This window comes from Pristiophorus japonicus, chromosome 4 (genome assembly GCF_044704955.1).
Source record: "Pristiophorus japonicus isolate sPriJap1 chromosome 4, sPriJap1.hap1, whole genome shotgun sequence".
In the NCBI taxonomy this organism is placed as follows: Eukaryota; Metazoa; Chordata; class Chondrichthyes; family Pristiophoridae; genus Pristiophorus; species Pristiophorus japonicus.
The window spans coordinates 26,821,136-26,935,503 of record NC_091980.1 but is presented as its reverse complement, the minus strand read 5'-3'; the positions used below and the strand labels follow the sequence as shown (position 1 = coordinate 26,935,503).

Here is a 114,368-nt window from a genome sequence, read left to right as displayed (position 1 = left end):
CACGAAACCAGCAGGGAGAATGGGACACGAGACCAGCAGGGAGAATGGGACACGAGACCAGCAGGGAGATCGGGACACGAGACCAGCAGGGAGAATGGGACACGAGACCAGCAGGGAGAATGGGACACGAGACCAGCAGGGAGAATGGGACACGAGACCGGCAGGGAGAATGGGACACGAGACCAGCAGGGAGAATGGGACACGAGACCAGCAGGGAGATCGGGACACGAGACCAGCAGGGAGAATGGGACACGAGACCAGCAGGGAGATCGGGACCTGAGACCAGCAGGGAGAATGGGACACGAAACCAGCAGGGAGAACGGGGCACGAGACCAGCAGGGAGAATGGGACACGAAACCAGCAGGGAGAACGAGACCAGCAGGGATAATGAGACACGAGACCAGCAGGGAGATCGGGACCTGAGACCAGCAAGGAGGTTGGGAAACGAGACCAGCAAGGAGATCGGGATACGAGACCAGCAGGGAGATCGGGACCTGAGAACAGTAGGGAGATCGGGACCTGAGACCAGCAGGGAGGTCGGGAAATGAGACCAGCAGGGAGATCGGGATATGAGACCAGCAGGGAGATCAGACATGAGACCAGCAGGGAGATCGGGACATGAGGCCAGCAGGGAGATCGGGATACAAGACCAGCAGGGAGATCAGGACATGAGGCCAGCAGGGAGATCGGGACACGAGGCCAGAATACACGTTGTAACCAATGACCAAAGCGTGAGCGGCTGGAGAAAGAGCGGAAAATGTGCAGCGGAGCCTGCGCATGGAGAGCAGCGTGCTGGAGCTGGAGCCGGGGGGGCCTGTATTCTCTGGATAAATACACAAGCTGCTCCAAGATCAATGCGCTCACCTACAAGGTGATCTCTGAAAACCAGGGAGAGAGGACCCGAGAGAGGGAGGGAGTCAGTAGGAATATGTGTGTGTGAGTGTGCTAGGCCCATGCAGCAGAGCCTGGTCTCCAATTGTCTTGGATCCCCTTGCTATTGGACCAAGACCTTGCTCTGTCAAGTTTGTGTGGTAGCTGGTGTGCAACGGCCATCCCACATTAAAAGAATTAACACACAGGCATCTTCTAAAATGAAGTTTGGGACCTGGCCCGCACTGGTCTCATCAGTCACCTTCGAACTTATTTCAGTGTGGAAGCACATTATCCTTGACTTCGGGGGACTGCCTCAGAAGAAGAAGCTGTACTGGAACAGCTTGGCTAGAGGCACAGCTAATTCTGGAGCACAAGTCTTCAGCACAACTGCTGGAATGTGTCTGAATCCATCGCCTTTGCTGTATCCAGTGCGCTTACCTGTATCTTGCTATCACGTGTAGTGAATTTAATTGGCTGAAGATTGAATTCCATGATGGTAGTGATCTTAGGAGGAGAGTCGATATGGATCACTCACTCAGCAAATCTGGATGAAAATGGTTGAAAATGCTTCAGCCATGTCTTTTGCACATGCTGGGCTCCACCATCATTAAGGATGGGAATGTTCATGGAGCCTCCTCCTCCTGTTAATTGTTTAATTGTCCACAAGCATTCACGACTGGATGTGACAGGACTGCAGACCTTCCTGACCTTTGATCAGATCCGTTGATTGTGGGATCACTTAGCTCTGTCTATAGCATGTTGCTTCCCCTGCTTAGCATGCTTGTAGTCCTGGTTTCAGCTTCACCAGTCTGGCACTTCAATTTTAGATATGCTTGGTGCTGCTCCTGGCATGCTCTTCTACACTCCTCATTGAACCAGGGTTGGTCCCCTGGCTTTCTGGTAATGGTAGTGAGGGATATGTGTTTACGCTGTTTTTTAGACATAGGGTCCGAGGCAAATCTTCTAGATGTGTTTTCGATGTTGTTAAGGCTCAGGGACCAATAGGAATCTCCTGGATGTGTTTACAATGTTGTAACACATGGGGACCATGGTGGAATCTTCCGGCTGTGTTTACGATAATGTTAAGACAGAGGACTGGGGAAATTCTTCCTTCCACTACCCTCTCCCTCCTTTAAAAAAGGAGGGAGAGAGAAAACAGGGAATTATAGACTGGTCAGCTTGACATCGGTGGTGGAGAAAATGTTGGAATCAATTATTAAAGATGAAATAGCAGAGCATTTGGAAAGCAGTGATGGGATCGGTCCAAGTCAGCATGGATTTATGAAAGGGAAATCTTCGAGAATTTTTTGAGGATGTAACTAGTAGAATGGACAAGGGGGAGCCAGTGGATGTGGTGTATTTAGACTTTCAAAAGGCTTTTGACAAAGTCCCACACAAGAGATTAGTGTTCAAAATTAAAGCACATGGTATTGGGGGTAATGTATTGACGTGGATTGAGAACTGGTTGGCAGACAGGAAGCAGAGAGTAGGACTAAACGGGTCCTTCTCAGAATGGCAGGCAGTGAATAGTGGGGTACCGCAAGGTTCAAAGCTGGGACCCCAGCTATTTACAATATACATTAATGATTTAGACGAAGGAATTGAATGTAATATCTCCAAGTCTGCAGATGACACTAAGCTGGGTGGCAGTGTGAGCTGTGAGGAGGATGCTAAGAGGTTGCAGGGTGACTTGGACAGGTTAGGTGAGTGGGCAAATACATGGCAGATGCGGTATAATGTGAATAAATGTGAGATTATCCACTTTGGTGGTAAAAACAGGAGGGCTGATTATTGTCTGAATGGTGACAGATTGGTAAAGGGGGAGGTGCAACGAGACCCGGGTGTCATAGTACATCAGTCATTGAAGGTTGGCATACAGGTACAGCAGGCGGTGAAGAAGGCAAATAGCATGTTGGCCTTCATAGCGAGAGGATTCGAGTATAGGAGCAGGGAGGTCTTACTACAGTTGTACAGGGCTGATGGGGAATAGGCAAACCATGGCTTGCTGAGTGCGACAGGGGAAAACCACTATCAGCAGTCAAACTGTGTACATGCACCAGCAGGCCAATATGACAACACAGACTTGCAGACCAATAGTACCAGAGAGGGGTGTGTGCTACTAATGTAAACTGTATAAATGAAGCTGGCCAAGAACCACGTGTGTGACTTTTTGTAATGGCGATCTGAAGATGTAACAAATACATGCTGCAATAAAGTTCACCTGAATCTACCACCGGACCCCGAATTTCATTAAGAACGAAGAGGCCTAACAATTCTGGCGTCACGAACAGGATCGCGGAAGGAACACAAGACTAAAAATCCTGGGCATCGGACCTACGTCGCGACTCGGAGGTAAGGACACCTCTTCATGAAAGTCCTTGGTTGTTGGCTAAGATTTATCTTGCCCTCACGCGATTCTAAAAAGAACCTCCGGTCGGTAGTCGGCTTGAGACCCCATCCCGAGAGCTCTCACATCGGCGGTGTCCTGATGAGACACCGACCCGGCTAAAACAGTCCACGGCTCGAGACCCCTAAGAAATCAGTACAATGGCGGAGGAAAAGGACAAAGAGTTGTCTACCACCGTTAAAGGTGGGCTGGCCCCACCTAATGTCTCAGAGACAGAGAAATTCTACGGCAACTAAAAGAGTGCATAGAGCAACATTTTGAATTATCCAAAACCCTGTACCGAGATCGAACAAAAGTATGGCACCTCCAAGGGACAGTGGACCTTGGACGAAATAAAGAAGGTCTGGGGAAAAACGAATCGCCTGAAGGAGAAGGATCGTATCAAATGGTCTCTAGTCGTTATGGGTCAGATCTGACAGCGAAATGTGTAAAGCAACCGAAAGCAGAATGCACCGGGTTCCGGCCGGGATATCCAAGTCTGTGCCAGATAGGAGAGGACCAGCGGACGATGCAGAGGTGTGAAGCGGGCTTGGAAACAGATTCTGAGTCTTCGAGCGAATCCAGCGGGGAAAGCGACATTGTCTCTCGGGACGAGGCTTACCCCGCTGAAGAAAAAACGGGTTAAGATTAAGACTGAGGAAAAACATAGAAACATACAAAATAGGTGCAGGAGTAGGCCATTCGGCCCTTCGAGCCTGCACCGCCATTCAATGAGTTCACGGCTGAACATGCAACATCGGTACCCCATTCCTGCTTTCTCGCCATACCCTTTGATCCCCCCAGTATTAAGGACTATATCTAACTTCTTTTTGAATATATTTAGTGAATTGGCCTCAACAACTTTCTGTGGTAGAGAATTCCACAGGTTCACCACTCTCTTGGTGAAGATGTTTCTCCTCATCTCGGTCCTAAATGGCTTACCCCTTATCCTTAGACTGGACTTCCCCAACATTGGGAACATTCTTCCTGCATCTAACCTGTCTAAACCCGTCAGAATTTTAAACATTTCTATGCGATCCACTCTCATTCTTCTGAACTCCAGTGAATACAAGCCAAGTTGATCCAGTCTGTCTTGATATGTCAATCCCGCCATCCCGGGAATTAGTCTGGTGAACCTTTGCTGCACTCCCTCAATAGCAAGAATGTCCTTCCTCAAGTTTGGAGACCAAAACTGTACACAATACTCAAGGTGTGGCCTCACCAAGGCCTTGTACAACCGTAGTAACACCTCCCTGACCCTGTACTCAAATCCCCTCGCTATGAAGGGCAACATGCCATTTGCTTTCTTAACCGCCTGCTGTACCTGCATGCCAACCTTCAATGACTGATGGACCATGACACCCAGGTCTCGTTGCACCTCCCCTTTTCCTAATCTGTCACCATTCAGGTAATAGTCTGTCTCTCTGTTTTTACCACCAAAGTAGACAACTTCACATTTATCCACATTATACATCATCTGCCATGCATTTGCCCACTCACCTAACCTATCCAAGTCACTCTGCAGCCTCATAGCATCCTCCTCGCAGCTCACACTGCCACCCAACTTAGTGTCATCCGCAAATTTGGAGATACTACATTTAATCCTCTCCTCTAAATCATTAATGTACAGTGTAAACAGCTGGGGCCCCAGCACAGAACCTTGCGGTACCCCACTAGTCATTGCCTGCCATTTTGAAACGTACCCATTTACTCCTACTCTTTGCTTCCTGTCTGCCAACCAGTTCTCAATCCACGCCAGCACACTACCCCCAATCCCATGTGCTTTAACTTTGCACATTAATCTCTTGTGTGGGACCTTGTCGAAAGCCCTCTGAAAGTCCAAATACACCACATCAACTGGTTCTCCCTTGTCCACTCTACTGGAAACATCCTCAAAAAATTCCAGAAGATTTGTCAAGCATGATTTCCCTTTCACAAATCCATGCTGACTTGGACCTATTATGTCACCTCTTTCCAAATGCGCTGCTATGACATCCTTAGTAATTGATTCCATCATTTTGCCCACTACCGATGTCAGGCTGACAGATCTATAATTCCCTGTTTTCTCTCTCCCTCCTTTTTTAAACAGTGGTCTTACATTGGCTACCCTCCACTCCATAGGAACTGATCCAGAGTCTATGGAATGTTGGAAAATGACTGTCAATGCATCCGCTATTTCCAAGGCCACCTCCTTAAGTACTCTGGGATGCAGTCCATCAGGCCCTGGGGATTTATCGACCTTCAATCCCATCAATTTCCCCAACACAATTTCCTGGCTAATAAGGATTTCCCTCAGTTCCTCCTTCTTACTAGACCCTCTGACCTCTTTTATATCCGGAAGATTGTTTGTGTCCTCCTTAGTGAATACCGAACCAAGTACTTGTTCAATTGGTCTGCCATTTCTTTGTTCCCCGTTATGACCTCCCCTGATTCTGACTGCAGGGGACCTACATTTGTCTTTACTAACCTTTAACTCTTTACATATCTATAGAAGCTTTTGCAGTCCGTCTTAATGTTCACTGCAAGCTTCCTCTCGTACTCTATTTTCCCTGCCCTAATCAAACCCTTTGTCCTCCTCTGCTGAGTTCTAAATTTCTCCCAGTCCCCGGGTTCGCTGCTATTTCTGGTTAATTTGTATGCCATTTCCTTGGCTTTTAATACTATCCCTGATTTCCCTTGATAGCCACGGTTGAGCCACCTTTCCTTTTTTATTTTTACGCCAGACAGGGATATACAATTGTTGTAGTTCATCCATGTGGTCTCTAAATGTCTGCCATTGCCCATCCACTGTCAACCATTTAAGTATCATTCGCCAATCTATCCTAGCCAATTCACACCTCATAGCTTTAAAGTTACCCTTCTTTAAGTTCTGGACCATGGTCTCTGAATTAACTGTTTCATTCTCCATCCTAATATAGAATTCCACCATATTATGGTCACTCTTCCCCAAGGGGCCTCGCACAACGAGATTGCTAATTAATCCTCTCTTATTACACAACACCTAGTCTAAGATGGCCTCCCCCCTAGTTGGTTCTTCGACATATTGGTCTAGAAAACCATCCCTTATGCACTCCAGGAAATCCTCCTCCACCGTATTGCTTCCAGTTTGGTTAGCCCATGATAACTGATGCACCTTTATTGCATGCATCCCTAATTTCCTGTTTGAAGTCCTCCCTAACATCACTACTACTGTTTGGAGGTCTGTACACAACTCCCACTAACATTTTTTGCCCTTTGGTGTTCTGCAGCTCTACCCATATAGATTCCACATCTTCCAAGCTAACGTCCTTCCTAACTATTGCATTAATCTTCTCTTTAACCAGCAATGCTACCCCACCTCCTTTTCCTTTTATTCTATCCTTCCTGAATGTTGAATACCCTTGGATATTGAGTTCCCAGCCCTGATCATCCTGGAGCCACGTCTCTGTAATCCCAATCACCTCATATCTGTTAACATCTATTTGCACAGTTAATTCATCCACCTTATTACGGATACTCCTTGTATTAAGACACAAAGCCTTCAGGCTTGTTTTTTTAACAAACTTTGTCCTTTTAGAATTATGATGTAGCGTGGCCATTTTTGTTTCTTGCCTTTGTTTACTCGGCCTTCCACTATTGCTTTTTGCCTTTCTACCATCTGTTTCTGACTCCATATAACTTCGTCCTGCCTCGCTGCATAGGTTCCCATCCCCCTGCCATATTAGTTTAAACGCTCCCGAACTGCATTAGCAAATGTTAGCCCCAGGACATCAGTTCCAGTCCTGCCCAAGTGCGGACCGTCCCTTTTGTACAGGTCCCACTTCCCCCAGAACTGGTTCCAATGTCCCAGAAATTTGAATCCCTCCCTCTTGCACCACTGCTCAATCCACGTATTTATTCTAAATATCCTGCTCCCTCTATTCTGTTTAGCACGTGACACTGATAGCAATCCAGAGATTACTACCTTTGAGGTCCTACTTTTTAATTTAACTCCTAGCTCCCTAAATTCAGCTTGTAGGACCTTTTCCCGCTTCTTACCTATTTCGTTGGTACCTACATGTACCACGACAACTGGCTGTTCACCCTTCCTCTCCAGAATGCTCTGAAGCCGCTCCGAGACATCCTTGACCCTTGCACCCGGGAGGCAACATATCATCCTGAAGTCTCGGTTGCACCCTCAGAAATTCCTATCTATTCCCCTTCCAATAGAGTCCCCTATCACTATAGCTCTCCCATTCTTTTTCCTGCCCTTCTGTGCAGCAGAGCCACCCATGCTGCCATGAACCTGGCTGCTGGTGCCTTCCCCTGGTATGTCATCTCCCCCAACAGTATCCAAAATGGTATATCTGTTTTGGAGGGAGATGGCCGCAGGGGACTCCTGCACTACCTTCCTGCTCTTGCCTTGTCTCTTGGTCACCCATTCACTATCTGTCCTAACCCTTACCTGCGGTGTGACCAACTCACTAAATGTGCTATCCACAACATTCTCAGCATCGTGCATGCTCCAGAGTGAGTCCAGCCGCAGCTCCAGTGCCGTCATGCGGTCTGTCAGAAGCTGCAACTGGACACACTTCCCGCACACATAGTAGTCAGGGACTCTGGAGGTGTCCCTGATTTCCCACATAGCACAGGAGGAGCATGACACGGGTCCGAGCTCTCCTGCCATGACTTAACCTTTAAATTTACTTACTAAAATTTATTTAAACACCAAACAGCTACTTAGTAGTTCACTGCCAATTAAATCAATCTAAAAAGCAGTCTAAAAGAGAGTTATACTTACCAGTCGAACAGCCAACCATTTAGCAATTTCGCTGTGACGTCACCTCTCTATTTCGCACCCCTCTATCTTTGTCTGCAGCTGGTTGAGCTGGTCTCTGGGCCTCCGTCTCCTACTCTCGCACTCCTTATCGGCTGCTCTAGTGTCAGCACTGGTCGGAAAAACAAGACAAAACAGCACCTGCCACCCCCACTTGCCCTTAAAACGCACCCACTTAGCAAACTCACGAATCCCACTCTATGCTGCTGCACTCCGTGCTCGGCACGAGCTGCCTCTTTTTAAACTGTATCTAGGTCAGATGACTCACTACTAGTCAGTCATTTACAGAACGGATTTTAACTAGCTGCTAATTGCCTCTGTTGGAGAGTTACCGTATTTTTCTCTGCCTAAACCTGAAAGATTCCCAACTATTTAACTTTTCCCCTTCAAATTAAATTTCTTAGAAGCTAATGGCAATTGCCACTAACAATTTACTCCAGCCTCCAAGGGCATCAAAAAAGCAAGGTGGGCAGTTGCAACTTGACATGAGATTGTAGGGAAAGGCTGCCTGCCCGTGGGAATGTTAGCCCAGCAGGCCGAACTGCAAGCCTTGTCGGAAGCATGCCGAATAGCAGAAGGACAGACAGCCAATATCTATACGGATTCACAATATGCTTTCGGAGTCATTCATGACTTTGGTCAGCTATGGCAGAAAAGGGGATTCCTTACCGCCGACATACACCTATACGGAAAGGAACAGAGGTCAGAGATCTCCTGGAAGCCATGCAATTATCTCGGGAAGTATCCATTTTAAAGTGTAAAGCCCATACAAAGGAGAATATCATGGAGGCACAGGGGAATGCCCTAGCTGACCAAGCAGCCAAGAAGCCGCATCCCAAGGCGTTTCCCCAGGAGAACCGACACGAATATGTAAATTGGAAGTATGTGGTCTGACACAGGACCGACAGAAAATGCAAGGAGAATGTTCTCAGGAGGAAAAATGGAGGTGGATTGAGTCAGGAATGAAGCTATGTGAAGACGGCATGTGGAGGCAAAGAGATACCGATAAGCCGGTGGCGCCTCAGTTGCTGATGCTTTTTCTAGCTCTCCACAACAAATGACGGCACGGTTTCAGAGAAGCTGGTGGGATCGGGGGTTTAAGAAACACGCCCAGCTGGTAGCGGATCGTTGTGTGATCTGTCAGAAAAACAATCCCGGACCCACGACGGTAATGCCCCAACTAAGACCCCACCCCTGCCGGGCCATTCCAGGACCTGCAGGTCGATTATATATCTCTCCCTCCATGTCAAGGGTATACCGATGTTTGGGTGATCGTCGACCGATTCTCCAGACGGGTAGAGGCCGTCCTAACCAGAAGGGCCACGGCCACCCACACTGCCAAGGTCCTGTGAAAGGATTATAATCCCCGATGGGGGGTTTCCAAATAGTATTGACTCCGATCAAGGAACCCATTTTACAGGTGCTGTTTGCCAAGAAGTTTGTAGGTTACTGAACATTATGTGGAACTTACACTGTCCTTATCACCCACAGTCATCCGGGCAAGTAGAACGGATGAATCGAACTCTGAAACAACGACTTGCCAAATATCACCAGGAGGCAACTCCATGGCCCCAGGCACTACCAATAGTGCTGTGTAGCATCAGGGCAACCCCAAATAGAACTACAGGTCTGAGTCCATTTGAAGTAATAACAGGAAGACCCATGTCATTGCCAGGAACTATCGATTTGCGAAAAGCAGATTGTCATTTGATGAGTGACACTCTATTAGAATACTGCCGAAACCTAACAAATGCTATTAGTTCTGTTTCCCAACAGGTATCGGCAGCCTGGGGCGATCCACTGGAAGGAGGACATGACATTTTCCCAGGAGTCTGGGTCTATGTGAAGAAAATACATAAGGAACCTCTGGGTGCCAAGTGGGAAGGACCTTACCAAGTGTTACTGACTACCCAGTCGGCTGTTAAAGTCCAACGGAAGAAGGCTTGGATTCACGCATCGCATGCTAAACGAGCACCCAGTGACTGAAACTTTTAATCTAATAAGGACATTTACTCTTGACAAAATGCCTAAATTCGGTATGATACTGTCTGTATGTATGTTAGGCATCTGCCTACCCTCGACCATCCAACCCGATACACCTAAGTTAGTGAAAAGGGAATTACATGTGAACACCTACCTTTATGTACATGTCATATCGCTTTGCTAAGGAAGCCAATGTCTCCAGTGCTGGATGTGTGCGCATGTACCCATCCATTCAGAGGGAGGCATCTCCTTGAGACCTATCCCCTGTAATGTATCAGAAGTAAGGGACTGGTACCTCTCCGGACCGTTAGAGAGAATGCGCTTCCCAAACAATGTGGCCAATAAGGAAGAATTAAAGAAGAAAATGAGAGAAACCCGCAAAGCTTTAATTTGGCGGGTTATAAAAACCCCTTTTATGGGAGTTACCTGCCCAATTATAACTGGACCCTAAAGCCCCCGTTCTTGGTCCTCACCAATACTTCAGGGATAGGAAGACCACAAGAGCCGGTATGTCTTATTAGAAACCAAACCGGAGGGCTAGAAATGGGGTACAGTAATTGTTCCCAGTATTTCAATGCAACTCCCGGCACTAACACCAGCTTTCTGACATTCCGGAACCTTACGGGCGAAAAGAACTTCACCCAAGAGTGGTATCCTGAGGCGGTAGCTCGCTATACCACCTATAAAGGCAACCAAAGGGCTTACCCCTGGCCACCAGAATCTTGGATAGGATCTTGCTATTTGGGTTATGTTGTACCCTACATCCGTCATTCGACCTCCCTGCCAGTGGCATCTCATCAACAGCGGGTGAAACGGGCCATCATGGAGGCTGAGAGATTCTTGACCATCCTGGTCCTATAGTATGGAACCGCCAAACTGGCAAGGGAGTCTATCAATATGGCATCTGTCCTGGAAGAGGTAGCCAATGATACTGCTGAAGCCCTAACTAAAATAAGCGCTGAAATGATAGTCATCTGCACAACAGCCCTACAGAATAGAATGGCGCTTGACTTTATCCTAGCTGAAAAAGATGGTACCTGTGCCCTCATCGGAAACGAATGTTGTACCTACATCCCAGATAGCTCCAAGGATGTTACCAACTTGCCGGAACATATTAAAAAGGAGGTAGAAAAGCTTAAACAGCCCCCAACACCCACCTTGTGGAATTGGGCAACTGGGTGGTTGGGCTCGATAGGGAGCTCCGTGGTGCAAGGGCTGGTCTTATTCTTTGTTACTATTGTAGTGTTGTATTGTTTGTTTATGTTGATCAAATGCTGTTACAATCAAGTAACTGCGGCCGCAGCTCCACAGCCAAGACGCCTCAAGGATTCCTGTAGGCCCTCTTTGCACCGCAACAGCATGTATTGTTTGCTTATCAGATTTTATGATTCATTTAAGGAAGAATCAAAGGGGGGATTGATGAGGAATAGGCAAATCATGGCTTGCTGAGTGTGACAGGGGAAAACCACTGTCAGCAGTCAAATTGTGTACATGCACCAGCAGGCCAATCACAGTATGACAACACAGACTTGCAGACCAATAGTACGCGAGGCGGGTTAGATGCAGGAAGAATGTACCTGATGTTGGGGAAGTCCAGAACCAGGGGTCACAGTCTAAGGATAAGGGGTAAGCCATTTATGACCAAGATGAGGAGAAACTTCTTCACTCAGAGAGTTGTAGGCATGTGGAATTCTCGACCACAGAAAGTTGTTTGGGCCAGTTCATTAGATATATTCAAAAGAGAGTTAGATGTGGACCTTATGGCTAAAGGGATCAAGGGGTATGGAGAGAAAGCAGGAATGGGGTACTGACATCAGTGTGGGTAAAATGATGGAATCAATTATTAAGGATGTCATAGCAGCGCATTTGGAAAGAGGTGACATGATAGGTCCAAGTCAGCATGGATTTGTGAAAGGGAAATCATGCTTGACAAATATTCTGGAATTTTTTGAGGATGTTTCCAGTAGAGTGGACAAGGGAGAATCAGTTGATATGGTGTATTTGGACTTTCAGAAGGCTTTCGGCAAGGTCCCACACAAGAGATTAATGTGCAAAGTTAAAGCACATGAGATTGGGGGTAGTGTGCTGACGTGAATTGAGAACTGGTTGGCAGACAGGAAGCAAAGAGTAGGAGTAAATGGGTACTTTTCAGAATGGCAGGCAGTGACTAGTGGGGTACCGCAAGATTCTGTGCTGGGGCCCCAGCTGTTTACACTGTACATTAATGATTTAGATGAGGGGATTAAATGTAGTATCTCCAAGTTTGCGGATGACACTAAGTTGGGTGGCAGTGTGAGCTGCGAGGAGGATGCTATGTGGCTGCAGAGTGACTTGGATAGGTTAGGTGAGTGGGGAAATGCATGGCAGATGAAGTATAATGTGGATAAATGTGAGGTTATCCACTTTGGTTGTAAAAACAGAGAGACAGACTATTATCTGAATGGTGGCAGATTAGGAAAAGGGGAAGTGCAACGAGACCTGGGTGTCATGGTACATCAGTCATTGAAGGTTGACATGCAGGTACAGCAGGCGGTTAAGAAAACAAATGGCATCTTGGCCTTCATAGCGAGGGGATTTGAGTACAAGGACAGGGAGGTGTTATTACAGTTGTACAGGGCCTTGGTGAGGCCACACCTGGAGTATTGTGTACAGTTTTGGTCTCCTAACTTGAGGAAGGACATTCTTGCTATTGAGGGAGTGCAGCGAAGGTTCACCAGACTGATTCCCGGGATGGCGAGACTGACATATCAAGAAAGACTGGATCAACTGGGCAATCGGGAGCAGCGTCGAGGAGGTTCGTTGCTGAGGCCTATAAAAGGCACAGCAGGGAGTTCGGGGCCCAGCGTCGCGGCAGTCGGGAGCAGCGTCAGGAGTTCGTTGGAGAAGCATATAAAAGGCACAGCAGGGAGTCCGGGGCCCAGCGTCGGCGGCAGTCGGGAGCAGCATCGGGAGTTCGTTGGAGAGGCCTATAAAAGGCACAGCAGGGAGTCCGGGGCACAGCGTCGGCGGCAGTCGGGAGCAGTGTGAGGAGGTGCGTGGAGAGGCCTATAAAAGGCGTACTTGTGTATCTACTGGGAGAAGGCAAAAAAGAAGTAGAAAGAAACAGAAAGGTGACGTCACAGCCAAGGGGATAAGTGATTGGCTGGATTGGTGAGTAGTTTTTCTTTTTTCTCTTCAACCACAGTGAGTAAACTTTAGCGTTGTTGTTGCCAATTTAAGTGTATCTAAGGGTTAAGTCATGGCAGGAGAGCTCAGTCACGTGATATGCTCCTCCTGTACCATGTGGGAACTCAGGGACACTTCCGGTGTCCCTGACGACTATATGTGTGGGAAGTGTGTCCGCCTCCAGCTCCTGACGGTCCGCGTTGCGGAATTGGAGCTGAGGGTGGATTCACTCTGAAGCATTCACGATGCTGAGAATGACGTGAGTAGCACATGTAGCGAGCTGGTCTTACCACAGGTGAGGGGTCCACAGCCAGCTAGGGAATGGAAGACCAGCAGGAAGAGCAGTGCAAGGAAGGTAGTGCAGGGGTCCCCTGCGGTCATCCCCCTGCAAAACAGATACACAGTTTTGAGTACTGTTGAGGGGGCTGACTCATCAGGGGAGGGCTGCAGCAGCCAAGTTCATGGCACCGTGGCTGGCTCTGCTGCACAGGAGGGCAGGAAAAAGAGTGGGAGAGCGATAGTGACAGGGGATTCGATTGTAAGGGGAATAGATAGGCGTTTCTGCAGCCGCAACCGAGACTCCAGGATGGTATGTTGCCTCCCTGGTGCAAGGGTCAAGGATGTCTCGGAGCGGGTGCAGGACATTCTGAAAAGGGAGGGTGAACAACCAGTTGTCGTGGTGCACATTGTACCAATGATATCGGCAAAAAAAGGGATGAGGTCCTACAAGATGAATTGAAGGAGCTAGGAGCTAAATTAAAACGTAGGACCTCAAAAGTAGTAATCTCAAGATTGCTACCAGTGCCACGTGCTAGTCAAAGTAGGAATCGCAGGATAGCTCAGATGAATACGTGGCTTGAGCAGTGGTGCAGCAGGGAGGGATTCAAATTCCTGGGGCATTGGAACCGGTTCTGGGGGAGGTGGGACCAGTACAAACCGGACGGTCTGCACCTGGGCAGGACCGGAACCAATGTCCTAGGGGGAGTGTTTGCTAGTGCTGTTGGGGAGGAGTTAAACTAATATGGCAGGGGGATGGGAACCAATGCAGGGAAACAGAGGGAAATAAAAAGGAGACAAAAGCAAAAGACAGAAAGGAGATGAGTAAAAGTGGAGGGCAGAGAAACTCAAGGCAAAAAACAAAAAGGGCCACTGAATATAAAAGGGCTGCAGGAGGGGTCAAAACTAAAAATCATGGTTTAAAAACTAATATTAAAACACCCTACCTAAACACACGCAGCATTCGAAATAAAGTAAATGAGTTGACGGCACAAATCATTACAAATGGGTATGATTTGGTGGCCATTACAGAAACGTGGTTGCAGGGTGGCCAAGATTGGGAATTAAACATACATGGGTATCTGACGATTCGGAAAGATAGACAAGAAGGGAAAGGAGGTGGGGTAGCTCTGTTAATAAAGGATGATATCAGGGCAGTTGTGAGAGACGATATTGGCTCTAATGAACAAAATGTTGAATCATTGTGGGTGGAGATTAGAGATAGTAAGGGGAAAAAGTCACTGGTGGGTGTAGTTTATAGGCCCCCAAATAATAACTTCACGGTGGGGAGGGCAATAATCAAGGGAATAATGGAGGCATGTGAAAAAGGAACGGCAGTAATCATGGGGGATTTTAACCTACATATTGATTAGTCAAATCAAATCGCACGGGGTAGCCTGGAGGAGAAATTCATAGGATTGTTTCTTAGAACAGTATGTTACAGAACCTACAAGGGAGCAAGCTATCTTAGATCTGGTCCTGCGTAATGAGGCAGGAATAATAAACGATATCCTAGTAAAAGATCCTCTCGGAATGAGTGATCACAGTATGGTTCAATTTGTAATACAGATTGAGGATGAGGAAGTAGTGTCTCAAACAAGCGTACTATGCTTAAACAAAGGGGACTACAGTGGGATGAGGGCAGAGTTGGCTAAAGTAGACTGGAAACACAGACTAAACGGTGGCACAATTGAGGAACAGTGGAGGACTTTTAAGGAGCTCTTTCATAGTGCTCAACAAAAATATATTCCAGTGAAAAAGGGCGGTAAGAGAAGGGGTAACCAGCCGTGGATAACCAAGGAAATAAAGGAGAGTATCAAATTAAAAACCAATGCGTATAAGGTGGCCAAGGTTAGTGGGAAAATAGAAGATTGGGAAAATTTTAAACGACAGCAAAGAATGACTAAGAAAGCAATAAAGAAAAGAAAGATAGATTATGAAGGTAAACTTGCGCAAAACATAAAAACGGATAGTAAAAGCTTTTACAGATATATAAAACGGAAAAGAGTGACTAAAGTAAATGTTGGTCCCTTAGAAGATGAGAAGGGGGATTTAATAATGGGAAATGTGGAAATGGCTGAGACCTGAAACAATTATTTTGCTTCGGTCTTCACAGTGGTAGACACAAAAACCATGCCAAAAATTGCTGGTCACAGGAATGTGGGAAGGGAGGACCTTGAGTCCCATTAGCCTGTCCAGCACTACCCCCTAGTGATAGTGATTGTCTCAAGGTAGACAAATCCCCTGGTCCTGATGAAATGCATCCCAGGGTATTAAAAGAGATGGCGGAAGTTATAGCAGATGCATTCGTTATAATCTACCAAAAGTCTCTGGACTCTGGGGAGGTACCAGCGGATTGGAAAGCAGCTAATGTAACGCCTCTGTTTAAAAAAGGGGGCAGAAAAAAAGGCAGGTAACTATAGGCTGGTTAGTTTAACATCTATAGTGGGGAAAATGCTTGAAACTATCATTAAGGAAGAAATAGCGGGACATCTAGGTAGGAATAGTGCAATCAAGCAGACGCAGCATGGATTCATGAAGGGGAAATCATGTTTAACTAATTTACTGGAATTCTTTGAGGATATAACGAGCATGGTGGATAGAGGTGTACCGATGGGTGTGGTGTATTTAGATTTTCAAAAGGCATTCGATATGGTGCCACACAAAAGTTACTGCAGAAGGTAAGGGTACGCGGAGTCAGAGGAAATGTATTAGCATGGATAGAGAATTGGCTGGCGAACAGAAAGCAGAGAGTCGGGATAAATGGGTCCTTTTCGGGTTGGAAATCGGTGGTTAGTGGTGTGCCACAGGGATCGGTGCTGGGACCACAACTGTTTACAATATACATAGGTGACCTGGAAGAGGGGACCGAGTGCAGTGTAACAAAATTTGCAGATGACACAAAGATTAGTGGGAAAGCGGGTTGTGTAGAGGACACAGAAAGACTGCAAAGAGATTTAGATAGGTTAAGCGAATGGGCTAAGGTTTGGCAGATGGAATACAATGTCGGAAAGTGTGAGGTCATCCACCTTGGGAAAAAAAACAGTAAAAGGGAATATTATTTGAATGGGGAGAAATTACAACATGCTGCGGTGCAGAGGGACCGGGGGGTCCTTGTGCATGAAACTCAAAAAGTTAGTTTGCAGGTGCAGCAGGTAATCAGGAAGGCGAATGGAATGTTGGCCTTCATTGCGAGAGGGATGGACTACAAAAGCAGGGAGGTCCTTCTGCAACTGTATCGGGTATTGGTGAGGCCACACCTGGAGTACTGCGTGCAGTTTTGGTCACCTTACTAGCTTTGGAGGGGGTACAGAGACGATTCACAAGGCTGATTCCGGAGATGAGGGGGTTACCTTATGATGATAGATTGAGTAGACTGCGTCTTTACTCGTTGGAGTTCAGAAAGATAAGGGGGGATCTTATAGAAACATTTAAAATACTGAAAGGGATAGACAAGATAGAGGCAGAGAGGTTGTTTCCACTGGTCGGGGAGACTAGAACTAGGGGGCACAGCCTCAAAATACGGGGGAGCAAATTTAAAACCGTGTTGAGAAGGAATTTCTTCTCCCAGAGGGTTGTGAATCTGTGGAATTCTCTGCCCACGGAAGCAGTTGAGGCTAGCTCATTGAATGTATTCAAGTCACAGATAGATAGATTTTTAACCAATAAGGGAATTAAGGGTTACGGGGAGCGGGCGGGTAAGTGGAGCTGAGTTCACGGCCAGATCAGCCATGATCTTGTTGAATGGCGGAGCAGGCTCGAGAGGCTAGATGGCCTACTCCTGTTCCTAATTCTTATATTCTTATGTTCTTATGTATTCACTGGAGTTCAGAAGAATGAGAGGGGATCTCATGGAAACGTTTAAAATTCTGACGGGTTTCGACAGGTTAGATGCAGGAAGAATGTTCCCAATGTTGGGGAAGTCCAGAACCAGGGGTCACAGTCTAAGGATAATGGGTAAGCCATTTAGGATCGAGATGAGGAGAAACTTCTTCACCCAGAGATTGGCGAACCTATGGAATTCTCTACCACAGAAAGTTGTTGAGGCCAATTCCCTAAATATATTCAAAAAGGAGTTAGATGTAGTCCTTACTACTCGGGGGATCAAGGGGTATGGCGAGAAAGCAGGAATGGGGTACTGAAGTTGCATGTTCAGCCATGAACTCATTGAATGGCAGTGCACCTATTTTCTATATTTCTATGTTTCACTGCACACTCCCACATATATGACAACTATCAAAGGGCTGCCCAGTGTCGCTGGAACAGAAAACACGGCAGAGGTCGCAGGAGAGAATGGGAGAACAGCAGGGTAAATACTCTCCTTCTGCTGAACACAGTAGAAATTTCACGTCAAAGGCTGCCCAGCTTTTCGTAGAAATATTGCCACAGTGCCAGGATAGAAAGGGTTGAGAGTTTGCTTATAGCACATGGCAAAGTGATGTTTTCTCACGAGTTCCCCGCTCCTGGTTTTACTCCCAGTGACACATTGTCCCTTTCTAATTAAAACCACAGAGGGAGCAACACAGGAAAAGGCCATTCGGTCCAAACAGTGCGTGCTGGCAATTACTCACCAGGCGAGCAGTCGGACAGGCCCTGGGTAAGTAACGCAATGATTGTAATTCACTTTCAGGACCATCGTCTTCCTTTGATGGTGCTGTGATTTTATAAAGACAGATTCCAATGATTGATGCCACCTAAAGATTTCAACTCATTATTGAGATCTGGACTCGGGGATCTCGTTTGTCGTACAGGACTTCTTTCTACTTTATGATCTAGGGAAGCCAGAGACTTGAGCCCGCACTCATGGTCGATGCTCTCAGTGCCAGTACTGAGTGCTGTACTGTTGGAAGAGCAATATTGACAGAATGCTGCACTGTTGGAGGAGCAGTACTGATGGAGCACTGTTCCTAATCCGCTCCGTCATCAACATCAATATAGCCCCAAAGCGGCGACAGCAGCAGAAGCAGTGCCATAAAAAAAATCAACGCCGGGGCACTCAAAGACCCAGCTAAGAGAGCCCTTTACAGCCTGCACCTCACTGCTAATCTGGCAACATGTGATGACCCTGAGGTGCAGAATGCCCACAGCGCTTGGTCTGCGCTCCAGGCCACCATAACCAGTGCGTGCGAAGAGACGCTGAGTCACTCAATCAGGAAACACCAGGACTGGTTTGATGAGAATGACCAGGAGATCCAAGAACTAATAAATTGTAAATGCAGGGCATTTCTGAACCTAAAACAACGCAACTCGGGAGCAGCAAAGCAGCTTGACAGACGGATTAAGGCCGAGGTTCAGCAAAAAATCCGCGACCTAAAGAATAGATGGTGGGTGGAGAAAACTCAGGAGATTCAGCAGCTGGCCGACAGCCATGATGTGCGAGGATTCTTCACTGCAGTCAAGTCCATCTACGGCCCAAGCACCCAAGGCCCCACCCCACTGCTAGCCAATGGGAAGACACTCATCAAAGACACCAAGGCAGTCAGGACCCGCTATAAGGAGCACTCTGGAGATCTCCTTAATCGAGACTCTGCCTTCGACATGAGTGTCCTCGACTCCATCCCTTAGCATGCTACCCGCCACCATCTCAGCAAAACCCCAGATCTGCACGAGATAGAAAAGGCCATCCATCAGCTCAAGAACAACAAGGCTCCGGGAGCGGATGGAATCCTCGCTGAGGCACTAAAGTATGGCGGAGAGGCACAATTCGAACCAATGCATGACTTCATTTCTCTCATCTGGAAGGAGGAGAGCATGTCGGGAGATCTCAGAGATGCAGTAGTCGTGACCATCTTTAAAAAAGGGGACAAGTCCAACTTCGGTAACTACAGAGGAATCTCCCTGTTATCAGCCACTGGGAAGGTCATCGCTAGAATCCTCCTCAACCGTCTTCGCCTGTGGCTGAGGAGCTCCTCCCGGAGTCACAGTGCAAATTCCTACCACTACGGGGTACAGCGGACATGATCTTTACGGCGCGACAACTACAAGAGGAATGTAGGGAACAGCACAAACCCTTGTACATGACCTTCTTTGACCTTACAAAGGCCTTTGACACTGTTAATTGCGAGGGACTATGGAGCGTCCTCCTCCGTTTCGGCTGCCCCCAAAAGTTTGTTGCCATCCTCCACCTGCTCCACAACAACATGCAAGCCGTGATCCTGACCAACGGATCCATCACAGACCCAATCCACATCCAGACCAGGGTCAAGCAGGGCTGTGTCATCGCGCCAACCCTCTTCTCGATTGTCCTCGCTGCAATGCTCCACCTCACACTCAACAAACTCCCCGCTGGAGTGGAAGTAAACTACAGAACCAGTGGGAACCTGTTCAACTTTCATTGCCTTCAGGCCGGATCCAAGACCGTCCCATCCTCTGTTGTCGAGCTACAGTAAGCGGACACGCTTGCGTCTGCGCACATTCAGAGGCTGAACTCCAAGTCATAGTCAATATCTTCACCGAGCGTACAATAGCATGGGCCTTACACTAAACATCCGTAAGACAAAGGTCCTCCACCAACCTTACCCCGCCACACAGCACTGCCCCCCTGTCATCAAGATCCACTGCGCAGCACTGGACAACGTGGAACACTTTCCATACCTCGGGAGCCTATTATCAGCAAGGGCAGACATCGGCGACGAGGTTCAACATCGCCTCCAGAGCGCCAGCATAGTCTTCGGCCGCCTGAGGAAGAGAGTGTTCGAAAATCAGGCCCTCAAATCTGGCACCAAGCTTATGGTCTACAGGGCTGTAGTGATACCCGCCCTCCTGTATGGCTCAGAGATGTGGACCATATACAGTAGGCACCTCAAATCGCTTGAGAAATACCACCAGCGTTGCCTCTGCAAAATCCTGCAAATCCCCTGGGAGGACAGACACGCCAACGTTACTGTCCTCGTTCAGGCCAACATCCCCAGCATCGAAGCACTGACCACTCAACCAGCTCCGTTGGGTGGACTACATTATTCGCATGCCTGACACAAGACTCCCAAAGCAAGCACTCTATTCGGAACACCTACACGGCAAGCGAGGCCCAGGTGGGCAGAGGAAACATTTCAAGGACACCCTCAAAGCCTCCTTGATAAAATGCGACACCTGGGAGTCCCTGGCCAAAGACCGCCCGAAGTGGAGGAAGAGCATCCGGGAGGCCGCTGAGCACCTCGAGTCTCGTCGCCGAGAGCATGCAGAAAACAAGCGCAGGCAGCGGAAGGAGCGTGCAGCAAACCAGACTCCCCACCCATCCTTCCCTTCATTGACTATCTGTCACACCTGTGACAGAGACTGTAATTCCCGTATTGGACTGTTCAGTCACCTAAGAACTCACTTTTATAGTCTGCCTTGATTTCGAGGGACTGCCTATGATGATGTTAGAGGGGCAGTACTGAGGGAGCACTGTTGGAGGGGCAGTACTGAGGAAGCGTTGCACTGTCGTAGGAGCAGTACCGAGGAAGCGTTGGACTGTCGGAGTGGCAGTACTGAGGGAGCGCTGAACTATTGACGGACGGAACTGAGGGAGCGCTGCATTGTCGGAGGGGCAGCACTGAGGAGGCATTGGACTGTCGAAGTGGCCAAACTGAGGGAGCACTGCAATATTGACAGGCAGTACTGGAGTGCTGCACTGTCTGAGTGGCAGTGCTGAGGGAGCCCTCCGCTGCACTATTGAAGGGCAGTACTGAGGGAGCGCTGCACTGTCGGAGGGGCAGTTCTGAGGAAGTTCGACTATCGGAGGACCAGCACTGAAGAAGTGTTGGGACTGTCAAATTGGCAGTGCTGAGGGAGCGCTGCATTATTGACGGGCAGTACTGAGTGAGCGCTGCACTGTCGGAGTTGCCATCTTTCAGATGAGACGCGAAACCGAGGCCCCATCTGCCATCTCAGGTGAACATAAAAAGATTTTATGACCACTATTTCGAAGAACAGCGGGGAGTTCTCGCCAGTGTCCTTGGCCAATATTTATCCCTCTGCCAATATCAATAAAATAGATTATCTGGTCTTTATCACATAACGCATGTGGGATCTTGCTGTGTGCAAATCCTATATACAACAGTGACCACACTTCAAAAGTACGTAATTAGCTGGAAAGCATTTTGGGACATCCTGAGATGGTGAAAGGCGTTTAGAAATGCAACTCTTCCTTTGTTTGTATTTTGATGCTCCCATCTACACTTACTGTACGACCAATCTTTGTTTCATTGACATACTTGCTTGCTGCCTGTTGCGTTATCCAAGTCATTAATAAATATAGTGAATCGTTGACTCCAGCACAGATGCAAATCTTTCTTTTATGCAGGCACCATCTTGAAGTGATGGGAGAAAATTGAAAAGGGAATTTACCTTTGCGATATACATTGCATTGTTAGGGAGGGATCTTTCCACGTGCTGTTATGATTTTGGACATGTTTGACTGTCCGTATGGCCTCAATTTTTGATTGCATGCATACTTTAGGATAAACTAAACTTTCCTCGTCGTTGCGATTGAGTTTACTTTCGTGCCCAGGACACATTGAACCTTCCATTTGGTTGCTGCTGGGCTTGTTCCAGTATCGGAGACGCAGTGAACTGACGATTGGCTGCTTCTTGTGGATTAGCGAATGTTGGAGAAGTGTGCGTGCTGAGCAGCGGGGCCAAAGGGGGCGGGGCGCCCGCTGAGTGACAGCGCGGACAGGCACCTGATTGGCCGGCTGGTTCTCGGCTCGCGACTGGTGCAAAAAGTCGTTGGAGGAGAAAAGGTTCAAATTGAAAAGACAGTTGGGAGGTGAAGGGTCGAACTGAATAGACAACATTCAAAAACCTCAGTCTATTGGGGGCAAATCAAATGAAGAAAGTCCAGAGTAGGAATTGTTGGGGTAAAATGTTTAATGAGATGGGATAATCAGTCATTCTAAGTGATTTTTAAAATTAAATAATAAATTTATTGTATGGAATTGAGGCTTCCATGAGGATTGTGTCAGGACAAGGAGGACAACAAGTCTTCTTTCTCTTCTGTGCCGAGTGGCACATTCTCCGACAAAACCTCCCAGCCCTTCTAGAAGGACAAGGGCAGTCAACTCACGGGAACAACATCGCCTGCAAGTTCCCTTCTGACACACACACTGTCCCGACTTGGAGACATAGTGGTCGTTCCTTCATCGTCGCCAGGTCAAAATCCTGGAACTCCCTCCCTAACAGTACTGTGCAAGTTCTTTCACCACACAGACTGCAGCGGTTCAAGAAGGCGGATTATCACCATCTTCTCGAGGGGCATCTAGGAATGGGCAATAAACGGCAGCGATGACCACATCTCGAGAATTAATAATCTCATTTTTAAAATGGGGCAACTCGTTCCACCTTCCACTGCTTTTATATCCAGTAGATTGTGCTCCATAAGGATGAACCTTTTTACATGTACAAGTACTTAGACCGACTAACAACGCCATACCAGGAGGGCCTGGCTAGATACGATGGGTGGTGGGTTGACACTCCGCCTCCATCGGCACCAGTACCTCGCTGGATGCCAACCCAGTATTCAGAGATTGGAACTCTCGGCTCTGCTCGCCGGGGTAGAGGAAACAAGTAGGGGGTCGTAATAAAGAGGTAAAAAGCTGTTTGGTTAAATCGCTAAACAACAAGAAGTACCCACGCCAGCCCAGCCCAGTTATGAGGAGGTTCAATGTGTCTCAAGATACTGGAACAAGCCCAGCGGTAATAAAATGGAGGGTTCAATGTGTCCTGGACGCTGAAGTAAACTCAATCACAACGATGAGGAAGGTCGAGTTAATCCTGAAGTATGCAAGCAATCAAAAGTAGTGTGCTTTGAGGCCACACGGGCTGTCAAACATGTCCCAAATCATAGCAGCACAAGGAACGATCTCCAATGCACAGTCCAATGTCTCTCGGAAAGATAAATTTTGTTTTCAGGAAAAAAAGACTTGCAATTCTATAGCATCTTTCAACACCTCAGGATATTCCAAAGCGCTTCAGAGCCAATAAAGCAGTTTTCAAAATAGGCACTGTTGCAATGTAGGAAACGCGGCCGCCAATTTGCACACAACAAGATCTCACACACAGCAATGAGACCAATAACTAGATAATTTGTTTTGGGTGTTGGTTGAGAGTTAAATATTGGCCCCAAAAAACCAGGGAGAACCCCCTCTGCTGTACTTCGAAATAGTAGTTGCATGATCTTTTACATCCACCTGAGAGGGCTGATGGGGCGTTGGTTTTGTCATGTATGTAACCTTCATGTAACTGTAACCTTCATGGAACAACACTGTACACTGTATACACCTAAGAAATGCACACCTTGCCCACGGGGTGAACTTGTGGGAGACACTCCTCACCTGGTTATCCAGGTATATAAAGGGAGCTCCCACACAGGGTCATCACTTCTTGGTCCTGTGAATAAAGGTACAAGTCATAGAGTCACCTTGTCTTCAGTATGTGCCTCGTGTTGATTTACAGTCGAGTGGAAGGACAGAACATTTGGCGATGAGAAATAGGAATCAACGACTCACGAGAATGGCCACCGGCAGCACAGAAGAACGGTACTGCGTTAGTGAAGACTGGGACGATTTCGTTGAGAGTCTCCAGCAGAGCTTTGTCAGGAAGGACTGGCTGGGAGCAGCAGCAGCTGACAAGCAAAGGGCGCATCTACTGACCAGCTGTGGACCTAAGACGTACGCGCTGATGAAAGACCTGCTCGCACCCGAGAAGCCAGCGGACAAGATCTTTGAGGAGCTCAGCAAACTGATTGGTGAGCACCTCAAACTGGCGAGCAGTATACATATGGCCCGACACCGATTCTATACGCACCAATGTCGGGAAGGGCAGAGCATACCGGACCTTCGGCGCTTGGCCAGCCTCTGTAAGTTCACAGACACCTGCAGAGAGGAGATGTTACGGGATTTCTTCATTGAGGGCATTGGTCATGCCGGGATTTTTAGGAAGCTAATTGAGACCAAGGACTTAATCTTGGAAGCAGTGGCATTGATGGCTCAAACCTTCATGGCGGGGGAGGAGGAAACCCGATCATGGACGCGCGCAGCTCTGCTCCCAACGTGGCGATGGAACAGGGAGTTAACATGGTAAAAGCGACTCAGAACCCCGCAGGCAGGCAAGGGCATTTCGACACCAACCAGACAGTAACAGACTCTAGGGTGGGTCCTCAACACAGACAATGGCAGGTTGAACGGACATTTACACCATCACAAGGGACACTACATCTCGGGATGGGACCATTGTCACCCACTAACAGAGTGCACAAGAGTAATCAAAGAGACAATCAGAGAGGAATGCCTGGTAACAGCTCTTTTGTTCACAACAATCTCAGCTCCTGCTGGAGTGCAGGGGCAGACATGCTGCGAAAACCTGCAGGTTTCAACAATTTATCTGCAGAAATTGTAACTTCAGTGGACATTTAGCCAGAATGTGCAGGAAGCCCGTAGCGAGGCTGGTTTACGAAGCGAATGAACCACAAGAGGGGTCTGCAAGGCAGAGTTATGCTTGGGACACAGCAATGGACGCTGAAGTTCAGCGGATTCAGGTGGCAAACATCCACAGCTCATACACAAAGACACCACCTATGATGCTGAGAGTACTGTTAAACGGCATCCCGGTACGCATGGAGCTGGACACAGGAGCCAGCCAGTCAGTTATGAGTGTCCAACAATTCGAGAAACTGTGGCCACTCAGAGCTAGCAGACCCAAACTAGAACGCATTGACATGCAATTACGGACGTACACCAAAGTGATCATCCCAGTGTTAGGCAGTGCAATGTTGGTGGTCACACATAATGGATCAGAGACCGGCTGCCACACTGGATTGTGAATGGAAATGGTCCCACGCTTTTGGTGAGGAGCTGGCTAGCCGAGATGAACTGGAAATGGGGGGATGTGCACGCCATTTCATCTGTGGAGCGAAGTTCATGCTCACAGGTCCTACAAAAGTTTGAGTCACTATTTCAACCTGCTGTTGGGACTTTCAATGGTACCAAAGTAGTGATAGGCATCACCCCGGACACCACACCATTGCACCATAATGCCAGAGCTGTGCCGTATGTGATGCAGGAGAAAATTGAGAGTGAGTTGGACAGGTTGCTAAGAGAGGGCATAATTTCACCCGTTGAATTCAGCGACTGGGCAAGCCCCATCGTTGCTGTCCTAAAAACGGATGGCTCGGTCAGGATTAGTGGCGACTACAAGGCCACCATCAACCGAGTGTCACTACAAGACCAAAACCCGCTTCCGAGAGCGGAGGATCTTTTTGCCACACTGGCAGGCGGCAAGCTGTTCACCAAGTTGGACCTCACTTCGGCCTACATGACCCAAGAACTGGCCGAAGAATCCAAGCTACTGACCACCATCACCACGCACAAGGGGCTGTTTGTTTACAACAGGTGTCTGTTTGGCATTCGTTCAGCAGCCGCTATCTTTCAAAAGAACATGGAAAGCCTGCTCAAATCCATCCCTGGAACAATCGTATTTCAGGACGACATCCTTATCACGGGTCGAGACACCGAGGAACACCTCCACAACCTGGAGGAGGTGCTACGCTGACTGGACCTGGTAGGCCTGCGACTAAAGAAGTCCAAGTGTGTGTTTTTGGCCCCAGAGGTCGAGTTTTTGGGGAGGAGGGTTGCCGCAGACGGGATCCGGCCTACCGAATCCAAAATGGAGGCGATCCGTCGCGCGCCCAGGCCCGGCAACACATCGGAGTTGCGTTCATTTCTGGGACTATTGAACTATTTCGGTAACTCTCTGCCGAACTTAAGCACATTGTTGGAATCGTTACACGTGCTCCTGCGCAAGGGTTGCGATTGGTTTTGGGGGGACTGTCAGGAACGGGCTTTTAATCGGGTGAGGAACCTGCTTTGTTCTAATAAGCTGTTGACCCTGTACAACCCCTGTAAGGAATTGGTTTTGACATGCGATGCATCATCCTATGGGATTGGGTGCGTGTTGCAGCAGAGTAATGATGAGGGCCAACTCCAACCTGTTGCTTATGCTTCCAGGTTGCTCTCCCAAGTAGAAAGGGGATATGGGATGGTTGAAAAGGAAGCACTCACATGTGTCTATGGGGTGAGAAAGATGCACCAGTACCTTTTTGGCAGAAGGTTCGAGTTGGAAACGGACCACAAGCCATTAACATCCCTGCTGTCCGACAGCAAAGCTGTCAATGCCAATGCGTCAGCTCACATACAGCGATGGGCTCTCATGCTGGCTGCATATGACTACACCATACGGCACCGGCTAGGCACCGAAAATTGCACTGACGTGCTCAGCAGGCTTCCACTGGCCACCACTGAGGGGACAGTGGAGCAAAGCGCTGAGATGGTCATGGCTGTCTATGCTTTCGACAGCGCAGGTTCCCCCATCACAGCCCACCAGATCACAACATGGACAAACAGAGATCCCCTCCTATCCTTGATTAAGAAATGTGTCCTGACTGGGGATTGGGCGCCCGCATACGGAGCATGTCCTGAAGAGGTCAGACCGCTTCACAGACGGATGGATGAATTCTCCATCCCAGCCGACTGCCTACTATGGGGCAGCCGGGTAGTCATGCCCCAGAAGGAAAGGGAAGCATTCATCATGGAATTCCACAGCGAGCACCCAGGCATTGTGCTAATGAAGGCCATTGCCTAGTCACATGTATGGTGGCCGGGAATTGATGTCTGGACCTGGAACACTGTGTTCACAGGTGCACGACGTGTGCCTAACTGGGCAATGCCCCCAGGGAAGCCCCACTCAACTCGTGGCCCTGGCCCACCAAGCCATGGTCACGTATTCACGTAGACTACGCGGGCCCGTTCACGGGGAAAATGTTCCTCATTGTTGTTGATGCGTACTCGAAATGGATCGAGTGCATCATATTGAATTCGTGCACGACATCCACCACAGTGGAGAATCTGCGTGCGGTCTTTGCGACCCACGGCTTGCTGGACATCCTGGTTAGTGACAACGGCCTGTGCTTCACTAGCTATGAATTCCAGGAGTTCATGTCGGGTAATGGCATTAAACATGTCAGGACAGCACTGTTCAAGCCGGCTTCCAATGGCCAGGCAGAACGTGCGGTCCAAATCATAAAACAAGGCATGCTCCGGGTTCAAGGACCCTCCCTTCAATGCCGCCTATCGCGCCTCCTGCTGGCCTACAGGTCCCGACCGCATTCGCTCATGGGAGTCCCGCCAGCGGAACTACTCATGAAATGCACACTTAAAACTCGGCTGTCCCTCATTCACCCAGTCCTGTCAGACATTGTTGAGGGCAAGCGTCAGTCCCAAAATGAGTGCCATGACCGTAACTCAAAGGGGAGATGTATAGAAATCGAGGACCCTGTGTTTGTTCTTAATCACGGTTTGGGGCCCAAGTGGCTTGAGGGTACTGTAATTGGTAAAGAGGGGAATAGGGTCATAGTGGTCAGACTTAACAATGGACAGATATGCCGCAAGCATCTGGACCAAGTAAAAAAAAGGTTCAGCATGGACACTGAGGAACCTGAGGAAAATCATGAGATGCTGCCCACACCACTGCCAGTGAACGAGCAACAAGAACCTTCAGCAGCATGCACAGTCCCTGCGGCCAGCCTGGATGAGCCGGAATCACCACAGGTGACAAAGACGCATGCCAAGACTCAACAACCAGAGCCCCAACTGCGACGCTTCACGAGAGAGCGTCGACCGCCTGAAAGACTCAATCTTTGACCCAAAGACGTTGGGGGGGAGGTGATGTCATGTATGTAACCTTCATGTAACTGTAACCTTCATGTAACAATACCACACTGTATACACCTAAGAAATGCACACCTTGACCCCAGGGGGTGAACTTGTGGGAGACACTCCTCACCTGGTCATCCAGGTATATAAAGGGAGGTCCCACGCAGGGTCATCACTTCTTGGTCCTGTGAATAAAGGTACAGGTCACAGAGTGACCTTGTCTCCAGTATGTGCCTCGTGTTGATTTACAGTAGAGTGTAAGGACACAACAGGTTTAATGTCCCAAATGAAAGATTGCACCTCCGACAGTGCAGCACCTCCTCAGTACTGCATCCCAGGCAGTGCAGTGGTCCCTCAGTACTGCCCCTCCAACAGTGCAGCACTCACTCAGTACTGCCCCTCCGACAGTGCAGCACTCAGTACTGCGCCTCTGACAGTGCGGCACTCCCTCTGTTCTGCCCCTCCGACACTGCAACATCCCACAGTACTGCCCTTTCAACAGTGCAGTGTTACCTCAGTACTGCCCCTCCAACAGTGCAGCACTATCTCAGTACTGCCTCTCCGACAGTGCTCCACTCCCTCATTACTGGCAATTGGAGCATCGGCCTGGACTACAGGCTCAAGTCTCTGGACTTCCCTTACCCTTTGAACGAGGAAGATATCCTGTATGACATTATTGGGATCTGGGCTTGGGGCTCAAGTCTAAGTAGAAATCTTTAGAAAGCATCAATCATTGGAATCTGTCTTTATAAAGTCACAGCACCATCAAAAGAAGACTTAGGTCCTGGTCGTGAATTACAATCATTGCGTTACTTACCCAGGGTCTATCTGACTGCTCATCTGGGAGTAATTGCCAACATGCACTGCTTGGGCCGAATGGCCTTTTCCTGTGCTGCTCCCTCTGTATTTAATTAGAAATGGTTGCTGTTTCTCTTTGTTAAATTAGGAAGCGGGGAATATGTGAGAAAACATCACTTTGCCCGACCCTGCAAGCAAACTGTTCACCCTTTCTGTCATGACACTGTGATGATATGGCTGCTCAAAGCTGGGCAGCCATTGACGTGGAGTTTAAACCGTGTTCGAGAAAAGGAGAATATTTACCCTGCTGTTCACCCATTCTCTCCTGCGATGCCGGCGGGTTTTCTGTTTCAGCGACATTGGGCAGCCCTTCGATAGTTGGGGATGCAGGGGTGGGGAAGTACCTCACAACCCGGCCTGGCCCTGCCCTCAAGTTGAAGCAGAAAGAAGATTTCCCCAGTCCACTGTCTCAACAACATCGTAAACACAGCCGGCAGATTTGACTGTTCCCTGTGCCTTAACAACATCATAAAAACATCCATAATATTCACCCGGTCCCTGTGTGTTAATAATATCGTAAACACAGTGGGAAGATTTCCTCTGAAATGCAAAACTGCGACATTACAGCTGGTGGGAGGGAGTAATTAAACCGTGACATGTGCATTGAAGTTTCCATTATAAATGTGGGCACAGGAATTTGCATAATGGGGGAATGCGACAACAGGAAGTAATGTTTAGGAGACATAAATTGTGCACAAATGTAAGATGTTTAATATAGATATTTGTAGATAACAATCTGAGCATTTAATTCCTGTGTTAGTAAATGTAATATTATACATAACCCATATGCTTTTTGCAATCCTTCACAGCATAAAAATGGGGCAACAATCAGAAAGAGTGTTTAGATTTGATAAGAAAGTTGAGTGGCATCACATTTTTGTTCATTACTATTCGGCCATGTTGGCAGTCGGCAGTAAGGCAGAGCCTCGGTTATGATTTGGCCACACAGCAGTGCTGGGGTGCAACAGCTTCAAAGGTCATGCTTATTTGTTGTCATTCAATTCATTTATTGCCCGCACGCTGCACACCCTGTTGAAGGATCCTCCTTGGTTCCATTATTACTGCGCAGATCAAAGATACAACAACAAATTGCATTTCTATAAGCTCCTTTCACGTAGTAAAATGTCCCAATGCGCTTTACAGGAGCGTTAATCAGACAAAAAATTGACACCCACATAAGGTGAAATTAGAGCAGATAACCAAAAGCTTGGTCAAAGAGGTAGGTTTTAAAGAGCATCTTAAAGGAGGCGAGAGACCCGAAGAGATTTAGAGATTGAATTCCAGAGATTAGTGCCGAAGCATGATAGGCCAAATGGCCTCCTCCTGTGATGTTGAATTCCCTGAATCTATGCAGTGAGCTCGTAACACCCCCTCCACCCATCTCACTTGATGATTGAGCGTAAGAGGTGATTGTGCAGAGACCTTTGAATCTCTTGCCCCAGTGGGTCAGCATCAAGTTGTCCCTGGCCAAGCATTTCATCCTAATCATGCCAAGCGCAAAACCTTTCAGTCCCTTTACTCCTCCCAAAATTTCCCCCCACCAGGAATTTCAAATCTTCCTCACCCCTCACTCCTCTCCCCATTCCACGCTCAGTTTCACTGGAATCTGATCTGTGCGTGTTCCGTGTCCTCGCCTCTGTGGACCGCCCCGTCACCACTGGGCAGCTTCAAGAAGTTGACATTGGCGTACAGGAGGTCCTCGTGCTTGGTGGGTTGTCCATGTCCAGCATCTCCTCCCGCTGGACCTTCAAAGAGATCCTGGGGAGCTGGAGTCCCCGTCTCACGAATTGCGTCACTGGTTGTGTTCCAGGGGTCAACAACCACCGCGTTCTGCGCACCCTACAAAGAAAAGGGAAGCACAAGACATTCTCACATCATTTACCGGAGCTGATATGGTTACGTTATTGGGCAGCAGTGACTCAGTGGGTAGCAATCTCTCTCTTCTCTGAGTCAGATGGTCATGAGTTCGAGTCCCCATTCGAGAGAATTGAGCCCTATATTTCATGACCAAAGTACTTTGCAGCCAATGAAGTACTTTTTGTACGTTGTCTCTGTAGTAATGTAGGAAACGCTTCAGCACTATGCGCACAGCAAGGTCCCATAAACAGATAATGATTAGATCATCTGAATTTTTAGGGATGTTCGTTGAGGGATAAATATTGGGGAATACCCCTTGTTCTTCAAAATAGTGGCCATGGGATTTTATATGTCCACCTGAGGGGACAGATGGGGCCTCAGGTTTAATGTTTCATGTGAAATGTTGCACCTCCGACAGTACAGCGCTCCCTCAGTAATGCCCCTCTGACAGTGCTGCGCTCCCTCAGTACTGCTCCTCCGACAATGTTGCGCTCCCTCAGTACTGCCCCTCCGACAGTACAGTGCTCCCTCAGTACTGCCCCTCCAACAGTACAGTGCTCTCTCAGTACTGATCCTCCGACAGTGCTGCACTCCCTCAGTACTGACCCTCTGACAGTGCTGCACTCCCTTAGTACTGCCCCTCCATAAGTGCAGTGCTCCTTCATTACTGCAATGGGAGTGTCGGCCTGGCTTATGGGGCACATTTCTCTGGTGTGGGGGCTGGAGCCCACGACTTTCTGATTCAGAGGCAAGTGTGAGTTCTAAACCACTGAGCCACAGCTGACACCACAGACAGAAATTTGTGGGCAGGCCAACTGGGAATCTCTGACACGTGTTGTCGACACACTGAGATTGAGGCTTCGAACTACATTCAAACAGCTCCTGTACCTGGTATTTTGCGGAGAGTGGACTGTAGGTCATTGCCATGTCACTGGGCTCTGAAGCTCTCTCCTCAGCTGCCTTTCTCCTGAAATAGCAGAATATCACACTGTGGTTATTATATATCAGGGTGCCAGTGCAGGATAGGCTCAGACCCTACTGTAACGTTACAGCAACGACTGGACTGTCTCTGTAAATGGCTTCTGTCCACATACATAGAATCACAGAATCACATGGAAGGAGGCTGTTCGGCCCATCGTACCAGTCTCAGCAATCCAATTAGTCCTACTCCCCACTGCTCTTTTCCCATAGCCTTGAAAATTTTTGATTTTCAAATATTTATCCAATTCCCTTTTTGAAAGTTACTATTGAATCTTCTACCACCGCCCTTTCAGGAAGTGCATTCCAGATCACAACAACTCACTGCGTAAAAATATTTGTCCTCATACTCCTCTGGCTTTTTTGCCAATGACCATAAATCCGTGACCTCTGTTGCCGACGTTCCTACCAGTGGAAACAGTTTCTGCTTATTTAATCTATCAAAATCCCTCATGATTTTGAAAGCCTTTTTTAAATCTCCCCTTAACTGGCCCAACTCGTCCTTGCTGGTGTTCATGCTCCATACGAGCCTTCTGCCACCCCTCTTCATCTCTCCCTAACAGCATAAACTTATATTCCTTTCTCACTCATGTGTTTATCTAGCTTTCCCTTAAATGCATCTATGCTACTCGCCTCAACCACTCCATGTGGTAGTGAGTTCTACAATCTCACCACTCTCTGGGTAAAGAAAGTTTCTCCTGAATCCCTATTGGATTTATTAGTGACTTATCTTATATTTATGGCCTCCAGTCTGATCTCCACCACAAGCGAAAGCATCTTCTCGACACCTACCATATCAAAACGTCTTCATAATCTTGACGATCTCTATCAGGTCATCCCTTAGCCTGCTCTTTTCTAGAGAAAAGAGCCCCAGCCTGTTCAGTCTTTCCTGATAGTTATAACCTTTCAGTTCTGGTATCATTCTAGTAAATCTGAGAATCTGTATCAATGTTGCGACTAACTTTATATGTATTATACGTACTAATTTCAAATGTATTAACTCTTTCTAAAATGGCCGCTCATGGTTATCGCTGACTCTTCAGATCTCACTATAGGGGAGAACAATGAGTGACTTGTTTTTGTGAAACAACCTTGAGGAACCATCTGATAATAATGGGAACGTAGCAATAGATGTAGGGGCCAAACTGTAGGAATACCCAGAGAAGCAGAACTGTGCATTCCTTGCCGGCAAAACAAAGATAAGCTGGAGATGACTTAATCTTCACCCATGATTCGGGACATTGCTTACTTCACTGTGTAAATGACTAATTTAGCTTGTATCTAAGACACGGTAGTTGATGTGATAGGATAATGAAAAGGGGTTGTACCGATCATGAACTGTATAACTGTCTTGTTTTTGTAATGATTTTTGCTTGCTCTGGTGGATTCGACAGACTCATGGAGTCGGTGCCCCTTTATCAGAGCAAGACTTCATCGATGAAGCCTGAATAAAGTTATTTTGAACTAAACTTTAAAGTGTTCAAGTCAGTGTATTTGCTGAAACAGATTGAAGGAAAAGAATCCGTATCAACAATTGGTGTCAGAAGTGGGATCTCAACGGACCGCCGGGAACTTGCGAACTAAGAGCTGGACTAGCTTCGGATGAGACGGGAGGCAAATGGCCACCGGAGCGAGTACCTTTTAAATATCACCTCGGTTTCCTCCAGTCCAAAAGTCTGAAGAAAGTTTTGCCGCTTGCTGGTTCTCAGGTAGCGTCTGAATGAGATCCAGGTCAATCTGGCGAATACCTTTTAAACTTAGGAAATAAGTGTCCAAGTCAGGTACGACGTCGACCTTGTATATCACTTGGCCCGTCTAGGCGCTGATTGGACTTAAACGGACTAACCGGGATACGATTACCGCGGGGCGACGCGAGACGGATTGTGTAAAGTTAACTTGTACTTATGCCAGGTACGATGTCGACCTTGTATATCACTTGGCCCACCTCGGCTCTGGATAAGATAAACTACCTTTCTACCGCGGGGCAACGCGAGAATGGGCAATCACTTAGGCAGTACTACGGATGCGGGCAGCCCGCTACAGAAGTTATGCGAAGATTTCCCCGAGAAGCTGAGCAATTTAGACAGTTATCTGGAGCCTTGAACAAATTATTAGGAGATGATCAATGGCCCCTAGGAGGCACTAAGAGCATAGAGGTGGCAAAAAGGGCACAGGAATTAATTTGGAAAAAGGGACGAAGAAAAAGGGATAAAAGTTTAATTGCCACATGGAGACAATATTGTCAAAAACTAAAAGATGAATCACTTCTGTCAAGTTGGCAGGAAAACGCCATTAAGTTAGGATTCTCATTAACGGAAGGAGGACATGTTAAACCCCGAGATGTATTAAAGAAAGAGTGCACGCACGCAAAATGTACCAAGAGCTCCACTCAGACCTCTGAAAAGGGTATTGATAGACTACGTAGTCAGATGGTTGGCCTTGTATTGACTGAGGCGGACAATGAGATAGAAGAGTGGCCGCTCATGCGACGTCCCACTGCTCCGGTGCCCCACGGTCCCGTTGAACCTCCATCGTATAATCGAATATACCCGGCCATTCGGACGGCTACAGGCAATGTTCCACCAGCCGTAAATCCCCAATCCTTAGATCATGTTCTGCCCTCAGCTCTACCACCACCCTCGCCCGTTGATACACCATCAAATGTAACACCAGTGGGTCCCCAGACGGTCCCTACAGTCTTCCCTCTGCCAACTACACACCCTGTATTAGTATCAGTCTCGACTACCTCGCCCGGACTTGTCCCTGTCCCCCAACAACCCTTTACGCTGGCAGGTCTCCAACCTAGCGTTTCGACTCCCTCCGCGCCCTTTGTTAATTTAGGTCCGACCTTGCAGTCAGATTCTACCTGGACCCCTCCGACTTTTGTGGACCCAGTCGCTACTCGGACCAGGTCGCAAATGAAACAGAAGGATAAGAAGTCCCTCACTCCGGCCGCTAGGGAGACGCCGAAACATGGAGCTAGACGAAAACCATCGCTACAGTCGCGCGCCTTCCAGGGCTCAGCCCGTCACCCCAATTCTGAGAGCTCAAGTGACTCCGACTTGGGCTCCCCTTCCCTATCAGACTCGGAATCTGAGTCTGACACTGATTGTGCCAACCAGCAAAAAAGGCCCCTACGACAGTTCCCGGTAAGAGATATGCCGAACCCTGATCCTGCCGCGGCTGTCGCTAACCGACGATTCAAGTATACATGCCTTGGAAGCCCAACGAGATTATGGCCATATTGACCAGAATGCCGGACCGGAAAAGGGAACCTGTCAAGTCTGTGGACTTTCTCCGCACCACGATAGCCGTCTATAACGCCGATTCTAGGGATCTATGGTCCCTTGTCCATCAAACCCTGAGCCCGATTGAGCACACCCGGTTCCTGACTCATTTAAATGTTGCCAACCATGCAGCCTTATAAGCGCAGCATAACAATGATGGAGCCCGTCAAGGGGCCATTTTCGTTGCACTGGATACTACCCTTCAGAAGCCTATTAGCATGGCAAATGTTTTAGAGACAAAGCCTAAGCGAGATGAGAATGCAGATGAATTCCTGGAAAGATTTGTTAAAATTTATGGAGGCCAGTCGGGAGATAATGCCTTCCGGGCAGGACGAAATTCACCTCAATTCTGTGCTATTCTGCTCCAGTGCTTGCCTCATTCGATCGCTCACGCCATCTGAACCAATAATATGAATTGGGCAGATAATAGTAAGGCCCAAATGGAAAGAGCAGTGAAGTAATATTGGCAAGGAAGAAAGGGAGAAGGAGGTAATGCGCCCCCAACTAGAGTCAAAACCGAATTTTTAACTAAGAAGGAGGAGTTCCCCCAGGCTGCGGGCCCAAAACCCGACCCGACAGGATACCAGATGGAGCCTCAGTATTGTGTGCCAGGCTGCGTGGACAATCAGGGCTGTGTCTATATTGAACATCCAAATGGTTCAGGCCCTGCAAATTACGGACCGCCCTATTGTCCCCGATCAGGCATGGCAAAGGGAGGCAGACTGAATCAGTGAGCATGCTTTAATTGTGGACAAGAGGGACATTGGAGCAGAGAGTGTCCCTCCCGCCGAACAGGAAGTAGACAACAGGGAGGGAGAGGAGGATGCCAAGGGGGAAGAGGACTGGGATCCTACACTGACTTCTCCCAGACAAACCCCTTCACCCAACCGCAACGCCAACATCAGTATTGACTACGTAGCTTGATTGTACCGGGACCCTCATCGGACGAGGAGCCGATGATATCATTCAAGATTCAAAATGAGTGGCAACCCTTTCTAATAGATACAGGAGCCTCCATGTCCTCTGTACAGTTGAAGCTTAAACTCCCTATCTCTAGCGAGACTCAGGGACTGTTGGGGTTCCTGGGAGAAGTCTCTACATTCCCTGTGTCAGAACCAGTTAAAGTAGTTTACAAGGAAGAATCTGTGGATCATCGATTTGTCATTACAACCAATCTGGAATGTAACTTGATGGCTCGGGACCTTCTCTGTAAATTCCAGCTCCATCTAGAATGCGGAGACGAAGGTATTATTGTAAGACCCGGGACTTTCAAACGGCAATGTTACACCACTCGAACCCCTCAGTGGTGGTCCCTAGACTTGCCTCAAGTGCCTTATCATGTGACCTTGGCATACGACCCTAGTGGTACTAACCAGAAACTCCGAGACTTTTATCGGGATCATGAGGGGGAGAAATGGGAGATCCAGCCGCAAGCCACATTGACCGGTCCGGAGGGCAAAGCAGATTTCGTTGAGATGTGTATGACCCTGTGGAGGCAGCCTCCGACCGTTGCACCTCATTACACTCGTGAAGTATTACCTCCCCACCATGCTAAAGATTTAGGAATCATGGTATGTCAAGCCATAGACGAGGCCGACCCTACTAGTCTAGACTTGCAGATTGTGGGACATGGCCGGACGGTCCAGTTTCACAGGGACCCCAAGAAGGTCCTGACAACACTACACCACCATACCAGCGCCAACGTACCTGACTATGTGGACCCCCATGTGTGGGCGAAAAACTCCACTCAAGTGGGTTATACTCCAATCGACCCAATCGAGATCCTAGTACAAGGTGATGTGGATTTGCCCTCCATTCATCAGTACCCACTGAAACCACAGGCAATACCGAATATTCATAAATTGATCAAGGGCCTCGTGAAACAGGGGATTTTGGTTCAATGTCACTCCCCATGTAATACACCGATATTGGCAGTCCCTAAGCCAGGCAAACCAAACCAGTTCCGCTTGGTCCAGGGCCTTCGAGCCATTAATGCCATCGTCCAGCCCCTACAGGCCCTGGTTCCCAACCTAGCACAAATACTGTCGTTGATCCCAGCAAACGCCAAGGTCTTCGCAATGGTGGACCTTCAACACGCCTTCTTCGCCTTGCCATTGGCCCAGACGAGTCAGTATCTCTTTGCCTTTACCTACCTAGGACAGCAGTACACATGGACCAGGCTATCTCAAGGATTCATTCACTTTCCAACACTATTTTCAAGATGTCTGCAGGAGCAACTACAGTCTCTGACTCTGACTAAAGGATCCACCTTGATCCAATATGTGGACGATTTATTGGTAGCTAGCGCAGACGAACCAAGCAATCGGGAGGATTCCAACCAATTGCTGAATCACTTGTCCTCCCTGGGATACATAGTCTCCCCATCGAAGGTCAAGATTGGCCAGTCCCAAGTTAAATTTCTTGGGATTATTCTGTCAGTGACCCATCGAACCCTGGAGGCTAGCCGAGTTGAACCCATCTGCCAATTTCCGGTCCCTAGTATCGCCAAACAGATGCGACAATGGTTGGGAATGATCAATTACTGTAGATCCTGGATACCTAACGTTGCCCTGATGACTAAGCACCTCACCCCCTACACCACTAAGGATGGCATATTTGAAATAGAAGCCGCGGACATCCAAGCCTTTAAGGAATTAAAGACGGCTCTGCTACAGGCCCCAGCCTTGGGCCGGCCATTCCAGCTGTATTGTACAACCCTGAAAGACTCTGCTACCGCTGTCCTAACTCAGAAACATGGGGATAAGCATCGGCCTGTTGCCTACTATTCTTCCAAAATAGACCCTGTTGCTTTGGGACACCCTGTGTGTACCCAAATTTTGACTGCTATATATAATAGTCTCCAATCCGCTGTCAACCTGACCCTCCAGCAAGATATTGTTGTGTATACCTCTCACTCTGTGGCCGCACTTCTGGGCCAACTACAGACCCAGCATCTTACTATGGCCAGACAAAGTCGATATGAGATTTACCTACTAAATAATCCTAAGTTGACATTTAGGCACTGCACAGCTATTAATCCAGCCTGTTTCCTTACCGAACCACCCCAAGACGAAGAGCAACCAAGTCACGACTGTTTATCCTTAATCCAAGAGAGCACCTCTGTTAGGGAGGATTTAGTTGATGCACCAATGGCGGACCCCGACTTATTATGTATGTTGACGGAAGCTCTTCCATCGATCTGGAGGGCGGGCGAATTTCGGGATATGCTATAGTAAACCAGGAGAATCGGGTCCTAGAATCTTGCGCCTTTGAGACTGCCTATTCCGCCCAACAGGCTGAACTGTTCGCCCTCACTCGAGCCTGTATTCTAGCAAAGGACCTCAAGGTCAATATCTATACTGACTCTAGGTATGCCTTTGGGGTAGCCAATGACTTTGGGCAACTGTGGAAAAATAGGGGATTCCTGACCTCAAACAGAAACGAGATATTCCATAGGCAACTAGTATCAGACTTGTTGCAGGCCCTCATGCTCCCCAAGCATATTGCCATCGTTAAATGCACTGACCACACTACCGGAAAGTTCCCGGTTGACATAAGGAACCGCTGTGCTGACAGAGAAGCCAAACAGGCCTCTCGCGGACAACAGATGGTGGTGCCTAGAATGATGAGTCAGACTAAAAACCCTGCAAAGGATAAGTCGGCCTCGGAAAAACCAATGACAACCATCCAAGATGTCATTAAAGCACAGGAGGACGCTCCTGAAAAAGATAAACTGTTGTGGAAAGATTATGGATGTACTTATGACAATGTTTTTAAACTCTGGACCACTCCCGGGGAACAGACTTGCATGTCTGACGAGTTGGCCCTATGGGTTATTGAATGTATGCACTTTGCTACTCATTATGGAGCAAGAACAACAAGGGACACGCTTTTGGTCACTTGGTGGCACCCTAGACTCCAGGCGCTGGCCCAGAACATCAGTAGTCGCTGCCTTGTTTGCCAACAGCATAATCCGGGGAAAGGTGTCCTCTGTGATTGGGGTAGGACGCCCCTACCAGAAGGTCCCTTTGAGACCTTGCAGTTGGACTACATTGAGTTGCAAAGAGTTCAGTGTTACAAATATGTGTTAGTAATAGTAGATGTGTTTAACAAATGGATCGAGGCTTACCCGACCCTGGACAATAAGGCTCAAACTGTTGTTAAGGTGTTAATGAGGGAAATCGTTCCTAGATATGGTATCCCAGCTCGACTGAGTTCCGATAATGGCCCTCACTTTATTGGCCAAGTTAACAAGGAATTCTGTTCCCAGATGCGCATTAACCAGCAGCTGCATTGTGCCTACCGACCCCAAGCTGCGGAACTAGTTGAGCATGCTAATCAAACTCTTAAAACCAAGCTTGCGAAACTGGTAGCATCAACCGGACTCAATTGGCTCAAACTCCTTCCCATAGCCCTATTCCAGATTGGAACTACCCCCGCCGGTAAGGCTAGACTGACCCCCGCTGAGGTCATTTATGGCAGGCCCCTTAGGACCCCATGGAATCAGAATGTCCCCTCCACTGTCCAATTCCACCATATGACTGAGGAAATGACTACCTATGTTCTTGCCTTGACTCAGGCTCTACGAATAGCCCACAACCAGGTCCGAGATGCTCACCTCGACCTCCCAGTCTTACCTGAATCGTCTCTCGTGGCACCAGGAAAGTATGTCCTGATTAAGAAATGGATTCGGAAGGGATTGGAACCTTGATGGGAGGGGCCTTTTTAAGTGTTGCTTATCACTCCCACCGTTCTTGTACATGGCATATAGTTACGCCAAGGAAGCTAACATCTCTAGCTGTTGGATATGTGCGCATGTACCCACTCACTCGAAAGGGGAAATTCCCTTGAGACCGGTTCCTCTCAGTGATTCCGAAATGGCAGAGTGGTTCTTCTGCCAGAACCGCACAACCAAGGATAGGACCAATAGTCTAGGGGAGGACGTCAGCTCCCCAAAGGCTGAATGGCACTCGGCAGGGTATGGGTTAAACACCTTTCTGGAGTGGTACCAGCCCCCGTATAATCAGACCTTGAATTCCCCATTCCTGGTCCTTACTAACACTTCGGGGGCAGGAAGGCCCCAGGGATCAGTGTGCTTAATCAAAAATCAGACCGGAGGGCAGGGAATGGGAAACAGTATGTATAACCGAAATGTAAATATGACCAAAGGGAGCGTGCAGAGCTTTCTGAAATTCGCAAACAAAACCAATCCGGGCCAGAACTTCAACCAGGGATGGGTAACGATAGGGGGTGACCGCCATTCCCCGTACAATGGTACCTATTTTATATGCGGCCATAAAGCCTACCCTTGGCTCCCACAGAATTGGGTGGGATCCTGCTACTTGGGATATGTGGTACCATATATCCATCACTTGCCCTCGCTAGCAGACCATCACCATTACTGACCCAAACGAGCGATAACGGAAACCAAACGATTCTTTGCTATCCTATTCCCTGGGTATGGCACAGCTAGGGCAATCAAGGAAATAAGACTAGTCGCCTCCATTCTGGAAAAAGAGGCCAACGACACCGCTGAGGCCATGAGTGAACTTAACGCTGAAATGGTAGCCATCCGTACAGTGGCCCTGCAAAATAGAATGGCCCTAGACTATTTGTTAGCTGAAAAAGGGGGGACATGTGCCCTGATAGGATCTGAGTGCTGCACCTATATCCCTGACAACTCTGAGGAAATAAATGACTTGGTGGGGCACATCCGAAAGGAAGTTGAGAAATTAAAGAAAACGGATTATTGGAGCCAATGGGGTTTTGGTGGCTGGTACGATTGGGGGAATCAACATGGCAATGTACCTAGGCATTGGAATCCTTTGTATCTTTATATGTTTAACCTTGTAAAATGTCTCCTCACCAAAATGGGAGACTCCCTTAATAACATAGGCACCCCGCGGATGATGCTTCTGACCAAGGGGAATGGAGACTCTACTGGAAATAAAGATTATGATCGCGTGGAGCAAGAATGTGGAAGATTAAATGCCATACTCCTGGATTAAGATACTGAGTTATCATAAAATGATAAAAGGGGGGAATGAGAATCTGTATCAATATAGCTACTAACTTTATATGTACTATCCGTACTAATTTCAAATGTATTAACTCTTTCTAAAATGGCCGCTCATGGTTATCGCTGACTCTTCAGATCTCACTATAGGGGAGAACAATGAGTGACTTGTTTTTGTGAAACAACCTTGAGGAACCGTCTGATAATAATGGGACTGTAGCAACAGATGTAGGGGCAAACTGTAGGAATACCCAGAGAAGCAGAACTGTGCATTCCTTGCCGGCAAAACAAAGATAAGCTGGAGATGACTTAATCTTCACTCATGATTAGGGACATTGCTTACTTCACTGTGTAAATGACTAATTTAGCTTGTATCTAAGACACGGTAGTTGATGTGATAGGACAATGAAAAAGGGTTGTACCGATCATGAACTGTATAACTGTCTTGTTTTTGTAATGATTTTGCTTGCTCTGGTGGATTCGACAGACTCATGGAGTCGGTACCCCTTTATCAGAGCAAGACTTCATCGATGAAGCCTGAATAAAGTTAATTTGAACTAAACTTTAAAGTGTTCGAGTCAGTGTATTCGCTGAAACAGATTGAGGGAAAAGAATCCGTATCAACAAATCTAAATCAGGGAGAGAGAGATAGAAAGAAAGAACATACGACTGTGCAGTTCTTTATTCACATCGTCGGGACATCCTAAAGTGCTTCCCAACACATGAATTGTTTATCAAGATGTCGTCACGTTTGATTTGTCGAATCACAAGGTGACCTGGTACAATCCAGCAGCTAGCGTGCAGAGTGAGGGATCTCTGGACCTCGTTAGCATTCACCTCGATACAGAGCCGTGAATGGCGCACTCCACATTATATGGGAGACACGACCCGCATATGCGAATGGCGTCTGCTACTGAACCTGAGGGAAACACTCACTGTCTTATGGAGTGAGGATTGAAGTGAAGATTTGGAAAAAAAACTAAGTTAAACCTTTGCACTTACTTTCGCACGTACTTGAAGATTATGAATCCAACCAGTGCAACAATCAACATGATCCCAGCAGTAAGCAGTCCGACTTTCCATTCATTAGAATTGGTACCTGCAAAAACAGCCATTAATTACTGTAGTACCATTTTAGAACAATGCGCCGATGTACATCAAGAAGTGACTCACTCGTTCAATTTTTGAAAATTAATTCTCGGAATGTGGGTGTCGTTGGCAAGGCTGGCATTTATTGCCCATCTCTAGTTGCCCCTTGAGAAGATGGTGGTGAGCCTTCTTCTTGAACTGCTGGTTGCGGGTTTGATACAAACTGTGTCCATTTCAGAGGGCAGTTATGAGTCAACCATGTTGGTGTGGGACTGTAGTCACATATAGGCCCAGACAGGTTTCCTTCACTAAAGGATATTAGTGAAACACCTTACATATGTATCATTTATATACATAACATCTATGGGCTCAAATTTACCCAGGAGTTGCCCTGCATTTTTTGGAGCAAGTAGCTTTTTTTGGAGCAACTTAAGAATTGCAATTTTCCCCATTTATCTTGCTCCAGTATAAGTCAGTTAGTTAGGTTTTTTTTAAGTTTCGTTTTTTTTCTCCAAAAGGGGGCGTGACGAGCCACTTGGCCATAGAAGCAAATTTGGCCAGCTAAAAGGTACTCCAAACTAACTTAGGCCAATGTATGTGGCCACTTTTGTAGGCACAGGAAAACCTTACCCACATTTAAGAAATCAGCGCAGGTAGCCAGAGATAGGGGCGGGGCAGCGGGTTGGGGGGGGGGGCGGCGTGTAGGGAGATGAGTTAGAGGATTCTAAAGCACTAAACACTTTCACAGCATCAGCACAAAATCAAAACAACTTCAGCACAACATCTTCACGATATCATCAAAAATAAAAGAAAGCTAAATCAGCTACTAAAAATAGAGCAGTCCTGCCTTGCCGACTGCAGAACGCACCGGTTAGCCTTTCGGCTAGAGCTAGGGGCGACAGGCACGCATGACCTAAATGTTGTGTGGTGATAATGGAACATGATTCAGTCTTAATGCAAAATATCTTTTATTGGAAAGTTTACAATACACTACAACAACAACAACAACAGCAACAACATTAACAACAGCAAAGAAAGACTGCACCCATCCCTCACCCACATCTCGGGGAAAGTACACGTCCTCATAGGGTCGATGATGGTGGTGGTCGTGGTTGGGGGCCCGGCTTGGGTCTCACCGGTGGCTGGTGTATGGATTGAAGTGGGAGTGGCATTTGAGTATCCAGCCTTTGTGCCCTATTGCAGCAGTTAGCTCCCTCTTGGCATCTGCCATCGTTTGCACACCCTCTGAAATGCCCGCACTCAGTTCCTGTCTCAGTGCTGATATTTCTTCCGACAGTATCGCTACCTCATCACGCACCCTACTGACGGTCGCCACGAGTGATCTTGTAAGGGCATTGGCCTCCTCACACAATGACATAACCTGATTAATATCTGATGAAGGCTGCATCTCAGGAGAGACTGGTCGGCTTCTCCTTCCCCTCACCGTGGGTCTGCCTAGTGGCACCCCTCCAGTGAGAGGCGCAGGCTGGGACGATGGGGCACCGGTGTTCCAACATGCATTTCACCATCGCCACTGGGACCCACAACCTTGGAAGCTGTGAAACAATGGAATGTCACCGTGGAGCTCATGGAGGTTTCTGGCAGTGTGATGCCCTGTACTATGAACTGATCCATATCACAATCAGCATTTTCCTGTGAACATATTTCCATGGACCCCTCCTCCCCCCACCCGCCTTGATCTGGAGCGCACGAATCTGGATCTTCTAGTAGATCTTCAGGATGTTCAGGATTGTCTTCTTCTTCTGCAAAATACAATAGAACAGTCAAATGGTTAGTAGCGTAACAGGCCAGTCAGCAGGTTGATTTGAAGGGCGACGATGCATTTTAATGACTCAACCTCACCCTCGCGTGTGGGTCCAGCTTGTGCAAAGCTGATTCTTTTTCTGCAGGTGCTATTCAGCAAGGCAGCAACCCTCTGTTCCAGGGGTGATAGTTGGTGCAGATTTGGCGGCCCTCCTCCTGTTCTAAGTCATTCCCTTTTGTTGTGGGCTAATTTCTTCTGCAAAGTTGAAAATATAACTTTTCACACATGGTGTGCTTCTGATGGGTGGGTCATATACAGATGGTCACATTTACAATTGCAATTCCATTTAAAGATGAATATATTACTTACACTCACTACTTGACCAACGTCCTGCCATTTCTTTTTGCACTGGCTTCCAGATCTTGCGGTATTCACCCCTGCGGAGTATTCTTCTGCAACTAGGTGTTTTCATTTCTTTGGGTGGAACTTTTGTGGGACCACTCTTACTGATATCCAGTTCCAGCCATTTTTCCTCAATGACAGTGACTAGTTTCTCAACTTCCTCATGGAGGAAATTCTTTGTTCTTGTTGCACGCTCTTGCGTCATTGGTGTATTGGACTAACACTCAGGTTATCTTGAAAAATCACAGTTCTCACCTTTCTTCCACCTATGAAGCACTCCTTTCCTCTCCCTCAGCCACCCAAAAATCACCATTTACACCTTACCTTTATATATGATTCATTGCCAATGCTGCTGAGGCACTGAGGACGCTCTCCCTTTAATTGGCCGATTGCCAAGCTTCCTGCTCCATTGCGAATGCGCGCACGCCGAAACGCGCATCGCTGCAACGGACATGCGTCCCCTGCCAGCACTCGAGGACATGCTGGGCCCAAGCTCTGCCCCCCTGCCGGCTGCGCTGAGCAAGCGTGGCCGAAGCTCCGCCCCCCCGCAGTCTGCAGCGCCATGCCACGGGACCAGACCGATGCAGGAGCGGCCAAATTAAAAAGTAAATTTTTGGCGCATTTCTTGCCCCACGAAGTTGGCGTACCGCGGCTAACTATGTCGCTCTAGGTGGCTGGGGAAATTTGGGCCCATGATGTGTAACTTCTAAAGATGTAATGTTAGTCACCTCCAGTTTCTCCCTATGTACTCATTATTTTGAACACCTCTATTAAACCGCCCTTTAAACTTCTATGCTCTAAGGAGAACAATCCCAGATTCTCCAGCCTCTCCACATCACTGAAGTCTCTCATTCCTGGGACCATTCTGCAATGCTTGGGCAGCTCTTAGTGATGCAACAATCAGCTGCCTTGTATCACACAACAACAACTTGCATTTATATAGCGCCCTTAATGTCGTAAAACATCCCAAGGCGCTTCACAGGAACATAATCAGACAAAATTTTACAGGGAGGCACATAGGACCATTGCAAGGAGCAGACGATCAGGAGGAAGTCATTCGGCCCCTCGAGCCTGTTCCGCCATTCATTGAGATAATGGCTGATCTGTGACCTAACTCCATTTACCCGCCTTTGCCCCAAATCCCTTAATACCTTTGTTTAACAAAATTCTATCAATCTCTGATATAAACTTAACAATTGACCGAGCATCAATTGCCATTTGTGGAAAAGGGTTTCCTAACTTCACTCCAAAAAGGCCTGGCTCTACCTTTAGGCTATGTCTCCTAATCCTAGACTGCCCAACCAGCAGAAATAGGTTCTCGCTACCTACTTTACCAGTTCCCCTTAACATCTTGAAAACTTCAACCAAATCACCCGTTAACCTTCCAAATTCCAGGGAATACAACCCTAGTTTGTGTAATCTTTCCTTGTAATTTATTCCTTGGAGTCCAGTTATCATTACGGTAAATCTATGCTGCACTCCCTCCAAGTACAATATATTCTTCGTAAGGTGTGGTTTCCAGAACTGAACACAGTACTCCAATGCAGCCCTAGTTTGTGTAATCTATTTTCATTTTCAATTGAACCCCAGCCTGAACATCTATTTGTGGGAGTAAGTTCCAGGTATCCACTACCCTTTGTGTGAAGAAGTGCTTCCTGACACCACCCCTGAAGGCCTACTTCTAAGTTTAAGGTTATGCCCCATCCCCCCACCAGAGGAAATAGTTTCTCTCTATATACCCAATCAAATTTTATGGAAATGCCCCTTTCACATATCACAATAGAACAGGTGACAAAAAGCTTGGTCAAAGAGGTTAGTTTTAAGGAGCATCTTACAGAGGTAGAGAGAAAGAGGCAGAGAGGCCGAGGGAGGGAATTCCAGAGCTTGGGGATCGAAGCGGCTGAATAGAGAATGATCCCATTTGGAACTAGTGCTCTCCACTCTCTCTCCTGCGACAGTTGGAACTGGTGCTCTCCACTCTCTCTCCTGTGACAGTTGGAACTGGTGCTCTCCACTCTCCCGTCCTTATATATATCAGTAATTAACTTTTAGCATTGTTGTTGCCAATTTAAGTGTATCTAAGAGTTAAGTCATGGCTGGAGAGCTCAGACATGTGTTATGCTCCTCCTGTACTATGTGGGAAGTCAGGAACACTTCTGGTGTCCCTGACAACTACGTGTGCGGGAAGTGTGCCGGCTCCAGCGTTGCGGAGCTGGAACTGCGGGTGGATTTACTCTGGAGCATGCATGATGCTGAGAATGACGTGAATAGCACGTTTAGTGAGTTGGTCTTACCACAGGTGAAGGGTCCACAGCCAGATAGGGAATGGAAGACCAACAGGAAGAGCAGTGCAAGGAAGGTAGTGCAGGGGTCCCCTGCAGTCATCCCACTGCAAAACAGATACACCGCTTTGGGTACTGTTGAGGGGGATGACTCATCAGGGGAGAGCAGCAGCAGCCAAGTTCATGGCACCGTGGCTGGCTCTGCTGCACGGGAGAGCAGGAAAAAGATTGGGAGAGCGATAGTGATAGGGGATTCAATTGTAAGGGGAATAGATAGTCGTTTCTGCGGCCGCAACTGAGACTCCAGGATGGTATGTTGCCCCCCTGGTGCAAGGGTCAAGGATATCTCGGAGCAGGTGCAGGACATTCTGAAAAGGGAGGGTGAACAGCCAGTTGTCGTGATGCATATAGGTACCAACGATATAGGTAAAAAATGGGATGAGGTCTTACGAGACGAATTTAGGGAGCTGGGCGTTAAATTAAAAAGTTGGACCTCAAAAGTAGTAATCTCAGGTTTGCTACCAGTGCCACGTGCTAGTCAGAGTAGGAATCACAGGATAGCTCAGGTGAATACGTGGCTTGAAAAATGGTGCAGAAGGGAGGGATTCAAATTCCTGTGACATTGGAACCGGTTCTGGGGGAGGTGGGACCAGTACAAACCGGACGGTCTGCAACTGGGCATGATTGGAACCAATGTCCTAGGGGGAGTGTCTGCTAGTGCTGTTGGGGAGGAGTTAAACTAATATGGCAAGGGGATGGGAACATATGCAGGGAGACAGAGGGAAATAGAAGGGGGGCAGAAGCAAAAGATAGAATGGAGAATAGTAAAAGTGGAGGGCAGAGAAACCCAAGGCAAAAAGCAAAAAGGGCCACATTACAGCAAGATTCAAAAGGGGCAAAGTGTGTTAAGAAGACAAGCCTGAAGCCTCTGTGCCTCAATGTGAGGAGTATTCGAAATAAGGTGGATGAATTAATTGCGTAGATAGCAGTTAACGGATACGATGTGATTGGCATCACGGAGACATGACTCCAGTGTGACCAAGGCTGGGAACTCAACATCCAAGGGTATTCAGCATTTAGGAAGGATAGACAGAAAGGAAAAAGAGGCGGGGTGGCATTGCTGGTTAAAGAGGAAATCAATGCAATTGTAAGGAAGGACATTAGCCTGGATGATGTGGAATCGGTATGGGTGGAGCTGCGGAATTCCAAAGGCCAGAAAGCGCTAGTGGGAGTTGTGTATAGACCACCAAATAGTAGTAGTGAGGTTGGGGACAGCATCAAACAAGAAATAAGGGATGTGTGCAATAAAGGTACAGCAGTAATCATGGGCGACTTTAATCTACATATAGATTGGGCTAACCTAACTGGTAGCAATGCGGTGGAGGAGGATTTTGCTGGAGTGTATTAGAAACATAGAAACATAGAAAATAGGTGCAGGAGCAGGCCATTCAGCCCTTCTAGCCTGCACCGCCATTCAATGAGTTCATGGCTGAACATGAAACTTCAGTATCCCCTTCCTGCTTTCACGCCATACCCCTTGATCCCCCGAGTAGTAAGGACTTCATCTAACTCCCTTTAGAATATATGTAGTGAATTGGCCTCAACTACTTTCTGTGGTAGAGAATTCCACAGGTTCACCACTCTCTGGGTGAAGAAGTTTCTCCTTATCTCGGTCCTAAATGGCTTACCCCTTATCCTTAGACTGTGACCCCTGGTTCTGGACTTCCCCAACATTGGGAACATTCTTCCTGCATCCAACCTGTCCAAACCCGTCAGAATTTTAAACGTTTCTATGAGGTCCCCTCTCACTCTTCTGAACTCCAGTGAATACAAGCCCAGTTGATCCAGTCTTTCTTGATAGGTCAGTCCCACCATCCCGGGAATCAGTCTGGTGAATCTTCGCTGCACTCCCTCAATAGCAAGAATGTCCTTCCTCAAGTTAGGAGACCAAAACTGTACACAATAATCCAGGTGTGGCCTCACCAAGGCCCTGTACAACTGTAGCAACACCTCCCTGCCCCTGTACTCAAATCCCCTCGCTATGAAGGCCAACATGCCATTTGCTTTCTTAACCGCCTGCTGTACCTGCATGCCAACCTTCAATGACTGATGTACCATGACACCCAGGTCTCGTTGCACCTTCCCTTTTCCTAATCTGTCACCATTCAGATAATAGTCTGTCTCCCTGTTTTTACCACCAAAGTGGATAACCTCACATTTATCCACATTATACTTCATCTGCCATGCATTTGCCCACTCACCTAACCTATCCAAGTCACTCTGCAGCCTCATAGCATCCTCCTCGCAGCTCACACTGCCACCCAACTTAGTGTCATCCGCAAATTTGGAGATACTACATTTAATCCCCTCGTCTAAATCATTAATGTACAATGTAAACAGCTGGGGCCCCAGCACAGAACCCTGCGGTACCCCACTAGTCACTGCCTGCCATTCCGAAAAGTACCCATTTACTCCTACTCTTTGCTTCCTGTCTGACAACCAGTTCTCAATCCACGTCAGCACACTACCCCCAATCCCATGTGCTTTAACTTTGCACATTAATCTCCTGTGTGGGACCTTGTCGAAAGCCTTCTGAAAGTCCAAATATACCACATCAACTGGTACTCCTTTGTCCACTTTATTGGAAATATCCTCAAAAAATTCCAGAAGATTTGTCAAGCATGATCTCCCTTTCACAAATCCATGCTGACTTGGACCTATCATGTCACCATTTTCCAAATGCGCTGCTATGACATCCTTAATAATTGATTCCATCATTTTACCCACTACTGAGGTCAGGCTGACCGGTCTATAATTCCCTGCTTTCTCTCTCCCTCCTTTTTTAAAAAGTGGGGTTACATTGGCTACCCTCCACTCGATAGGAACTGATCCAGAGTCAATGGAATGTTGGAAAATGACTGTCAATGCATCCGCTATTTCCAAGGCCATCTCCTAAGTACTCTGGGATGCAGTGCATCAGGCCCTGGGGATTTATCGGCCTTCAATCCCATCAATTTCCCCAACACAATTTCCCGACTAATAAAGATTTCCCTCAGTTCCTCCTCCTTACTAGACCCTCTGACCCCTTTTATATCCGGAAGGTTGTTTGTGTCCTCCTTAGTGAATACTGAACCAAAGTACTTGTTCAATTGGTCTGCCATTTCTTTGTTCCCGTTATGACTTCCCCTGATTCTGACTGCAGGGGACCTACGTTTGTCTTTACTAACCTTTTTCTCTTTACATACCCATAGAAACTTTTGCAATCCGCCTTAATGTTCCCTGCAAGCTTCTTCTCGTACTCCATTTTCCCTGCCCTAATCAAACCCTTTGTCCTCCTCTGCTGAGTTCTAAATTTCTCCTAGTCCCCAGGTTCGCTGCTATTTCTGGCCAATTTGTATGCCATTTCCTTGGCTTTAATACTATCCCTGATTTCCCTAGATAGCCACAGTTGAGCCACCTTCCCTTTTTTATTTGTACGCCAGACAGGAATGTACAATTGTTGTAATTCATCCATGCGGTCTCTAAATGTCTGGAAATTGCCCATCCACAGTCAACCCCTTAAGTATCATTAGCCAATCTATCTTAGTCAATTCATGCCTCATACCTTCAAAGTTACCCTTCTTTAAGTTCTGGACCATGGTCTCTGAATTAACTGTTTCATTCTCCATCCTAATGCAGAATTCCACCATATTATGGTCACTCTTCCCCAAGGGGCCTCGCACAATGAGATTGCTAATTAATCCTCTCTCATTACACAACACCCAGTCTAAGATGGCCTCCCCCGTAGTTGGTTCCTCGACATATTGGTCTAGAAAACCATCCCTTATGCACTCCAGGAAATCCTCCTCCACCGTATTGCTTCCAGTTTGGTTAGCCCAATCTATGTGCATATTAAAGTCACCCATTATAACTGCTGCACCTTTATTGCATGCACTCCTAATTTCCTGTTTGATGCCCTCCCCAACATCACTACTACTGTTTGGAGGTCTGTACACAACTCCCACTAACGTTTTTTGCCCTTTGGTGTTCTGCAGCTCTACCCATATAGATTCCACATCATCCAAGCTAATGTCTTTCCTAACTATTGCATTAATCTCCTCTTTAACCAGCAATGCTACCCCACCTCCTTTTCCTTTTATTCTATCCTTCCTGAATGTTGAATACCCCTGGATGTTGAGTTCCCAGCCCTGATCATCCTGGATTAGGGATGGTTTTTCTAGACCAATATGTCGAGGAACCAACCAGGGAGCTGGCCATCCTAGACTGGGTGATGTGTAATGAGAAGGGACTAATTCGCAATCTTATTGTGCGAGGCCCCTTGGGGAAAAGTGACCATAATATGGTAGAATTCCTTATTAAGATAGCGAATGACAAAGTTAATTTGGAAACTAGGTTCTTGAACTTAAGGAAAAGTAACTTCGACGGTATGAGGTGTGAATTGGCTGGAATAGACTGGCAGAGGATACTTAAAGGGTTGACGATGGATAAGCAATGGCAAACAATTAAAGATCACATGGATGAACTTCAGCAATTGTACATCCCTTTCTGGAATAAAAATAAAACTGGGAAGGTGGCTCAACCATGGCTAACAAGGAAAATTAAGGATAGTGTTAAAACCAAGGAAGAGGCATTTAAATTGGCTAGAAAAAGCAACAAACCTGAGGATTGGGAGAAATTTAGAATTCAACAGAGGAGGACTAAGTGTTTAATTAAGAAGGGGAAAATAGGGTACTAGAGGAAGCTTGCAGGGAACATAAAAACTGACTACAAAAGCTTCTATAAATATGTGAAGAGAAAAAGATTAGTAAAGACAAGCGTAGGTCCCTTGCATTCGGATTCAGGTGAATTTATAATGGGGAAAAAAGAATTGGCAGACCAATTGAACCAATACTTCGGTTCTATGTTTCTATGTTCTGTCTTCACAAAGGAAGATACAAATAACCTTCCGAATGTACTCGGGGACAGTGGGTCTAGTGAGAATGAGGAACTGAAAGATATTCTTATTAGGCGGGAAATTGTGTTAGGGAAATTGATGGGATTAAAGGCCGATAAATCCCCGAGTCCTGATAGTCTGCATCCCAGAGTACTTAAGAAAGTGGATGCATTGGTGATCAGTTTCCAACAATCTATCAATTCTGGATCAGTTCCTATGGACTGGAGGGTAGCTAATGTAACGGCACTTTTTAAAAAAGGAGGGAGAGTAAAGCGGGTAATTATAGACCGGTTAGCCTGACATCAGTAGTGGGGAAAATGTTGGAATCAATCATTAAGGATGAAATAGCAGCCCATTTGGAAAGCAGTGACAGGATCGGATCGAGTCAGCATGGAATTATGAAAGGGAAATCATGCTTGACGAATCTTCTGGAATTTTTTGAGGATGTAACTAGTAGAGTGGACAAGGGAGAAGCAGTGGATGTGGTGTATTTGGACTTTCAAAAGGCTTTTGACAAGGTCCCGCACAAGAGATCGGTGTACAAAATCAAAGCGTATGGTATTGGCGGTAATGTACTGACGTGGATAGAGAACTGGTTGGCAGACAGGAAGCAGAGAGTCGGGATAAATGGGTCCTTTTCAGAATGGCAGGGGTGCCGCAGGGCTCAGTGCTAGGACCCCAGCTCTTTACAATATACATTAACGATTTAGATGAAGGAATAGAGTGTAATATCTCCAAGTTTGCAGATGACACTAAACTGGTGGCGGTGTGAGCTGTGAGGAGGACGCCAAGGGGCTGCAGGGTGACTTGGACAGATTAGGTGAGTGGGCAAATTCATGGCAGATGCAGCATAATGTGGATAAATGTGAGGTTATCGATTTTGGGGGCAAAAACATGAAGGCAGAATATTATCTGAATGGCGGCAGACTAGAAAAAGGGGAGGTGCAACGAGACCGAGGTGTCATTGTGGAAATGTATTTTTATCTAAGCTGATACCATACGGTATTTGTGTGCCTTTTGATTAAAATGGAGTCCTGGCCCTTCCAGAACTTTCTGCATTTTAGCAGCCAGCTTGCATAAACAGCTAAACCTGCTGTTAGATGGCTGATGGTTATCAGACAGCTAGGAGACAAGTCATGCTGAGACAAGTAACCCCCCATGGTGCTCTCCTATTGTCTACACTACAGGAGTTCCATGTCACCCCACCCTTATCTTCTAGCCATTATCTCTTTCCTTTACCTCATCCATTTGAAGCAAACAGGTAAACTGACCAGGAAATTGGATAATCCTGACACAATACAAGACAGGTGATAGCCCATTACCTATGACTCATGGAGTAATGGCTGTTTGGCTTTCTGATAACCCTGACAAAAGGAAATATCTTGACACCATGTCAGGACCAGGATATAGTAATTAACTCTTTATCTGTATTCACTGACTGTGAGACAGAGCAATACACAGGGAGAGGCCAGAACTTGGGTTTTACTGTATAAATATCTTGTGAAGCTGTACCATTGCGGAAGTGTTCATTTAGCCCTTGACTGAGTGAAACCTACCCCTTGCGAGCAAGTAAATTAAAAAGGAAACTTCTATCGGAGCTGTAAGTGTCGGAGTCATTCTTTTCGGAGGTCGAGATTTCGACAGTTATTGGAGGTTCCACCGAGATGCATACTCTCTGTCCTGTGAGTAAAACGGATACAGGCATAGTGCCTCTCCAGTGAAAGGCTTCGGTGGCCAAACAAGGTGAGCCTTTGCTCACAAGAGGTTTCTTCACTGTTGAATCGCAGATGTAATCTGTTGTCCACAGCTGAGGTACTGCATCTACAAGACTCGGCATTTAAAAGTTAAAGGTATTTTTTTTATAACCATTTCTTTCTCAGCTCGCCAGCAGAAGAGAACAGGTTCTGGAAAAAAAACCTCGAGACAGCCCGGGGAAGGTTTCAGTAGGTAAGGGAGCGCTAGTCGATCGAAAAAGGTTCCAGGTTCTTATGTGATAAGATTTTTATTGTTTTTAATTCGGAAGGGGTTCTTATGTGATAAGACTATAAAAAAAAAAGAGCGCAATCGATCAAAGAGTTTGGGTACGGAACCTTAAGTTTTATCAGCTGTTATTAGGATAAGTTAAGGACTCGGTCTGTAGTGGCGTACAACGCAGACTGAGAATTTGTTTAGAGGTTATGATTTGTGTACTCACGGGAATATTGTTTGTTGTCCTTGTATTACTGTCGTGTGCAATACCTTTATGAGTCATTGCCATTAGAGAAACGGGAAGAGTCACTAGGGAAAGTTGTGATTCGAAAAAAAAAAAAACACAAGGATTGATTAGGAAAAGAAACAGTAACTGATTGATCAACTACGATTGGTTCGTGCCAACATATCTCATACACCCAGACTGAGCCCGAATTAAGAGCCTTTTCAGGCCACGTAACGGCCAGGAGAAGTGGGCGTAGAGAACTCAGTTGGCTGAAAGGATTGTGAGATCAGAAACTGTGGGAAAATCTTAATCATCCAGAATGGGTGCCGGAGCAAGTTAAAACACCACAAAAGGCACACCAGCCTATGTCATGCTCCAGAATTGTGGTCAGTCTTCAATTGACCAAAGAAACAAAAACGGTAAAGTGGACTAAGGGTGAAAACAGGCCATTTCCACCCGATGGTTCATTTAATTTAGAGAGAACAACTTGTCTCCAGGAGTGTCTTATAAACAGAGATCCAGGTAGAAAAAAAAAGGAAAGTAATAGAAAAGGCCTGGGTTCCGATTCTTCAAGTCCATGTAAAATTAACAGAGGAAGTAAATCAAATGTAAAAAAAAAAGAGAACCTGATAGTGACTTATGGATTTAAAAAAAAATGAAGCTAGCAAAAGAAAAAGCTTTATTGAATGGAGAGAGACTTGTGAATATCTTGTCTTTCAATGAGAGTGCGTGAATGTCTTGTCTTTGAATGAGAGTGCTTCTGTCTTTTTTCCTTGTGTCTGGAAACCTGTTTGGAAAGGTTGTGGAACTGCCTGTTTGTTTTAGCTCCACCCACTTTTTCAAACAAAGTGAAGTTTTTTTAACCCTTCATAGTGTTGTCCTGTATGTGGGAAGTTTAAGACATTTTAAGTTAGAAGCGCAGGTGTGGATTTATTCGGATGAGAGGTTACGGAGCTAGGAAATGCACAAAGGATAGGTTTGTTGAGACATGGTCCCGGTGGTTAAAAGTTGTAATGCCTTTTTTTTTAAAAAAGCCTTTGTGGGTCTCTCGAGGTGCAGGCTGGGGGAGTACACTCTCATTGTCCTTGGTGTAAATTCTTGGTACAAAAGCTTCTAGCTCAGTAAGAGGATTTTTTTTGATAAAGAGTGACAGTACAATAGTTGAATTGGGATTTTGAGATATTTCAGGTGATCTCTTGATCAACATTTTGGGTGTATTGGAAAAATCTTGGGTTTGGAAGCCTTTTAATAAAATTAGAAAACAAGTACTTTACATTCTGTGATCTGTGAATCACCATAAGCATAAATGAGAAGTCCGTGTAACACACAGATTTGTCCAGTTCAGAAGCCCACACAAATATTCTCACAATGCTTAAAGGATGTGGAATGAAGTATCCCGGAATGCTTTCCAGAACCTTAAGCAGTCCCTCACTTCAGCACCAGCCTTGGGATTACCAGATTACACTAAGCTATTCAACTTATTTGTGCATCACAAGTCGGGTTTTGCACAATCTGTTTTGACTCAGTTACATGGGGACAGGCAGCGACCGGTAGCATATTTCAGTACCCAACTAGACCCAGTGGCACGCGGACTACCAGGATGTCTTCCTTCGTTGGCAGCAGCTTATTATGCTATGCAACAGGCTCAGACAATCAAAAATGCAGAACAAGTGGAAAATCTCCTGCGAGCCATTCAATGCCCTTTGAAACTTGCCATTATCAAATGCCAAGCACATACAGGCCAGTCGGATGAGGTGGCACTGGGGAATGCCAGAGCTGATAATGCAGCTAAGTCAGCAGCTCTGTCGAAAGGGGGGATGCAGGTGTCATTGTTCCCACTAAGGAAAAATAATTGCTCAGACCCGCCACCCACTATTAATGACGTGCTGGCCTTTCAGACACAGGCCGGTACGGAGGAGGTGGTGACCTGGACGAAGGATCAATGTTATAAAATCCAGAAGGAATATGGGTTCACCATGACGGCCGCGTGGTGGCCCCTAGATCCTTACTTCCATGGATTGCCCGATGTGTTCATACATTCACACATGCAGGCAAAGGGGGATTGGCAGATTATATTTTGGCAACTTGGTATGCACCAGGTATTTCGGCAATTGCAAAACAAATCTGCGAAAATTGTGTTACCTGTCAGACAATGAATCCGGGTAAGACGGAAAAAGTAGAATCTGCCTCCCACCCAAATCCAGTCGGGCCTTTTGTACATTTACAAATGGATTTTATTGAATTACCTATGTGTCTGGGATCCAAGTATGTATTAGTTATTGTAGATGTGTTCTCTAGATGGATTGAAGCCTTTCCATGTAAAAAGGCCGATGCCACTACTGTTGCTAAATGTTTGTTAAAAGAAATTGTACCGCGCTTCGGAATCCCTGCTAAGCTTTCCAGTGATAACGGGTCACATTTCACGGGAACTGTTATAAGAGAAATGTGTAAAGCTTTACAGATTAATCAACGTTTTCATTGCAGTTATCATCCACAATCAGCTGGACTTGTTGAAAGATATAATGGAATGCTAAAAAATAAGCTGGCAAAACTGTGCAATGACACTGGACTGAAATGGACAGAACTGCTGCCCTTAGCTTTGATGGTAATGCGATCTGCAACCAACAGAACAACAGGCCTGTCACCGCATGAGATAGTTATGGGACGTCCCCAACGACTACCTTTTACAGCACCATTTACTGCAAAACAGATGGACATCCACAAAATGGAGGAAAATATGTTGAATTATTGTATTGCACTAACCAAATGTATTTCCAGCTTTCATTCACAGGTAAAGGAAGCCCAAGTCAAGCCAGCGGAAGGGAAGTGTCATAACCTGGAGCCAGGGGAATTCGTTTACATCAAGATTTTTAAAAGGAAAAGCAGTCTACAGCCAAGATTCGAAGGACCATACCAGGTCTTGCTGGCGACCAATACTGCAATCAAGGTAAAGGAAAGACCAACATGGATCCACGCATCCCATTGCAAACGGGCACCCGACCAGGAGGAAGGGACGAAGGAATCAGAGGAACAGAAAAAGGAAGACTGAATAAGGAACTGTATGGACTATGGGGACTGATGGTGCTGGGCTTGACAGGGTTTTACTTCACATTATTGATTACACCAGGGGTACAGACCCGCCACCGAAGGGAATTGCACGTAAACGTATTTATGGCACTGAGTCATAGGTATGCTCAAGTAAGAAACTTGTCGAGTTGTTGGATATGTTCCCATGTACCTGTCCACTCCAGGGGGGGTATTCCCCTGAGATCTGTCCCCTTTAACGAATCAGAAATGGTAGAATGGTTGACAGTGCAAAACAGGACAAAACTAACTAAGGGGCCAGAAACGAAGGAGCAAACAGAATGGAGGTCGGCAGGGTATAAACTTACAGCCTTCCAGGGATGGTACCAGCCCAATTATGATAATAACCATCAGCCTCCCTTCCTAAGCATTACTCCCAGAATAGGAAATCCTGAAGGTATAATATGCCTAGTGAGTAATGAAACTAAAGAAAATGGAAATGGAGAGACTGTACAAGATCAGAATGGATTGAGTTGTCCTTGTGAAGGACAAAATGGGGGAATGTGGAAATGTATTTTTATCTAAGCTGATACCATACGGTATTTGTGTGCCTTTTGATTAAAATGGAGTCCTGGCCCTTCCAGAACTTTCTGCATTTTAGCAGCCAGCTTGCATAAACAGCTAAACCTGCTGTTAGATGGCTGATGGTTATCAGACAGCTAGGAGACAAGTCATGCTGAGACAAGTAACCCCCCATGGTGCTCTCCTATTGTCTACACTACAGGAGTTCCATGTCACCCCACCCTTATCTTCTAGCCATTATTTCTTTCCTTTACCTCATCCATTTGAAGCAAACAGGTAAACTGACCAGGAAATTGGATAATCCTGACACAATACAAGACAGGTGATAGCCCATTACCTATGACTCATGGAGTAATGGCTGTTTGGCTTTCTGATAACCCTGACAAAAGGAAATATCTTGACACCATGTCAGGACCAGGATATAGTAATTAACTCTTTATCTGTATTCACTGACTGTGAGACAGAGCAATACACAGGGAGAGGCCAGAACTTGGGTTTTACTGTATAAATATCTTGTGAAGCTGTACCATTGCGGAGGTGTTCATTTAGCCCTTGACTGAGTGAAACCTACCCCTTGCGAGCAAGTAAATTAAAAAGGAAACTTCTATCGGAGCTGTAAGTGTCGGAGTCATTCTTTTCGGAGGTCGAGATTTCGACATCATGGTTCATCAGTCATTGAAAGTGGGCTTGCAGGTACAGCAGGCGGTAAAGAAGGCAAATGGTATGTTGGCCTTCATAGCCAGGGGATTTGAATATAGGAGCAGGGAGGTCTTACTGCAGTTGTACAGGGCCTTGGTGTGGGCTAACCTGGAATATTATGTTCAGTTTTGGTCTCCTAGTCTGAGGAACGATGTTCTTGCTATTGAGGGAGTGCAGCAAAGGTTCATCAGACTGATTCCAGGGATGGCTGGGCTGTCATATGAGGAGAGACTGGATCAACTGGGCCTTTATTCACTGGCGTTTAGAAGGATGAGAGGGGATCTCATAGAAACATATAAGATTCTGACGGGACTGGACAGGTTAGATGCGGGAAGAATGTTCTCCATGTTGGGAAAGTCCAGAACCAGGGGACATAGTCTTAGGATAAGGGGTAGGCCATTTAGAACTGAGATGAGGAGAAACTTCTTCACTCAGAGAGTTGTTGACCTGTGGAATTCGCTGCCGCAGAGAGTTGTTGATGCCAGTTCATTGGATATATTCAAGAGGGAGTTAGATATGGCCCTTATCGTTAAGGGGATCAAGGGGTATGGAGAGAAAGCAGGAAAGGGGTCCTGAGGTGAATGATCAGCCATGATCTTATTGAATGGCGGTGCAGGCTCGAAGGGCCGAATGGCCTACTCCTTCACCTATTTTCTATGTTTCTATATTTCTATCCCGAGAGGTGCTCTCACCTTTGACCCACAGATACACCTTGAACATGGCCTCTCCATGCTGGTTTCTAACTGAGCAGAAGACCGTCAGTTCCTCCTCACCCTGATGTCCAAGCAGGGTCAGAGAGCCAGTCACCAGCTGTCCAGCGCTGATCCGCCATGCCAGAAACTGGCCAATCGATTGGTTTCCACTGATGTTGGTGAGGGGGAGGTGCCAGGTGAGGTCTGCTGGTGGGTTGGACCTGGCCGCACAGACGCAAGTGATGCCCTCGGCCCTCCGAGTGCACTTTGACTCGGGGGAAATTTCCGGCTTATCTGAGGGATAAGGACAATAAATTAGGCAACATCATAGCATTATTAAACCATACGATTTAAAAAAAAATCATTACTGGGATGTGGGCATTGCTGGCAAGGCCAGCATTTATTGCCCATCCCTAATTGCCCTTGGGAAGATGGTGGTGAGCTGCCTTCTTGAACTGCTGCGGTCCGTGTGGTGAAGGTATGCCCACAGTGCTGTTAGGTAGGGAGTTCCAGGATTTTCATCCAGTGACGATGAAGAATATCTTCCAAGTCAGGATGGTATGTAACTTGGAAGGGAACTTGGAGTTTCCATGCGCCTGCTGCCCTTGTCAATCTAGGTGGTAGAGGTCGCGGGTTTGGGAGTTGCTGCTGAAGAAGCCTTGGCGAGTTACTGCAGTGCATCCAGTAGGTGATATATACTGCAGCCACGGTACGCTGGTGATGGAGGGAGTGAATGTTTAAGGTGGTTGCTGGGGTTCCAATCAATGGTGTCAAATGTCTTGAGTGTGTTAGAGCTACAGTCATCCAGGCAAGTGGAGAGTATTCCATCACACTCCTGACTTGTACCTTGTAGATGGTGGAAAGGCTTTGGGGAGTCAGGAGATGAGACACTCGCCGCAGAATACCCAGCCTCTGACCTGCTTTTGTTGCCACAGTATTTATGTGGCTGATCCAGTTATGGTTCTGGTCAATGGTGAGCACCCAGGATGTTGATGGTCGGGGATTTGGCGATGGTAATGCCGTTTAATCTCAAGGGGCGGTAGTTAGACTCTCGCTTGTTGGAGATAGTCATTGCCTAGCAATGTGTGGCGTGAATGTTACTTGCTACTTATCTCCCCAAGATTGAATGTCACCCAGGTCTTTCTTCATTTGGGCATGGACTGCTTCATTATCTGACGAGTTGTGAATGGAACAGAACACTGTGCCGTCATCAGTGAACATCCCCACTTCTGACCTTATGATGTAGGGAAGGTTATTGATGAAGCAGCTCAAGATGTTTGAGCCTAGGTCGCTGCCCTGAGGAACTCCTGCAGTGATGTCCTGTGGCTGAAATGATTGACCTCCAACCACCACAACCATCTTCCTTTGTGCTAGATATGACTCCAGCCACTGGAGAATTTTCCCCCTGATTCCCATTGACTTTAGTTTTACTCTGTCTCCTTGATGCCACACTCGATCAAATGGTACCTTGATGTCAAGGACAGTCACTCTCACCTCACATCTGGAATTCAGCTCTTTTGTCCATGTTTGGACCAAGGCTGTATTGAGGTCTGGGGCTGAGTGGTCCTGCGGAACCCAAACTGAGCATCGGTGAACAGGTTATTCGTAAGTAAGTGCCGCTTGATAGCACTCTCAACGATACCTTCCATCACTTTGCTGATAATTGAGAGTAGACAGATGGGCAGTAATTGTCTGTATTAGATTTGTTTTGCTTTTTGTGGAGGACATACCTGGGCAGTTTTCCACATTGTTGGATAGATGCCACTGTTGCAGCTGTACTGGAACAGCTTGGCTAGAGGCGCGGCTAGTTCTGGAGCACAGGTCTTCAGCATGACAGTCGGAATGTTTCGAGGCCCATAGCCTTTGCTGTATCCTGTGCGCTCAGCAGTTTCTTGATACCATGTGTAGTGAATCGAATTTGCTGAAGACTGGCTTTTGTAATGATGGGGACCTCAGGAGGAGGCCAATATGGATCATCCACTCAGCATTTCTGGCTGAAGAATAGTTGCAAACGCTTCAGCACTCTTTTGCACTTCCGCGCTGGGCTTCGCCATCATTGAGGATGGGGCTATTCATGGAGCCTCCTCCTTCCATTAGTTGTTTAATGGTTCACCACCATTCACGACTGGATGTGGCAGGACTGCAGAGCTTTGATCTGATCGTAATACTGAAACTCTTATCCATGCCTTTGTTACCTCAAGACTTGACTATTCCAAAGAACTTCTGATCGGCCTCTTCCATCTTCCGTAAACTTGAAGTCATCCGAAACTCCGTTGCCCGTGTCCGAACTCACATAAGTCCCGTTCACCCTTCACCCCCATTGCTCAATCACATACATTGGCTTGCGGTCTGGCAATGCCTCGATGTTAAAATTCTGATACTTATTTTCAAATCCCTCTATGACTTCATCCCGCCACTATCCCGCCTTCTCCTCTGTAACCTCCTCTAGCTCTACATTCCTCCAAAATCTCTGCGCTCCTCCAATTCTGGCCTCCTGAGCAACCCCGATTTCAATCACTCACTGGTTGGAGGGTGTAATTACAGTGTGACGTTTACATAGGCAGTGTCCATTATAAATGTGGACACTGGACACAACGGGAAAAGTGGATACTGGAAAGGTGATGACAGGAAGTAAGCTCTTCACAGACAGATTGAGTAAACTACTTACATTCCACACTCAGGTGTACAATGGTGGATGTGCCATTACCCAATGGGTTTCTCGCTGTGCAGTAGAAACTGGCATCGGTCTCCCGTGCAATGGGACCGAACTGGATGGACCGAGCACTTGTGTTTAACTGTACGCTCGTGTTTCTGCCGATCCTGAACCAGGCATAACTAGATGCAAGGGGGACACTTTTGCTGGAGCAGGTTAACGTGATGTTGCTTCCCTCTCTTATTCCACTCATGGCTCCGCTGATGGCCACCGTTGTATCCTTGGGTGAATCTAGAACAAGACCAGAGGTGAGTCAACAGGCAATTCTGATGTTCTCCTGACCGGCCCTCCCATCTTCCACTGTCCCTAAATGTCAGTTCATCCGAAAACTCTGTTGCCCCTTCCTAAGTCCCATTCACCCATCATCCCCTCTTGCCCCTGACCTACATTGGTTTCCTGTCCAGCAACACCTCAAATTTAAAATTCTCTTCCACATCTTCAAGTTTCTCCATGGCACCAACCCCATACTCTGTAACCTCCTCCAGTCCTATAACTCTCTGAGATATCTGCGTTCATCCAATTCTGGCATCTTGCACATCCCTGATTCCCTTTGTTCCCCCATTGGCAGCTGTGCATTCAGCTGCACAGGCCCTAAGCTCTGGAATTGCTTCCCTAAACCTATCAGTATCTTTCTCCTCCATTAAGACACTCAGATAACATTTGACTGCCGAGCTACATATTAGGACAGGTGACTAAATGTTTGGTCAAAGAGGAAGGTTTTAAGGAGCGTCTTACAGGAGTAGCGAAAGATGAAGAGGCGGAGAATGTATGTGTGTGCTTTTGTAAATTCCACAATCTCCTGTAGATATTCATTTGTTTGTATTGAGAGAGATGTGAAAGTATCTGTACACTCACGTTCCACAGTGATGGTTATGGCCCTCTCCACTGCTCCATGTCCATTCTCCGCCACACACTGATAGTCTCCAGCGACCCTGGGTGTAACGTGAGAAAACTCCAACCACAGCTCATTGTTGGAACTTGTTCTGTTCATTGTGACACCAAGATGTTGCCACGTCAGGTTAGAAGCTGGGAAGCTCTCAACAGAGCAGAGTATCACTGCAGAATTCCCTTCTTTTATATTGATCAATGAATCTTTAATCGTATCACGAGAAGTAATTGAGAGATTCCATGGTGCGTCTAAAGACAAATAAAGATCAATTGACTTACACGACAGTGAAGCACTCTGAGGATCCTAAGAACATTTGTTGTGAAGCACTTTTATAGATTCTTTTGCCTCCAATGCTTGTAGTGCTTTGTGTAACAGATAAAGATTTAATTTAATCTAACTACTGTAAAGTCCTGTCCCCTCAGTACAGATTCACACGAGGCATGTAGTGAAGTCAAGGTCACTCTGGACCTGCACCTTTATTTCACAGCTCTGGAATGCTGCACTTGCCTGAGACCTGTCCTTATATACCTGTCTCTTGCAAGTGCACCCCTGGTGGTAAAATATGCTGGTGGTTACAGGCCATATCTTATTACAGTCATGTATAGCAGTTACATATAATAATGTAAGATACATGACATCACCCTCCCCCAAGGTCTTATTGTCTTTATAGGTTCAGTCTCTCAGGTGGTCTACGCTCTTGTGTGGAGCGTCTGAGTTGTGGTTCAGTTGTTTGCCTTGGTGTCTGTTTTTCTTTGGGTGTGGTTGCTGGTATCTCACCTGGGCTGTCTGTTTCGATTGGTGTGATTGTTGTTGACTCGCGTGGGCTGTCTGTTGGAATTGCCCTTTCCTCAGGTTGTTCCCTCTGTCTGTCCACCAGGTGTGGTGAGAGTTCCACATTGTAGTCTGCCTCTGGTTCCACAGCGTTGTTGCTTTTGACTTGGTCTACATGCCTCCGGCAGGTTTTGCCATTGTCCATTTGTACTACCAGTAGCCTGTTTCCTTCCTTGCCTGTTACTGCCCCTGCAAGCCATTTGGGACCCCTGCCATAGTTTAGTACAAACACTTTGTCCCTTATCACATTCCATCTCCCCCTCGAATTTCTGTCATAGTACTCAGTCAGCTTACGTCGCTTTGCCTCAACGATTTCGTGCATGTCTGGGAGGATTAATGAGAGCCTTGTTTTTAAAGTCCTTTTTATCAACAGTTGCGCGGGGGGATCCCAGTCAGTGAGTGCGGATGAGATCTGTATGCCAGCATTGGATTTTAAGCATGCCTTGTTTAATGATTTCCACTGCTCTCTCCGTCTGGCCGTTGGAGGTCGGCTTGAACGGTGCCGTCTTCATGTGATTTATGCCGTGGTCAATTATAAAGTCTTGGGAATTCTGCGCTGGTGAAGCACGGACCATTGTCATTGACCAATATGTCAGGGATTCCGTGCGTTGCAAACATGGTTGCGAGGCTCTCCATAGTGATGGAGGTTGTGCTCGAGTTTAAAATGGTGCATTCGATCCACTTTGAAAATGCATCTACAACTACGAGGAACATTTTGCCCATGAATGGGCCCGTATAGTCTATGTGCACCTGCGACCACGGTTTGGTAGACCAGGGCCAGGGGCTCAGTGGAGCTTCACTGGGGGCATTGCTGAGTTGGGCAGAAATGGTGCACCTTCAGATGCAGAGCTCCAAGTCCGCGTCAATACCAGGCCACCAGGCGTGGGATCTGGCTATGGCCTTCATGAGAACGATCCCCGGGTGCACGCGGTGGAGCTCCCGGACAAATGCCTCTCTGTCTCGCAGAGGCATGACAACTCGGCTGCCCCACATCAGGCATTCTGCTTGTAGTGATAGCTCATGCATGCGCCTGTGAAAGGGTTTTAATTCCTCGGGGCAGGCATCGTGAGCCTCTGCCCAGTCACCGGTTGGGACACATCTTTTTACTCAGGATAACGTGGGATCGCTAGCCGTCCAGGCTCTGATTTGGCGAGCCATCATGGGCGAACCTATGGACTCAAAGGCATTGATTGCCATGACTATCTCACAGTCCTGTTCGTCAGATCCTTCCGTGGTCGCCAGGGGTAGCCTGCTGAGCGCGTCGGCACAGTTGTCTGTGCCTGGTCTGTGCCTTATGGTATAGTCGTAGGATGCCAGCATGAGTGCCCACCATTGAATTCGCGCTGAGGCGGTGGCGTTTATTACCTTGCTCTTGGATAGGAGGGACGTGAGGGGCTTGTGGTCCGTTTCTAACACGAACTTGGCCCGAAAAGGTATTGGTGAATCTTTTTGGCACCGTACACGCACGCGAGCGCCTCCTTCTCTACCATTCCGTACCCGCGCTGCACCCGCGAAAGTGACCTGGAGGCATAAGCTATGGGTTGTAATTTGCCCGCACTATTGACATGTTGCAAAACGCCCCCGACCCCATACGCTGAAGCATCGCATGTGAGAACTAGCTTTTTACCTGGGTCAAAGAAAGTCAAAACACTGTTGGAACACAGAAGGTTGCGTGCCTTATTGAAGGCACGTTCCTGGGCATCCCCCCAAAACCAATCACACCACTTCCTGAGTAGCACATGGAGAGGCTTCAGCAGCATGCTTAAGTTCTGCATAAAGTTCCCAAAGTAATTGAGTAGCCCGAGAAAGGCGCGCAGTTCTGAGACATTCTGGGTCCTGGGTGCCAGGCGAATTGCTTCTGTTTTGGACTCTGTTGGGCAGATTCCATCAGCGGCAATCCTTCTGCCCAAAAATTCAACCTCGGGTGTGAGAAACAGGCACTTGGATTTCTTGACTCGTAGGCATATCCGATCCAACCGCTTTAGTACTTCCTCCAAATTACGGAGATGGGAGTCGGTGTCCCTGCCCGTGATAAGTATGTCGTCTTGAAATACAACCGTCCCCGGCATGGATTTGAGCAGTCTCTCCATGTTACGCTGGAGTATGGCAGCTGCCGACCTGATGCCGAATGGGAATCGATTGTACATGAAAAGGCCTCGATGTGTGTTGATGGTGGTGAGTAGCTTGGATTCCTCGGTCAATTCTTGCATCATATACGCAGATGTGAGGTCTAATTTTGAGAAAAGTTTACCTCCAGCCAATGTGGAAAATAAGTCCTCCGCTCTGGGCAGCGGATACTGGTCCTGTAGGGAGACTCTGTTTATGTTAGATTTGTAGTCCCCACAGATTCGTACGGATCCATCAGGCTTCATGACTGGGACGATGGGACTTGCCTAGTCGCTAAATTCCAAAGGTGATAAAATGCCATCCCGCAGAAGCCTGTCTAGTTCGTGTTCAATCTTTTCCCTCATCACATAGGATACAGCTCTGGCCTTGTGATGGACCGGTATAGCATCCTGTGTGATGTAGATTTTGACTTTGGCCCCTTTGAAAGTGCCCATACCTGGCTGAAAGAGATGTTCAAATTGCTTTATAACTGTTGAGCAGGAGGTCAATTCCTCTAATGACATGGCATGGACATCATCCCATTTCCAGTTTAGTTTTGCCAGCCAGCTTCTCCCCAGCAGTGCTGGGGGGGTCTCCGGGTACAATCCACAGGGGAAGTCGGTTCACTGTCTCTTTGTGTGTGACAGAGAGCATGGCGCTGCCGAGGACTGGTACGATTTCTTTGGTATCAGTCCTTAGTTTGGTGTCGACCCTTGTGAGTTTTGGTCTGTCTCTTTTATGCGGCCACAGTTGTTCAAATTGTTGAGCGCCCATGAGAGATTGACTTTCTCCCGTATCCAGCTCCATGTTGACAGATATCCCGTTGAGTAAGACCCTCATCATTATAGGAGGCGTCCTGTTGTAGGAGCAGTGGCCATTGATCGTGTTGACCCGCTGTACATCGGTGTCCCGGGTACTGTCCCCACCATCTTCTGGTCTGCTTTCCGACACATCCGATTCGTATCCCAGCCGAGCTGCCGTTGTTTTGCACATGTGGGCCAGATGCCCTGTATATTCACAGTTTCTGCAAACAGCCTGCTGAAATCGACATCCCCTTGACGAGTGCCCACTCCCACACCTCCAGCTCAGACCTGTTCCATTGTTCAAAGAGTTCCCAAAGAATGAGCTGATCTGTCTTGAGCTTCTCTCAGTTTGGAGTTGATTGCTCGCATTGTGGGTTGACGAGGTGTGAACGGCCGTTCCTGTGGCCCTTGATGGCGTCTGCCTGTTGTCGAAAGCCTGTTCTCCTGGTTTTGTCTGTGTGTGGGGGTAGCAGCTTGTTTAGCGCTGTGAACTTCTTGTTCCGATATTTCATTAGTTGTCATACCTGCATTGTAAATCAACCTCGTTTCTTCTTCCCCTACCAAGAATGTCTGTGCAACCAGTGCTGCTGCCTCTAAGGTCAGGTTCTTGGTCTCTATGAGCTTTCAGAATATGCCTGCGTGGCCTATTCCTTCAATGAAAAAGTCTCTCAGAGAACTCACATAAACTAGCCAACCTCCGAAGTTCCACCACGAAGTCGGGTATGCTCTGGCCCACACAGCGTCTGTAGTTGTAGAACCTGTGTCTGGCCATGTGTGGGCTGCTCACTAGCTTCAGGTGGTCTCTTACCAGTGTGCTCAATTCTTCAAACGACTTGCTTGCTGGTTTCTCGGGTGCCAACAGATCCTTCATTAAAGCGTATGTTTTCGAGCCACAGCTGGTCAAGAGATAAGCTCTTCTCTTGTCTGCCTTATCGTCGCCTAACCAGTCTTTGGTTACAAAGCTTTGCTGGAGCCTTTCTATAAAGTCCTCCCAATTGTCACCCGCATTGTACTTTTCATCTGATCCGTTGTTCGCCATTCTGTGGATTCTGTAATCCCGTAACTCGTCGCCACTGTAAAGTTCTGTCCCCTCAGTACAGATTCACATGAGGCATGTAATGAAGTCAAGGTCACTCTGGACCTGCACCTTTATTTCACAGCTCTGGAATGCTGCACTTGCCTGAGACCTGTCCTTGTATACATGTCTCTTGCAAGTGCACCCCTGGTGGTAAGGTATGCTGGTGGTTACAGGTCATATCTTATTACAGTCATATATAGCATGTTAGGATACAGTTATATATAATAATGTAAGATACATGACAACTACAACTTAAACTAGATTAAGTAATTCGTTAAAAAAACGAAACTATAAGTTAAGTTAAATAAATACATTGACTCTAATTAATCAAATAAGTAATACAATGTCATATAGGGATGACAGTGCAGGTGGTGTGCCACACCGGCAGCATGTAGGAGTTTGTGGAGAGCATCGCGGTAAGTGTCTGAAACCCGAGGAACAACTGCAGTAAGTGTCTGAAACCCGAGGAACTTTGGCTCAGAGTTGCTGAGCTGGAGTCCAAGGTACAGACATTGCGGAGCATCAGAGAGGAGGATAGTTACCTGGACACTTTGATCCAGGAGGCAGTCACATCCCTTAGGTTAGGTAATGGTAGTGGGACAGATCTGGTTAGTGGTCAGGACAGGAGGGTGTGACTGTGACTCAGGTGCAGTGCTTGAGGAGCCTCAGCTTTTGCCCTTATCCAACAAGTAAGAGCTTCTTGCTGCCGGTTTGGATGAGGGCAGAGTCTGCAGGGAGGATGGGCAAACTGACCATGGCACCATGGTAGAGGAGGCAAATCAAGTGGGGAGAGCGAAAAACAATATTGTAGTGGTAGGGGACAGCACAGGCAAGGTTATAGATACTTTTCTCTCAGCCACGACCAGGAGTTCTGAAGGCTGTGTTTCCTTCCTGATGCCAGAGTTAAGGATTCCTCCTCGCAGCTGGAGAAGAATTTGGAGTGGGGTGGGGAGGATCCAGTTGTCGTGGTCCTTGTAGAAACCAACAACATAGGTACAACTAGGAATGAGGTTTTGCAAAGAGTTTTTGAGGAGCCAGCATCTAAATTAAAACGCAGAATCTCAAAGGTAATAATCTCTGGATTGTTACAAGAGCCACATGCAAATTGGCATAGGGAGAAGCAATTCAAAGAGTTAAATGCATGGCTCAAAGAGTGGGAGGAAGTGTTTTGATTCATGGGACACCGGCACCAGTACTAGGGAAAGAGGGAGCTGTTCCATTGGGACAGGTTCCACCAGTGTCCTGGCCAGTGTCTTGGCGAATCAAATCACTAAGCCTGTAGATAGGGCTTTAAATTAAAAGGGGATGGAGGGATCAGGTGAGGGGAAATTTCAAAATCTGAAGGGAAAATTCAAAGCAATGGAACAGTGTAGCAATTTGCATAAAGATAAGCAGAGTTTGACAGGAAGGGACAGAGAGTTTAAAGGTAATAGTGCATCAGTAAATAAAGTGAAAGCAGGGAGTAATGGTGAAAAGTTAAAATTAAAGGTCCTTTATCTGAGTTTGTAACAAGATAGACAAATTAGTGGCATAAATTGGGATTAATGGGTTTGATTTAATAGTCATTATAGAGATATGGTTGCAAGATGACCAAGAATGGGAACCACATATTCCAGGATACTTGCCATTTCAAAAAGGCAGGCAGAATGGAAAAGGAGTGGGATAGCCCTGATAATAAAGGATGAAATAAGGACAGTAGTGAGAAAGGATCTTGGCTTGGAAGATCAGGAAGTAGAATCAGTATGGGTGGAGATAAGAAATAACAAGGGACAGAAAACACTGATGGGAGTAGTTTATAGGCCCCCTAACAATAGTTATACTGTTGAACAATGTATTAAGCAACAAATAATAGGAGCTTGGAACAAAGGCAATGCAATAATCGTGGGGGACTTTCATCTCATATAAACTAGCCAAATCAAACTGGCAAAGGTCATCTGGAGGACGAGTCCATGGAATGCATTTGAGTCAGTTTCCGAGAACAATTCATCATAGAACCAACTGGGGAACAGGCTATTTTAGATCTTCTTATTGTGTAATGAAGCAGGATTAATTAGTAAAATCATAGCAAAGGAACCTTTTGGAAGACTGATTTATAATATCATAGAATTTCATATTGGGTTTGAGAGTGAAATACTGAGGGGCCAAAATTGATGGCCTTACTGCTGCTGAGATCTGACGACATTCCTCTTCGGGTTCCGCTCTGTGCCAGTTTGCACTTGGGCTAGAGCAGGCGGGAGGGGAGAACCACTGGGAACCGCCCGCTGACGTCAGCGAATGGCCAAGTGGCGCGAGCGACCTCCTGCCTGCCGAGATGCCAGATTGGTGCGGGCGGGAGTCGGTGGGAATCGGCGCCAGAACGGGGAAGGACCGCTGCGTGATAGTCTATCCCTGACGGTAGATATGAAGACATGCAAAAAAATGTTAGTGAATATTTTTTTAAAATTTTGCTCACAGCGACTTACCTGAAGGTGTTCGATTTTTTTTAAATTGATTTTTCTTTGCAGCTCTTCGACCCTCCATGGGCCTGACTCCATCCTCCATGGGCCTGATTCCATCCTCAATGGCACTTAGGCGGCAAGAGCCTTTGCTGCCGAGATTGGGAGCTCCCGCCCACTGCTGCCCAGATTGACTGCGTAAATCCCTCTTTTGCCACCAGGCACCCTTTCAAGGACCTTTTTGCCAAAACTCCCACCCAAAGTACTGTCAGGTATCTCGGCAGCCATCAGCGATCCTTTGGGCGGCCCTTGGCCTTCACCAATTTCAGCCCGACTGATACTAAACATAAATAAAGCCAATTATAAAGATATGAGGGAGAGTTGGCTAAGGTTGATTGGGGAATCAGATGAAACGGTATGACGGTAGATAAGCAGTGACAATCATTTAAATAAATATCACTAATTCGCAATGGATATACATTCCCTTAAGAAATAAAATGTCAAAGGAAAAAGTGATGCATCTGTAGCTAACTAAAGTTAAGGATAGTATTAGCTTAAAAGAGGCTTATAATGTTGCAAAGAATTGTAGTAAGCTTGAGGATTGGGAGAGCTTCAGAAAACAGCAATTGAGGACTAAAAAATGTATAAAACGGGAGAAGATAGAATATGAGAGCAAACCAGCAAGAAATATCAAAACAGTATGTAATCGCACAGTGGTGGGAGGGTGTAATTACAGCATGACAAATGCACTGTCAGAGGGGCAGTACAGAGGTAGTGCTGCTCTGTCGGAGGCACAGTTCTGGGGAAGTGCTGCACCTTTGGAGGGCCAGTACTGAGTGAGTGCTGCACTATCGGAGGTGCCTTCTTTCACATGAGACGTTAAACCGGGGCATCATCTGTCCTCTCAGGTGGACATAAAAGATCCCATGACAATATTAAAAGAGGTGTTCTCCCGGGTGTCCTGGCCAATATTTATCAGCAAAAACCAGATGATCTGGTTAAAGCACATTGCAATTTGTCGGATCTTGCTGGGCACAATATAGACTATTATACGTGTAATTTAGAATAAAGGATATCCGTACTTACATTGCACAGTTAGTGCTAGTGTCTGCTCCGATGAAACAGATGGATATCTGACTCTGCAGGTGATAGTTTGTCCATGGTGTTTGAGTGATGGGATCAGAGTCAGAACAGAAGTATATGTCAGGGTGATGCCATGCTGAGTTACACTGTTTGACACTGAGCCGGGTACATCAGCGGGATTGACCCAGGTTAAGACCGGTGCTGTTCCATTGCATGTGGTGTTGAAGGTGCAGCTTACGTCGACACGCTTTCCTGCAATAATCTCAGCAGGGAATATCGTGGGTTTATCTGTGAAATCTAACACACAGAGAATGGATCCTTTTAGATAAATATAACGTGAAACATCAGTTCCAAAAGAGATCACAGTCCTCCAAGAGACAGAACTTTTACAAGGATGATACCAGAACTGAGATGTAACAACGATTAGGAAAGACTGAACAGGCTGGGGGTCTTTTCTCTAGAAAATAGAAGGCTGAGGGGTGACCTCATAGAGGTCTTAAAATTATGAAAGGATTTGTGAGGTTAGCAGTAAGAAGATGTTTCCACTTGTGGAGGAAGAAGAGAACAAGTGGCCATAAATATATGATATTCACTAATAAATCCAGCAGGGATTTCCGGAGGAACTTCTTTACCCAGAGAGAAAGATAGACTTGCATTTATATAGCGCCTTTCAAGACCACCAGACATTTCAAAGGACTTTACAGCCAATTAAGTAGTTTTCGAGTGCAGTCACTGTTGTAATGTGGGAAACACGGCAGCCAATTTGTGCACAAGCAAACTCCCACAAACAGCAATGTGATAATGACCAGATCATCTGTTTTTTTGTTATATTGATTGAGGGATAAATACTGGCCAGGACACGAGGATAACTCCCCTGCTCTTCTTTTGAAATAGTGCCGTGGGATCTTTTACATCCACCTGAGAGAGCAGATGAGGCCTCACTTTAACGTCTCATCCGAAAGACGGCACTTCCACCAGTGCAGTGTTCCCTCAGCACTGCACTGGAGTGTCAGCCTAGATTGTTTAATGCCAAAGTCCCAGGAGTGGGACTTGAACCCACAACCTTCTGATTCAGAGGTGGGAGTGCTATGCACTGAGCCACACCTGACACTCAGAGTGGTGAAAATGTGGAACTCGCTACCACAGGGAGTGGTTGAGGCGAAAAGCATTGATGCATTTAACGGGAAGCTAGATAAGCACTTGAGGGAGCAAGGAATAGAAGGATATATTGATGGGATGAGATAACCCGATAAAAGTAATGGACACAGTCAAAACATTTAATCATTAATGAAAAGTATTTGAGGTTGCTTTAGGACTGAACTGGCAGGTATTGCCAGGTTATTGATAATCAGACGCTGTGTTATAATAAGCTGTGTTTTGTGCTAACATGGAACTGCCACAGTTTATGTTATTTCCCATTGAATTTTGAATGTGAATTGTTGAGTAATTATAACACAGCACTTACCAGAAACATGAAGCCGTGTTGCAGGGTAGTAGTTATGGCTCTTCCCGTTGTCAAATTCTATTCTGAAAAAATAAGCTCCTGCATCTTGCTGTGTGATGTCATTTATAATCAGGGAACAGTCGCCATCTTTCAGATCTCCAGACAGCCGGGTCCGGTGACGTAATCGTGGCGACTCATGTGTGTGATCCTTGGAGTGAAAGGCTAGGGGAGCCCATGGTTTCACCTTCTCCGCATTAAACCAGACTCCACCTCGCGGTTGGTTTGCCAAACACGATGGATAACTGTAATGGCATGGAATCTGTGCACACAAACCTTCCTGTGCTATCACATCCCGTGGACAGCTGCCTTTCCACTCTTCTGATAATGCCGCTGAGGAGAGAAATATCAATATTTAGCACTGGATGACATGTCACTCCACTAGACCCGATATCCACCTCCTCCATCACTGGCGCACAATGGCTGCAGTGTGTACCATTTGCAAAACAAATAAGGAACTCACCAAGGTTTCATTAACAGCACCTCCCACCCCTGTGAAAACTTCTACCACCCAGAAAGACAATACTGGATGGGGGTGGAGGGGCAGGTCACAGCTTGGGGTGCACTGGCATGTCACTTCTTAAAGATCTGTTCAATGAGCTCATTACTGGTTTTGGACCCTTGCTATGCAAAAATTAGCTGCCATGATTCCTATTTTCCAACAGTGACTACACTTCATACATACTTCATTGGTTGTGAAGCACTTTGGGTGACCCTGAGGTCATGAAAGACGCTATAGAAATGTATGTTATTTATTTTGTCTCTATGCAAGACCTTTAAACACCATTATAAAGATAGGTGGGAGTCAATAACCTGCATTATAATAAGCTGTGTTTTGTGCTGATATGGAACTGCCACAGTTTATGTTATTTCCCAATGACGGTTGAATGTGAATTGTTGAGTAATTATAACACAGCACTTACCAGAAACATGAAGCCGTGTTGCAGGGTAGTAGTTATAGCTTTCTCCATTGTCAAATTCTATTCTGAAAAAATAAGCTCCTGCATCTTGCTGTGTGATGTCATTTATAATCAGGGAACAGTCACCATCTTTCAGATCTCCAGACAGACGGGTCCGATGGCGTAACCGTGGTGACTCGTGATTGTGATCCTTGGAGTGAAAAGCTATAGATGATGATCTCAATTCCTCATTATTATACCAGACTCCACCTCTCATTTGGTTTGCCAGATGCGATGGATAACTGTAATGACATGGAATCTGTGCACACAAACCTTCCTGTGCCATCACATCTTGTGGATTGTCACCTTTCCACTCTTCTAACAATGCCGGTGAGGAGAGAAATATCAATATTTAGTACTGGATGTCTTGTCGCTCCACTAGACTTGATATCCAAACCCTCCGTCATTGGCACACAATGGCTGCAGTGTATACCTTCTACAGGGCAAACAAGGAACTCCCCAAGGTAACATTGACTGCACCTCCCTCCTGTAGGACCTCTCTCGCACAAAGAAGGACAAAAGGAGCAATGTGGCCATTTGGCCCTTCGAGCCTGCACCGCCATTCAATAAGATCATGGCTGATCATTCTTTCAGTACCCCTTTCCTGCTTTCTCTCCATACCCCTTGATCCGCTTAACTGTCAAGGCCATATCTAACTCCCTCTCGAATATATACAATGAAGTGGCATCAACAACTCTCTGCGGCAGGGGATTCCACAGGTCAACAACTCTCTGAATGAAGAAGTTTCTCCTCATCTCAGTCATAAATGGTCTACCCCTTATCCTAAGACTTTGTCCCCTGGTTCTTGACTTCCCCAACATCGCGAACATTCTTCCCGCATCTAACCTGTCCAGTCCCGTCAGAATCTTATATGTTTCTATGAGATCCCCTCTCATCCTTCTAAACGCCAATGAATAAAGAATCCATTTATCCCGACTCTCTGCTTCCTGTCTGCCAACCAGTTCTCTATCCATGTCAGTACATTACCCCCAATACCATGCGCTTTGATTTTGTACACCAATCGTTTGTGCGGGACCTTGTCAAAAGCCCTTTGAAAGTCCAAATACACCACATCCACTGGTTCTCCCTTGTCCACTCTACTAGTTACATGCTCAAAAAATTCCAGAAGATTTGTCAACCATGATTTCCCTTTCATAAATCCATGCTGACTTGGTCCAATCCTGTCACTGCTTTCCAAATGGGCTGCTATTTCATCCTTAATGATTGATTCCAACATTTTCCCCACTACTGATGTCAGGCTAACCGGTCTATAATTACCCGCTTTCTCTCTCCCTCCTTTTTAAAAAAGTTGCGTTACATTAACTACCCTCCAGTCCATAGGATGCCCATCACCTCGACGTCACACACCATCCTACCTTGGACATATATCATAGTTCCTTCATAATCACTGGATCAATATATTGGAATCCTCCACCTAAAAACATTGTGGGAGCACCTTCAGCACACAGACTGCAAAGGTTCAAGGAGCAGGTCCACCAACACCATCTTCTTAGGGCAACTAGCGATGGGCGAGTGTATCAAAGTACATTACATCTACTACACTACCTATCTACTCTTTCTGTTAATTCATCAAATAATTCAATAAGGTTTGTCAAGCATGAAATACATTCTGCATTATATTTTTAGATTCTAAATGTACTTCTGTTACATCTTTGAGTAAAGATTCCATTATCTTTTCTACCCCCAACATTAAGCTAACTGGTCTATACTTCCATGGACTTGTTCTATCTGCCTTTTTAAATAGAGGTATAACATTAGTTGTCCGCCAGTCCTCTGGTGCTATTCCCTTTTCTAATAAATTTATAGATATATAAAACTGTATCTCTGCTATCTCGTCCCTAGCTTATTTTAGTATGTTAGGCTGCAATCCATCCGGACCAGGATTTTTATTCTCTTTAAGTTTGACTAGCCTTCCAATTAGCTCACCACCCCCCGCACCCCCGCCCCCCCCGCCCCCGCTTTCTATCTTAAATGTCTTGATAACTTTTTTGATCTCTTCTTCTAACATCATGTCCACCCTGTAATTCTCCCTGATAAATTCTGAGTCAAAGTAATCCAAAAATGAATATAAAACACATCACACCAACATTCTGTGAATGTTGAGGAGGATTGGGGAGGAAGGGTTAGACAATCAGCATTATAGTGAACCCACATGTCGGACACTCATAGGGCTAGATTTTCCATTATTTTTGCATGTATACCACCCACTTAATGTCCATTTTAATGCGGAAATGAGCTATAACGTCTATATATCACCTATTTAGCCACAAAATGGAAACTAACGACCATTTCTTATCGACTTATCGACGAGCATTACTTTCGGCATGTACGTAACGCCGATAAAAAATAATACCACCCGCCCACTTTTTTTGGGCGGAAAGATCAGAATGGGCGAAACCAACACCCATAATATTGCCCAGCGTTACTTTCGGCACGTAATTAACGCCGGGATTTAATAATACCGCCCGGCCACTGTATTTTTGTCGTAAAGATCACATTTGCCGAAACTAACGCCCAGAAAATCGTCCAGCGTTACTTTTGGCACCTCGCACACATCTTCCCGACAATATCGCTCACCGAAAGAACCGCTGTGAAAAAGTTGCTCTCACCTGAACTAATCACAGCGGTATGGACACCATTTTCTAAATCACAGGTCACTTCATTTAAAAGGCTGCTTCAACTTTGGGGGGAGTTTGGATGTACTCTGGAGGTCTTTTAAGGTGATGTGAACACCTGAACAAACATCTTATCATACTGTGGATGATTGGAATTTACTTTAGGTGTCTTAGTGGAGACACTTATTGTTTGTGAACAATCGGTATAAATACTGATTGTTATTGGAATGGGACCTGTAATTTCGCAGCCTGTCTTAATGAGTACTCACATGCTGCAGACTAAAGATGGCAGAAGATATATTCGACAGCTTTATGTGCCCAATCTAAGACGTGCCAGACTGATGAGGAGGACCAGACCTTACACCCCCCGCACTTAGAAGGAGAAGCGGTCTTACCTCAACTTGTTCGATAACACCTGCCTTAGGAGACTGCGCTTCCACAAAGAGGTTATCAGTGAGATATGCCAACTCATCAGAGGAGATGTGCAGCCTGCCAGCACCATCAGGACCGCACTGTCCGTTGAGGTCAAGGTCACGGTGGCACTTTCGTTTTACGCGTCGGGTTCCTTTCAGGCCTCAGCTGGCAACAATTGTGCTATATCTCAGCATGCCACACATTGCTGCATTAGACAGGTCACTGAAGCCTTTACGCATGCAGGATGGACTTTATCAGCTTCCCCATGACCAAGGAGGCTCAGACTGAGACGGCTATAGGATTTTACCGAATTGCTAATTTCCCCAAGGTGCAGAGAGCAATAGACTGTATGCACATCGCGATGCGGGCACCTTTTCAGGATGCAGAGGTTTTTAGGAACCGCAAGGGATTCCACTCCCTGAATGTGCAACCCGTTGTTGACCACCAGCAAATAATAATGGCAGTGAATGCCAAATTTCTGAGCAGCATCCATGATGCTCACATCCTGCGTGAGAGCACTGTATCTGACATATTTACCAGTCAGCTACAAGGTCAATGCTGGATGCTTGGTGACAAAGGATATGGCCTCGTCACCTGGCTGATGACCCCCCTGTGTGACACCTACACCGAGGCAGAGAAGCGATACAACGAAAGTCACAGAGCCACTTGCAATATCCTCGAGAAAACCATTGGAGTGCTTAAGCAGCACTTTAGATGCCTGGACCACTCAGGAGGAGAGCTCCAATACCACCTTGAGCGGATAGCTCAATTCATGGTGATGTGCTTCAATCCTGCACAACTTGGCTATTAGGAGGGAACAAGAATTGCCAGAAGGGACCTCGGGCCAGACAATCAGGCGGATGCTGAAACCATGTCCATGCCCCCCACCCTCTAGACTGTAGGAAAGGGCCTGTGGTGGCTACATAGCTGCAAGACTCTTATGTTAGCAGCTCATAAATGAGCGCTTTGCTCGAAAGAACGTCGTTGTTATTTACAAAGTTGCAACACTGCTGGGTGTGCAGGTCATACATCAATGCTGTGCATCACCTTGGTGACAGTTAAAGTTTAAATTGGTTCATGTTAAGTGTAATTATACCCCTTCATGTTAAGGAATCACCAGTGTGTAACGGTGCAGCTTTCTGAGACAATGCGCAACAAGGTTATGTTAAATAAAAAACATTTAATCCGACCATTTGTGTGAAATCATAATTATAACTGTAAAAAACACCCCATCCCACAACAAATTTATCACATTTGCTTTATTTAATTGGTCACCATTTCCAGCAACACATAACACAAATGCAAACCAGCAAGGTAGCCCCCTCGTCCCTTCCCCTGACCCTCCCACTAAAATAGCACCAACACCATAAAAATATTCCAAGACAACACCTGTAGCCACGCACCTTACTTTCCTTCCCCCTCCCCCCACCCGCTTCCCCTCCCCACCTCTACCTTCCCCTTCCCCTCCTGACTCCAAGCCGCCTGGCCGAGGAGCTGCTCAGACGCTGCTTCATTAGGGGGGGGGGGGGGGGATGAAGGCAGACCGCTGCTTGGACGGATGCGGGAGAGGAAGGTCCTGAGGTGAGAATGTCCTCCGGGCCAGAAGCAAGCTCTTTCTCCTGGCTCTTATGTATAGTTGGCAATGGGGGTGCGGCACCTTGGGGTGCAGTGCCCTGCTCTGGGACCACTGGGAGGTCTCTGCCACCAGTGTTCCTGGCTATCAGCTCCAGGGCCTCTGCCATCCACGGCACATACTCCGTCATGGTGGCTGGAGGATTATGCCCCCCATTGTTGGATCTGCTGACCTATGTCTACACTCCTCCTGGACATGTACCATGTCCCTGCTCAGATCTGCCGCTCGTGAAGCAGACCTGCCATGTCGAACTAACCTCCACTTGGTCGGTGCCGTCCTGTAGACACCCGGGGTGCCCTGCGGCAAGATGCTTGGGCCCGGTACCTCCACGGTGGATGTGGGAATGGCCGCAGGAGCACTAGATGTCATTGGTGTCGAATGGATTATGGAGGTTGGGGATACAGGCTCCTCGAAGTCGGTACTGTCATCTGTTGAGAAGGGACCCAGCAGATGCACGGGCGAGAATCGGTGCTCGCCAGCACCAGATGGAGGAGAGTCCAGCGAATCCATCCACGCGCCCCCACCTTCTGGGCTCAGTGTTCTTGCATGGGCCGCACTGCTGGCTGAGCTGCGAAATATAAATGAGGTTATTAGAGGAGAAGGGAGTGCTAGGGTCACAAGGTGAGTCCAGCGCTACACACAACATATGTATGACAAAAGCAACACCACTATCAAGATCATCACAGACATCACATTTCATGACCATCACCAAATTCTGCATTGCAATGATTCTCATGAGGTCATCATTATTTAGAGAAGAATTTTATGACATATAATATTGGTCGAATATGAGTGGGTGTGGCATCTATTGACTTTACATCATGCAATGGTAAATACTTTCCTCGTGTGGCATCACATCAGGCTCTGCTGCTGCTTGCGTGGCCGACCGGGGGTGGGTCCCCACAAGTACCAGCACCCGCTCCTCGATGTCGGTGAGGTCGATAATGATTGGTGGCCCCCCCACCTGTTCGCCTCTGCTCATCCCTATTCCTCGAAAGCTTCTTCTGTAAAAGGTAACAACAGCATGACATGGCATGAGATCATTGCATGATATCATTGCTAGATACTGTCACAGAGATTGATACAACTCATGATGTAATCATGATTATAATGAAACTTATCATTATTTACCTAAAGATGTACACCATGATCGCAGGCTTTGAGTACAACCTTTCCCCTTTAAGTGTAAGATATCACATCTGATTTTAATCACTCATTACACTTACAATTCCAATTATATAAATATATAAGTACATGTAAATAAATGTAATACTTACTCTTGCGGCTCCAACAAGGTCGTTCCATCGCTAGCGGCATTGGTTGCCCTCTCGCACCTCGTTGGTCGCCAACGAGACCACATCGGCTATCTCGGCCCATATCTTCTGGTAGGCCTTTGGGATGGGCTTCTCACGCCCTCCTTGGGTCAATTGACCCCAGCGTGACTCGACCTCCTGCATGAGGGAGGCATTTGCCTTGTCCGACAACCTCCTCGCTCTTTTTCGTCCTCCCAATTATTCCTCTCCCAGCTCACTGCTTTCACCAGCGTCAGTCTGCATAGCATGCTGGGTCACCTCCTCCATCCCTTCCATGTTAAATATTATTTTTTCCACAAAAACTCGGTGCCAACTACCTTCTTTGTGCTTAGTACGCTTTTTGCTGATGGTGAATCTCCCTCGTGCCTCCCACAACAGCCAAAGAAGCACACACCACACCCACACACACTTTCATTTGCTCTCTGCTCCCTCTCTCTCTCTGTCTCCTCTTATGCACATGTAATGATGACCCCTGACCTCCTGAAATGTGGGAAACGAGCGTGGCCATGCCGTTGCTATGGTCGGCGACACTTTACGGCAGAAGGTCAAAAAAATTTACCGCTAACGCACATTTCAGATCGCTCGCGGTCATGGCCATTTTTAAAAATGGAAAGTTAGCGTTTTGAAAATGGGCAATAATCCAGCAATCTCAAAACCCATTATTACCGCCCACGCTGGAAATAACGCCCGTTTTTGGCCGATCGGCACAAAAGTGGAAAGTCTAGCCCATAGTCACATTGCCTGTGTTTCTTATATCCACCCGTGTTCATGCCTTTTCCTCAGCACACAACTTTTAGGTATCTGAAGACAATTCTTGACCCAACAGATGGCTCCATCAACCCAATGGATGGAAGGGAATCCTGGACAGGGAGTGCACAAGTTAATTCTATATTGGCTCATGGATCTCAGGACCCTGTTTAGTGAAGCAAGTCTTCCACCCGACACAATGTCTAAATGGCGCAACAATTGAGATACATTCTGTACTGACTTACAAGACAATGGGTTAGGAGGAATCAGAACTCATGGCAGTATTTCCATCATAAATCACTAATTAGCCTAACCTTCATGTTTGCTCTTAAACCCAGCTAATTGGCTATTGTGATTCAGTCTGCTTGGCGCACTTTGGATCCACATTTGCTAAGGAATCAATTTGGATCCTCATTGTCTAAGGAATAACTTTGGATCCTCATTATCTTAGGGATTATTTTCAAGCCAACAATATTGTTGTAGGTTGATTCTGATACAGCATTGTAGACAGAATTGTCTCCCCAGGCTCAGGACGGGCCTGACTCCAGCAGACACTTTGAAGCACAGCAGCAAAGCTTCTCTTGCCTCAGAGGTGTCAGATGCAGCTGTGTTGGGTTCATGTCTTTTACAGACCTTCTCACTGCATGTTTGTTCAAACTGAAGTGGGCCCCACACTAAATGCTGATGCCAAGCACCCCTTGTTCCCTGTTCTTCTGCAATATTAATGATTTCACGGGGGGGGGGGTGGAAAGGAAAGCAGTGTTGGTAAAGAACATAAATCATAGAATCATAGAATCTTTCAGCACAGAAGGAGGCCACTTGGCCCATCAGCCTGTGCCGGCTCTTTGAAGGAGCTATCCAATTATTCCCACTGCCCTGTTTTTTCACCAAACGCATGCAATGTTTCCACTTCAAGATTATATCGAATTCACTTTTGAAAGTTACTATCCCCGAAGTTTATGGAGGAATTCCAGAGCTTAGAGCCTAGGCAGTTGAAGGCACAGCTGCCAATAGTGGAGTGACGAAAATCAGGGATGTGCAAGAGGCCAGAATTGGAGGAGTGCAGAGATCTCGTAGAGTTGTAGGGCTGCAGGAGGTTAGAAAGATGTGCCGGTGGTGGTGGTGGTGGGGTTGGGGGTGGGGGAGGCATGGGGGAGTGAGGCCATGGATGGACTTGAACACAACAAGCACAAAAGAGCTGAATTTCTGAGGTGAGAGTGACTGGAGTCCTAGTAAAATTGAAGTCAATGGGAATCAGGAGGAAAACTCTCCACTGGCTGATGTTATACCAAGCACAAAGGAAGATGATTGTGGTCGTTGGAGGATTTCCTCAGGGCAGTCTCCAAGGCCCAACCATCTTTAGCTGCTTCATCAATGACCTTCCCTCCATCATAAGGACAGAAAAAAGGATGTTCACTGATGATTGCACAGTGTTCAGTGCCATTCGCAATTCCTCAGATAATGGAGCAGTCCATGCCTGCATGCACCAAGACCTCGACAATATTCAGGCTTGGGCTAATAACATTCGTGCCTCACAAGTGTCATGCAATAACCATCTCCAAAAAGGGAGAGTCTAACCACCGTCCCTTGATATTCAATGGCATTACCAGTGCCCAATCCCCCACCATCAATATTCTGGGGTTCACCATTGACCAGAAACTTAAATAGACTAGCCACATAGATAATGTGGCTACAAGAGCAAGAGAGAGGCTGGGTATTCTGCGGCGAGTGATTCACCTCCTGACTCCCCAAAGCCTTTCCAGCATCTACAAGGCACAATTCAGAAGTGTGATGGATACTCTCCACTTGCCTGGATGGGTGCAGCTCCAACACTCAATAAACTCGACACCATCCAGGATTTTCACCTCATCCACCAACTTAAACATTCACTCCCTCCACCACCGGCACACCGTGGCTGCAGTGTGTACCATCTACAAGATGCACTGCAGCAACTCAACAAGGCTTCTTCGGCAGCATCTCCCAAACCTGCGACCTCTACCACCTAGAAGGATAAGGGCAGCATGTGAATGGGAACACCATCATCTCCAAGTTCCCATCAAGTCACACACCATCCTGATGTGTAAATATATTGAAGTTCCTTTATTATCGCTGGCTCAAAATCCTGTAGCTTCCTCCCTAACAGCACTGAGGGAGCACTTTCATCACACGGGACTGCAGCGATTCACGAAGGCGGCTCACCAGCACCAGGGCAATTAGGGCTGGGCAATAAATGTTGGCCTTGCCAGCGATGCCCACATCCCATGAATGAATTAAAAAAAAATAGCTGTCTGTCTCTGTACATTGTTGAATCTCTTTCAAATTAACATTAAAAGATCCATGGGCAGACACTCACCCTGAATTTCCAATTGCATCTGCGATGGTGTGCGACCTTGAGAATTCGCCACAGAGCAGTTGAGTGTCTTCATGGTCATGTTGCTCCCATTGATGGTGAGTGTGTTGGTTATCAAGGATCCGGCCCTGGTGGACTGTGTCTCGTAGACCCCGCCTGATCCAGTCACCCCGATAGTTCTTCCTGGCAGATGCCACATGGCCTCAACGGATGAGTTGGATTCAACGACACAAAGGCAGGTCACGTTGGTCAGATACTGTGTGCACCTCGACTCCGACAGTATGATTGCATCATCTGTAAGACACGTTTTGGGGAAAGGCCCATTGAATTATCCAGTTTCAGTAGACAAGTACATGAAACATAGAAACAAAGAAACATCGAAAATAGGTGCAGGAGTAGGCCATTCGGCCCTTCTAGCCTGCACCGCCATTCAATGAGTTCATGGCTGAACATGCAACTTCAGTACCCCATTCCTGCTTTCTCACCATACCCCTTGATTCCCCTAGTAGTAAGGACTTCATCCAACTCCTTTTTGAATATATTTAGTGAATTGGCCTCAACAACCTTCGGTGGTAGAGAATTCCACAGGTTCACCACTCTCTGGGTGAAGAAATTCCTCCTCATCTCGGTCCTAAATGGCTTACCCCTTATCCTTAGACTGTGTCCCCTGGTTCTGGACTTCCCCAACATTGGGAACATTCTTCCTGCATCTAACCTGTCTAACCCCGTCAGAATTTTAAACGTTTGAAAGCAATCAAAAATACTAATGGAACATTGGCTTTTATCTCAAGAGGGTTGGAATACAAAAGAGGAGAAAGGTAGGCTACAGTTGTACAGAGCATTGGTCAGACCACATCTGGAGTATTGCGTTCAGTTCTGGGCATCGCACCTCAGGAAGGATATGATGGCCTTGGAGAGCAGATTCACCAGAATGATACCAGGGTTTAAATTATGAGAACAGGTTGCATAGACTTGGTTTGTATTCCCTCGAATATAGAAGATTCAGGGGTGGTCTAATCAAGGTGTTTAAAATGATTGAAGGATTTGATGTTGATAGAGAGAAACTATTTTCCCAAGTGAGCATAGTCCAGAACAAGTGGGCACAACCTAATCATTAGAGCTAGGCCATTCAGTGGTGAAGTCAGGAAGCATTTCTTTACACATAGGATGCTGTGGATCATTTGGAGCTTTCAAGACTGAGATGAATAGATTTTGGATCAGGGTATCAAGGGATATGGAGCAAAGTTATGTACAGATCAGCCATGATCTAATTAAATGGCTAATTGAATGACTGGAAGTGTTGGCATGGATTATGGTGCTTCAGACTCTGGAGTGAGTGTGTCCCAAGGTGGTAAAAGGCCTTATGTCAATGGAAGTTCTTTATTTCTTCTATTTGAACTGAAAGCGGTTTATTTGGGATCAATGCAGAAACCTGAAATGTTTTATAAATCAGACTTAAAAGTACTCACATTTGTTGGGAATTCTAACAGGCAGAGACCTTGAACTGCCCAAGGCACTTGTTGCTGTGCAGTAGTAGGAGACTTCCTCTCCGATGCCATGGGGAATAGTGATAGTTTGACCAACTTGGCTCATCTCAGTATCTTTTCCGTGGGAGACCTTGGACCAGGAGAAATAGTGGACTGCTGGATTACCCTCACTGGAACACCGCAGGGAAATCATATTTCCTTTTTTGAATGTCATTAGGATGAGAGTGTTTCGAGGGAAGTCTTTGAAATACAAAAATTATCAACACATTAAAATACTGAGGTAAAATCAGGAGTGTGATGGAATGCTCACCACTTGCTCTGGTTCAGCTCCAACAATACTCAATACTCAAGAAGCCTAAAACCATCCAGAACAAAGCAGTCCATTTGATCGGCACCCCATCTACCACCTTAAACACCCACAGCACCGGTGAATTGTGGCTTCAGTGTGTACCATCTACAAAATGCACTGCAGCAACTCGCCAAGGCTTCTTCGGCAGCACCTCCCAAACCAGCAACCTCTACCACCTAGAGGGTCGAGGGGAGTAGGCGCTTGGGAACAGCATCACCTCCAAGTTTCCCTCCGAGTCACACATACATTATCCTGACTTGGAGATACATCAGGTGTTGCTTCATCATTGCTGGGATAGTCCCTAACTAACAGCACTATGGGAGAACCTTCACCACACGGGACTGCAGCAGCTCAAGAAGGTGGCTCACCACCATATTCTCAAAGGACGACTAGGGACAGGCGATAAATGCTGGCCTTGCCAACAATGCCCACATCCCGAGAATGAATTTTTAAAAAGTGAGCCCAAGGGAGTTTAACATCTAACATGTGAGTCCCAGACTTAGGGCTCAATTTTCCCCAGTGCTCTTTTTGGCCTAGTTGAAAAAACCACAGTTTCCCCAATCAATTTGCACCAGCGTAACTCAGTTAGTTACAATTTTTTTAGACCAGTTTTTTTTTCAGCCAAAGGGAGCATAACCAGCCACCTGCACCAATTCTGGCCATTTAGGGAAGTTTGGCCAGCTGAGTGTTACTCCAGTTGTGCTTAGGCCAGCGTATGGGGCCTCTCCAGAAAAACCTTCCCTAGAGTTAAGGAAATCGGCGCAGGTAAGGAAATCAGCACAGCAGATGCCCGGACACACGAAAAGAATTGAAAAACATACCCCCAACCCCGCCCGAAGGCTGTCCGGTCCCATTCTCGGTCCCCATTTTCCCGGTTCGCTCCCATTCTCGGTCCCCAGTTCACAGAGAGAGAGAGAGAGAATTAATCAATCTGGGGACTGACAATGGGACCGGACTGGCAAGCCCTTTGGGCGGGTTTTGAGATAAGATGCTGCTATGTGTTTTTCAATTCTTTTAATTCTTGGGAGATGGCTGTATGCTTCACTTTGCAGCCTCAGCTCGCATTGTGGCTTGTACTTAGGCCCCCAAAAATCGGGCGTAACTCTTCAAGTATGCTAACAAAATGCTTTGGGGAAAATTGAGCCCTTAGATTGGGGAAAAATGCAAGTTTGGACTGGATATAGCTCCAATACTAGCATGTGTACAAACAGCTCTGTGTTCCTGATTAGAGACTGATTTTGCATAGAATTGCATAGAATGTACAGCACAGAGACAGGCCGTTCTTCGCAACTGATCCATATCCTTCACACGAGCCTCCTCCCACCCTACGTCATCTCACCCTGTCAACATATCCTTCTATTCCTTTCTTCCTCATGTGCTTATCTAGCTTCCCTTTAAATGAATCTTTGCAATACGCCTCAACCACTCCATGTGGTTGCAAGTTCCACACTTCCACCACTCTCTGGGTAAAGAAGATTCTCCTGAATTCCTTACTGGATTTATTAGTGACTAACTTATATTTATCGTCCCTAGTTTTCGACTACCTGAAGTGGAAACATTTTCTCTATGTCTACCCTATTGAAGCCCTTCATCATTTTAAAAACCTCTATCAGATCATCCCTCAGCCTTCTCTTTTCAAGAGAAAAGGACCCCAGCTTGTTCAGTCTTTCTTGATAGCTATAAGCTCTCAGTTCTGGTACATCTATTTTTTGCACCTTCTCCAGCGCCTTAATATGGGACCGATTGCACCTGGAACATAAGCAAGACTTTATAACTAATACTTACATTTTACACTCAAGGTGACAGAGTTCACCAGTCGATGGTTGGTTTCAAGGTAGTCGGATATACAGAGAACAGTTTGTCCGTGATGCTTGAACGAAGGGTTAAACATCAGCACAGTGGAAACCTCGTCACTGTTTTTGGTGACGGTGTTGACAGTGGACTCTGGCAATTCACTCCAGGTTAGAATGGGACGATTATCAGGGCAAGCATAGAAGGCTTTGCAGATTATATTTGCAGGTCTCCCTTCAGTTATATCCTCCGGGAGTAATATGACGGGTCTATCCGGAACATCTGAGCAATAAGAAAGATACAGAGATTGACAGTCAACTAGAACAGAGTCGATGACCCAATGAGTCTCTTAGGTTTGTACTGTGCTTTTTCATAGAATCATAGAAACCTACAGCACAGCAGGAGGCCATTCGGCCCGTGGTGCCAGTGCTGGCTCTTTGAACGAGCAGTCAGGCTTAGTTCCACGTTCCCACTTTTTGTCCCTAATCCTGTAAGTTCCTCATCCACAACCAACTGTCCAACTCCCTTTTAAAATTATTTATGGAATCAGCTTCCAACTCCTTTTCAGGCTGAGCGTTCCAGATCCGACATCGCTCTTGTGTCCTTACACACTACAGCAAATCAACACGAGGCACATACCGGAGACAAGGTCACTCTGTGACCTGTACCTTTATTCACAGGACCAAGAAGTGATGGCCCTGCATGGGACCTCCCTTTATATACCTGGATGACCAGGTGAGGAGTGTCTCCCACAAGTTCACCCCCTGTGGTCAAGGTGTGCATTTCTCAGTTGTATACAGTGTACAGTTTTGTTACATAAAGGTTACAGTTATGTGAAGGTTACAAACATGACATCACCTCCCCCCCAACATCTTTGGGTCAAAGATTGAATCTTTCAGGCGGTCGACGCTCTCTCGTGGAGCGCCGCAGTTGGGGCTCTGGTTGTTGAGCCTTTGCATACGTCTTTGTCACCTGTGGTGATTCCGGCTCGTCCGGGCTGACGGCAGGGACTGTGCATGCTGCTGAAGGTTCTTGTTGCTCGTTCACTGGCAGTGGTGTGGGCAGCATCTCATGATTTTCCTCAGGTTCCTCAGTGTCCATGCTGAACCTTTTTTTTTACTTGGTCCAGATGCTTGCGGCATATCTTCCCATTGTTGAGTCTGACCACTATGACCCCATTCCCCTCTTTACCAATTACAGTACCCTCGAGCCACTTGGGCCCCACAGCGTGATTAAGAACAAATACAGGGTCATCGATTTCTATCCATCTCCCCTTTGAGTTACGGTCGTGGCACTCATGTTGGGACTGGCACTTGCCCTCAACAATGTCTGACAAGACTGGATGAATGAGGGACAGCCGAGTTTTTAATGTACGTTTCATGAGAAGTTCCGCTGGCAGGTCTCCCGTGAGTGAGTACGGTCGGGACCTGTAGGCCAGCAGGAGGCGCGATAGATGGTATCGAAGGGAGGGTCCTTGAATCCAGCGCATGCCTTGCTTTATGATTTGGACCGCATGTTCCGCCTGGCCATTGGAAGCCGGCTTGAACGGCACTGTCCTGACATGTTTAATGCCGTTACCTGACATGAACTCCCGGAATTCATAGCTAGTGAAACACGCGCCATTGTCGCTAACTAGGATGTCCGGCAAGCCGTGGGTCGCAAAGGCTGCACGCAGACTCTCCACTGTGGTGGATGTCATGCACGAATTCAAAATGATGCACTCGATCCATTTCGAGTATGCATCAACAACAATGAGGAACATTTTTCCCATGAACGGACCCGTGTAGTCTACGTGAATACATCACCATGGCTTGGTGGGCCAGGACCACGGGTTGAGTGGGGCCTCCCTGGGGGCATTGCCCAGCTGGGCACACGTCGTGCATCTGCGAACAGTGTTCCAGGTCTAAGTCAATTCCTGGCCACCATACATGTGACCGGGCAATGGCCTTCATTAGAACGATGCTTGGGTGCTTGCTGTGGAGTTCCCTGATGAATGCTTCCCTGGGGCATAGTAGGCAGTCGGTTTGGATGGAGAGTTCATCCATCCGACTGTGAAACGGTCTGAGCTCTTCAGGGCATGCTCCGTGTGCGGGCGCCCAATCCCCAGTCAGGACACATTTCTTAATCAGAGATAGGAAGGGATCTCTGTTTGTCCAGGTTTTGATCTGGTGAGCCTTGATGGGGGAGCCTGCACTGTCAAAGGCATCGACAGCCATGACCATCTCAGCGCTTTGCTCCGCTGCCCCCTCAGTAGTGGCCAGTGGAAGCCTGCTGAGCGCATCAGCGCAATTTTTGGTGCCCGGCCAGTGCCGTATGGTGCAGTCATATGCAGCCAGCGTGAGAGCCCATCGCTGTATGCGAGCTGACGCATTGGCAATGACAGCTTTGCTGTTGGACAACAGGGATGTTAACGGCTTGTGGTCATTTCTAACTCGAACCTTCTGCCAAAAAGGTACTGATGCATCTTCTTCACCCCGTAGACACATGCAAGTGCTTCCTTTTCAACCATCCCATATCCCCTTTCTACTTGGGAGAGCGACCTGGAGGCATAAGCCACAGGTTGGAGTTGGCCCTCATCATTACTCTGCTGCAGCACGCATCCAACCCCATAGGATGATGCATCGCATGTCAAAACCAATTTCTTAGAGGTTGTACAAGGTAAATAACTTATTAGAACAAAGCAGGTTCCGCGACCGATTGAAAGCCCGTTCCTGACAGTCCCCTGACACGGTGGAGCATGTGTAGCGGCTCCAGCAATGTACTTAAGTTCGGTAGAAAGTTCCCGAAATAGTTCAATAGTCCCAGAAATGAACGCAACTCCGATGTGTTGCCGGGCCTGGGTGCGCGACGGATCGCCTCCGTTTTGGATTCGGTAGGCCGGATCCTGTCTGCGGCAACCCTCCTGCCCAAAAACTCGACCTCTGGGGACAAAACACACACTTGGACTTCTTTAGTCGCAGGCCTACCCGGTCCAGTCGGCGTAGCACCTCCTCCAGGTTGTGGAGGTGTTCCTCGGTGTCTCGACCCATTATAAGGATGTCGTCCTGAAATACAATTGTTCCGGGGATTGATTTGAGCAGGCTTTCCATGTTCCTCTGAAAGATAGCGGCTGCTGAATGAATGCCAAATGGACACCTGTTGTAAACAAACAGCCCCTTGTGCGTGGTGATGGTGGTCAGTAGCTTGGATTCTCGGCCAGTTCCTGGGTCATGTAGGCCGAAGTGAGGTCCAACTTGGTGAACAGCTTGCCGCCTGCCAATGTGGCAAAAGATCCTCCGTTCTCGGAAGCGGATATTGGTCCTGAAGGTACACTCGGTTGATGGTGGCCTTGTAGTCGCCACAGATCCTGACCGAGCCATCCGTTTTTAGAACAGGGATAATGGGACTTGCCCAGTCGCTGAATTCAACGGGTGAAATTATGCCCTCTCTTAGCAACCTGTCCAGCTCACTCTCAATTTTCTCCCGCATCACATACAGCACAGTTCTGGCTTTGTGGTGCACTGATGTGGTGTCCGGGGTGATGCATATCCTTACTTTGGTGCCTTTGAAAGTCCTGACGCCAGGCTGAAATAATGACTCAACTTTTGTGGGACCTGTGAGCATGAACTTCGCTCCGCAGATGAAATGGCGTACAGATCCCCCAATTTCCAGTTCATCTCGGCTAGCCAGCTCCTCCCCAAAAGCGCGGGACCATTTCCCGGGACAATCCAGAATGGCAGCCAGTTCCGAGATCCATTATGTGTGACCACCAACATTGCACTGCCTAGCACTGGGATGATCTCTTTGGTGTACGTCCGTAATTGCGTGTCAATGCGTTCTAGTTTGGGTCTGCTAGCTCTGAGTGGCCACAGTTTCTTGAATTGTTGGACACTCATAAGTGACTGGCTGGCTTCTGTGTCCAGCTCCATGCGTACCGGGATGCCGTTTAACAGTACTCTCAGCATCATAGGTGGCGTCTTTGTGTATGAGCTGTGGATGTTTGCCACCTGGACCTGCTGAACTTCAGCGTCCATTGCTGTGTCCCAGGCATACCCTTGCCTTGCAGACCCCTCTTGTGGTTCATCCACTTTGTAAACCAGCCTCACTGTGGGCTTCCTGCACATCCTGGCTAAATGTCCAGTCAAGTTACAATTTCTGCAGATGAATTGTTGAAACCGGCAGGTCTTCGCAGCATGTTTGCCCCCACACCTCCAGCATGAGCTGAGATTGTTGTGAACAAAAAAGCTTTTACCAGGCATTCCTCTCTGATTGTCTCTTTGATTACTCTTGAGCACGCTGTTTGTGGATGTCAATGGTCCCATCCCGGGACGTATTGTCCCTTGTGATGGTGTAAATGTCCGTTCAACCTGCCATTGTCTCTGTTGAGGACCCACCCTAGAGTCTGTTACTGCCTGGTTGGTGTCGAATTGCCCTTGCCTGCCTGCGGGGTTCTGAGTCGCGTTTACCATGTTAACTCCCTGCTCCATCGCCACGTTGGCAGCAGAGTTGCGCGCATATATGATCTTGGTTTCCTCCTCCCCCGCCATGAAGGTTTGAGCCATCAACGCCGCTGCTTCCAAGCTCAAGTCCTTGGTCTCAATTAGCTTCCTAAAAATATCGGCATGACCAATGCCCTCAATGAAGAAATCCCATAACATCTCCCCCCTCCAGGCGTCTGTGAACTTACAGAGGCTGGCCAAGCGCCGAAGGTCCGCAATGAAGTTCGGTATGCTCTGCCCTTCCCGACGTCGGTGCGTATAGAATCGGTGTCGGGCTAATGTATATACTACTCGCCGCTTTGAGGTGCTCACCGATCAGTTTGCTGAGCTCCTCAAAGGTCTTGTCCGCCGGCTTCTCGGGTGCGAGCAGGTCTTTCATCAGCGCGTACGTCTTAGGTCCACAGCTGGTCAGTAGATGCGCCCTTCGCTTGTCAGCTGCTGCTGCTCCCAGCCAGTCCTTCATGACAAAGCTCTGCTGGAACCTCTCAATGAAATTGTCCCAGTCCTTACCCTCACAGTCCCGTTCCTCCGTGCTACTGGTGGCCATTCTCTTGAGTCATTAATTCCAGTTTCGCGTCGCCAAATGTTGTGTCCTTACACACGACAGCAAATGAACACGAGAGACAAGGTCACTCTGTGACCTGTACCTTTATTCACAGGACCAAGAAGTGATGACCCTGAGTGGGACCTCCCTTTATATACCTGGATGACCAGGTGAGGAGTGTCTCCCACAAGTTCAACCCCTGTGGTCAAGGTGTGTATTTCCCAGATGTAGACAGTGTACAGTGTTGTTACATAAAGGTTACAGTTATGTGAAGGTTACAAACATGACAGCTCGGAGTTAGAACTATTCTCTTTATCTCCCCTCTAGATCTTTTGCCAACGATTTTGAATCTCTGACTTCCAGTTATTGACCCACTCACCAGAGGGCAGAATAAATCTTCACTTAGAAAGACACGGATTAATCAAGGGCAGTCAGCACGGATTTGTTAAGTGAAGGTTGTGTCTGATTAATTTGATTGAATTTTTCGAGGAGGTAATAAGGAGGGTCAATGAGAGCAATGCATTTGATGTAGTCTGCATGGATTTTAGCAAGGCTTTTTACAAGGTCCCACATAACAGGCTGATCAAAAAAGTAAAAGCCCATGGCATCCAAGGGAGAGTGGCAAATTGAATCCAAAATTGGCTCAATGACAGGAAGCAAAGGGTAATGGTTGATGGGTATTTTTGAGACTGGAAGGTTGTTTCCAGCGGAGTTCCACAGGGCTCAGTACTCGGTCCCTTGCTTTTCGTAGTATATATTAATGATTTAAAGTTAAATGTTAGATGCACGATAAAGAAATTTGCAGATGATACAAAAATTGGCTGTGTGGCTGAGAGCGAGGAGGAAAGCTTTACACTGCAGGAAGATTTCGATGAACTGGTCAGTTGAGCAGAAAAGTAGAAAATGGAATTCAATCCGTAAAAGTGTGAGATAATGTATTTGGGGAGGGGCAACAAGGTAAGGGAATACAGAATAAATGGAAGGATACTGAGAGGTGCGGAGGGTCAGAGGGACCTTGGAGTGTATGTCCACTGAGACTTAAATGCAGCAGGACAGATCGATAAGGTAGCTAAAAAGGCAGACTGAATGTCTTCCTTTATTAGCTGTGGCCTAGAATATAAAGCAAGGGAGTTATGCTAGAATTGTATACAACACTAGTTAGGCCACCGCTAGAGTACTGCATAGAGTTCTGGTCACCACATTACAGGAAAGATGTGATTGCACTAGAGAGGGTGCAGAGGAGATTTACGAGGACGTTGCCTGGACTGAAACATTTTAGCTATGAAGAATGATTGGATAGGCTGGGGTTGTTTTCTTTGGAACAGAGGAGGTTGAGGGGAGATTTAATTGAGGTGTATAAAATTATGAGGATCCGAGATAGAGTGGATGCAAAGGACTTATTTCTCTGAGCAGAGGGGTCAATAACCAGGTGGCATAGATTTAAAGTATTTGGTAGAAGGATTAGCGGGGAGCAGAGGACAAATATTTTCACTCAGAGGATGGTGGGAGTCTGGAGCTCACTGCCTGAAAGGGTGGTAGAGGCAGAAATACTCATAATATTTTAAAAGTACTTGGATATGCATTTAAAGAGCCGTGATCTACAGAGCTATGGACCTAGTGATGGAAAGTGGGATTAGGTTGGGTAGCTCTTTTTCGACTGACACGGACACGAGCGGCCAAATGCTCTCCTTCTGTATCATAATTTATATGGTTTTATGATTCTATGATTTACATTATTAGTCCTCACAAAGTGCATCATAGAAACATAGAAACATAGAAAATAGGTGCAGGAGTAGGCCATTCGGCCCTTCGAGCCTGCACCGCCATTCAATGAGTTCATGGCTGAACATGCAACTTCAGTACCCCATTCCTGCTTTCTCACCATACTCTTGATCCCCCTAGTAGTAAGGACTTCATCTAACTCCTTTTTGAATATAGTTAGTGAATTGGCCTCAACAACTTTCTGTGGTAGAGAATTCCACAGGTTCACCACTCTCTGGGTGAAGAAGTTTCTCCTCATCTCGGTCCTAAATGGCTTACCCCTTATTCTTAGACTGTGACCCCTGGTTCTGGACTTCCCCAACATTGGGAACATTCTTCCTGCATCTAACCTGTCTAAACCCATCAGAATTTTAAATGTTTCTATGAGGTCCCCTCTCATTCTTCTGAACTCCAGTGAATACAAGCCCAGTTGATCCAGTCTTTCTTGATAGGTCAGTCCTGCTATCCCGGGAATCAGTCTGGTGAACCTTCGCTGCGCTCCCTCAATAGCAAGAATGTCCTTCCTCAGGTTAGGAGACCAAAACTGTGCACAATACTCCAGGTGTGGCCTCACCAAGGCCCTGTACAACTGTAGCAACACCTCCCTGCCCCTGTACTCAAATCCCCTCGCTATGAAGGCCAACATGCCATTTGCTTTCTTAACCGCCTGCTGTACCTGCATGCCAAACTTCAATGACTGATGTACCATGACACCCAGGTCTCGTTGCATCTCTCCTTTTCCTAATCTTTCACCATTCAGATAATAGTCTGTCTCTCTGTTTTTACCACCAAAGTGGATAACCTCACCTAACCTATCCAAGTCGCTCTGCAGCCTCATAGCATCCTCCTCGCAGCTCACACTGCCACCCAACTTAGTGTCATCCGCAAATTTAGAGATACTACATTTAATCCCCTCGTTTAATTCATTAATGTACAGTGTAAACAGCTGGGGCCCCAGCACAGAACCTTGCGGTACCCCACTAGTCACTGCCTGCCATTCTGAAAAGTACCCATTTACTCCTACTCTTTGCTTCCTGTCTGACAACCAGTTCTCAATCCATGTCAGCACACTACTCCCAATCCCATGTGCTTTAACTTTGCACATTAATCTCTTGTGTGGGACCTTGTCGAAAGCCTTCTGAAAGTCCAAATATACCACATCAACTGGTTCTTCCTTGTCCACTCTACTGGAAACATCCTCAAAAAATTCCAGAAGATTTGTCAAGCATGATTTCCCTTTCACAAATCCATGCTGACTTGGACCTATCATGTCACCTCTTTCCAAATGCGCTGCTATGAAATCGTTAATAATTGATTCCATCATTTTACCCACTACCGATGTCAGGCTGACCGGTCTATAATTCCCTGTTTTCTCTCTCCCTCCTTTTTTAAAAAGTGGGGTTACATTGGCTACCCTCCACTCGATAGGAACTGATCCAGAGTCAATGGAATGTTGGAAAATGACTGTCAATGCATCCGCTATTTCCAAGGCCACCTCCTTAAGTACTCTGGGATGCAGTCCATCAGGCCCTGGGGTTTTATCGGCCTTCAATCCCATCAATTTCCCCAACACAATTTCCCGACTAATAAGGATTTCCCTCAGTTCCTCCTCCTTACTAGACCCTCTGACCCCTTTTATATCCGGAAGGTTGTTTGTGTCCTCCTTAGTGAATACTGAACCAAAGTACTTGTTCAATTGGTCTGCCATTTCTTTGTTCCCCGTTATGACTTCCCCTGATTCTGACTGCAGGGGACCTATGTTTATCTTTACCAACCTTTTCCTCTTTACATATCTATAGAAACTTTTGCAATCCGTCTTAATGTTCCCTGCAAGCTTCTTCTCGTACTCCATTTTCCCTGCCCTAATCAAACCATTTGTCCTCCTCTGCTGAGTTCTAAATTTCTCCCAGTCCCCGTGTTTGCTGCTATTTCTGGCCAATTTGTATGCCACTTCCTTGGCTTTAATACTATCCCTGATTTCCCTTGATAGCCACGGTTGAGCCACCTTCCCTTTTTTATTTTTACGCCAGACAGGAATGTACAATTGTTGTAGTTCATCCATGCGGTCTCTAAATGTCTGCCATTGCCCATCCACAGTCAACCCCTTAAGTATCATTCGCCAATCTATCCTAGCCAATTCACGCCTCATACCTTCAAAGTTACCCTTCTTTAACTTCTGGACAATGGTCTCTGAATTAACTGTATCATTCTCCATCCTAATGCAGAATTCCACCATATTATGGTCACTCTTCCCCAAGGGGCCTCGCACAACGAGATTGCTAATTAATCCTCTCTCATTACACGACACCCAGTCTAAGATGGCCTCCCCGCGAGTTGGTTCCTCGACATATTGGTCTAGAAAACCATCCCTTATGCACTCCAGGAAATCCTACTTCACCGTATTGCTTCCAGTTTGGTTAGCCCAATCTATGTGCATATTAAAGTCATCCATTATAACTGCTGCACCCTTATTGCATGCACCCCTAATTTCCTGTTTGATGCCCTCCCCAGCATCACTACTACTATTTGGAGGTCTGTACACAACTCCCACTAACGGTTTTTGCCCTTTGGTGTTCTGCAGCTCTACCCATATAGATTCCACATCATCCAAGCTAATGTCCTTCCTAACTATTGCATTAATCTTCTCCTTAACCAGCAATGCTACCCCACCTCCTTTTCCTTTTATTCTATCCTTCCTGAATGTTGAATACCCCTGGATGTTGAGTTCCCAGCCCTGATCATCCTGGAGCTACGTCTCTGTGATCCCAATCACATCATATTTGTTAACATCTATTTGCACAGTTAATTGATCCACCTTATTACGGATACTCCTTGCATTAAGACACAAAGCCTTCAGGCTTGTTTTTTTAACACCCTTTGTCCTTTTAGAATTTTGCTGTACAGTGGCCCTTTTTGTTCTTTGCCTTGGGTTTCTCTGCCCTCCACTTTTCCTCATCTCCTTTCTGTCTTTTGCTTTTGTCTCCTTTTTGTTTCCCTCTGTCTCCCTGCATTGGTTCCCATCCCCCTGCCATATTAGTTTAACTCCTACCCAACAGCACTAGCAAACACTCCCCCTAGGACATTAGTTCCGGCCCTGCCCAGGTGCAGACCGTCCGGTTTGTACTCGTCCCACCTCCCCCAGAACTGGTTCCAATGCCCCAGGAATTTGAATCCCTCCCTGCTGCACCACTGCTCAAGCCACGTATTCATCTGCGCTATCCTGCGATTCCTACTCTGACTCGCACGTGGCGCTGGTAGCAATCCCGAGATTACTACTTTTGAGGTCCTACTTTTTAATTTAGCTCCTAGCTCCTTAAATTTGTTTCGTAGGACCTCATCCCTTTTTTTTACCTATGTCGTTGGTACCAATGTGCACCACGACAACTGGCTGTTCTCCCTCCCTTTTTAGAATGTCCTGCACCCGCTCCGAGACATCCTTGACCCTTGCACCAGGGAGGCAACATACCATTCTGGAGTCTCGGTTGCGGCCGCAGAAATGCCTATCTATTCCCCTTACAATTGAATCCCCTATAACTATCGCTCTCCCACTCTTTTTCCTGCCCTCCTGTGCAACAGAGGCAGCCACGGTGCCTGATGAGTCATCCCCCTCAACAGTACTCAAAGCAGTGTATCTGTTTTGCAGGGGGATGACCACAGGGGACCCCTGCACTACCTTCATTGCACTGCTCTTCCTGCTGGTCTTCCATTCCCTATTTGGCTGTGGACCCTTTGCCTGCGGTATGACCAACTCGCTACACGTGCTACTCACGTCATTCTCAGCATCATGGGATGCTCCAGAGTGAATCCACCCTCAGCTCCAACTCCGCAACGCGGTCCGTCAGGAGCTGGAGGTGGATACTCGTCCCGCACATGCAGTTGTCAGGAACACTGGAGTCGTCCCTGACTTCCCACATGGTACAGGAGGAGCATAACACGTGACCGAGCTGTCCTGCCATGACTTAACCCTTAGTTAAGCAACAACAATGCTAAAGTTTACTCACTGTTATAGAAGAGAATAAAGAAAACCTACTCACCAATCACCAGCCAATCACTTACCCCCTTGGCTGTGACATCACCTTTCTGTTTCTTTCTACTTCTTTTTTGCCTTCTGCCTGTAGCTGCACCGGCTCGCCTTTTATAGGCCTCTCCACGCATCTCCTCGACGCTGCTCCCGACTGCCGCCGCGCTAGGCCCCGGACTCCCTGCTTTGCCTTTAATGGCCTCTCCACGCACTTCCAACGCTGCTCCCGACTGCCGCCGACGCTAGGCCCCGGGCTCCCTGCTGTGCCTTTTATAGGCCTCTCCACGCACCTCCGACGCTGCTCCCGACTGCCGCCGCGCTAGGCCCCGGGCTCCCTGCTGTGCCTTTTATAGACCTCTCCACACACCTCCGACGCTGCTCCCGACTGCCGCCGACACTCTTCACACTTCTCCACTTTGAACTCTACCTGCCATGCTCCTGTCTATTTCATCATCCTGTTGATGTCATCCTGACGCCTATTACTATCCTCACCACTTCCCTCAACGACTGTCTGTCTCATCTGTGACAGAGTCTGTGGCTCTCGTACTGGACTGTACAGCCACCAAAGAACTTATCGTGTTCCTAACACAGATGAGACTGCACACAGGTAGGTTAAAGTAAGTGACCTCAGTCTTTAATAAGACACTCCAGAGTGAGGAATAGGCCTTAGGGGCCGGCTTATATACAGTGCTCCCAAGGGATGCTGGGATCCCTTGGGACTTCAGGGGATGAGCTCCCTGGTGGCGGAACATGGGAGTGCATGCTTTACAGATGCACAACATCATGCACAAAGTCAAAGTGAAAACTATTTACAAGGTGGGGCGGTCGGGAGCCTTTCTTTCCCTGGTGGACAGCCTCGGTACAAATGTCTGTTCTGGTGTGTTGGCTGTGCCCTCGCTGGGCTGGCGTGTTGTTGGCCTTGCAGGGCTGCTAGGTGAGCCTGGCCTTGTTGGGCTGTTGGGCATAATGGGTTCAATTTCCTGGTCTGGCATGGTATCGTTGATCCTTTGGGTGTGTGTTGTGGGCTCAAAAAAGGTGGTGTCTGCTGTGGGTTGTTCAGGGCAGTCTGTGAACCGCAGCCTCGTTTGGTCCAGGTGCTTTCTGCAAATTTGTCCATTGTCCAGTTTGACTACAAACACCCTACTCCCTTCTTTAGCTATCACCGTGCCCGCGATCCACTTGGGACCATGTCCGTAGTTTAGCACATATACAAGGTCATTCAGATCAATTTCCCGTGACACAGTGGCGCGACCATCATTTATATTTTGATGCTGCCGCCTGCTCTTTACCTGATCATGCAGGTTGGGGGGAACCTGTGAGAGTCTGGTTTTAAGTGTCCTTTTTATGAGTAGCTCAGCCGGGGGCACCACTGTGAGCGAGTGGGGTCTCGTGCGGTAGCTGAACAGTACTAACGATAGGCGAGTTTGGAGTGAGCTTTCTGTGACTCATTTGAGGCTCTGTTTGATGGTTTGTACTGCCCGCTCTGCCTGCCTGTTGGAGGCTGGTTTAAACGGGGCCGAGGTGACATGTTTGATCCCATTGCGGGTCATGAATTCTTTAAATTCGGCACTGGTGAAACATGGCCCGTTGTCACTGACCAGTATGTCAGGCAGGCCATGGGTGGCAAACAAGGCCCTTAGGCTTTCAATGGTGGCAGTGGCGGTGCTTCCCGACATTATTTCACATTCAATCCATTTTGAAAAAGCATCCACCACCACCAGGAACATTTTACCGAAAAACGGGCCTGCATAGTCGACATGGATCCTCGACCATGGTCTGGAGGGCCAGGACCACAAACTTAGTGGCGCCTCTCTGGGCGCATTGCTCAACTGAGCACACACGCTGCATTGCCGTACACAGGACTCTAAGTCAGAGTCGATACCGGGCCACCACATTTGGGATCTGGCTATCGCTTTCATCATTACTATTCCCGGGTGTGTGCTGTGGAGATCCGAGATGAACGTCTCCCTGCCCTTTTTTTGGTAGCACGACATGGTTACCAGGCAGTCTGCCTGAATGCACAGCTCATCCTTTCGTCACTGTAACGGCTTGATTAGCTCTTGCATTTCAATGGGGATCTGGCCCAGCTCCCGTGCAGAACACAGTTTTTTACTAGGGACAGCAGAGGATCTTCACTGGTCCAAGTCCTAATCTGGCGGGCCGTGACAGGTGATTTATCATTTTCAAACGCTTCCATGACCATCAACAAGACTGCGGGCTGCGCCACCATCAACAAGTTTGCAGGCTGCGCCATGTCCACCCCCGTGGTGGGCAATGGTAGCCGACCGAGAGCATCCGCACAGTTCTCGGTGCCTGGCCTGTGGCAGATGGTATAGTTATACGCTGATAGCGCGAGTGCCCACCTTTGTATGCGGGCTGAGGCATTAGTATTTACCCCCTTGTTTTCAGCGAACAGGGATATGAGGGGCTTGTGATCAGTTTCCAGCTCAAATTTGAGGCCAAACAGGTACTGATGCATTTTCTTGACCCCGAACACACACGCTAATGCCTCTTTCTCAATCATGCTGTCGGCCCTCTCGGCCTTAGACAAGCTCCTGGAAACATAGGTGACAGGTTGCAACTTTCCTGCAACGTTAGCTTGTTGTAATACACACTCGACTCCGTACGATGATGCGTCACATGCTAGCACAAGTCTTTTACACGGGTTATACAATACAAGCAGCTTGTTGGAGCATAAAATGTTTCTGGCTTTCTCAAAAGCAATTGCTTGTTTTTTTCCCCATACCCAGTTCTCACCTTTATGCAATAACACATGCAGGGGCTCTAAGAGGGTGCTTAACCCCAGTAGGAAGTTACCAAAATAGTTGAGGAGTCCCAGGAACGACTGCAGCTCCATGACGTTTTGTGGCCTGCGCGCGTTCCTGATAGCCTCTGTCTTGGCGTCTGTGAGCCGAATGCCGTCTGCCGCGATCTTTCTCCCCAAAAACTCCACTTCTGTTGCCATGAAGATGCATTTTGACCTCTTCAGCCGCAGCCCTACGCGATCCAGTCGCTGGAGGACCTCCTCCAGGTTTTGTAGGTGCTCGACGGTGTCCTGACCCATGACCAATATGTCGTCCTGAAAGACCATCGTGCATGGTACCGACTTCAGTAGGCTCTCCATGTTTCTCTGGAAGATCGCTGTAGCCGACCAAATTCCGAATGGGCATCAGTTGTAGATGAACAGTCCCGTGTGCGTGTTGATGCAGGTGAGGCCCTTCAAAGACTCCTCCAGCTCCTGCGTCATGTAGGCCGAAGTCAGGTCGAGCTTGGTGAATGTCTTGCCTCCTGCCAGCATCGTAATTAGGTCGTCTGCCTGAGGAAGCGGGTATTGGTCCTGTTGCGAGAAACAATTAATAGTTACTTTATAATCGCCGCAAATCTGCTGGAACAATCAGGCTGGCCCACTCGCTGAATTCCACTGGGGATATGATGCCCTCGCTTTGCAGCTTCTCCAGCTCGATTTCCACTCTCTCCCTCATCATGTGAGGTACCGCTCGTGCCTTGTGGTGAATAGGTCGTGCCTCTGGGACCAAGTGGATCTGTACCTTCGCTCCGGAAAAGTTTCCAATGCCTGGCTCAAAAAGGGAAGGAAATTTGTTAAGAACCTGGGTACATGAGGCCTCATCAATATGTGATAGTGCTCGGATGTCATCCCAGTTCCAGCGGATTTTGCCCAGCCAGCTCTTTCCAAGCAGTGTGGTGCCATCGCCCGGGACAATCCAGAGTGGCAGTTCGTGCACCGTGCCCTCGTAGGTGACCTTGATCATGGCGCTGCCCAGGACAGTGATAAGCTCTTTGGTGTATGTTCTCAGTTTCGTGTGGATGGGGCTCCGGGCTGGTCTGAATGCCTTGTTGCACCACAGCCTCTCAAACATCTTTTTACTCATGATGGATTGGCTAGCGCCAGTGTCCAATTCCATGGCTACGGGTAAGCCATTCAATTTTACATTTAGCATTATAGGTGGACATTTCATCGAAAATGTGTGCACCCCGTGTACTTCAGCATCTGCCTCCTCTCTCTGAGGCTCGAAATTGCTTTGATCCACCATGGACCGATCTTCCTCTGCCACGTGGTGGTTAGCAGGTTTTGCAGAGCTTGCAGCTCGTTTGCAAGCTCATTGGAGGTGCCCCATTGTTTCACAGCTCTTGCAAACATACCCTTTGAAGCGACACGAATAGGCTGAATGGAAGTCTCCACAATGCCAACAAGGTGTGAATTGTCTTGCATTCATCCTTTGTTGCTGACTCTGAGTCATCTGGGTCTCCTGAGACCTGCTGGCAGTTGCAGACTCGTGGTTTCTGCCCTGTACATTTCTGCTCACAACACAGTTCCAGTTAATTTATGAACATTGCTAGCACTTGTGTGCTGTGAGATTTGTTTGGTATTATCACTGGTGGACATAAACGCTGTGCTATCGCAATGGCCTTACTGAGGGTCGGTGTCTCTACAGTCAAAAGTTTTCGTAGGATAGACTCGTGGCCAATGCCCAGTACAAAAAAATCTCTGAGCATTTGCTCTAGGTAGCCATCAAACTCACATTGTCCTGCAAGTCACCTTAGCTCGGCGACGTAGCTCGCCACTTCCTGACCTTCAGATCGCTGGCACGTGTAGAACCGATACCTCGCCATCAGCACGCTCTCCCTCGGGTTAAGATTTTCCAAAAACAGTGTACACAGCTCCTCATATGACTTATCTGTGGGTTTCACCGAAGCCAGAAGATTCTTCATGAGGCTGTAGATCGGTGCCCTGCAGACTGCGAGGAAGACCGTTCTCCTTTTTGCAGCACTTCCTTCTCCGTCCAGCTCATTGGCTACAAAGTACTGGTCTAGCTGTTCGACATAGGCTTCCCAGTCCTCACCCTCCGAGAACTTCTCCAGGATGCCCACAGTTTGCTGCCTCTTTGCGTTGGATCTGTATACTCGTCGCAGTTATTGTGTTCCTAACACAGATGAGACTGCACCCAGGGAGGTTAAAGTAACAGTGACCTCAGTCTTTAATAAGGCACTCCAGAATGAGGAACAGGCCTTAGGGGCCGGCTTATGTACAGTGCTCCCAAGGGATGCTGGGATGCTGAACAGAAATAACTTCAGGAGTGGAAGCAAGTCTTCCTCGATTCCGAGGGACCTCCTATGATGATGTTGATGATGACTATCCTCATCATTACCTACTACTTTGCCAAGTTTTGTTTCATCTGCAAATCTCTTACGCAGATGGCGCTTAGTGACATGTGGTTCAATGTTTGAAGTTTACTGGTCTTGATACTGGACTAGGAACTCAATGCTCATGAGTTTACATCCCATCAGGGCAAGATATATTCAACAAATCTGGTAATTTGTGGAAAGGCACCAGATAAAATAACCATGGAATCTGCCAGATTGTTCAAAAAAGCAAAACCCAACTGGGACATTAATGTCCTGTAGTGAAGAGGACCGACCATCCATAGCTGGTCTGGACCTCTGCATGATTCCAATCCCACACCGTGCGGTTGACATATGTTGAGGTGGCTCAGTCATGACAACAATTTACAATCCTTAAAGGGCTTGATAAGGTAAATTTTGGGAAGATGTTTCCTCTGATTGATTCGGGTCACAGTCTCAGGATAAGGGGTCGACCATTTAAGACTGAGCTGAGGAATAATTTCTTCACTCAAAGGGTTGTGATTGTTTGGAATACTCTACACCAGAGAGCTGTGGATGCTCAGTCATATATTCAAGACAGAGATCAACAGATTTTGGGATACTAAGGGAATCAAGGGATATGATGATAGTGCGGGAAAGTGTAGTTGAGGTAGATTAGCCATGATCTTATTGAATGGCGGAGCAGGCCGAGTGGCTTACTCCTGCTCCTATTTCTTATGGTCTTAAAAGTCCCACTATTACCCTCTCAGGGCAAGTAGGGTGTGTCTGCACCTCAAGACAGATAAAACCAAAACAAATCATCTTCTGGTATCTCATTTTGGATCGAGTTACATTGAGTCTACAGCACAGAAACAGGTCATTCTGCTCAAATCGTCCATGCCAGTGTGTGTGCTCCACATGAGCCTCCTCCCACCCTAGATCATCTCACCCTATCAGTACACCCTCTATTCCTTTCACCCACATGTACTTATCCAGCTTCCCTTTAAATGCATCTATGCTATTCGTCTCAACCACTCCCAGTGGCAGCGAGTTCCACATTCTCACCAATCTCTGGGCAAAGACCTTTCTCCGGAATAGCTGATTGGATTTATTAGTGACAATCTTATATCGCGTGTGAACCCAGATAGTGAGCATTGACAGAGGATTTGGACGTGTAGGGAATTAAGATCCAGTCAATCATTTTCTCACACGACACCATACACAAATGAGGGTGATTTTAACATTGATCAGCAGGGAAATCGACCGCCTGCTTTGCTCCTTGCACGACATTCTGTTCTATCCTCTTCAATCTGGGATCTTGCTGTGTGTAAATCGGTTGCTACAATTCTCTACATTGAAGCTGTGACTACAGTTTTAAGGTAATTCAGGGGCTCTGAAATGCTTTGGGGGCGTCCTGAAGATATGAAAGGCGCTATATAAATGCAAGTTCTTTCTTTTTTTTATCAATCTCTGACTTCAAAATTATCTCCACTTTTGACTCAGTATCATACAACACAGAAGGAGACCATTTGGCCAATCATGCCTGTGCCGGTTCTTTGAAAGAGCTATCCAAATCGTCCCACTGCCCCACTTTCCCCATAGCCCTGCAAATTTGTTCTTTTCAAACTTCTTCACCCAGAGAGTGGTGAACCAGTGGAATTCTCTCCCACAGAAAATTGTTGAGGCCAATTCACTAAATATATTCAAAAAGGAATTAGATGTAGTCCTTACTACTAGGGGGATCAAGGGGTATGGTGAGAAAGCAGGAATGGGGTACTGAAGTTGCATGTTCAGCCATGAACTCATTGAATGGCGGTGCAGGCTCGAAGAGCCGAATGGCCTACTCCTGCACCTATTTTCTATGTTTCTATGTTTATATTTATCCAAATATTTTTTGAAGGTTACTATTGAATCTGCTCCCACCATCTTTTCAGACAGTGTATTCCAGATTGCAACAATTCAATATGTAAAAACATTTCTCATCTCCACCCTGGTCCTTTAGCCAATTATTTGTGCCTGCTGGTTATCGACCCTCCTGCCACTGGAAACAGTTTTTCCTTATTTACTCTATCAAAACCATTCATGATTTAGAACACCTCTATTAAATGTCTTCACCCTCTCTGCACCAAGGAGAACAATCCCAGCTTCTCCATTCTCTCCACGTAAATGAAATTGCTTATTCTTGGTATCGTTCTAGTAAATCTCCTTTGCAACCTCGACATTCATTCTGAGGTGTGTGGTGCCCAGAGCTGGACACAACACTCCAGCTGGGGCTTAACCAGTGATAATCACGTGGGATCTAGACAGAGTAGCTAGAGAGAAACTATTCCCATTGGCGAAAGGGTCAAGAACCAGAGGACACAGATTTCATGTGATTGGCAGAGAACCAAGGGCAACATGAGGAAAAACCTTTTTACTCAGTGAGTACTTAAAATCTGGAATGCACTGCCTGAAAGGGTGGTGGAGGCAGATTCAATCATGGCTTTCAAAAGGGAATTGAATAAGTACCTGAAGGAAAAAAATTTACGGGGCTATGGGGAAAGGGCGGGAGGGCGGGACTAGCTGAAGTGCTCTTGCAGAGAGTCGGCATGGGCTCGATGTACCAAATAGCCTCCTTCTGTGCTATAACCATTCTAACCATTCTTTTGTACTCTAGGCCTCTATTTAAAAAGCCCAAAGACCTCTATATGCTTATCTCACCTTCTGGACAATCTTGACCCTAGGGCTTCTCTGAAAGGGAAGGACTGCTCCTGACGCAATTACTGAGGGCAATTTTTGGAAACAGTTTTGCTCCAGGCATTGACATCCCACAATCTGGTCCAGCAACGTGACCGAAAGACCAACACAAAAAAATCTTGCATTTCTATAGCGCCTTTCACCACCGCAGGACATCCCAAAGCGCTTTACAGCCAATAAAGTACTTTTGAATTGTAGTCACTGTAATGTAGGAAACGTGTCAGCCAATTTGCGCACAGCAACCTCCCACAATCAGCAAGGTTAGAAATGACCAGATCATATTATTTTGTCGTGATGTTGATCAAGGGATAAATGTTAGCCCCAGGACACCAGGGAGAACTCCCCTGCTCTTCTTCGAATAGCGGCAGGGGATTTTTTTATGTCCACCTGAGAGGGCAGATGGAGTCTCGGTTTAAAGTCCCATCTGAAACTCCGACAGTGCAGCACTCTGTCAGTACTGCTGCTCTGACAGTGCAGTTTTCCCTCAGTACTGCCTCTTTGACAGTGCAGCATTCCCTCATTACTACCCCTCCAAACAGTGCAGCACTTCCTCAGTACTGCCCCTCCAAATAGTGTAGCATTCCCTCAGTACTGCCCCTCTGACAGTGTAGCACTCCCTCAGTACTGCCCCTCCAATCAGTGCAGCACTCCTTCAGTACTGCCCCTCCGAACACTGCAGCATTCCCTCAGTACTGTCCCTCTGACAGTGCAGCATTCCCTCAGTACTGTCCCTCTGACAGAGCAGCACTCCCTCAGTACTGCCCCTTCAAACAGTGCAGCATTCCCTCAGTACTGCCCCTCTGACAGTGCAGCATTCCCTCAGTACTGCCCCTCTGACAGTGCAGCATTCCCTCAGTACTGACCCTCTGACAGAACAGTGATCCCTCAGTACTGTCCCTCTGGCAGTGCAGCACTCCCTCAGTACTGTCCCTCTGACAGTGCAGCATTCCCTCAGTACTGACCCTTTGACAGAACAGTGATCCCTCAGTACTACAAAAAGTGTTAGCCTGGATTATGTGCTCAAATCTCCTGGAGCAGGTATTTGATCCCATGATCTTCTGACTCAGGGACAAGAGAGAGGGAGTGTTAAACCCACTGAGCCATGGCTGATACGGATAGACTGAGTGTCAAAGGAACTGAGACTTACGGACAACCTGTAGCTGGACAGGGTCTGTGAAAGTATGATCCTTGAAGCCCTCCAAATCCACATAGAAGTAATACATGTCACTGTCTTCGGGTCTGAGATTATTGATCCTCAAGGAGCAATTCTTCTGCTCCAGGTCTCCAATTATTTTGGCTCGCCCCATGAATGTGGACATCGCATATTTGGGATCTTTGCTGTAGTAGACTGTGTATTTCCATTTATACCAGTATTTAAACCAGGCTCCGTGCAGGGCTATGTAAGGGTGTGAAGGAAAGTCGAAAGTACAGGGTATCACCACACAAGATCGGCTCACTGCCTTCCTGGGCAGAGCTCGGATAGACCATTCCTCCGACAGTGCCCCTGAAAAGGAATGAGGGGGCAAAGAAGTGAATGAAACAGTGTACAGCAAAGAATGTCTGATCCGGTTATCACTCTCCCTGGCAACTACCTGAGGCTGAACCAGAGCCTTCGCATCCTTGGTGCCGTATTTGACCCCGGGATTGCTTCCAATCACGGTATCCGTGTCAGCACCAAGACCGTTTACTTCCACCTCCGTAAATCGCCCGTCTCCACCTCTGCCTCAGCTCATCTGCTGAAACTCTCATCTGTGCATTTGTTACCTCCAGACTTTACTATTCCAATGCTCTTCTGGCTGGCCTCACATGCTCCATCCTCCATGAACTGGAGCTCATCCAAAACTCTGCTGTAACATATCCTAACTCGCACCAAGTCCCATTCACCCATCAGCACCACTCCCGCCCCCCCACCACCCCACCCCATTGCTCGCTAACCTACATTGTCTCTCGGTCCAGCAATGCTCCAATTGTAACATTCTCATTCTCATGTTTTCAAATCCCTCCATGACCTCGGCCCTCCCTATCTCTCTAACCCTTCTAGCTCTACAATCTTCCAAGATATCTGCACTCCTCCAAATCTGTCCTCTTGATTTTAATCGCTCCACCATTGGTGGTCATGCCTTCAGTTGCCTCGGCCCTAAGTTCTGGAATTCCTCCCTAAACCTCTCCACGTCTCTGTCTCTGTTTCCTCCTCTAAGACGATTCTTAATACCTACCTCTATTACCAAACATTTGGTCATCCGCCCTAATATTTCTTTATGCAGCTCCGTGTCAAATTTAATTTGATAACGCTCCTGTAAAGTGCCTTGGGGTATGCAACTGTGTTGAAAGCGCTGTATAAATGCAAGTTGTTGTTGTTCATAGAATCATAGAAATTTACAGCACAGAAGGAGGCTATTTCGGCCCATCGTGTCCGTGCCGGCCAACAAGAGGCTATCCAGCCTAATCCCACTTTCCAGCTCTAGATCCGTAACCCTGCAGGTTACGGCACTTCAGGTGCACATCCAAGTAATTTTTAAATGTGGTGAGGGGTTCTGCCTCTATCACTTCAGACAATGAGTACCAGACACCCACCACCCTCTGGGTGAAGAAATTTCCCCTCAAATCCCCTCTAAACCTTCTACCAATTACTTTAAATTTATGGCCCCTGCTTGTTGCCCCTTCTGCTAAGGGAAATAGGCCCTTACTATCCACTATATCTAGGCCCCTCATATTTTTATACACCTCAATGAGGTCTCCTCTCAGCCTCCTCTGTTCCAATGAAAACAGATCCAGCCTATCTAATCTGTTCTCATAGCTTAGATTCTCCATTCCCAGCAACATCCTCGTAAATCTCCTTTGTACTCGCTCCAGTGCAATAACGTAATTCCTGTAATGTGGTGACCAGAACTGCATGCAGTACTCAAGCTGTGGCTAACCAGTGTTTTATACAGTTCAAGCATAAGCCCCCTGCTCTTACATTCTATGCCTCGGCAAATAAAGGCAAGCATTCCGTATGCCTTCTGTTATGTATGCAATAAAGGTTCAAACTGAGTACTGTTTAAATAAGCAAGGTACAACCTTGCTTCTGCTTTATCAGTGGCCTCCAGCAATGGCACCATCTGGTGGCTACAAACAGCATGTACATACATGACAATACCCTCCTCTGAGATCTTATCACAGTTTTTCACAGGTTGAGATGGTCCGGTGCTTTACGCTCCCGGGTTGACCGTCTCAGTTCGATTCCGGCCTTGGGTGAATGTGCGGAGTCTGTTGTGGCTGGTGGCTGGATGACTGACTTGTTGGGGGTGGCAGTGGTCATGTCAGGAATTGTAAGTCTATTTTTATTGAACAAGTCCATGATGGGAATTCCGGGTTCACTGATGACCCTTGAGTCCACTGAAGGCTGCTGGTAGGTTGGTTGGTCGTCGACGGTTTCTTCGTCCGACTGCTCTGGCTCGTCTGTGTGCCTCAGCTTTGTCTGATCCATGTGTTTCCTGCAAGTTTGCCCATTCTTGAGCTTAATAACAAATACTCTGTTTCCCTCCTTGGCCATGCGTGTACCAGCAATCCCTTTGGGACACTGACCATAATTCAATGCATATACAGGATCATTCACAGAAATTTCGCGTGACACAGTTGTGCGATCGTGGTACCCTTGTTGACTCTGTCTTCTGTATTCAACATGATTACTTAAATCCCGCTGTACAAGAGATAACATGGTCTAAGACCTCTTTTCATCATAAATTCAGCAGGTGAGACCTCTGAGTGTGTGGGATCTTGTCCTGTAACTCAGCAGTATGCAAGACAAGTGGGTCTGCAGTGATCCTTGGATTCTCTCCTCATGCTTAGCTTGATAACTTGTACTGCACATTCTGCTTGCCCGTTGGACGCAGGCTTGAATGGTGCTGACCTTACATGTTTTATGCCATTAAGTTTTACAAACTCCTGAAACTCCTGACTGGTGTTCCATTGTCGCTCACCACTGTGTCAGGCAGACCATGTCACGAACATGACATTGAGATTCTCTGTGGTTGCCGTGGATGTACTGGATGACATGATTATGCAGTCTATCCACTTCGAAAAGGCATCCACCACCACTAAAAACATTTTGCCCAGGAAGGGACCTGAAAAATCTACATGGATCCTGGACCAAGGTTTGGATGGTCATGACCACAGGCTCAGCGACGATTCCGTTGGTGCTTTGCTGAGCTGCATGCAGGTGTTGCACTGATGCACGCATACTTCTAGCTCAGAATCAATTTCTGGCCACCATACATGGGACCTGGTGATGGCCTTCATCATCACTATATCAGAATGTGTGCTGTGTAACCCACGCACAAACTTCTCTCTCCCTTTCTTAGGCATTACAACTCGATTGCCCTACAATATGCAATCTGCTTGAATAGACAGCTTGTCCTTGAGACGAATGTACGGTTTGGCCTCCTCACACATTTCCTAGGTATGGCAGACCAACCCCCTTTGAGGATGCAACCCTTTACCACCGATAATATTGGGTCCTGGTTGGTCCAGGTATTAACTTGTTGAGCCATGACAGGGGTACCTTCACTCTCAAACGCATCCATGATTAACATTAAATATGCCGGTTGTGGCGTTTCCACCTCCAGTGTCAGCAACGGCAACCGGCTCAAAGCATCGGCACAATTCTCTGTACCAGGTCTGTGGCAAATGACATAATCATAGGCAGATAATGTCAGCGCCGACCTTTGGATGCGGGATGAAGCATTGGTATTAATACCTTTGCTCTCGGAAAACAACGAAATGAGCGACTTGTGATCGGTCTCTAATTCAAACCTCAGACCGAACAGGTATTGATGCATCATTTTAATACCATACACACATGCTAAAGCTTTTTTTTCTACCATACTGTCAGCTCTTTCTGCTTTAGACAAACTTTTGGATGCATATGCGACAGGTTGAAGTTTCCCCGACTCATTGGCTTGTTGTAACACGCAACCAATTCCATAAGGTAATGCATCACAGGCCAAAACTAAATGTTGACATGGGTCATAATGTACCAGCAGCTTGTTCGAGCAAAGCAGATTGGTGGCTTTCTCGAAGGCTCTGTCTTGCAAAGCCCTCCATGCCTTTTCTCAATAGCATGTTCAAGTAAGGTGCTCAATTTAGGTAGGAATTTACCAAAGAAGTTGAGTAGACCCAGGAATGAACGCAGCTCCGTCACGTTCTGCGGCTTGGGTGCATTCTTGATGGCTTTGGTTTTCACGTCAGTAGTCTGATACCATCAGCGGCGATTTTCCTCCCGAGGAATTCGACCTCCGGTGCCATGAAGACACACTTCGGACGTTTAAGTCTGAGTCCCACTCTGTTCAAATGCAGTAGAACCTCTTCCAGGTTGTTCAGATGTTCCTTGGAGTCACCACCTGTGATCAGGATGTCATTTTGGAACACGACAGTTCTGGGAACAGACTTCAGTAGACTTTCCATATTCCCCTGGAATATTGCTGCAGCTGAGCGAATTCCAAACGGGCACCTGTAGTAAATAAATAGTCCTTTGTCGTGTTAATGCACGTAAGTCTCTTCGACATCTTGACCAACTCCTGCGTCATATAGGCCGACGTCAAGTCCAGTTTTGTGAATGACATCCCACCGGCTAGCGTCGCAAACCAGTCATCAGCCTTCGGTGACAGGTACTGATCCTGTTTCCAAACCCTGTTGATCATAGCCTTGCAGTCGCCACAGATTCTGACTGTGCCATCACTTTTCAGCACAGGAACAATGGGGCTGGCCCATTCATTAAATTCGACCGGTGATATGATCCCTCCACGCTGGAGTCTGTCCAGTTCGATTTCGACCATCTTCCTCATCATATACGGCACTGCCCGAGCATATGATGAGGGAGATGGACCTGGATCTACAACTTGGCTTCCATGAAGTTGCTGATACCGGGTTCGAACAGTGAGGGGAACTTGCTCAATACTTGGGCACATGTATCTTCCTCTGACGACAACGCCTTTATGTCATTCCAGTCGCATCTGATTTTCTCCAACCAGCTCCTGCTGAGCAACGTTGGGCCATTGCCTCGAACTCGTGAACCGCACTGTTATACGACACATTAATTTGTGCACTGCCAATCACCTTTATCAGTTCTTTGGTGTATGTGCGCAGCTTGACATTAACAGGGCTCAGCCTGGGCCTCACAGTCTTAGTATCCCACAGCTTATTAAATGCCCTCTCATTCATGATCGATTGACTCGCCTCTGTGTCCAGTTCCATCGATACCGGTATCCCATTAAACTTCCCGTCAATCAAAATTGGTTTACTCTTGGTTATGAAGGAGTACAGTCCATACACTTCCTCCTCTGGCATCTCGGATTGCGTATCTGGATCCGCGCTAGTCTGGCTCTCATCCTCCACATGGTGCTTCGCAGCTCGCTTGCTCATCTGCGGACACTTGCGCTGGAGATGCCCTATTCTCAGACAGCCTTTGCAACTGTATTGCTTAAATCGGCACTGCTGGGGCCGATGATTTTCCCCACAACGGCAACACGGAGAACTCGGATACAGTTCCGCTGGCGTACTTTGGGCAGCCACAGGTTTCACGATCGTAGCCGGATAGGCCCTGCCATATGCCGCTCTGCCGAACGCTGAATCACTCGCATTTACATTACTTGCTGAGGTTCGGTTCTTCACTGCTATTTGCTTTCGACTCCTGTCCGTCGTCGTCATACATGATTGAGCGATCTGGATAGCCCTTTTTACATCCAACTCCTCCACCACCAGACATTTACGCAGGATCACCTCGTGGTTGATACCGATAACAAAGAAGTCCCGCAGCATATCGGCCAACACCGTCCCGCTAGACGTCTCAGATCGGCAACAAATTCTGCTGCGCTCTGGCCCTCCGATCGAATGTGTGTATAAAACCTGTATCTCGAGATGATGATGCCGTCCTCTGGCTTCAGGTGCTCTCATACCAATGTACACAGCTCCTCGTACGTTTTCTCTATTGGATCACTAGGCATGAGTAGATTCTTTATCAGACCATAGATCTTTGAACCGCACATAATGAGGAACACGGCCCGGCACCGATCTGCATTGTCGACCCCCTCCATTTTGTTGGCCATGAAGTACTGGTTCAAACGGCTCACAAAGTCTGCCCAATCTACTCTCTCCACGGATCGCTCTAAAAATCCAATCGTGCTCATTTTGCAAACAAATGTTCTTGTATTCTCATCGCCAAATGCTATGTTGTGCAATAAAAGTTCAAACTGAGTACTGTTTAACTAAGCAAGAGACAACCTTGCTTCTACTTTATTTTGGCCCAAAATGTCTGACTCACAAAATGGCTGGCCTTTTATACCAGAGCAGCACCATGTGCGTGCTGCTCAGTGGCCTCCAGCAATGGCACCACCTGGTAGCTACAAACAGCATGTACATACATGACACCTTAATCACCTTATCTTCCTGGCCTGCTACTTTCAGGAATCTGTGGACATGCACTCTAAGTCCTTTGTTCCTCTACACTTCTCAGTATCCACCATTTAATGTGTATTCCCTTTCCTTGTTAGCCCTCCCAAAATGCATTACCTCACACTTATTCCATTTGCCACTGTTCTGCCCACCTGACCAGTTGATTGATATCTTCCTGCAGTCTGCAGCTTTCTTCTTCATTATCAACCACACAGCCAATTTTAGTATCATCTGCAAACTTCTGAATCATACTCCCTATATTCAAGTCTAGCTCATTGATGTATATCACAAAAAGCAAGGGACCTAGTACTGAGTCCTGCGGAACCCCACTGGAAACATCCTTCCAGTCGCAAAAACACCCATCAACTTTTTGCTTCCTGCCTCTGAGCCTATTTTGGATCCAACTTGCCACTTTGCCCTGGATTTCATGGCCTTTTACTTTTGTGGCCATGTGGGACCTTATCAAAAGCTTTGCTAAAATCCATATACACTACATCATATGCACTGCCCTGATTGACTCTCCTGGTTACCTCCTCGAAAAATTCAATCAAGTTAGTCAGACACGACCTTTCCTTAATAAATCCATGCTGACTGCCCTTGATTAATCCGTGTCTTTCTAAGTGAAGATTTATCCTGTCCTTCAGGAATTTTTCCAATAATTTTCCCACTGCTGAGGTTAGGCTGACTGGCATGTAATTACTTGGTCCATCCCTTTCTCCCTTCTTAAACAAAGGTACCACATTAGCAGTCCTCCAGTACTCTGGCACCACACCTGAAGCCAGAGAGGATTGGAAAATGATCTTCAAAGCCTCTGCTATTTCCTCTTTTACTTCCCTTAACAGCCTGGGATACATTTCATCTGGGCCTGGGGATTTATCCACTTTCAAAGCTGCTAAACCCCTTAACACCTCCTCTCTCACTATGTTTATTTCATCTAATAGTTCACACTTCTTCTTCTTGGTAGTATGTTGTTGAATGAGAGCTCTCTGATGCTCTGCTCTATGTGATTATTAACGAATCCTCCATCTGTTTTACACACCCATGTCCACAACCAATTTCAGCCCCCAAAGTCTCTTCATGAACCATTGGCTAGGCCTCAGCTGGAGTATGTGTACAATTCTGGGCTTTGCACTTTAGGAAGGATGTCAAGGTCTTGGAGAGGGAGCAGAGGAGATTTACCAGAATGGTACCAGGAATGAGGGTTTTCAGTTTTGTGGAGAGACTTAGAGAAGCTGTGGTTGTTCTCCTTAGAGCAGAGAAGATTAAGTGGAGATTTAATGCAATTGTTCAAATTATGAGGGATTTTGATAGAGTAAATAGGGAGAAACTGTTTCCAGTGGTAGGAGGGTCGGTAAAAAAGAAAGACTTGCATTTATATTGCGCCTTTCACAACCTCTGGACATCCCAAAGCCTTTTACAGCCAATGAAATACTTTTGAAGTGCAGTCACTGTTGCAATGTACGAAATGTGCCAGCCAATTTGCGCACAGCAAGCTCCCTCAAACACCAATGTGATAACAACTAGACAATCTGTGTTATTTTTAGTAATGTTGATTGAGGGATAAATATTGGTCAGGACACCATTGGCAGCCATGCTGTTAGCTGCCTGGGCCCTAGGCTCTGAAATTCCCATCCTGAACCTCTCTTCTCTCCTCCTGCTCTTCTTCGATATAGTGCCATGGGATCTTTTATGTCCACCTGTGAGTGCAGACAAGGCCTCAGTTCAACATCTCATTCGAACGACAACGCCTCCAACAGTGCAGTACTCCCTCATTATTGCACTGGCGTGTCACCCTAGATTTTTGTGCTCGAGTCTCTTGGGTCTGGATTTTCGGGTCTTCTCTGCTCCGTTTTTCGCCCCGGAGTGGCGACAATGGCGACGGTGAGGTGTTTTAGCTGGGTGTTCAGCCTCCAGCGCTGCGCAGTGATCTTCCGGTCTATTTTTGCGGCGGCATGGAGCAGCACCACCCGGAAGAGCTTGACTCTTGCCTGACCTGTCTGCCCTGCAGTGCGCCCCGCAGTGAATGTCTGGGAAATCAGGCAGTCCAACCATCCCATTAATAATGAGGTGAGTAATGGACTCCTAAGGTAAGTGTGATTGTTTTTCTTTTAATTTTTTTGCGATTTGTGTTGTGGTGGTGTGGTCAATGTTTTGGGAATGTTTTTGTGATTTTTTTTTAGGTAATTTTTCCCACCCCCAGGCATCTCTCAGAGTGCTCCCGGCCTGGCTCTTTAGCTTGGGAGTTTCCCATCCTAATGACTAAGACAGGTACAATGCCTCCCTTAATGCTGAGCCCCCTGATACAGAGCCTAGCTGCCCAAACGTAATTACTGAG

General features: G+C 47.1%; 1 protein-coding gene across 1 annotated transcript; it reads right to left on the bottom strand.

The window, feature by feature from the left end:
- Window positions 1-29,711: 29,711 nt before the first annotated feature.
- On the bottom strand, window positions 29,712-105,993 carry LOC139262849 (myelin-associated glycoprotein-like). Its single transcript, XM_070878044.1, has 13 exons — window positions 105,750-105,993; window positions 85,936-86,223; window positions 83,784-84,041; window positions 82,318-82,608; window positions 73,186-73,539; window positions 72,227-72,595; window positions 70,765-71,058; window positions 62,392-62,673; window positions 61,492-61,767; window positions 58,824-59,117; window positions 42,164-42,260; window positions 31,769-31,847; window positions 29,712-30,862 (listed from the first exon to the last, which is right to left on the bottom strand). The coding sequence occupies exons 1-13, from the start codon at window positions 105,919-105,921 to the stop codon at window positions 30,620-30,622; spliced, it is 3,297 nt and encodes a 1,098-aa protein (XP_070734145.1). The 5' UTR covers window positions 105,922-105,993; the 3' UTR covers window positions 29,712-30,619.
- Between the last annotated feature and the right edge of the window lie 8,375 nt (window positions 105,994-114,368).

Bases quoted from the DNA above. Each gene is read 5' to 3' on its own strand.
- LOC139262849 (XM_070878044.1), bottom strand. From the start codon at position 105,921: ATGTCCACATTCATGGGGCGAGCCAAAATAATTGGAGACCTGGAGCAG. The intron at 82,609-83,783 runs GTGAGTACTTTT...CGTGTCTTACAG, and splicing joins TGTTAGAATTCCCAACAAAT to ATGATGCAATCATACTGTCG. The intron at 31,848-42,163 runs GTAAGTGCAAAG...CTGCTATTTCAG, and splicing joins ATCTTCAAGTACGTGCGAAA to GAGAAAGGCAGCTGAGGAGA.